Genomic DNA, 144,179 nt, shown 5'->3' with positions numbered 1-144,179 from the left:
ATTGATTAGTGACGATTTAATGAGAGTGTGGGCATTGATTAGTGATGGTTTAATGAGGCACTGGGCATTGATTAGTGATGGTTTAAGGAGACACTGGGCATTGATCAGTGATGTTTTATTGAGAGAGTGGGCATTGATTAGTCAATGGTTTAATGAGACACTGGGCACTGATCAGTGATGGTTCAATGAGACACTTGGAATTGATTAGTGATGGTATAATGAGACACTGGGCATTGAGTAGTGATGGTTCAATGAGAGAATAGGCATTTATTAGTGATGGTTTAATGAGAGAGAGGGCATTGATTAATGATGGTTTAATGAGACACTAGCCATTGATTAGTGATAGTTTAATGAGGGAGTGGGCATTGATTAGTGATGTTTGAATGAGAGAGTGGGCATTGTTGAGTGATGGTTTAATGAGTCACTGGGAACTGATTAGTGATGGTTCAATGAGACACTTGGATTTGATGAGTGATGGTTTAATGAATCCCCGGCGCTTTGATTAGAGATGGTTTAATGAGTCACTGGGCATGGATTATTGATGGTTTAATGAGACACTGGACATTGATTAGTGAAGCTTTAAGGAAACACTGGGCATTGATTAGTGACGGTTTAATGAGAGTGTGGGCATTGATTAATGATGGTTTAATGAGACACTGGGAATTGATTAGCGATGGTTTAAGGAGACACTGGGCATTGATCAGTGATGTTTTATTGAGAGAGTGGGCATTGATTAGTCAATGGTTTAATGAGACACTGGGCACTGATTAGTGATGGTTCAATGAGACACTTGGAATTGATTAGTGATGGTATAATGAGACACTGGGCATTGAGTAGTGATGGTTCAATGAGAGAATAGGCATTTATTAGTGATGGTTTAATGAGAGAGAGGGCATTGATTTGTGATGGTTTAATGAGTCACTGGGCATGGATTATTGATGGTTTAATGAGACACTGGACATTGATTAGTGAAGCTTTAAGGAAACACTGGGCATTGATTAGTGACGGTTTAATGAGACACTAGCCATTGATTAGTGATAGTTTAATGAGACACTGGGCATTGATTAGTGATGGTTTAATGAGACTGGGTATTGATTCGTGATGGTTCAATGAGAGAGTGGGGATTGATTGCTGATGGTTTAATGAGCCACTGGGCATTGAGTAGTGATGGTTTAATGAGAGTGTGGACATTGATTAGTGATGGTTTCATGAGTCACTGGGCATTGATTGGTGATTGTTTAATGAGACACTGCGCATTGATTAGTGATGGTTTGATGAGAGAGTGGGCATTGATTTGTGATGGTTTAATGAGACACTGGGCATTGATTAGTGATCGTTTAAAGAGACACTGGGCATTGAGTAGTGATGGTTTAATGAGAGAGTGGGCATTGATTCGTGATGGTTTAATGAGTCACTGGTCATAGATTAGTGATGGTTTAATGAGACACTGGGCATTGATTAGTGATGGTATAATGAGTAATTGGGCATTGATTCGTAATGTTTTAATGAGAAACTGGGCATTGATTAGTGATGGTTTAATGAGAAACTGGGCATTGATTGGTGATGGTTTAATGAGACACTGGGCATTGATCAGTGATGTTTTATTGAGAGAGTGGGCATTGATTAGTCAATGGTTTAATGAGACACTGGGCACTGATTAGTGATGGTTCAATGCGACACTTGGAATTGATTAGTGATGGTATAATGAGACACTGGGCATTGAGTAGTGATGGTTCAATGAGAGAATAGGCATTGATTAGTGATGGTTTAATGAGAGAGAGGGCATTGATTAATGATGGTTTAACGAGACACTAGCCATTGATTAGTGATAGTTTAATGAGACACTGGGCATTGATTAGTGATGGTTTAATGAGACTGGGCATTGATTCGTGATGGTTCAATGAGAGAGTGGGGATTGATTACTGATGGTTTAATGAGACACTGCGCATTGATTAGTGATGGTTTAATGAGAGAGTGGGCATTGATTAGTGATGGTTTAATGAGTCACTGGGCATTGATTGGTGATGGTTTAATGAGACACTGGGCATTGATTAGCGATGGTTTAAGGAGACACTGGGCATTGATTACTGATGGTTTAATGAGCGAGTGGGCATTGATTCATGATGGTTTAATGAGACACTTGATTGATTAGTGATAGTTTAATGAGGGAGTGGGCATTGATTAGTGATGGTTGAATGAGAGAGTGGGCATTGTTGAGTGATGGTTTAATGAGTCACTGGGAACTGATTAGTGATGGTTCAATGAGACACTTGGATTTGATGAGTGATGGTTTAATGAATCCCCGGCGCTTTGATTAGAGATGGTTTAATGAGTCACTGGGCATGGATTATTGATGGTTTAATGAGACACTGGACATTGATTAATGAAGCTTTAAGGAGACACTGGGCATTGATTAGTGATGGTTTAATGAGAGAGGGGCATTGATTTGTGATGGCTTAATGAGTCACTGAGCATTGATTAGTGATGGTTTAATGAGAAACTGGGGAATGATTAGTGATGCTGTAATGAGAGAGTGGGCATTGATTAATGATGGTTTAATGAGACACTGGGAATTGATTAGCGATGGTAAAGCAGACACTGGGCATTGATCAGTGATGTTTTATTGAGAGAGTGGGCATTGATTAGTCAATGGTTTAATGAGACACTGGGCACTGATTAGTGATGGTTCAATGAGACACTTGGAATTGATTAGTGATGGTTTAATGAGACACTGGGCATTGAGTAGTGATGGTTCAATGAGAGAATAGGCATTGATTAGTGATGGTTTAATCAGAGAGAGGGCATTGATTAATGATAGTTTAATGAGACACTAGCCATTGATTAGTGATAGTTTAATGAGACACTGGGCATTGATTAGTGATGGTTTAATGAGACTGGGCATTGATTCGTGATTGTTCAATGAGAGAGTGGGGATTGATTACTGATGGTTTAATGAGACACTGGGCATTGAGTAGTGATGGTTTAATGAGAGAGTAGGCATTGATTAGTGATGGTTTAATGAGAGAGTGGGCATTGATTAGTGATGGTTCAATGAGACACTGGGCATTGATTAGTGATGGTTTAATGAGAGAGCAGGTATTGATTAGTGATGGTTGAATGAGAGGCTGGGCATTGATTAGTGATGGTTTAATGAGAGAGTGGGCATTGAATAGTGATGGATGAATGAGAGAGTGGGCATTGATTAGTGATGGTTCAATGAATCACAAGGAATTGATTAGAGATGGTTTAATGAATCACTGGGCATTGATTAGTGATGGTGTAATGAGTCACTGGGCATTGATTAGTGATGGTTTAATGAGAGAATGGGCGTTGATATGTGATGGTTTAATGAGACACTGGGCATGGATTATTGATGGTTTAATGAGACACTGGGCATTGATTAGTGATGGTTTAATGAGACACTGGGCATTGATTAGTGATGGTTTAATGAGACTGGGCATTGATTCGTGATGGTTCAATGAGAGAGTGGGGATTGATTACTGATGGTTGAATGAGACACTGGGCATTGAGTAGTGATGGTTCAATGAGAGAATAGGCATTGATTAGTGATGGTTTAATGAGAGAGAGGGCATTGATTAATGATGGTTTAATGAGACACTAGCCATTGATTAGTGATAGTTTAATGAGACACTGGGCATTGATTAGTGATGGTTTAATGAGACTGGGCATTGATTCGTGATGGTTCAATGAGAGTGTGGACATTGATTAGTGATGGTTTAATGCGTCACTGGGCATTGATTGGTGATTGTTTAATGAGACACTGCGCATTGATTAGTGATGGTTTGATGAGAGAGTGGGCATTGATTCGTGATGGTTTAATGAGACACTGGGCATTGAGTAGTGATGGTTTAATGAGAGAGTGGGCATTGATTAGGGATGGTTGAATGAGAGCGTGGGCATTGATTAGTGATGGTGTAATGAGACACTGGGCATTGATTAGTGATGATTTAATGAGAGAATGGGCATTGATTAGTTATGGTTTGATGAGTCACTGGGCATTGAATGGTGATGGTTTAATGAGACACTGGGCATTGATTAGTGATGGTTTAATGAGAGAATGGGCATTGATTAGTGATATTTTAATGAGAGAGTGGGCATTGATTAGTGATGGTTAAATGAGAGAGTGGGCATTGATTAGTGATGGTTGAATGAGAGCGTGGGCATTGATTAGTGATGGTTTAATGAGACACTGGGCATTGAATGGTGATGGTTTAATGAGACACTGGGCATTGATTAGTGATGGTTTAATGAGACACTGCGCATTGATTAGTGATGGTTTGATGAGAGAGTGGGCATTGATTCGTGATGGTTTAATGAGACACTGGGCATTGATTAGTGATGGTTTAATGAGACACTGGGCATTGAGTAGTGATGGTTTAATGAGAGAGTGGGCATTGATTAGTGATGGTTGAATGAGAGCGTGGGCATTGATTAGTGATGGTGTAATGAGACACTGGGCATTGATTAGTGATGATTTAATGAGAGAATGGGCATTGATTAGTGATAGTTTAATGAGAGAGTGGGCATTGATTAGTGATGGTTAAATGAGAGAGTGGGCATTGATTAGTGATGGTTGAATGAGAGCGTGGGCATTGATTAGTGATGGTATAATGAGTCATTGGGCATTGATTCGTAATGTTTTAATGACAAACTGGGCATTGATTCGTGATGGTTTAATGAGAAACTGCGCATTGATTAGTGATGGTTTGATGAGAGAGTGGGCATTGATTCCTGATGGTTTAATGAGACACTGGGCATTGATTAGTGATGGTTTAAAGAGACACTGGGCATTGAGTAGTGATGGTTTAATGAGAGAGTGGGCATTGATTAGTGATGGTTGAATGAGAGCGTGGGCATTGATTAGTGATGGTTTAATGAGACACTGGGCATTGATTAGTGATGGTTTAATGAGAGAATGGGCATTGATTAGTTATGGTTTAATGAGTCACTGGGCATTGAATGGTGATGGTTTAATGAGACACTGGTCATTGATTAGGGATGGTTTAATGAGAGAATGGGCATTGATTAGTGATGGTTTAATGAGAGAGCAGGTATTGATTAGTGATGGTTGAATGAGAGGGTGGGCATTGATTAGTGATGGTTTAATGAGAGAGTGGGCATTGTATAGTGATGGATGAATGAGAGAGTGGGCATTGATTAGTGATGGTTCAATGAATCACAAGGAATTGATTAGAGATGGTTTAATGAATCACTGGGCATTGATTAGTGATGGTGTAATGAGTCACTGGGCATTGATTAGTGATGGTTTAATGAGAGAATGGGCGTTGATATGTGATGGTTTAATGAGACACTGGGCATGGATTATTGATGGTTTAATGAGACACTGGGCATTGATTAGTGATGGTTTAATGAGTGAGTGGGTATTCATTAGTGATGGTTGAATGAGACACTGGGCATTGAGTAGTGATGGTTCAATGAGAGAATAGGCATTGATTAGTGATGGTTTAATGAGAGAGAGGGCATTGATTAATGATGGTTTAATGAGACACTAGCCATTGATTAGTGATAGTTTAATGAGACACTGGGCATTGATTAGTGATGGTTTAATGAGACTGGGCATTGATTCGTGATGGTTCAATGAGAGAGTGGGGATTGATTACTGATGGTTTAATGAGACACTGGGCATTGAGTAGTGATGGTTTAATGAGAGTGTGGACATTGATTAGTGATGGTTTAATGCGTCACTGGGCATTGATTGGTGATTGTTTAATGAGACACTGCGCATTGATTAGTGATGGTTTGATGAGAGAGTGGGCATTGATTCGTGATGGTTTAATGAGACACTGGGCATTGAGTAGTGATGGTTTAATGAGAGAGTGGGCATTGATTAGTGATGGTTGAATGAGAGCGTGGGCATTGATTAGTGATGGTGTAATGAGACACTGGGCATTGATTAGTGATGATTTAATGAGAGAATGGGCATTGATTAGTTATGGTTTGATGAGTCACTGGGCATTGAATGGTGATGGTTTAATGAGACACTGGGCATTGATTAGTGATGGTTGAATGAGAGCGTGGGCATTGATTAGTGATGGTTTAATGAGACACTGGGCATTGAATGGTGATGGTTTAATGAGACACTGGGCATTGATTAGTGATGGTTTAATGAGACACTGCGCATTGATTAGTGATGGTTTGATGAGAGAGTGGGCATTGATTCGTGATGGTTTAATGAGACACTGGGCATTGATTAGTGATGGTTTAATGAGACACTGGGCATTGAGTAGTGATGGTTTAATGAGAGAGTGGGCATTGATTAGTGATGGTTGAATGAGAGCGTGGGCATTGATTAGTGATGGTTTAATGAGACACTGGGCATTGATTAGTGATGGTTTAATGAGAGAATGGGCATTGATTAGTTATGGTTTAATGAGTCACTGGGCATTGAATGGTGATGGTTTAATGAGACACTGGTCATTGATTAGGGATGGTTTAATGAGAGAATGGGCATTGATTAGTGATGGTTTAATGAGAGAGCAGGTATTGATTAGTGATGGTTGAATGAGAGGGTGGGCATTGATTAGTGATGGTTTAATGAGAGAGTGGGCATTGTATAGTGATGGATGAATGAGAGAGTGGGCATTGATTAGTGATGGTTCAATGAATCACAAGGAATTGATTAGAGATGGTTTAATGAATCACTGGGCATTGATTAGTGATGGTGTAATGAGTCACTGGGCATTGATTAGTGATGGTTTAATGAGAGAATGGGCGTTGATATGTGATGGTTTAATGAGACACTGGGCATGGATTATTGATGGTTTAATGAGACACTGGGCATTGATTAGTGATGGTTTAATGAGTGAGTGGGTATTCATTAGTGATGGTTGAATGAGACACTGGGCATTGAGTAGTGATGGTTCAATGAGAGAATAGGCATTGATTAGTGATGGTTTAATGAGAGAGAGGGCATTGATTAATGATGGTTTAATGAGACACTAGCCATTGATTAGTGATAGTTTAATGAGACACTGGGCATTGATTAGTGATGGTTTAATGAGACTGGGCATTGATTCGTGATGGTTCAATGAGAGAGTGGGGATTGATTACTGATGGTTTAATGAGACACTGGGCATTGAGTAGTGATGGTTTAATGAGAGTGTGGACATTGATTAGTGATGGTTTAATGCGTCACTGGGCATTGATTGGTGATTGTTTAATGAGACACTGCGCATTGATTAGTGATGGTTTGATGAGAGAGTGGGCATTGATTCGTGATGGTTTAATGAGACACTGGGCATTGAGTAGTGATGGTTTAATGAGAGAGTGGGCATTGATTAGTGATGGTTGAATGAGAGCGTGGGCATTGATTAGTGATGGTGTAATGAGACACTGGGCATTGATTAGTGATGATTTAATGAGAGAATGGGCATTGATTAGTTATGGTTTGATGAGTCACTGGGCATTGAATGGTGATGGTTTAATGAGACACTGGGCATTGATTAGTGATGGTTGAATGAGAGCGTGGGCATTGATTAGTGATGGTTTAATGAGACACTGGGCATTGAATGGTGATGGTTTAATGAGACACTGGGCATTGATTAGTGATGGTTTAATGAGACACTGCGCATTGATTAGTGATGGTTTGATGAGAGAGTGGGCATTGATTCGTGATGGTTTAATGAGACACTGGGCATTGATTAGTGATGGTTTAATGAGACACTGGGCATTGAGTAGTGATGGTTTAATGAGAGAGTGGGCATTGATTAGTGATGGTTGAATGAGAGCGTGGGCATTGATTCGTGATGGTGTAATGAGACACTGGGCACTGATTAGTGATGATTTAATGAGAGAATGGGCATTGATTAGTGATAGTTTAATGAGAGAGTGGGCATTGATTAGTGATGGTTAAATGAGAGAGTGGGCATTGATTAGTGATGGTTGAATGAGAGCGTGGGCATTGATTAGTGATGGTATAATGAGTCATTGGGCATTGATTCGTAATGTTTTAATGACAAACTGGGCATTGATTCCTGATGGTTTAATGAGACACTGGGCATTGATTAGTGATGGTTTAAAGAGACACTGGGCATTGAGTAGTCATGCTTTAATGAGAGAGTGGGCATTGATTAGTGATTGTTGAATGAGAGCGTGGGCATTGATTAGTGATGGTTTAATGAGACACTGGGCATTGATTAGTGATGGTTTAATGAGAGAATGGGCATTGATTAGTTATGGTTTAATGAGTCACTGGGCATTGAATGGTGATGGTTTAATGAGACACTGGTCATTGATTAGGGATGGTTTAATGAGAGAATGGGCATTGATTAGTGATAGTTTAATGAGAGAGAGGGCATTGATTAATGATGGTTTAATGAGACACTAGCCATTGATTAGTGATAGTTTAATGAGACACTGGGCATTGATTAGTGATGGTTTAATGAGACTGGACATTGATTCGTGATGGTTCAATGAGAGAGTGGGGATTGATTACTGATGGTTTAATGAGACACTGGGCATTGAGTAGTGATGGTTTAATGAGAGAGTAGGCATTGATTAGTGATGGTTTAATGAGAGAGTGGGCATTGATTAGTGATGGTTCAATGAGACACTGGGCATTGATTAGTGATGGTTTAATGAGAGAGCAGGTATTGATTAGTGATGGTTTAATGAGAGGGTGGGCATTGATTAGTGATGGTTTAATGAGAGAGTGGGCATTGATTTGTGATGGATGAATGAGAGAGTGGGCATTGATTAGTGATGGTTTAATGATACACTGGATATTGATTAATGATGGTTTAAGGAGACACTGGGCATTGATTAGTGATAGTTTTCATGAGACTTTGGTCATTGATTAATGAAGGTTTAATGAGACACTGGGCATTGATTAGTGATGGTTTAATGAGACACTGGGCATTGATTAGCGATGGTTTAAGGAGACACTGGGCATTGATTACTGATGGTTTGATGAGCGAGTGGGCATTGATTCATGATGGTTTAATGAGACACTGGATTGATTAGTGATGGTTTAATGAGTCACTGGGCATTGATTGGTGATGGATTAATGAGACACTGGCATTGACTAGTGATGGTTTAATGAGAGAGTGGGCATTGATTCGTGATCGTTTAATGAGTCACTGGGCATTGACTAGTGATGGTTTAATGAGACACTGGGCATTGATTAGTGATAGTTTAATGAGGGAGTGGGCATTGATTAGTGATGGTTGAATGAGAGTGTGGGCATTGTTGAGTGATGGTTTAATGAGTCACTGGGAACTGATTAGTGATGGTTCAATGAGACACTTGGATTTGATGAGTGATGGTTTAATGAATCCCCGGCGCTTTGATTAGAGATGGTTTAATGAGTCACTGGGCATGGATTATTGATGGTTTAATGAGACACTGGACATTGATTAATGAAGCTTTAAGGAGACACTGGGCATTGATTAGTGATGGTTTAATGAGAGAGTGGGCATTGATTAGTGATGGTTTAATGAGTCACTGGGCATTGATTAGTGATGGTTTAATGAGAAACTGGGCAATGATTAGTGATGCTGTAATGAGAGAGTGGGCATATGATTAATGATGGTTTAATGAGACACTGGGAATTGATTAGCGATGGTTGAAGGAGACACTGGGCATTGATCAGTGATGTTTTATTGAGAGAATGGCCATTGAATAGTCAATGGTTTAATGAGACACTGGGCATTGATTAGTGATGGTTTAATGAGAGTGTGGGCATTGATTCGTGATGGTTTAATGAGACACTGGGCATTGATTAGTGATGGTTTAAAGAGACACTGGGCATTGAGTAGTGATGGTTGAATGAGAGAGTGGGCATTGATTAGTGATGATTTAATGAGACACTGGGCATTGATTAGTGATGGTTTAATGAGAGAATGGGCATTGATTAGTTATGGTTTAATGAGTCACTGGGCATTGAATGGTGCTGGTTTAATGAGACACTGCGCATTGATTAGTGATGGTTTGATGAGAGAGTGGGCATTGATTCGTGATGGTTGAATGAGACACTGGGCATTGATTAGTGATGGTTTAAAGAGACACTGGGCATTGAGTAGTGATGGTTTAATGAGAGAGTGGGCATTGATTAGTGATGGTTGAATGAGAGCGTGGGCATTGATTAGTGATGGTTTAATGAGACACTGGGCATTGATTAGTGATGGTTTAATGAGAGAATGGGCATTGATTAGTTATGGTTTAATGAGTCACTGGGCATTGAATGGTGCTGGTTTAATGAGACACTGGGCATTGATTAGTGATGGTTTAATGAGAGCGTGGGTATTGATTAGTGATGGTTGAATGAGAGACTGGGCATTGTTTAGTGATGGTTTAATGAGGCGCTGGGCATTGATTGGTGATGTTTTAATGAGACACTGGGCATTGATTAGTGATGGTTTAATGAGAGAGTGGGCATTGAATGGTGATAGTTTAATGAGAGAGTGGGCATTGATTAGTGATGGTTAATGATTCACTGGTCATAGATTATTGATGGTTTAATGAGAGATTGGGCATTGATTAGTGATGGTTTAATGAGTGACTGGGCACTGATTAGTGATGTTTCAATGAGACACTTGGATTTGATGAGTAATTGTTTAATGAATCCCCGGCGCTTTGATTAGAGATGGTTTAATGAGTCACAGGGCATGGATTATTGATGGTTTAATGAGACACTGGGCATTGATTAGTGATGGTTTAATGAGAGAATGGGCATTGATTAGTTATGGTTTAATGAGTCACTGGGCATTGAATGGTGCTGGTTTAATGAGACATTGGGCATTGATTAGTGATGGTTTAATGAGAGAATGTGCATTGATTAGTGATAGTTTAATGAGAGAGTGGGCATTGATCAGTGATGGTTTCGCGAGTCACTGGTCATAGATTAGTGATGGTTTAAGAGACACTGGGCATTGATTAGTGATGGTTTAAGGAGTCACTGGGCACTGATTAGTGATGGTTCAATGAGACACTTGGAATTGATTAGTGATGGTTTAATAAGTCACTGGGCACTGATTAGTGACGGTTTAATGAATCACTGGGAATTGATTAGTAATGGATGAATGAGACACTGGGCATTGATTAGTGATGGTGTAATGAGTCACTGGGCATTGATTAGTGATGGTTTAATGAGAGAATGGGCATTGATATGTGATGGTTTAATGAGACACTGGGCATGGATTATTGACGGTTTAATGAGACACTGGGCATTGATTCGTGATGATTTAATGAGAGAGAGGGCATTGATTAATGATGGTTTAATGAGACACTAGCTATTGATTAGTGATAGTTTAATGAGACACTGGGCATTGATTAGTGATGGTTTAATGAGACTGGGCATTGATTCGTGATGGTTCAATGAGAGAGTGGGGATTGATTACTGATGGTTTAATGAGACACTGGGCATTGAGTAGTGATGGTTTAATGAGAGAGTAGGCATTGATTAGTGATGGTTTAATGAGAGAGTGGGCATTGATTAGTGATGGTTCAATGAGACACTGGGCATTGATTAGTGATGGTTTAATGAGAGAGCAGGTATTGATTAGTGATGGTTTAATGAGAGGGTGGGCATTGATTAGTGATGGTTTAATGAGAGAGTGGGCATTGATTAGTGATGGATGAATGAGAGAGTGGGCATTGATTAGTGATGGTTTAATGATACACTGGATATTGATTAGCGATGGTTTAAGGAGACACTGGGCATTGATTAGTGATAGTTTTAATGAGTCACTGGGCATTGATTGGTGATGGTTTAATGAGACACTGGGCATTGATTACTGATGGTTTAATGAGAGAATGGGCATTGATTCATGATGGTTTAATAAGACACTAGATTGATTCATGATGGTTTAATGAGTCACTGGGCATTGATTGGTGATGGTTAAATGAGACACTGGGCATTGACTAGTGATGGTTTAATGAGAGAGTGGGTATTGATTCGTGATGGTTTAATGAGACACTGGACATTGACTAGTGATGGTTTAATGAGACACTGGGCATTGATTAGTGATGGTTTAATGAGAGCGTGGGTATTGATTAGTGATGGTTGAATGAGAGACTGGGCATTGTTTAGTGATGGTTTAATGAGGCGCTGGGCATTGATTGGTGATGTTTTAATGAGACACTGGGCATTGATTAGTGATGGTTTAATGAGAGAGTGGGCATTGAATGGTGATAGTTTAATGAGAGAGTGGGCATTGATTAGTGATGGTTAATGATTCACTGGTCATAGATTATTGATGGTTTAATGAGAGATTGGGCATTGATTAGTGATGGTTTAATGAGTCACTGGGCACTGATTAGTGATGTTTCAATGAGACACTTGGATTTGATGAGTGATTGTTTAATGAATCCCCGGCGCTTTGATTAGAGATGGTTTAATGAGTCACAGGGCATGGATTATTGATGGTTTAATGAGACCCTGGAAATTGATTAGTGAAGCTTTATGGAGACACTGGGCATTGATTCGTGATGGTTTAATGAGAGAGTGGGCATTGATTAGTGATGGTTTAATGAGTCACTGGGCATTGATTCGTGATGGTTTAATGATCAACTGGGCAATGATTAGTGATGCTGTAATGAGAGAGTGGGCATTGATTAATGATGGTTTCATGAGACACTGGGAATTGATTAGCGATGGTTTAAGGAGACACTGGGCATTGATCAGTGATGTTTTAATGAGAGTGTGGACATTGATTAGTGATGGTTTAATGAGTCACTGGGCATTGATTGGTGATTGTTTAATGAGACACTGCGCATTGATTAGTGATGGTTTGATGAGAGAGTGGGCATTGATTCGTGATGGTTTAATGAGACACTGGGCATTGATTAGTGATGGTTTAATGAGACACTGGGCATTGAGAAGTGACGGTTTAATGAGAGAGTGGGCATTGATTAGTGATGGTTGAATGAGAGAGTGGGAATTGATTAGTGATGGTTTAATGAGACACTGGGCATTGATTAGTGATGGTTTAATGAGAGAATGGGCATTGATTAGTTATGGTTTAATGAGTCACTGGGCATTGAATGGTGATGGTTTAATGAGACACTGGGCATTGATTAGTGATGGTTTAATGAGAGAATGGGCATTGCTTAGTGATAGTTTAATGAGAGAGTGGGCATTGATTAGTGATGGTTTAATGAGTCACTGGTCATAGAATAGTGATGGTTTAATGAGACACTGGGCATTGATTAGTGATGGTTTAATGAGACACTGGGTATTGATTAGCGATGGTTTAAGGAGACACTGGGCATTGAGTAGTGATGGTTTAATGAGCGAGTGGGCATTGATTCATGATGGTTTAATAAGACACTGGATTTATTAGTGATGGTTTAATGAGTCACTGGGCATTGATTAGTGATGGTTTAATGAGAGAGTGGGCATTGATTAGCGATGGTTTAATGTGTCAGTGGGCATTGATTAATGATGGTTAACTGAGAGAGTGAGCATTGATTAGTGATGTTTTAATGAGACACTGGGCATTGATTAGTGATGGTTCAATGAGACGCTTGGTATTGATTCGTGATGGTTTAATGAGACACTGGGCATTGATTAGTGATGGTTTAATGAGAGAATGGGCACTGATTAGTGATGGTTTAATGAGACACTGGGCATTGATTAGTGATGGTTTAATGAGAGAGTGGGCATTGATTAGCGATGGTTTAATGTGTCAGTGGGCATTGATTCATGATGGTTTAATAAGACACTGGATTTATTAGTGATGGTTTAATGAGTCACTGGGCATTGATTGGTGATGGATTAATGAGACACTGGGCATTGACTAGTGATGGTTCAATGAGAGAGTGGGCATTGATTCGTGATGGTTTAATGAGACACTGGGCATTGACTCGTGATGGTTTAATGAGACACTGGGCATTGATTAGTGATAGTTTAATGAGGGAGTGGGCATTGATTAGTGATGGTTGAATGAGAGAGTGGGCATTGTTGAGTGATGGTTTAATGAGTCACTGGGAACTGATTAGTGATGGTTCAATGAGACACTTGGATTTGATGAGTGATGGTTTAATGAATCCCCGGCGCTTTGATTAGAGATGGTTTAATGAGTCACTGGGCATGGATTATTGATGGTTTAATGAGACACTGGACATTGATTAGTGAAGCTTTAAGGAGACACTGGGCATTGATTAGTGACGGTTTAATGAGAGAGTGGGCATTGATTAGTGATGGTTGAATGAGAGAGTGGACATTCATTCGTGATGGTTGAATGAGAGAGTGGGGATTGATGAGGGATGGTTTAATGTGAAACTGCACATTATTAGTGATGGTTTAATGAGAGAATGGGCATTGATTAGTTATGGTTTAATGAGTCACTGGGCATTGAATGGTGATGGTTTAATGAGACACTGGGCATTGATTCGTGATGGTTTAATGAGAGAATGGGCATTGCTTAGTGATAGTTTAATGAGAGAGTGTGCATTGATTAGTGATGGTTTGATGAGTCACTGGTCATAGATTAGTGATGGTTTAATGAGACACTGGGCATTGATATGTGATGGTTTAAGGAATCACTGGGCACTGATTAGTGATGGTTCAATGAGACACTTGGAATTGATTAGTGATGGTTTAATGAGACACTGGGCATTGATTACTGATGGTTTAATGAGAGAGCGGGCATTGATTCATGATGTTTTAATGAGACACTGGATTGATTAGTGATGCTTTAATGAGTCACTGGCCATTGATTGGTGATGGTTTAATGAGACACTGGGCATTGATTAGTGATGGTTTAATGAGAGAATGGGCATTGATTAGTGATTGTTAATGATTCAATGGTCATAGATTAGTGATGGTTTAATGAGACACTGGGCATTGATTCGTGATGGTTTAATGAGTCACTGGGCACTGATTAGTGATGGTTCAATGAGACACTGGGAATTGATTACTGATGGTTTAATGAATCCCCGGCGCTTTGATTATAGATGCTTTAATGAGTCACTAGGCATGGATTATTGATGGTTTAATGACCCACTGGACATTGATTAGTGATGGTTTACTGAGAGAATGGGCATTGATGAGTGATAGTTTAATGAGAGAGTGGGCATTGTTTAGTGATAGTTTAATGAGTCACTGGGCAGTGATTAATGATGGTTTAATGAGAAACTGAGCAATGATTAGTGATGCTGTAATGAGAGAGTGGGCATTGATTAATGTATGGTTTAATGAGACACTGGGCATTGATTAACGATGGTATAATGAGACACTGGGCATTGATTAGTGATGTTTTAATGAGAGAGTGGGCATTGATTAGTCAATGGTTTAATGAGACACTGGGCATTGATTAGTGATGGTTTAATGAGACACTGCACATTGATTAGTGATGGTTTGATGAGAGAGTGGCCATTGATTCGTGATGGATTAAGGAGACACTGGGCATTGATAAGTGATAGTTTAATGAGACACTGGGCATTGAGTAGTGATTGTTTAATGAGAGAGTGGGCATTGATTAGTGATGATTGAATGAGAGAGTGGGCATTGATTAGTGATGGTTCAATGAGAGACTTGGAATTGATTAGTAATGGTTTAATGAGACACTGGGCATTGATTAGTGATGGTTTAATGAGTCACTGGGCATTGATTAGTGATGGTTTAATGAGACACTGGGCATGGATTATTGATGGTTTAATGAGACACTGGGCATTGATTAGTGATGGTTTAATGAGAGAGTGGGCATTAATTCGTGATGGTTGAATGAGAGAGTGGGCATTGATGAGGGATGGTTTAATGTGAAACTGCGCATTGATTAGTGATGGTTTAATGAGAGAGAGGTCATTGATTAATGATGGTTTAATGAGACACTGGCCATTGATTAGTGATAGTTTAATGAGACACTGGGCATTGATTAGTGATGGTTTATTGAGACTGGTCATTGATTAGTGATGGTTTAATGAGTCAATGGGCATTGATTAGTGATGGTTTAATGAGAGAGTAGGCATTGATTAGTGATGGTTTAATGAGAGAGTGGGCATTGATTAGTGATGTTTCAATGAGACACTGGGCATTGATTAGTGATGGTTTAATGAGAGGATGGGCATTGATTAGTGATGTTTAAATGAGAGAGTGGGCATTGATTAGTGATGGATGAATGAGAGAGTGGGCATTGATTTGTGATGGTTTAATGAGACACTGGGCATTGACTAGTGATGGTTTAATGAGACACTGGGCATTGATTAGTGATAGTTTAATGAGGGAGTGGGCATTGATTAGTGATGGTTGAATGAGAGAGTGGGCATTGTTGAGTGATGGTTTAATGAGTCACTGGGAACTGATTAGTGATGGTTCAATGAGACACTTGGATTTGATGAGTGATGGTTTAATGAATCCCCGGCGCTTTGATTAGAGATGGTTTAATGAGTCACTGGGCATGGATTATTGATGGTTTAATGAGACACTGGACATTGATTAGTGAAGCTTTAAGGAGACACTGGGCATTGATTAGTGACGGTTTAATGAGAGAGTGGGCATTGATTAGTGATGGTTGAATGAGAGAGTGGACATTCATTCGTGATGGTTGAATGAGAGAGTGGGGATTGATGAGGGATGGTTTAATGTGAAACTGCACATTATTAGTGATGGTTTAATGAGAGAATGGGCATTGATTAGTTATGGTTTAATGAGTCACTGGGCATTGAATGGTGATGGTTTAATGAGACACTGGGCATTGATTCGTGATGGTTTAATGAGAGAATGGGCATTGCTTAGTGATAGTTTAATGAGAGAGTGTGCATTGATTAGTGATGGTTTGATGAGTCACTGGTCATAGATTAGTGATGGTTTAATGAGACACTGGGCATTGATATGTGATGGTTTAAGGAATCACTGGGCACTGATTAGTGATGGTTCAATGAGACACTTGGAATTGATTAGTGATGGTTTAATGAGACACTGGGCATTGATTATTGATGGTTTAATGAGAGAGTGGGCATTGATTCATGATGGTTTAATGAGACACTGGATTGATTAGTGATGCTTTAATGAGTCACTGGCCATTGATTGGTGATGGTTTAATGAGACACTGGGCATTGATTAGTGATGGTTTAATGAGAGAATGGGCATTGATTAGTGATTGTTAATGATTCAATGGTCATAGATTAGTGATGGTTTAATGAGACACTGGGCATTGATTCGTGATGGTTTAATGAGTCACTGGGCACTGATTAGTGATGGTTCAATGAGACACTGGGAATTGATTACTGATGGTTTAATGAATCCCCGGCGCTTTGATTATAGATGCTTTAATGAGTCACTAGGCATGGATTATTGATGGTTTAATGACCCACTGGACATTGATTAGTGATGGTTTACTGAGAGAATGGGCATTGATGAGTGATAGTTTAATGAGAGAGTGGGCATTGTTTAGTGATAGTTTAATGAGTCACTGGGCAGTGATTAATGATGGTTTAATGAGAAACTGAGCAATGATTAGTGATGCTGTAATGAGAGAGTGGGCATTGATTAATGTATGGTTTAATGAGACACTGGGCATTGATTAACGATGGTATAATGAGACACTGGGCATTGATTAGTGATGTTTTAATGAGAGAGTGGGCATTGATTAGTCAATGGTTTAATGAGACACTGGGCATTGATTAGTGATGGTTTAATGAGACACTGCACATTGATTAGTGATGGTTTGATGAGAGAGTGGGCATTGATTCGTGATGGATTAAGGAGACACTGGGCATTGATAAGTGATAGTTTAATGAGACACTGGGCATTGAGTAGTGATTGTTTAATGAGAGAGTGGGCATTGATTAGTGATGATTGAATGAGAGAGTGGGCATTGATTAGTGATGGTTCAATGAGAGACTTGGAATTGATTAGTGATGGTTCAATGAGTCACTGGGCATTGATTAGTGATGGTTTAATGAGACACTGGGCATGGATTATTGATGGTTTAATGAGACACTGGGCATTGATTAGTGATGGTTTAATGAGAGAGTGGGCATTAATTCGTGATGGTTGAATGAGAGAGTGGGCATTGATGAGGGATGGTTTAATGTGAAACTGCGCATTGATTAGTGATGGTTTAATGAGAGAGAGGTCATTGATTAATGATGGTTTAATGAGACACTGGCCATTGATTAGTGATAGTTTAATGAGACACTGGGCATTGATTAGTGATGGTTTATTGAGAAACTGGTCATTGATTAGTGATGGTTTAATGAGTCAATGGGCATTGATTAGTGATGGTTTAATGAGAGAGTAGGCATTGATTAGTGATGGTTTAATGAGAGAGTGGGCATTGATTAGTGATGTTTCAATGAGACACTGGGCATTGATTAGTGATGGTTTATTGAGACTGGTCATTGATTAGTGATGGTTTAATGAGTCAATGGGCATTGATTAGTGATGGTTTAATGAGAGGGTGGGCATTGATTAGTGATGTTTAAATGAGAGAGTGGGCATTGATTAGTGATGGATGAATGAGAGAGTGGGCATTGATTAGTGATGGTTTAATGATAAACTGGATATTGATTAGCGATGGTTTAATGAGACTCTGGGCATTGATTAATGATGGTTTAATGAGACACTGGGCATTGATCAGTGATGTTTTAATGAGAGAGTGGGCATTGATTAGTCAATGGTTTAATGAGACACTGGGCATTGATTCGTGATGGTTTAATGAGAGAGTGGACATTGATTAGTGATGGTTTAATGAGTCACTGGTCATTGATTGGTGATGGTTTAATGAGACACTGCACATTGATTAGTGATGGTTTGATGAGGGAGTGGACATTGATTCGTGATGGTTTAATGAGACACTTGGCATTGATTAGTGATGGTTTAATGAGACACTCGGCATTGAGTAGTGATGGTTTAATGAGTCAATGTTCATAGATTAGTGATGGTTTAATGAGACACAGGGCATTGATTCGTGATGGTTTAAGGAGTCACTGGGCACTGATGAGTGATGGTTCAATTAGACACTTGGAATTGTTTAGTGATGGTTTAATAAGTCACTGGGCTTTGATTAGTGATTGTTTAATGAATCACTGGGAATTGATTAGTAATGGTTTAATGAGACACTGGGCATTGATTAGTGATGGTTTAATGAGTCACTGGCATTGATTAGTGATGGTTTAATGAGACACTGGGCATGGATTATTGACGGTTTAATGAGACACTGGGCACTGATTAGTGATGGTTTAATGAGAGAGTGGACATTGATTAGTGATGGTTTAATGAGTCACTGGACATTGATTGGTGATGGTTTAATGAGACACTGCACATTGATTAGTGATGGTTTGATGAGAGAGTGGGCATTGATTCATGATGGATTAATGAGACACTGGGCTTTGATTAGTGATGGTTTAATGAGTCAATGCTCATAGATTAGTGATGGTTTAATGAGAGACAGGGCATTGATTAGTGATGTTTAAGGAATCACTGGGCACTGATTAGTGATGGTTCAATGAGACACTTGGAATTGATTAGTGATGGTTTAATAAGTCACTGGGCTTTGATTAGTGATGGTTTAATGAATCACTGGGAATTGATTAGTAATGGTTTAATGAGACACTGGGCATTGATTAGTGATGGTTTAATGAGAGAGTGGGCATTGATTGGTGATGGTATAATGAGAGAATAGGCATTGATTAGTGATAGTTTAATGAGAGATTGGGCATTGATTAGTGAATGTTAATGATTCAATGGTCATAGATTAGTGATCGTTTAATGAGACACTGGGCATTGATTCGTGATGGTTTAATGAGTCACTGGGCACTGATTAGTGATGGTTCAATGAGACACTGGGAATTGATTAGTGATGGTTTAATGAATCCCCGGTGCTTTGATTAGAGATGCTTTAATGAGTCACTAGGCATGAATTATCGATGGTTTAATAACCTACTGGACATTGATTAGTGATAGTTTACTGAGAGAGTGGGCATTGATTGGTGATAGTTTAATGAGAGAGTGGGCATTGTTTAGTGATGCTTTAATGAGTCACTGGGCGGTGATTAGTGATGGTTTAATGAGAAACTGGGCAATGATTCGTGATGCTGTAATGAGAGAGTGGGCATTGATTAATGTATGGTTTAATGAGACACTGGGCATTGATTAGTGATGGTTTAATGAGACACTGGGCATTGAGTAGTGATGGTTTAATGAGAGAGTGGGCATTGATTTGTGATGGTTGAATGAGAGAGTTGGCATTGATTAGTGATGGTTTAATGAGACACTGGGCATTGATTAGTGATGGTTTAATGAGAGAATGGGCATTGATTAGTTATGGTTTAATGAGAGAATGGGCATTGCTTAGTGATAGTTTAATGAGAGAGTGGGCATTGATTCATGATGGTTTAATGAGTCACTGCACATTGATTAGTGATGGTTTGATGAGGGAGTGGGCATTGATTCGTGATGGTTTAATGAGAGAATGGGCACTGATTAGTGATGGTTTAATGACACACTGGGCATTGATTAGTGATGGTTTAATGAGAGAGTGGGCATTGATTAGTGATGGTTTAATGTGTCACTGGGCATTGATTAATGATGGTTAACTGAGAGAGTGTGCATTGATTAGTGATGGTTTAATGAGACACTGGGCATTGATAAGTGATGGTATAATGAGTCATTGGGCATTGATTAGTGATGTTTTAATGAGAAACTGGGCATTGATTAGTGATGGTTTAATGAGAAGGTGGGCATTGATTAGTGATGGTTTGATGAGACACTGGGCATTGATTAGTGATGGTTTAAGGAGACACTGGGCATTGATTACTGATGGTTTAATGAGAGAGTGGGCATTGATTCATGATGGTTTAATGAGACACTGGATTGATTAGTGATGCTTTAATGAGTCACTGGGCATTGATTCGTGATGGTTTAATGAGAGAATGGGCATTGATTAGTAATGGTTCAATGAGTCACTGGCCATTGATTGGTGATGGTTTAATGAGACACTGGGCATTGATTAGTGATGGTTTAATGAGAGAATGGGCATTGATTAGTGATTGTTAATGATTCAATGGTCATAGATTAGTGATGGTTTAATGAGACACTGGGCATTGATTCGTGATGGTTTAATGAGTCACTGGGCACTGATTAGTGATGGTTCAATGAGACACTGGGAATTGATTACTGATGGTTTAATGAATCCCTGGCGCTTTGATTATAGATGCTTTAATGAGTCACGAGGCTTGCATTATGGATGGTTTAATGACACACTGGACATTGATTAGTGATGGTTTACTGAGAGAATGGACATTGATGAGTGATAGTTTAATGAGAGAGTGGGCATTGTTTAGTGATGGTTTAATGAGTCACTGGGCAGTGATAAATGATGGTTTAATGAGAAACTGAGCAATGATTAGTGATGCTGTAATGAGAGAGTGGGCATTGATTAATGTATGGTTTAATGAGACACTGGGCATTGATTAACGATGGTATAATGAGACACTGGGCATTGATTAGTGATGTTTTAATGAGAGAGTGGGCATTGATTAGTCAATGGTTTAATGAGACACTGGGCATTGATTAGTGATGGTTTAATGAGACACTGCACATTGATTAGTGATGGTTTGATGAGAGAGTGGGCATTGATTCGTGATGGATTAAGGAGATACTGGGCATTGATAAGTGATAGTTTAATGAGACACTGGGCATTGTGTAGTGATTGTTTAATGAGAGAGTGGGCATTGATTAGTGATGATTGAATGAGAGAGTGGGCATTGATTAGTGATGGTTCAATGAGAGACTTGGAATTGATTAGTAATGGTTTAATGAGACACTGGGCATTGATTAGTGATGGTTTAATGAGTCACTGGGCATTGATTAGTGATGGTTTAATGAGACACTGGGCATGGATTATTGATGGTTTAATGAGACACTGGGCATTGATTAGTGATTGTTTAATGAGAGAGTGGGCATTGATTAGTGATGATTGAATGAGAGAGTGGGCATTGATGAGGGATGGTTTAATGTGAAACTGCGCATTGATTAGTGATGGTTTAATGAGAGAGAGGTCATTGATTAATGATGGTTTAATGAGACACTGGCCATTGATTAGTGATAGTTTAATGAGACACTGGGCATTGATTAGTGATGGTTTATTGAGACTGGGCATTGATTAGTGATGGTTTAATGAGTCAATGGACATTGATTAGTGATGGTTTAATGAGAGAGTAGGCATTGATTAGTGATGGTTTAATGAGAGAGTGGGCATTGATTAGTGATGTTTCAATGAGACACTGGGCATTGATTAGTGATGGTTTAATGAGAGGGTGGGCATTGCTTAGTGATGGTTAAATGAGAGAGTGGGCATTGATTAGTGATGGATGAATGAGAGAGTGGGCATTGATTAGTGATGGTTTAATGATACACTGGATATTGATTAGCGATGGTTTAAGGAGACACTGGGCATTGATGAGAGATAGTTTTAATGAGACTCTGGGCATTGATTAGTGATGGTTTAATGAGTCACTGGGAACTGATTAGTGATGGTTCAATGAGACACTTGGATTTGATGAGTGATGGTTTAATGAATCCCCGGCGCTTTGATTAGAGATGGTTTAATGAGTCACTGGGCATGGATTATTGATGGTTTAATGAGACACTGGACATTGATTAATGAAGCTTTAAGGAGACACTGGGCATTGATTAGTGATGGTTTAATGAGAGAGGGGCATTGATTATTGATGGTTTAATGAGTCACTGGGCATTGATTAGTGATGGTTTAATGAGAAACTGGGCAATGATTAGTGATTCTGTAATGAGAGAGTGGGCATTGATTAATGATGGTTTAATGAGACACTGGGAATTGATTAGCGATGGTTGAAGGAGACACTGGGCATTGATCAGTGATGTTTTATTGAGAGAGTGGGCATTGATTAGTCAATGGTTTAATGAGACACTGGGCACTGATTAGTGATGGTTCAATGAGACACTTGGAATTGATTAGTGATGGTTTAATGAGACACTGGGCATTGAGTAGTGATGGTTCAATGAGAGAATAGGCATTGATTAGTGATGGTTTAATGAGACAGGGGGCATTGATTAATGATGGTTTAATGAGACACTAGCCATTGATTAGTGATAGTTTAATGAGATACTGGGCATTGATTAGTGATGGTTTAATGAGACTGGGCATTGATTAGTGATGGTTTAATGAGGCACTGGGCATTGATTAGTGATAGTTTAATGAGAAACTGGGCAATGATTAGTGATGCTGTAATGAGAGAGTGGGCATTGATTAGTGATGATTTAATGAGAGAGTGGGCATTGATTAGTGATGGTTCAATGAGACACTGGGCATTGATTAGTGATGGTTTAATGAATCACTGGGCATTGATTAGTGATGGTGAAAAGAGTCACTGGGCATTGATTAGTGATGGTTTAATGACAGAATGGGCATTGATATGTGATGGTTTAATGAGACACTGGGCATGGATTATTGACGGTTTAATGAGACACTGGGCATTGATTAGTGATGGTTTAATGAGTGAGTGGGCATTCATTAGTGATGGTTGAATGAGACACTGGGCATTGAGTAGTGATGGTTCAATGAGAGAATAGGCATTGATTAGTGATGGTTTAATGAGAGAGAGGGCATTGATTAATGATGGTTTAATGAGACACCAGACATTGATTAGTGATAGTTTAATGAGACACTGGGCATTGATTAGTGATGGTTTAATGAGACTGGGCATTTATTCGTGATGGTTCAATGAGAGAGTGGGGATTGATTACTGATGGTTTAATGAGACACTGGGCATTGAGTAGTGATGGTTTAATGAGAGAGTGGGCATTGATTAGTGATGGTTGAATGAGAGAATGGGCATTGATTCGTGATGGTTTAATGAGACACTGGGCATTGATTAGTGATGGTTTAAAGAGACACTGGGCATTGAATAGTGATGGTTTAATGAGAGAGTGGGCATTGATTAGTGATGGTTGAATGAGAGAATGGGCATTGATTAGTTATGGTTTAATGAGTCACTGGGCATTGAATGGTGATGGTTTAATGAGACACTGGGCATTGATTAGTGATGGTTTAATGAGAGAATGGGCATTGATTAGTGATAGTTTAACGAGAGAGTGGGCATTGATTAGTGATGGTTTAATGAGAGAGTGGGCATTGATTAGTGATGGTTGAATGAGAGAATGGGCATTGATTAGTGATAGTTTAATGAGAGAGTGAGCATTGATTAGTGATGGTTTAATGAGTCACTGGTCATAGATTAGTGATGGTTTAATGAGACACTGGGCATTGATTAGTGATGGTATAATGAGTCATTGGGCATTGATTCGTTATGTTTTAATGAGAAACTGGGCATTGATTCGTGATGGTTTAATGAGAAACTGCGCATTGATTAGTGATGGTTTGATGAGAGAGTGGGCATTGATTCGTGATGGTTTAATGAGACACTGGGCATTGATTAGTGATGGTTTAAAGAGACACTGGGCATTGAGTAGTGATGGTTTAATGAGAGAGTGGGCATTGATAAGTGATGGTTGAATGAGAGCGTGGGCATTGATTGGTGATGGTTTAATGAGAGAATGGGCATTGATTAGTGATGGTTTAATGAGAGAATGGGCATTGATTAGTTATGGTTTAATGAGTCACTGGGCATTGAATGGTGATGGTTTAATGAGACACTGGGCATTGATTAGTGATGGTTTAATGAGTCACTGGTCATAGATTAGTGATGGTTTAATGAGACACTAGGCATTGATTAGTGATGGTATAATGAGTCATTGGGCATTGATTCGTAATGTTTTAATGAGAAACTGGGCATTGATTCGTGATGGTTTAATGAGAAACTGGGCATTGATTGGTGATGGTTTAATGAGACACTGGGCATTGATGACTGATGGTTTGATGAGCGAGTGGGCATTGATTCGTGATGGTTTAATGAGACACTGGGCATTGATTAGTGATGGTTTAAAGAGACACTGGGCATTGAGTAGTGATGGTTTAATGAGAGAGTGGGCATTGATAAGTGATGGTTGAATGAGAGCGTGGGCATTGATTGGTGATGGTTTAATGAGAGAATGGGCATTGATTAGTGATGGTTTAATGAGAGAATGGGCATTGATTAGTTATGGTTTAATGAGTCACTGGGCATTGAATGGTGATGGTTTAATGAGACACTGGATTGATTAGTGATGGTTTAATGAGTCACTGGGCATTGATTGGTGATGGATTAATGAGAGAGTGGGCATTGATTCATGATCGTTTAATGAGACACTGGGCATTGATTCGTGATCGTTTAATGAGTCACTGGGCATTGACTAGTGATGGTTTAATGAGACACTGGGCATTGATTAGTGATAGTTTAATGAGGGAGTGGGCATTGATTAGTGATGGTTGAATGAGAGTGTGGGCATTGTTGAGTGATGGTTTAATGAATCCCCGGCGCTTTGATTAGAGATGGTTTAATGAGTCACTGGGCATGGATTATTGATGGTTTAATGAGACACTGGACATTGATTAATGAAGCTTTAAGGAGACACTGGGCATTGATTAGTGATGGTTTAATGAGAGAGTGGGCATTGATTAGTGATGGTTTAATGAATCACTGGGCATTGATTAGTGATGGTTTAATGAGAAACTGGGCAATGATTAGTGATGCTGTAATGAGAGAGTGGGCATATGATTAATGATGGTTTAATGAGACACTGGGAATTGATTAGCGATGGTTTAAGGAGACACTGGGCATTGATCAGTGATGTTTTATTGAGAGAATGGGCATTGATTAGTCAATGGTTTAATGAGACACTGGGCATTGATTAGTGATGGCTTAATGAGAGTGTGGACATTGATTAGTGATGGTTTAAGGAGACACTGGGCATTGATTGGTGATTGTTTAATGAGACACTGCACATTGATTAGTGATGGTTTGATGAGAGAGTGGGCATTGATTCGTGATGGTTTAATGAGACACTGGGCATTGATTAGTGATGGTTTAAAGAGACACTGGGCATTGAGTAGTGATGGTTTAATGAGAGAGTGGGCATTGATTAGTGATGGTTGAATGAGAGCGTGGGCATTGATTAGTGATGGTTTAATGAGACACTGGGCATTGATTAGTGATAGTTTAATGAGGGAGTGGGCATTGATTAGTGATGGTTGAATGAATCCCCGGCGCTTTGATTAGAGATGGTTTAATGAGTCACTGGGCATGGATTATTGATGGTTTAATGAGACACTGGACATTGATTAATGAAGCTTTAAGGAGACACTGGGCATTGATTAGTGATGGTTTAATGAGAGAGTGGGCATTGATTAGTGATGGTTTAATGAATCACTGGGCATTGATTAGTGATGGTTTAATGAGAAACTGGGCAATGATTAGTGATGCTGTAATGAGAGAGTGGGCATATGATTAATGATGGTTTAATGAGACACTGGGAATTGATTAGCGATGGTTTAAGGAGACACTGGGCATTGATCAGTGATGTTTTATTGAGAGAATGGGCATTGATTATTCAATGGTTTAATGAGACACTGGGCATTGATTAGTGATGGCTTAATGAGAGTGTGGACATTGATTAGTGATGGTTTAATAAGTCACTGGGCATTGATTGGTGATTGTTTAATGAGACACTGCGCATTGATTAGTGATGGTTTGATGAGAGAGTGGGCATTGATTCGTGATGGTTTAATGAGACACTGGGCATTGATTAGTGATAGTTTAATGAGAGAGTGGGCATTGATTAGTGATGGTTTAACGAGTCACTGGTCATAGATTAGTGATGGTTTAATGAGACACTGGGCATTGATTAGTGATGGTTTAAGGAGTCACTGGGCACTGATTAGTGATGGTTCAATGAGACACTTGGAATTGATTAGTGATGGTTTAATAAGTCACTGGGCACTGATTAGTGACGGTTTAATGAATCACTGGGAATTGATTAGTAATGGATGAATGAGACACTGGGCATTGATTAGTGATGGTGTAATGAGTCACTGGGCATTGATTAGTGATGGTTTAATGAGAGAATGGGCATTGATATGTGATGGTTTAATGAGACACTGGGCATGGATTATTGACGGTTTAATGAGACACTGGGCATTGATTAGTGATAGTTTAATGAGTGAGTGGGCATTCATTAGTGATGGTTGAATGAGACACTGGGCATTGAGTAGTGATGGTTCAATGAGAGAATAGGCATTGATTAGTGATGGTTTAATGAGAGAGAGGGCATTGATTAATGATGGTTTAATGAGACACTACCCATTGATTAGTGATAGTTTAATGAGACACTGGGCATTGATTAGTGATGGTTTAATGAGACTGGGCATTGATTCGTGATGGTTCAATGAGAGAGTGGGGATTGATTACTGATGGTTTAATGAGACACTGGGCATTGAGTAGTGATGGTTTAATGAGAGAGTAGGCATTGATTAGTGATGGTTTAATGAGAGAGTGGGCATTGATTAGTGATGGTTCAATGAGACACTGGGCATTGATTAGTGATGGTTTAATGAGAGAGCAGGTATTGATGAGTGATGGTTTAATGAGAGGGTGGGCATTGATTAGTGATGGTTTAATGAGAGAGTGGGCATTGATTAGTGATGGATGAATGAGAGAGTGGGCATTGATTAGTGATGGTTTAATGATACACTGGATATTGATTAGCGATGGTTTAAGGAGACACTGGGCATTGATTAGTGATAGCTTTAATGAGACTCTGGGCATTGATTAATGAAGGTTTAATGAGACACTGGGCATTGATTGGTGATGGTTTAATGAGACACTGGGCATTGATTACTGATGGTTTAATGAGAGAGTGGGCATTGATTCATGATGGTTTAATAAGACACTAGTTTGATTAGTGATGGTTTAATGAGTCACTGGGCATTGATTGGTGATGGTTTAATGAGACACTGGGCATTGACTAGTGATGGTTTAATGAGAGAGTGGGCATTCATTCGTGATCGTTTAATGAGACACTGGGCATTGACTAGTGATGGTTTAATGAGACACTGGGCATTGATTCGTGATAGTTTAATGAGGGAGTGGGCATTGATTAGTGATGGTTGAATGAGTGAGTGGGCATTGTTTAGTGATGGTTGAATGAGAGAGTGGGCATTGTTGAGTGATGGTTTAATGAGTCACTGGGAACTGATTAGTGATGGTTCAATGAGACACTTGGATTTGATGAGTGATGGTTTAATGAATCCCCGGCGCTTTGATTAGAGATGGTTTAATGAGTCACTGGGCATGGATTATTGATGGTTTAATGAGACACTGGACATTGATTAATGAAGCTTTAAGGAGACACTGGGCATTGATTAGTGATGGTTTAATGAGAGAGTGGGCACTGATTAGTGATGGTTTAATGAATCACTGGGCATTGATTAGTGATGGTTTAATGAGAAACTGGGCAATGATTAGTGATGCTGTAATGAGAGAGTGGGCATATGATTAATGATGGTTTAATGAGACACTGGGAATTGATCAGTGATGTTTTATTGAGAGAATGGGCATTGATTAGTGATAGTTTAATGAGAGAGTGGGCATTGATTAGTGATGGTTTAACGAGTCACTGGTGATAGATTAGTGATGGTTTAATGAGACACTGGGCATTGATTAGTGATGGTTTAAGGAGTCACTGGGCACTGATTAGTGATGGTTCAATGAGACACTTGGAATTGATTAGTGATGGTTTAACGAGTCACTGGCCATTGATTAGTGATGGTTTAATGAGACACTGGGCATGGATTATTGATGGTTTAATGAGACACTGGGCATTGATTAGTGATGGTTTAATGAGAGAGTGGGCATTAATTCGCGATGGTTGAATGAGAGAGTGGGCATTGATGAGGGATGGTTTCATGTGAAACTGCGCATTGATTAGTGATGGTTTAATGAGAGAGAGGTCATTGATTAATGATGGTTTAATGAGACACTGGCCATTGATTAGTGATAGTTTAATGAGACACTGGGCATTGATTAGTGATGGTTTATTGAGACTGGGCATTGATTAGTGATGGTTTAATGAGTCAATGGACATTGATTAGTGATGGTTTAATGAGAGAGTAGGCATTGATTAGTGATGGTTTAATGAGAGAGTGGGCATTGATTAGTGATGTTTCAATGAGACACTGGGCATTGATTAGTGATGGTTTAATGAGAGGGTGGGCATTGATTAGTGATGGTTAAATGAGAGAGTGGGCATTGATTAGTGATGGATGAATGAGAGAGTGGGCATTGATTAGTGATGGTTTAATGATACACTGGATATTGATTAGCGATGGTTTAAGGAGACACTGGGCATTGATGAGAGATAGTTTTAATGAGACTCTGGGCATTGATTAGTGATGGTTTAATGAGTCACTGGGAACTGATTAGTGATGGTTCAATGAGACACTTGGATTTGATAAGTGATGGTTTAATGAATCCCCGGCGCTTTGATTAGAGATGGTTTAATGAGTCACTGGGCATGGATTATTGATGGTTTAATGAGACACTGGACATTGATTAATGAAGCGTTAAGGAGACACTGGGCATTGATTAGTGATGGTTTAATGAGAGAGGGGCATTGATTAGTGATGGTTTAATGAGTCACTGGGCATTGATTAGTGATGGTTTAATGAGAAACTGGGCAATGATTAGTGATTCTGTAATGAGAGAGTGGGCATTGATTAATGATGGTTTAATGAGACACTGGGAATTGATTAGCGATGGTTGAAGGAGACACTGGGCATTGATCAGTGATGTTTTATTGAGAGAGTGGGCATTGATTAGTCAATGGTTTAATGAGACACTGGGCACTGATTAGTGATGGTTCAATGAGACACTTGGAATTGATTAGTGATGGTTTAATGAGACACTGGGCATTCAGTAGTGATAGTTCAATGAGAGAATAGGCATTGATTAGTGATGGTTTAATGAGACAGAGGGCATTGATTAATGATGGTTTAATGAGACACTAGCCATTGATTAGTGATAGTTTAATGAGACACTGGGCATTGATTAGTGATGGTTTAATGAGACTGGGCATTGATTCGTGATGGTTCAATGAGTGAGTGGGGATTGATTACTGATGGTTTAATGAGACACTGGGCATTGAGTAGTGATGGTTTAATGAGAGAGTAGGCATTGATTAGTGATGATTTAATGAGAGAGTGGGCATTGATTAGTGATGGTTCAATGAGACACTGGGCATTGATTTGTGATGGTTTAATGAGAGAGCAGGTATTGATTAGTGATGGTTTAATGAGAGGGTGGGCATTGATTAGTGATGGTTTAATGAGAGAGTGGGCATTGATCAGTGATAGATGAATGAGAGAGTGGGCATTGATTAGTGATGGTTCAATGAATCACTGGGAATTGATGAGTGATGGTTTAATGAATCACTGAGCATTGATTAGTGATGGTGAAAAGAGTCACTGGGCATTGATATGTGATGGTTTAATGAGACACTGGGCATGGATTATTGACGGTTTAATGAGACACTGGGCATTGATTAGTGATGGTTTAATGAGTGAGTGGGCATTCATTAGTGATGGTTGAATGAGACACTGGGCATTGAGTAGTGATGGTTCAATGAGAGAATAGGCATTGATTAGTGATGGTTTAATGAGAGAGAGGGCATTGATTAATGATGGTTTAATGAGACACCAGACATTGATTAGTGATAGTTTAATGAGACACTGGGCATTGATTAGTGATGGTTTAATGAGACTGGGCATTTATTCGTGATGGTTCAATGAGAGAGTGGGGATTGATTACTGATGGTTTAATGAGACACTGGGCATTGAGTAGTGATGGTTTAATGAGAGTGTGGACATTGATTAGTGATGGTTTAATGAGTCACTGGGCATTGATTGGTGATTGTTTAATGAGACACTGCGCATTGATTAGTGATGGTTTGATGAGAGAGTGGGCATTGATTCGTGATGGTTTGATGAGACACTGGGCATTGATTAGTGATGGTTTAAAGAGACACTGGGCATTGAATAGTGGTTTAATGAGAGAGTGGGCATTGATTAGTGATGGTTGAATGAGAGAATGGGCATTGATTAGTTATGGTTTAATGAGTCACTGGGCATTGAATGGTGATGGTTTAATGAGACACTGGGCATTGATTAGTGATGGTTTAAAGAGACACTGGGCATTGAGTAGTGATGGTTTAATGAGAGAGTGGGCATTGATAAGTGATGGTTGAATGAGAGCGTGGGCATTGATTAGTGATGGTTTAATGAGAGAATGGGCATTGATTAGTGATGGTTTAATGAGAGAATGGGCATTGATTAGTTATGGTTTAATGAGTCACTGGGCATTGAATGGTGATGGTTTAATGAGACACTGGGCATTGATTAGTGATGGTTTAATGAGAGAATGGGCATTGATTAGTGATAGTTTAATGAGAGAGTGGGCATTGATTAGTGATGTTTTAATGAGAGAGTGGGCATTGATTAGTGATGGTTGAATGAGAGCGTGGGCATTGATTAGTGATGGTTTAATGAGACACTGGGCATTGATTAGTGATGGTTTAATGAGAGAATGGGCATTGATTAGTTATGGTTTAATGAGAGAATGGGCATTGATTAGTGATAGTTTAATGAGAGAGTAAGCATTGATTAGTGATGGTTTAATGAGTCACTGGGCATGGATTATTGATGGTTTAATGAGACACTGGACATTGATTAATGAAGCTTTAAGGAGACACTGGGCATTGATTAGTGATGGTTTAATGAGAGAGTGGGCATTGATTAGTGATGGTTTAATGAATCACTGGGCATTGATTAGTGATGGTTTAATGAGAAACTGGGCAATGATTAGTGATGCTGTAATGAGAGAGTGGGCATATGATTAATGATGGTTTAATGAGACACTGGGAATTGATTGGCGATGGTTTAAGGAGACACTGGGCATTGATCAGTGATGTTTTATTGAGAGAATGGGCATTGATTAGTCAATGGTTTAATGAGACACTGGGCATTGATTAGTGATGGCTTAATGAGAGTGTGGACATTGATTAGTGATGGTTTAATGAGTCACTGGGCATTGATTGGTGATTGTTTAATGAGACACTGCGCATTGATTAGTGATGGTTTGATGAGAGAGTGGGCATTGATTCGTGATGGTTTAATGAGACACTGGGCATTGATTAGTGATAGTTTAATGAGAGAGTGGGCATTGATTAGTGATGGTTTAACGAGTCACTGGTCATAGATTAGTGATGGTTTAATGAGACACTGGGCATTGATTAGTGATGGTTTAAGGAGTCACTGGGCACTGATTAGTGATGGTTCAATGAGACACTTGGAATTGATTAGTGATGGTTTAATAAGTCACTGGGCACTGATTAGTGACGGTTTAATGAATCACTTGGAATTGATTAGTAATGGATGAATGAGACACTGGGCATTGATTAGTGATGGTGTAATGAGTCACTGGGCATTGATTAGTGATGGTTTAATGAGAGAATGGGCATTGATATGTGATGGTTTAATGAGACACTGGGCATGGATTATTGACGGTTTAATGAGACACTGGGCATTGATTAGTGATGGTTTAATGAGTGAGTGGGCATTCATTAGTGATGGTTTAATGAGAGAGAGGGCATTGATTAATGATGGTTTAATGAGACACTTGGAATTGATTAGTGATGGTTTAATGAGACACTGGGCATTGATTAGTGATGGTTTAATGAGACACTGGGCATTGACTAGTGATGGTTTAATGAGAGAGTGGGCATTGATTTGTGATGGTTTAATGAGACACTGGGCATTGACTAGTGATGGTTTAATGAGAGAGTAGGCATTGATTAGTGATGGTTTAATGAGAGAGTGGGCATTGATTAGTGATGGTTCAATGAGACACTGGGCATTGATTAGTGATGGTTTAATGAGAGAGCAGGTATTGATTAGTGATGGTTTAATGAGAGGGTGGGCATTGATTAGTGATGGTTTAATGAGAGAGTGGGCATTGATTAGTGATGGATGAATGAGAGAGTGGGCATTGATTAGTGATGGTTTAATGATACACTGGATATTGATTAGCGATGGTTTAAGGAGACACTGGGCATTGATTAGTGATAGCTTTAATGAGACTCTGGGCATTGATTAATGAAGGTTTAATGAGACACTGGGCATTGATTGGTGATGGTTTAATGAGACACTGGGCATTGATTACTGATGGTTTAATGAGAGAGTGGGCATTGATTCATGATGGTTTAATAAGACACTAGTTTGATTAGTGATGGTTTAATGAGTCACTGGGCATTGATTGGTGATGGTTTAATGAGACACTGGGCATTGACTAGTGATGGTTTAATGAGAGAGTGGGCATTCATTCGTGATAGTTTAATGAGGGAGTGGGCATTGATTAGTGATGGTTGAATGAGAGAGTGGGCATTGTTTAGTGATGGTTGAATGAGAGAGTGGGCATTGTTGAGTGATGGTTTAATGAGTCACTGGGAACTGATTAGTGATGGTTCAATGAGACACTTGGATTTGATGAGTGATGGTTTAATGAATTCCCGGCGCTTTGATTAGAGATGGTTTAATGAGTCACTGGGCATGGATTATTGATGGTTTAATGAGACACTGGACATTGATTAATGAAGCTTTAAGGAGACACTGGGCATTGATTAGTGATGGTTTAATGAGAGAGTGGGCACTGATTAGTGATGGTTTAATGAATCACTGGGCATTGATTAGTGATGGTTTAATGAGAAACTGGGCAATGATTAGTGATGCTGTAATGAGAGAGTGGGCATATGATTAATGATGGTTTAATGAGACACTGGGAATTGATTAGCGATGGTTTAAGGAGACACTGGACATTGATCAGTGATGTTTTATTGAGAGAATGGGCATTGATTAGTCAATGGTTTAATGAGACACTGGGCATTGATTAGTGATGGCTTAATGAGAGTGTGGACATTGATTAGTGATGGTTTAATGAGTCACTGGGCATTGATTGGTGATTGTTTAATGAGACACTGCGCATTGATTAGTGATGGTTTGATGAGAGAGTGGGCATTGATTCGTGATGGTTTAATGAGACACTGGGCATTGATTAGTGATAGTTTAATGAGAGAGTGGGCATTGATTAGTGATGGTTTAACGAGTCACTGGTCATAGATTAGTGATGGTTTAATGAGACACTGGGCATTGATTAGTGATGGTTTAAGGAGTCACTGGGCACTGATTAGTGATGGTTCAATGAGACACTTGGAATTGATTAGTGATGGTTTAATAAGTCACTGGGCACTGATTAGTGACGGTTTAATGAATCACTGGGAATTGATTAGTAATGGATGAATGAGACACTGGGCATTGATTAGTGATGGTGTAATGAGTCACTGGGCATTGATTAGTGATGGTTTAATGAGAGAATGGGCATTGATATGTGATGGTTTAATGAGACACTGGGCATTGATTAGTGATGGTTTAATGAGTGAGTGGGCATTCATTAGTGATGGTTTAATGAGAGAGAGGGCATTGATTAATGATGGTTTAATGAGACACTTGGAATTGATTAGTGATGGTTTAATGAGACACTGGGCATTGATTAGTGATGGTTTAATGAGACTGGGCATTGATTCGTGATGGTTCAATGAGAGAGTGGGGATTGATTACTGATGGTTTAATGAGACACTGGGCATTGAGTAGTGATGGTTTAATGAGAGAGTAGGCATTGATTAGTGATGGTTTAATGAGAGAGTGGGCATTGATTAGTGATGGTTCAATGAGACACTGGGCATTGATTAGTGATGGTTTAATGAGAGAGCAGGTATTGATTAGTGATGGTTTAATGAGAGGGTGGGCATTGATTAGTGATGGTTTAATGAGAGAGTGGGCATTGATTAGTGATGGATGAATGAGAGAGTGGGCATTGATTAGTGATGGTTTAATGATACACTGGATATTGATTAGCGATGGTTTAAGGAGACACTGGGCATTGATTAGTGATAGCTTTAATGAGACTCTGGGCATTGATTAATGAAGGTTTAATGAGACACTGGGCATTGATTGGTGATGGTTTAATGAGACACTGGGCATTGATTACTGATGGTTTAATGAGAGAGTGGGCATTGATTCATGATGGTTTAATAAGACACTAGTTTGATTAGTGATGGTTTAATGAGTCACTGGGCATTGATTGGTGATGGTTTAATGAGACACTGGGCATTGACTAGTGATGGTTTAATGAGAGAGTGGGCATTCATTCGTGATAGTTTAATGAGGGAGTGGGCATTGATTAGTGATGGTTGAATGAGAGAGTGGGCATTGTTTAGTGATGGTTGAATGAGAGAGTGGGCATTGTTGAGTGATGGTTTAATGAGTCACTGGGAACTGATTAGTGATGGTTCAATGAGACACTTGGATTTGACGAGTGATGGTTTAATGAATCCCCGGCGCTTTAATTAGAGATGGTTTAATGAGTCACTGGGCATGGATTATTGATGGTTTAATGAGACACTGGACATTGATTAATGAAGCTTTAAGGAGACACTGGGCATTGATTAGTGATGGTTTAATGAGAGAGTGGGCACTGATTAGTGATGGTTTAATGAATCACTGGGCATTGATTAGTGATGGTTTAATGAGAAACTGGGCAATGATTAGTGATGCTGTAATGAGAGAGTGGGCATATGATTAATGATGGTTTAATGAGACACTGGGAATTGATTAGCGATGGTTTAAGGAGACACTGGACATTGATCAGTGATGTTTTATTGAGAGAATGGGCATTGATTAGTCAATGGTTTAATGAGACACTGGGCATTGATTAGTGATGGCTTAATGAGAGTGTGGACATTGATTAGTGATGGTTTAATGAGTCACTGGGCATTGATTGGTGATTGTTTAATGAGACACTGCGCATTGATTAGTGATGGTTTGATGAGAGAGTGGGCATTGATTCGTGATGGTTTAATGAGACACTGGGCATTGATTAGTGATAGTTTAATGAGAGAGTGGGCATTGATTAGTGATGGTTTAACGAGTCACTGGTCATAGATTAGTGATGGTTTAATGAGACACTGGGCATTGATTAGTGATGGTTTAAGGTGTCACTGGGCACTGATTAGTGATGGTTCAATGAGACACTTGGAATTGATTAGTGATGGTTTAATAAGTCACTGGGCACTGATTAGTGACGGTTTAATGAATCACTGGGAATTGATTAGTAATGGATGAATGAGACACTGGGCATTGATTAGTGATGGTGTAATGAGTCACTGGGCATTGATTAGTGATGGTTTAATGAGAGAATGGGCATTGATATGTGATGGTTTAATGAGACACTGGGCATGGATTATTGACGGTTTAATGAGACACTGGGCATTGATTAGTGATGGTTTAATGAGTGAGTGGGCATTCATTAGTGATGGTTTAATGAGAGAGAGGGCATTGATTAATGATGGTTTAATGAGACACTTGGAATTGATTAGTGATGGTTTAATGGGACACTGGGCATTGATTAGTGATGGTTTAATGAGACTGGGCATTGATTCGTGATGGTTCAATGAGAGAGTGGGGATTGATTACTGATGGTTTAATGAGACACTGGGCATTGAGTAGTGATGGTTTAATGAGAGAGTAGGCATTGATTAGTGATGGTTTAATGAGAGAGTGGGCATTGATTAGTGATGGTTCAATGAGACACTGGGCATTGATTAGTGATGGTTTAATGAGAGAGCAGGTATTGATTAGTGATGGTTTAATGAGAGGGTGGGCATTGATTAGTGATGGTTTAATGAGAGAGTGGGCATTGATTAGTGATGGATGAATGAGAGAGTGGGCATTGATTAGTGATGGTTTAATGATACACTGGATATTGATTAGCGATGGTTTAAGGAGACACTGGGCATTGATTAGTGATAGCTTTAATGAGACTCTGGGCATTGATTAATGAAGGTTTAATGAGACACTGGGCATTGATTGGTGATGGTTTAATGAGACACTGGGCATTGATTACTGATGGTTTAATGAGAGAGTGGGCATTGATTCATGATGGTTTAATAAGACACTAGTTTGATTAGTGATGGTTTAATGAGTCACTGGGCATTGATTGGTGATGGTTTAATGAGACACTGGGCATTGACTAGTGATGGTTTAATGAGAGAGTGGGCATTCATTCGTGATAGTTTAATGAGGGAGTGGGCATTGATTAGTGATGGTTGAATGAGAGAGTGGGCATTGTTTAGTGATGGTTGAATGAGAGAGTGGGCATTGTTGAGTGATGGTTTAATGAGTCACTGGGAACTGATTAGTGATGGTTCAATGAGACACTTGGATTTGATGAGTGATGGTTTAATGAATCCCCGGCGCTTTGATTAGAGATGGTTTAATGAGTCACTGGGCATGGATTATTGATGGTTTAATGAGACACTGGACATTGATTAATGAAGCTTTAAGGAGACACTGGGCATTGATTAGTGATGGTTTAATGAGAGAGTGGGCACTGATTAGTGATGGTTTAATGAATCACTGGGCATTGATTAGTGATGGTTTAATGAGAAACTGGGCAATGATTAGTGATGCTGTAATGAGAGAGTGGGCATATGATTAATGATGGTTTAATGAGACACTGGGAATTGATTAGCGATGGTTTAAGGAGACACTGGACATTGATCAGTGATGTTTTATTGAGAGAATGGGCATTGATTAGTCAATGGTTTAATGAGACACTGGGCATTGATTAGTGATGGCTTAATGAGAGTGTGGACATTGATTAGTGATGGTTTAATGAGTCACTGGGCATTGATTGGTGATTGTTTAATGAGACACTGGGCATTGATCAGTGATGTTTTATTGAGAGAGTGGGCATTGATTAGTCAATGGTTTAATGAGACACTGGGCACTGATTAGTGATGGTTCAATGAGACACTTGGAATTGATTAGTGATGGTTTAATGAGACACTGGGCATTCAGTAGTGATAGTTCAATGAGAGAATAGGCATTGATTAGTGATGGTTTAATGAGACAGAGGGCATTGATTAATGATGGTTTAATGAGACACTAGCCATTGATTAGTGATAGTTTAATGAGACACTGGGCATTGATTAGTGATGGTTTAATGAGACTGGGCATTGATTCGTGATGGTTCAATGAGTGAGTGGGGATTGATTACTGATGGTTTAATGAGACACTGGGCATTGAGTAGTGATGGTTTAATGAGAGAGTAGGCATTGATTAGTGATGATTTAATGAGAGAGTGGGCATTGATTAGTGATGGTTCAATGAGACACTGGGCATTGATTTGTGATGGTTTAATGAGAGAGCAGGTATTGATTAGTGATGGTTTAATGAGAGGGTGGGCATTGATTAGTGATGGTTTAATGAGAGAGTGGGCATTGATCAGTGATAGATGAATGAGAGAGTGGGCATTGATTAGTGATGGTTCAATGAATCACTGGGAATTGATGAGTGATGGTTTAATGAATCACTGGGCATTGATTAGTGATGGTGAAAAGAGTCACTGGGCATTGATATGTGATGGTTTCATGAGACACTGGGCATGGATTATTGACGGTTTAATGAGACACTGGGCATTGATTAGTGATGGTTTAATGAGTGAGTGGGCATTCATTAGTGATGGTTGAATGAGACACTGGGCATTGAGTAGTGATGGTTCAATGAGAGAATAGGCATTGATTAGTGATGGTTTAATGAGAGAGAGGGCATTGATTAATGATGGTTTAATGAGACACCAGACATTGATTAGTGATAGTTTAATGAGACACTGGGCATTGATTAGTGATGGTTTAATGAGACTGGGCATTTATTCGTGATGGTTCAATGAGAGAGTGGGGATTGATTACTGATGGTTTAATGAGACACTGGGCATTGAGTAGTGATGGTTTAATGAGAGTGTGGACATTGATTAGTGATGGTTTAATGAGTCACTGGGCATTGATTGGTGATTGTTTAATGAGACACTGCGCATTGATTAGTGATGGTTTGATGAGAGAGTGGGCATTGATTCGTGATGGTTTGATGAGACACTGGGCATTGATTAGTGATGGTTTAAAGAGACACTGGGCATTGAATAGTGGTTTAATGAGAGAGTGGGCATTGATTAGTGATGGTTGAATGAGAGAATGGGCATTGATTAGTTATGGTTTAATGAGTCACTGGGCATTGAATGGTGATGGTTTAATGAGACACTGGGCATTGATTAGTGATGGTTTAAAGAGACACTGGGCATTGAGTAGTGATGGTTTAATGAGAGAGTGGGCATTGATAAGTGATGGTTTAATGAGAGAATGGGCATTGATTAGTGATGGTTTAATGAGAGAATGGGCATTGATTAGTTATGGTTTACTGAGTCACTGGGCATTGAATGGTGATGGTTTAATGAGGCACTGGGCATTGATTAGTGATGGTTTAATGAGAGAATGGGCATTGATTAGTGATAGTTTAATGAGAGAGTGGGCATTGATTAGTGATGTTTTAATGAGAGAGTGGGCATTGATTAGTGATGGATGAATGAGAGCGTGGGCATTGATTAGTGATGGTTTAATGAGACACTGGGCATTGATTAGTGATGGTTTAATGAGAGAATGGGCATTGATTAGTTATGGTTTAATGAGAGAATGGGCATTGATTAGTGATAGTTTAATGAGAGAGTAAGCATTGATTAGTGATGGTTTAATGAGTCACTGGGCATGGATTATTGATGGTTTAATGAGACACTGGACATTGATTAATGAAGCTTTAAGGAGACACTGGGCATTGATTAGTGATGGTTTAATGAGAGAGTGGGCATTGATTAGTGATGGTTTAATGAATCACTGGGCATTGATTAGTGATGGTTTAATGAGAAACTGGGCAATGATTAGTGATGCTGTAATGAGAGAGTGGGCATATGATTAATGATGGTTTAATGAGACACTGGGAATTGATTGGCGATGGTTTAAGGAGACACTGGGCATTGATCAGTGATGTTTTATTGAGAGAATGGGCATTGATTAGTCAATGGTTTAATGAGACACTGGGCATTGATTAGTGATGGCTTAATGAGAGTGTGGACATTGATTAGTGATGGTTTAATGAGTCACTGGGCATTGATTGGTGATTGTTTAATGAGACACTGCGCATTGATTAGTGATGGTTTGATGAGAGAGTGGGCATTGATTCGTGATGGTTTAATGAGACACTGGGCATTGATTAGTGATAGTTTAATGAGAGAGTGGGCATTGATTAGTGATGGTTTAACGAGTCACTGGTCATAGATTAGTGATGGTTTAATGAGACACTGGGCATTGATTAGTGATGGTTTAAGGAGTCACTGGGCACTGATTAGTGATGGTTCAATGAGACACTTGGAATTGATTAGTGATGGTTTAATAAGTCACTGGGCACTGATTAGTGACGGTTTAATGAATCACTGGGAATTGATTAGTAATGGATGAATGAGACACTGGGCATTGATTAGTGATGGTGTAATGAGTCACTGGGCATTGATTAGTGATGGTTTAATGAGAGAATGGGCATTGATATGTGATGGTTTAATGAGACACTGGGCATGGATTATTGACGGTTTAATGAGACACTGGGCATTGATTAGTGATGGTTTAATGAGTGAGTGGGCATTCATTAGTGATGGTTTAATGAGAGAGAGGGCATTGATTAATGATGGTTTAATGAGACACTTGGAATTGATTAGTGATGGTTTAATGAGACACTGGGCATTGATTAGTGATGGTTTAATGAGACACTGGGCATTGACTAGTGATGGTTTAATGAGAGAGTGGGCATTGATTTGTGATGGTTTAATGAGACACTGGGCATTGACTAGTGATGGTTTAATGAGAGAGTAGGCATTGATTAGTGATGGTTTAATGAGAGAGTGGGCATTGATTAGTGATGGTTCAATGAGACACTGGGCATTGATTAGTGATGGTTTAATGAGAGAGCAGGTATTGATTAGTGATGGTTTAATGAGAGGGTGGGCATTGATTAGTGATGGTTTAATGAGAGAGTGGGCATTGATTAGTGATGGATGAATGAGAGAGTGGGCATTGATTAGTGATGGTTTAATGATACACTGGATATTGATTAGCGATGGTTTAAGGAGACACTGGGCATTGATTAGTGATAGCTTTAATGAGACTCTGGGCATTGATTAATGAAGGTTTAATGAGACACTGGGCATTGATTGGTGATGGTTTAATGAGACACTGGGCATTGATTACTGATGGTTTAATGAGAGAGTGGGCATTGATTCATGATGGTTTAATAAGACACTAGTTTGATTAGTGATGGTTTAATGAGTCACTGGGCATTGATTGGTGATGGTTTAATGAGACACTGGGCATTGACTAGTGATGGTTTAATGAGAGAGTGGGCATTCATTCGTGATAGTTTAATGAGGGAGTGGGCATTGATTAGTGATGGTTGAATGAGAGAGTGGGCATTGTTTAGTGATGGTTGAATGAGAGAGTGGGCATTGTTGAGTGATGGTTTAATGAGTCACTGGGAACTGATTAGTGATGGTTCAATGAGACACTTGGATTTGATGAGTGATGGTTTAATGAATTCCCGGCGCTTTGATTAGAGATGGTTTAATGAGTCACTGGGCATGGATTATTGATGGTTTAATGAGACACTGGACATTGATTAATGAAGCTTTAAGGAGACACTGGGCATTGATTAGTGATGGTTTAATGAGAGAGTGGGCACTGATTAGTGATGGTTTAATGAATCACTGGGCATTGATTAGTGATGGTTTAATGAGAAACTGGGCAATGATTAGTGATGCTGTAATGAGAGAGTGGGCATATGATTAATGATGGTTTAATGAGACACTGGGAATTGATTAGCGATGGTTTAAGGAGACACTGGACATTGATCAGTGATGTTTTATTGAGAGAATGGGCATTGATTAGTCAATGGTTTAATGAGACACTGGGCATTGATTAGTGATGGCTTAATGAGAGTGTGGACATTGATTAGTGATGGTTTAATGAGTCACTGGGCATTGATTGGTGATTGTTTAATGAGACACTGCGCATTGATTAGTGATGGTTTGATGAGAGAGTGGGCATTGATTCGTGATGGTTTAATGAGACACTGGGCATTGATTAGTGATAGTTTAATGAGAGAGTGGGCATTGATTAGTGATGGTTTAACGAGTCACTGGTCATAGATTAGTGATGGTTTAATGAGACACTGGGCATTGATTAGTGATGGTTTAAGGAGTCACTGGGCACTGATTAGTGATGGTTCAATGAGACACTTGGAATTGATTAGTGATGGTTTAATAAGTCACTGGGCACTGATTAGTGACGGTTTAATGAATCACTGGGAATTGATTAGTAATGGATGAATGAGACACTGGGCATTGATTAGTGATGGTGTAATGAGTCACTGGGCATTGATTAGTGATGGTTTAATGAGAGAATGGGCATTGATATGTGATGGTTTAATGAGACACTGGGCATGGATTATTGACGGTTTAATGAGACACTGGGCATTGATTAGTGATGGTTTAATGAGTGAGTGGGCATTCATTAGTGATGGTTTAATGAGAGAGAGGGCATTGATTAATGATGGTTTAATGAGACACTTGGAATTGATTAGTGATGGTTTAATGAGACACTGGGCATTGATTAGTGATGGTTTAATGAGACTGGGCATTGATTCGTGATGGTTCAATGAGAGAGTGGGGATTGATTACTGATGGTTTAATGAGACACTGGGCATTGAGTAGTGATGGTTTAATGAGAGAGTAGGCATTGATTAGTGATGGTTTAATGAGAGAGTGGGCATTGATTAGTGATGGTTCAATGAGACACTGGGCATTGATTAGTGATGGTTTAATGAGAGAGCAGGTATTGATTAGTGATGGTTTAATGAGAGGGTGGGCATTGATTAGTGATGGTTTAATGAGAGAGTGGGCATTGATTAGTGATGGATGAATGAGAGAGTGGGCATTGATTAGTGATGGTTTAATGATACACTGGATATTGATTAGCGATGGTTTAAGGAGACACTGGGCATTGATTAGTGATAGCTTTAATGAGACTCTGGGCATTGATTAATGAAGGTTTAATGAGACACTGGGCATTGATTGGTGATGGTTTAATGAGACACTGGGCATTGATTACTGATGGTTTAATGAGAGATTGGGCATTGATTCATGATGGTTTAATAAGACACTAGTTTGATTAGTGATGGTTTAATGAGTCACTGGGCATTGATTGGTGATGGTTTAATGAGACACTGGGCATTGACTAGTGATGGTTTAATGAGAGAGTGGGCATTCATTCGTGATAGTTTAATGAGGGAGTGGGCATTGATTAGTGATGGTTGAATGAGAGAGTGGGCATTGTTTAGTGATGGTTGAATGAGAGAGTGGGCATTGTTGAGTGATGGTTTAATGAGTCACTGGGAACTGATTAGTGATGGTTCAATGAGACACTTGGATTTGACGAGTGATGGTTTAATGAATCCCCGGTGCTTTAATTAGAGATGGTTTAATGAGTCACTGGGCATGGATTATTGATGGTTTAATGAGACACTGGACATTGATTAATGAAGCTTTAAGGAGACACTGGGCATTGATTAGTGATGGTTTAATGAGAGAGTGGGCACTGATTAGTGATGGTTTAATGAATCACTGGGCATTGATTAGTGATGGTTTAATGAGAAACTGGGCAATGATTAGTGATGCTGTAATGAGAGAGTGGGCATATGATTAATGATGGTTTAATGAGACACTGGGAATTGATTAGCGATGGTTTAAGGAGACACTGGACATTGATCAGTGATGTTTTATTGAGAGAATGGGCATTGATTAGTCAATGGTTTAATGAGACACTGGGCATTGATTAGTGATGGCTTAATGAGAGTGTGGACATTGATTAGTGATGGTTTAATGAGTCACTGGGCATTGATTGGTGATTGTTTAATGAGACACTGCGCATTGATTAGTGATGGTTTGATGAGAGAGTGGGCATTGATTCGTGATGGTTTAATGAGACACTGGGCATTGATTAGTGATAGTTTAATGAGAGAGTGGGCATTGATTAGTGATGGTTTAACGAGTCACTGGTCATAGATTAGTGATGGTTTAATGAGACACTGGGCATTGATTAGTGATGGTTTAAGGAGTCACTGGGCACTGATTAGTGATGGTTCAATGAGACACTTGGAATTGATTAGTGATGGTTTAATAAGTCACTGGGCACTGATTAGTGACGGTTTAATGAATCACTGGGAATTGATTAGTAATGGATGAATGAGACACTGGGCATTGATTAGTGATGGTGTAATGAGTCACTGGGCATTGATTAGTGATGGTTTAATGAGAGAATGGGCATTGATATGTGATGGTTTAATGAGACACTGGGCATGGATTATTGACAGTTTAATGAGACACTGGGCATTGATTAGTGATGGTTTAATGAGTGAGTGGGCATTCATTAGTGATGGTTTAATGAGAGAGAGGGCATTGATTAATGATGGTTTAATGAGACACTTGGAATTGATTAGTGATGGTTTAATGAGACACTGGGCATTGATTAGTGATGGTTTAATGAGACTGGGCATTGATTCGTGATGGTTCAATGAGAGAGTGGGGATTGATTACTGATGGTTTAATGAGACACTGGGCATTGAGTAGTGATGGTTTAATGAGAGAGTAGGCATTGATTAGTGATGGTTTAATGAGAGAGTGGGCATTGATTAGTGATGGTTCAATGAGACACTGGGCATTGATTAGTGATGGTTTAATGAGAGAGCAGGTATTGATTAGTGATGGTTTAATGAGAGGGTGGGCATTGATTAGTGATGGTTTAATGAGAGAGTGGGCATTGATTAGTGATGGATGAATGAGAGAGTGGGCATTGATTAGTGATGGTTTAATGATACACTGGATATTGATTAGCGATGGTTTAAGGAGACACTGGGCATTGATTAGTGATAGCTTTAATGAGACTCTGGGCATTGATTAATGAAGGTTTAATGAGACACTGGGCATTGATTGGTGATGGTTTAATGAGACACTGGGCATTGATTACTGATGGTTTAATGAGAGAGTGGGCATTGATTCATGATGGTTTAATAAGACACTAGTTTGATTAGTGATGGTTTAATGAGTCACTGGGCATTGATTGGTGATGGTTTAATGAGACACTGGGCATTGACTAGTGATGGTTTAATGAGAGAGTGGGCATTCATTCGTGATAGTTTAATGAGGGAGTGGGCATTGATTAGTGATGGTTGAATGAGAGAGTGGGCATTGTTTAGTGATGGTTGAATGAGAGAGTGGGCATTGTTGAGTGATGGTTTAATGAGTCACTGGGAACTGATTAGTGATGGTTCAATGAGACACTTGGATTTGATGAGTGATGGTTTAATGAATCCCCGGCGCTTTGATTAGAGATGGTTTAATGAGTCACTGGGCATGGATTATTGATGGTTTAATGAGACACTGGACATTGATTAATGAAGCTTTAAGGAGACACTGGGCATTGATTAGTGATGGTTTAATGAGAGAGTAGGCACTGATTAGTGATGGTTTAATGAATCACTGGGCATTGATTAGTGATGGTTTAATGAGAAACTGGGCAATGATTAGTGATGCTGTAATGAGAGAGTGGGCATATGATTAATGATGGTTTAATGAGACACTGGGAATTGATTAGCGATGGTTTAAGGAGACACTGGACATTGATCAGTGATGTTTTATTGAGAGAATGGGCATTGATTAGTCAATGGTTTAATGAGACACTGGGCATTGATTAGTGATGGCTTAATGAGAGTGTGGACATTGATTAGTGATGGTTTAATGAGTCACTGGGCATTGATTGGTGATTGTTTAATGAGACACTGCGCATTGATTAGTGATGGTTTGATGAGAGAGTGGGCATTGATTCGTGATGGTTTAATGAGACACTGGGCATTGATTAGTGATGGTTTGAAGAGACACTGGGCATTGAGTAGTGATGGTTTACTGAGAGAGTGGGCATTGATTAGTGATGGTTGAATGAGAGCGTGGGCATTGATTAGTGATGGTTTAATGAGAGAGTGGGCATTGATTAGTGATGGATGAATGAGAGAGTGGGCATTGATTAGTGATGGTTTAATGATACTCTGGATATTGATTAGCGATGGTTTAAGGAGACACTGGGCATTGATTAGTGATAGCTTTAATGAGACTCTGGGCATTGATTAATGAAGGTTTAATGAGACACTGGGCATTGATTGGTGATGGTTTAATGAGACACTGGGCATTGATTACTGATGGTTTAATGAGAGAGTGGGCATTGATTCATGATGGTTTAATAAGACACTAGTTTGATTAGTGATGGTTTAATGAGTCACTGGGCATTGATTGGTGATGGTTTAATGAGACACTGGGCATTGACTAGTGATGGTTTAATGAGAGAGTGGGCATTCATTTGTGATCGTTTAATGAGACACTGGGCATTTACTAGTGATGGTTTAATGAGACACTGGGCATTGATTCGTGATAGTTTAATGAGGGAGTGGGCATTGATTAGTGATGGTTGAATGAGAGAGTGGGCATTGTTTAGTGATGGTTGAATGAGAGAGTGGGCATTGTTGAGTGATGGTTTAATGAGTCACTGGGAACTGATTAGTGATGGTTCAATGAGACACTTGGATTTGATGAGTGATGGTTTAATGAATCACCGGCGCTTTGATTAGAGATGGTTTAATGAGTCACTGGGCATGGATTATTGATGGTTTAATGAGACACTGGACATTGATTAATGAAGCTTTAAGGAGACACTGGGCATTGATTAGTGATGGTTTAATGAGAGAGTGGGCATTGATTAGTGATGGTTTAATGAATCACTGGGCATTGATTAGTGATGGTTTAATGAGAAACTGGGCAATGATTAGTGATGTTGTAATGAGAGAGTGGGCATATGATTAATGATGGTTTAATGAGACACTGGGAATTGATTAGCGATGGTTTAAGGAGACACTGGGCATTGATCAGTGATGTTTTATTGAGAGAATGGGCATTGATTAGTCAATGGTTTAATGAGAGTGTGGACATTGATTAGTGATGGTTTAATGAGAGAGTGGGCATTGATTAGTGATGGTTTAATGAGTCACTGGCCATAGAATAGTGATGGTTTAATGAGACACTGGGCATTGATTAGTGATGGTTTAAGGAGTCACTGGGCACTGATTAGTGATGGTTCAATGAGACACTTGGAATTGATTAGTGATGGTTTAATGAGAGAATGGGCACTGATTAGTGATGGTTTAATGAGACACTGGGCATTGATTAATGATGGTTAACTGAGAGAGTGAGCATTGATTAGTGATGGTTTAATGAGACACTGGGCATTGATTCGTGATGTTTTAATAGAAACTGGGCATTGATTAGTGATGGTTTAATGAGAAACTGGGCATTGATTCGTGATGGTTTAATGAGACACTGGGTATTGATTAGCGATGGTTTAAGGAGACACTGGGCATTTATTACTGATGGTTTAATGAGTGAGTGGGCATTGATTCATGATGGTTTAATGAGACACTGGATTTATTCGTGATGGTTTAATGAGTCACTGGGCATTGATTGGTGATGGATTAATGAGACACTGGGCATTGACTAGTGATGGTTTAATGAGAGAGTGGGCATTGATTCGTGATGGTTTAATGAGACACTGGGCATTGATTAGTGATGGTTTAATGAGACACTGGGCATTGATTAGTGATAGTTTAATGAGGGAGTGGGCATTGATTAGTGATGGTTGAATGAGAGAGTGGGCATTGTTGAGTGATGGTTTAATGAGTCACTGGGAACTGATTAGTGATGGTTCAATGAGACACTTGGATTTGATGAGTAATGGTTTAATGAATCCCCGGCGCTTTGATTAGAGATGGTTTCATGAGTCACTGGGCATTGATTATTGATGGTTTAATGAGACACTGGACATTGATTAGTGAAGCTTTAAGGAGACACTGGGCATTTATTAGTGACGGTTTAATGAGAGAGTGGGCATTGATAAGTGATGGTTTAATGAGGCACTGGGCATTGATTAGTGATAGTTTAATGAGAAACTGGGCAATGATTAGTGATGCTGTAATGAGAGAGTGGGCATTGATTAATGATGGTTTAATGAGACACTGGAAATTGATTAGCGATGGTTTAAGGAGACACTGGGCATTGCTCAGTGATGTTTTATTGAGAGAGTGGGCATTGATTAGTCAATGGTTTAATGAGACACTGGGCACTGATTAGTGATGGTTCAATGAGACACTTGGAATTGATTAGTGATGGTTTAATGAGACACTGGGCATTGATTAGTGATGGTTTAATGAGAGAATGGGCACTGATTAGTGATGGTTTAATAAGACACTGGGCATTGATTAGTAATGGTTTAATGAGACATTGGGCATTGATTAGTGATTGTTTAATGAGTCACTGGGCATTGATTAGTGATGATTCAATGAGACACTGGGCATTGATTAGTGATGGTTGAATGAGAGAGTGGACATTCATTCGTGATGGTTGAATGAGAGAGTGGGGATTGATGAGGGATGGTTTAATGTGAAACTGCGCATTATTAGTGATGGTTTAATGAGAGAATGGGCATTGATTAATTATGGTTTAATGAGTCACTGGGCATTGAATGGTGATGGTTTAAGGAGACACTGGGCATTGATTAGTGATGGTTTAATGAGAGAATGGGCATTGCTTAGTGATAGTTTAATGAGAGAGTGTGCATTGATTAGTGATGGTTTAATGAGTCACTGGTCATAGATTAGTGATGGTTTAATGAGACACTGGGCATTGATTAGTGATGGTTTAAGGAGTCACTGGGCACTGATTAGTGATGGTTCAATGAGACACTTGGAATTGATTAGTGATGGTTTAATGAGACACTGGGCATTGATTAGTGATGGTTTAATGAGAGAATGGGCACTGATTAGTGATGGTTCAATGAGACACATGGGCATTGATTAGTGATGGTATAATGAGTCATTGGGCATTGATTCGTGATGTTTTAATGAGAAACTGGACATTGATTAGTGATGGTTTAATGAGAAACTGGGCATTGATTAGTGATGGTTTAATGAGAAACTGGGCATTGATTAGCGATGGTTTAAGGAGACACTGGGCATTTATTACTGATGGTTTAATGAGCGATTGGGCATTGATTCATGATGGTTTAATGAGACACTGGATTGATTAGTGATAGTTTAATGAGTCACTGGGCATTGATTGGTGATGGATTAATGAGACACTGGGCATTGACTAGTGATGGTTTAATGAGAGAGTGGTCATTGATTCGTGATGGTTTAATGAGAGAGTGGGGATTGATTACTGATGGTTTAATGAGACACTGGGCATTGATTATTGATGGTTTAATGAGAGAGTGGGCATTGATTCATGATGGTTTAATAAGACACGAGATTGATTAGTGATGGTTTAATGAGTCACTGGGCATTGATTGGTGATGGTTTAATGAGAAACTGGGCATTGACTAGTGATGGTTTAATGAGAGAGTGGGTATTGATTCGTTATGGTTTAATGAGACACTGGGCATTGACTAGTGATGGTTTAATGAGACACTGGGCATTGATTAGTGATGTTTTAATGAGACACTGGGCATTAATTAGTGATGGTTTAATGAGAGAGTGGGCATTGAATGGTGATAGTTTAATGAGACAGTGGGCATTGATTAGTGATGGTTAATGATTCACTGGTCATAGATTAGTGATGGTTTAATGAGAGACTGGGCATTGATTAGTGATGGTTTAATGAGTCACTGGGCACTGATTAGTGATGGTTCAATGAGACACTTGGATTTGATGAGTGATGGTTTAATGAATCCCCGGCGCTTTGATTAGAGATGGTTTAATGAGTCACTGGGCACTGATTAGTGATGGTTTAATGAGACCTTGGACATTGATTAGTGAAGCTTTATGGAGACACTGGGCATTGATTCGTGATGGTTTAATGAGAGAGTGGGCATTGATTAGTGATGGTTTAATGAGTCACTGGGCATTGATTCGTGATGGTTTAATAATAAACTGGGCAATGATTAGTGATGCTGTAATGAGAGAGTGGGCATTGATTAATGATGGTTTAATGAGACACTGGGAATTGATTAGCGATGGTTTAAGGAGACACTGGGCATTGATCAGTGATGTTTTATTGAGAGAGTGGGCATTGATTAGTCAATGGTTTAATGAGACACTGGGCATTGATTAGTGATGGTTTAATGAGAGTGTGGACATTGATTAGTGATGGTTTAATTTGTCACTGTCATTGATTGGTGATTGTTTAATGAGACACTGCGCATTGATTAGTGATGGTTTGATGAGAGAGTGGGCATTGATTCGTGATGGTTTAATGAGACACTGGGCATTGATTAGTGATGGTTGAATGAGAGAGTGGGAATTGATTAGTGATGATTTAATGAGACACAGGGCATTGTTTAGTTATGGTTTAATGAGAGAATGGGCATTGCTTAGTGATAGTTTAATGAGAGAGTGGGCATTGATTAGTGATGGTTTAATGAGTCACTGGCCATAGAATAGTGATGGTTTAATGAGACACTGGGCATTGATTAGTGATGGTTTAAGGAGTCACTGGGCACTGATTAGTGATGGTTCAATGAGACACTTGGAATTGATTAGTGATGGTTTAATGAGACACTGGGCATTGATTAGTGATGGTTTAATGAGAGAATGGGCACTGATTAGTGATGGTTTAATGAGACACTGGGCATTGATTAATGATGGTTAACTGAGAGAGTGAGCATTGATTAGTGATGGTTTAATGAGACACTGGGCATTGATTCGTGATGTTTTAATAGAAACTGGGCATTGATTAGTGATGGTTTAATGAGAAACTGGGCATTGATTAGTGATGGTTTAATGAGACACTGGGTATTGATTAGCGATGGTTTAAGGAGACACTGGGCATTTATTACTGATGGTTTAATGAGCGAGTGGGCATTGATTCATGATGGTTTAATGAGACACTGGATTTATTCGTGATGGTTTAATGAGTCACTGGGCATTGATTGGTGATGGATTAATGAGACACTGGGCATTGACTAGTGATGGTTTAATGAGAGAGTGGGCATTGATTCGTGATGGTTTAATGAGACACTGGGCATTGACTAGTGATGGTTTAATGAGACACTGGGCATTGATTAGTGATAGTTTAATGAGGGAGTGGGCATTGATTAGTGATGGTTGAATGAGAGAGTGGGCATTGTTGAGTGATGGTTTAATGAGTCACTGGGAACTGATTAGTGATGGTTCAATGAGACACTTGGATTTGATGAGTGATGGTTTAATGAATCCCCGGCGCTTTGATTAGAGATGGTTTCATGAGTCACTGGGCATGGATTATTGATGGTTTAATGAGACACTGGACATTGATTAGTGAAGCTTTAAGGAGACACTGGGCATTTATTAGTGACGGTTTAATGAGAGAGTGGGCATTGATAAGTGATGGTTTAATGAGGCACTGGGCATTGATTAGTGATAGTTTAATGAGAAACTGGGCAATGATTAGTGATGCTGTAATGAGAGAGTGGGCATTGATTAATGATGGTTTAATGAGACACTGGGAATTGATTAGCGATGGTTTAAGGAGACACTGGGCATTGATCAGTGATGTTTTATTGAGAGAGTGGGCATTGATTAGTCAATGGTTTAATGAGACACTGGGCACTGATTAGTGATGGTTCAATGAGACACTTGGAATTGATTAGTGATGGTTTAATGAGACACTGGGCATTGATTAGTGATGGTTTAATGAGAGAATGGGCACTGATTAGTGATGGTTTAATAAGACACTGGGCATTGATTAGTAATGGTTTAATGAGACATTGGGCATTGATTAGTGATTGTTTAATGAGTCACTGGGCATTGATTAGTGATGGTTTAATGAGACACTGGGCATTGATTAGTGATGGTTGAATGAGAGAGTGGACATTCATTCGTGATGGTTGAATGAGAGAGTGGGGATTGATGAGGGATGGTTTAATGTGAAACTGCGCATTATTAGTGATGGTTTAATGAGAGAATGGGCATTGATTAGTTATCGTTTAATGAGTCACTGGGCATTGAATGGTGATGGTTTAAGGAGACACTGGGCATTGATTAGTGATGGTTTAATGAGAGAATGGGCATTGATTAGTTATGGTTTAATGAGTCACTGGGCATTGAATGGTGATGGTTTAATGAGACACTGGGCATTGATTAGTGATGGTTTAATGAGAGAATGGGCATTGCTTAGTGATAGTTTAATGAGAGAGTGTGCATTGATTAGTGATGGTTTAATGAGTCACTGGTCATAGATTAGTGATGGTTTAATGAGACACTGGGCATTGATTAGTGATGGTTTAAGGAGTCACTGGGCACTGATTAGTGATGGTTCAATGAGACACTTGGAATTGATTAGTGATGGTTTAATGAGACACTGGGCATTGATTAGTGATGGTTTAATGAGAGAATGGGCACTGATTAGTGATGGTTCAATGAGACACTGGGCATTGATTAGTGATGGTATAATGAGTCATTGGGCATTGATTCGTGATGTTTTAATGAGAAACTGGGCATTGATTAGTGATGGTTTAATGAGAAACTGGGCATTGATTAGTGATGGTTTAATGAGAAACTGGGCATTGATTAGCGATGGTTTAAGGAGACACTGGGCATTTATTACTGATGGTTTAATGAGCGATTGGGCATTGATTCATGATGGTTTAATGAGACACTGGATTGATTAGTGATAGTTTAATGAGTCATTGGGCATTGATTGGTGATGGATTAATGAGACACTGGGCATTGACTAGTGATGGTTTAATGAGAGAGTGGTCATTGATTCGTGATGGTTTAATGAGACACTGGGCATTGACTAGTGATGGTTTAATGAGACACTGGGCATTGATTAGTGATGGTTCAATGAGACACTTGGAATTGATTAGTGATGGTTTAATGAGACACTGGGCATTGATTAGTGATGGTTTAATGAGAGAATGGGCACTGATTAGTGATGGTTCAATGAGACACTGGGCATTGATTAGTGATGGTATAATGAGTCATTGGGCATTGATTCGTGATGTTTTAATGAGAAACTGGGCATTGATTAGTGATGGTTTAATGAGAAACTGGGCATTGATTAGTGATGGTTTAATGAGAAACTGGGCATTGATTAGCGATGGTTTAAGGAGACACTGGGCATTTATTACTGATGGTTTAATGAGCGATTGGGCATTGATTCATGATGGTTTAATGAGACACTGGATTGATTAGTGATAGTTTAATGAGTCACTGGGCATTGATTGGTGATGGATTAATGAGACACTGGGCATTGACTAGTGATGGTTTAATGAGAGAGTGGTCATTGATTCGTGATGGTTTAATGAGACACTGGGCATTGACTAGTGATGGTTTAATGAGACACTGGGCATTGATTAGTGATAGTTTAATGAGGGAGTGGGCATTGAGTAGTGATGATTGAATGAGAGAGTGGGCATTGTTGAGTGATGGTTTAATGAGTCACTGGGAACTGATTAGTGATGGTTCAATGAGACACTTGGATTTGATGAGTGATAGTTTAATGTATCCCCGGCGCTTTGATTAGAGATGGTTTAATGAGTCACTGGGCATTGATTAGTGATGGTTTAATGAAAAACTGGGCAATGATTAGTGATGCTGTAATGAGAGAGTGGGCATTGATTAATGATGGTTTAATGAGACACTGGGAATTGATTAGCGATGGTTTAAGGAGACACTGGGCATTGATCAGTGATGTTTTATTGAGAGAATGGGCATTGATTAGTCAATGGTTTAATGAGACACTGGGCATTGATTAGTGATGGTTTAATGAGAGTGTGGACATTGATTAGTGATGGTTTAATGAGACACTGGGCATTGATTAGTGATGGTTTAATGAGAGAATGGGCATTGATTAGTTATGGTTTAATTAGTCACTGGGCATTGAATGGTGATGGTTTAATGAGACACTGGGCATTGATTAGTGATGGTTTAATGAGAGAATGGGCATTGATTAGTGATAGTTTAATGAGAGAGTGGGCATGGATTAGTGATGGTTTAATGAGTCACTGGTCATAGATTAGTGATGGTTTAATGAGAGAGTGAGCATTGATTAGTGATGGTTTAATGAGTCACTGGTCATAGATTAGTGATGGTTCAATGAGACACTTGGAATTGATTCGTGATGGTTTAATAAGTCACTGGGCTTTGATTAGTGATGGTTTAAAGAATCACTGGGAATTGATTAGTAATGGTTTAATGAGACACTGGGCATTGATTAGTGATGGTTTAATGAGAGAATGGGCATTGATATGTGATGATTTAATGAGACACTGGGCATGGATTATTGATGGTTTAATGAGACACTGGGCATTGATTAGTGATGGTTTAATAAGTGAGTGGGCCTTCATTAGTGATGGTTGAATGAGACACTGGGCATTGAGTAGTGATGGTTCAATGAGAGAGTAGCCATTGATTAGTGATGGTTTAATGAGAGAGAGGGCATTGATTAATGATGGTTTAATGAGACACTAGTCATTGATTAGTGATAGTTTAATGAGAGACTGGGCATTGATTAGTGATGGTTTAATGAGACTGGGCATTGATTAGTGATGGTTCAATGAGAGAGTGGGGATTGATTACTGATGGTTTAATGAGACACTGGGCATTGAGTAGTGATGGTTTAATGAGAGAGTAGGCATTGATTAGTGATGGTTTAATGAGAGAGTGGGCATTGATTACTGATGATTTAATGAGACGCTGGGCATTGATTAGTGATGGTTTAATGAGAGAGCAGGTATTGATTAGTGATGGTTTAATGAGAGGGTGGGCATTGATTAGTGATGGTTTAATGAGAGAGTGGGCATTGATTAGTGATGGATGAATGAGAGAGTGGGCATTGATTAGTGATGGTTTAATGATACACTGGATATTGATTAGCGATAGTTTAAGGAGACACTGGGCATTGATGAATGATAGTTTTAATGAGATTCTGGGCATTGATTAATGAAGGTTTAATGAGACACTGGGCATTGATTAGTGATGGTTTAATGAGTCACTGGGCATTGATTGGTGATGGCTTAATGAGACACTGGGCATTGATTACTGATGGTTTAATGAGAGAGTGGGCATTGATTCATGATGGTTTAATAAGACACTAGATTGATTAGTGATGGTTTAATGAGTCACTGGGCATTGATTGGTGATGGTTTAATGAGACACTGGACATTCATTGGTGATGGTTTAATGAGACACTGGGCATTGATTAGTGATGGTTTAATGAGAGAGTGGGCATTGAATGGTGATAGTTTAATGAGAGAGTGGGCATTGATTAGTGATGGTTAATGATTCACTGGTCATAGATTAGTGATGATTTAATGAGACACTGGGCATTGATTAGTGATGGTTTAATGAGTCACTGGGCACTGATTAGTGATGGTTCAATGAGACACTTGGATTTGATGAGTGATGGTTTAATGAATCCCCGGCGCTTAGATTCGAGATGGTTTAATGAGTCACTGGGCATGGATTGTTGATGGTTTAATGAGACACTGGACATTGATTAGTGAAGCTTTATGGAGACACTGGGCATTGATTTGTAATGGTTTAATGAGAGAGTGGGCATTGATTAGTGATGGTTTAATGAGTCACTGGGCATTGATTAGTGATGGTTTAATGAGAAACTGGGCAATGATTAGTGATGCTGTAATGAGAGAGTGGGCATTGATTAATGATGGTTTAATGAGACACTGGGAATTGATTAGCGATGGTTTAATGAGTCACTGGGCATTGATTAGTGATGGTTTAATGAGAAACTGGGCAATGATTAGTGATGCTGTAATGAGAGAGTGGGCATTGTTTAATGATGGTTTAATGAGACACAGGGAATTGATTAGCGATGGTTTAAGGAGACACTGGGCATTGATCAGTGATGTTTTATTGAGAGAGTGGGCATTGTTTAGTCAATGGTTTAATGAGACAGTGGGCATTGATTAGTGATGGTTTAATGAGAGTGTGGACATTGATTAGTGATGGGTTAATGAGTCACTGGGCATTGATTGGTGATTGTTTAATGAGACACTGCGCATTGATTAGTGATGGTTTGATGAGAGAGTGGGCATTGATTAGTAATGGTTTAATGAGTCACTGGGCATTGATTAGTGATGGTTTAATGAGAAACTGGGCAATGATTAGTGATGCTGTAATGAGAGAGTGGGCATTGATTAATGATGTTTTAATGAGACACTGGGAATTGATTAGTGATGTTTTAATGAGACACTGGGCATTAATTAGTGATGGTTTAATGAGAAAGTGGGCATTGAATGGTGATAGTTTAATGAGACAGTGGGCATTGAGTAGTGATGGTTAATGATTCACTGGTCATAGATTAGTGATGGTTTAATGAGAGACTGGGCATTGATTAGTGATGGTTTAATGAGTCACTGGGCACTGATTAGTGATGGTTCAATGAGACACTTGGATTTGATGAGTGATGGTTTAATGAATCCCCGGCGCTTTGATTAGAGATGGTTTAATGAGTCACTGGGCATGGATTATTGATGGTTTAATGAGACCTTGGACATTGATTAGTGAAGCTTTATGGAGACACTGGGCATTGATTCGTGATGGTTTAATGAGAGAGTGGGCATTGATTAGTGATGGTTTAATGAGTCACTGGGCATTGATTCGTGATGGTTTAATGATAAACTGGGCAATGATTAGTGATGCTGTAATGAGAGAGTGGGCATTGATTAATGATGGTTTAATGAGACACTGGGAATTGATTAGCGATGGTTTAATGAACACTGGGCATTGATCAGTGATGTTTTATTGAGAGAGTGGGCATTGATTAGTCAATGGTTTAATGAGACACTGGGCATTGATTAGTGATGGTTTAATGAGAGTGTGGACATTGATTAGTGATGGTTTAATTTGTCACTGTCATTGATTGGTGATTGTTTAATGAGACACTGCGCATTGATTAGTGATGGTTTGATGAGAGAGTGGGCATTGATTCGTGATGGTTTAATGAGACACTGGGCATTGATTAGTGATGGTTGAATGAGAGAATGGGAATTGATTAGTGATGGTTTAATGAGACACTGGTCATTGTTTAGTTATGGTTTAATGAGTCACTGGGCATTGAATGGTGATGGTTTAATGAGACACTGGGCATTGATTAGTGATGGTTTAATGAGAGAATGGGCATTGCTTAGTGATAGTTTAATGAGAGAGTGGGCATTGATTAGTGATGGTTTAATGAGTCACTGGCCATAGAATAGTGATGGTTTAATGAGACACTGGGCATTGATTAGTGATGGTTTAAGGAGTCACTGGGCACTGATTAGTGATGGTTCAATGAGACACTTGGAATTGATTAGTGATGGTTTAATGAGACACTGGGCATTGATTAGTGATGGTTTAATGAGAGAATGGGCATGATTAGTGATGGTTTAATGAGACACTGGGCATTGATTAGTGATGGTTTAATGAGAGAGTGGGCATTGATTAGTGATGGTTTAATGTGTCACTGGGCATTGATTAATGATGGTTAACTGAGAGAGTGAGCATTGATTAGTGATGGTTCAATGAGACACTGGGCATTGATTCGTGATGTTTTAATAGAAACTGTGCATTGATTAGTGATGGTTTAATGAGAAACTGGGCATTGATTAGTGATGGTTTCATGAGACACTGGGTATTGATTAGCGATGGTTTAAGGAGACACTGGGCATTTATTACTGATGGTTTAATGAGCGAGTGGGCATTGATTCATGATGGTTTAATGAGACACTGGATTTATTCGTGATGGTTTAATGAGTCACTGGGCATTGATTGGTGATGGATTAATGAGACACTGGGCATTGACTATTGATGGTTTAATGAGAGAGTGGGCATTGCTTCGTGATGGTTTAATGAGACACTGGGCATTGACTAGTGATGGTTTAATGAGACACTGGGCATTGATTAGTGATAGTTTAATGAGGGAGTGGGCATTGATTAGTGATGGTTGAATGAGAGAGTGGGCATTGTTGAGTGATGGTTTAATGAGTCACTGGGAACTGATTAGTGATGGTTCAATGAGACACTTGGATTTGATGAGTGATGGTTTAATGAATCCCCGGCGCTTTGATCAGAGATGGTTTCATGAGTCACTGGGCATGGATTATTGATGGTTTAATGAGACACTGGACATTGATTAGTGAAGCTTTAAGGAGACACTGGGCATTTATTAGTGACGGTTTAATGAGAGAGTGGGCATTGATAAGTGATGGTTTAATGAGGCACTGGGCATTGATTAGTGATAGTTTAATGAGAAACTGGGCAATGATTAGTGATGCTGTAATGAGAGAGTGGGCATTGATTAATGATGGTTTAATGAGACACTGGGAATTGATTAGCGATGGTTTAAGGAGACACTGGGCATTGATCAGTGATGTTTTATTGAGAGAGTGGGCATTGATTAGTCAATGGTTTAATGAGACACTGGGCACTGATTAGTGATGGTTCAATGAGACACTTGGAATTGATTAGTGATGGTTTAATGAGACACTGGGCATTGATTAGTGATGGTTTAATGAGAGAATGGGCACTGATTAGTGATGGTTTAATAAGACACTGGGCATTGATTAGTAATGGTTTAATGAGACATTGGGCATTGATTAGTGATGGTTTAATGAGTCACTGGGCATTGAATAGTGATGGTTTAATGAGACTCTGGGCATTGATTCGTGATGGTTGAATGAGAGAGTGGACATTCATTCGTGATGGTTGAATGAGAGAGTGGGGATTGATGAGGGATGGTTTAATGTGAAACTGCGCATTATTAGTGATGGTTTAATGAGAGAATGGGCATTGATTAGTTATGGTTTAATGAGTCACTGGGCATTGAATGGTGATGGTTTAATGAGACACTGGGCATTGATTAGTGATGGTTTAATGAGAGAATGGGCATTGCTTAGTGATAGTTTAATGAGAGAGTGTGCATTGATTAGTGATGGTTTAATGAGTCACTGGTCATAGATTAGTGATGGTTTAATGAGACACTGGGCATTGATTAGTGATGGTTTAAGGAGTCACTGGGCACTGATTAGTGATGGTTCAATGAGACACTTGGAATTGATTAGTGATGGTTTAATGAGACACTGGGCATTGATTAGTGATGGTTTAATGAGAGAATGGGCACTGATTAGTGATGGTTCAATGAGACACTGGGCATTGATTAGTGATGGTATAATGAGTCATTGGGCATTGATTCGTGATGTTTTAATGAGAAACTGGGCATTGATTAGTGATGGTTTAATGAGAAACTGGGCATTGATTAGTGATGGTTTAATGAGAAACTGGGCATTGATTAGCGATGGTTTAAGGAGACACTGGGCATTTATTACTGATGGTTTAATGAGCGATTGGGCATTGATTCATGATGGTTTAATGAGACACTGGATTGATTAGTGATAGTTTAATGAGTCACTGGGCATTGATTGGTGATGGATTAATGAGACACTGGGCATTGACTAGTGATGGTTTAATGAGAGAGTGGTCATTGATTAGTGATAGTTTAATGAGGGAGTGGGCATTGATTAGTGATGGTTGAATGAGAGAGTGGGCATTGTTGAGTGATGGTTTAATGAGTCACTGGGAACTGATTAGTGATGGTTCAATGAGACACTTGGATTTGATGAGTGATAGTTTAATGTATCCCCGGCGCTTTGATTAGAGATGGTTTAATGAGTCACTGGGCATTGATTAGTGATGGTTTAATGAAAAACTGGGCAATGATTAGTGATGCTGTAATGAGAGAGTGGGCATTGATTAATGATGGTTTAATGAGACACTGGGAATTGATTAGCGATGGTTTAAGGAGACACTGGGCATTGATCAGTGATGTTTTGTTGAGAGAATGGGCATTGATTAGTCAATGGTTTAATGAGACACTGGGCATTGATTAATGATGGTTTAATTAGTCACTGGGCATTGAATGGTGATGGTTTAATGAGACACTGGGCATTGATTAGTGATGGTTTAATGAGAGAATGGGCATTGATTAGTGATAGTTTAATGAGAGAGTGGGCATGGATTAGTGATGGTTTAATGAGTCACTGGTCATAGATTAGTGATGGTTTAATGAGAGAGTGAGCATTGATTAGTGATGGTTTAATGAGTCACTGGTCATAGATTAGTGATGGTTCAATGAGACACTTGGAATTGATTCGTGATGGTTTAATAAGTCACTGGGCTTTGATTAGTGATGGTTTAAAGAATCACTGTGAATTGATTAGTAATGGTTTAATGAGACACTGGGCATTGATTAGTGATGGTTTAATGAGAGAATGGGCATTGATATGTGATGATTTAATGAGACACTGGGCATGGATTATTGATGGTTTAATGAGACACTGGGCATTGATTAGTGATGGTTTAATAAGTGAGTGGGCCTTCATTAGTGATGGTTGAATGAGACACTGGGCATTGAGTAGTGATGGTTCAATGAGAGAGTAGCCATTGATTAGTGATGGTTTAATGAGAGAGAGGGCATTGATTAATGATGGTTTAATGAGACACTAGTCATTGATTAGTGATAGTTTAATGAGAGACTGGGCATTGATTAGTGATGGTTTAATGAGACTGGGCATTGATTAGTGATGGTTCAATGAGAGAGTGGGGATTGATTACTGATGGTTTAATGAGACACTGGGCATTGAGTAGTGATGGTTTAATGAGAGAGTAGGCATTGATTAGTGATGGTTTAATGAGAGAGTGGGCATTGATTACTGATGATTTAATGAGACGCTGGGCATTGATTAGTGATGGTTTAATGAGAGAGCAGGTATTGATTAGTGATGGTTTAATGAGAGGGTGGGCATTGATTAGTGATGGTTTAATGAGAGAGTGGGCATTGATTAGTGATGGATGAATGAGAGAGTGGGCATTGATTAGTGATGGTTTAATGATACACTGGATATTGATTAGCGATAGTTTAAGGAGACACTGGGCATTGATGAATGATAGTTTTAATGAGATTCTGGGCATTGATTAATGAAGGTTTAATGAGACACTGGGCATTGATTAGTGATGGTTTAATGAGTCACTGGGCATTGATTGGTGATGGCTTAATGAGACACTGGGCATTGATTACTGATGGTTTAATGAGAGAGTGGGCATTGATTCATGATGGTTTAATAAGACACTAGATTAATTAGTGATGGTTTAATGAGTCACTGGGCATTGATTGGTGATGGTTTAATGAGACACTGGACATTGATTGGTGATGGTTTAATGAGACACTGGGCATTGATTAGTGATGGTTTAATGAGAGAGTGGGCATTGAATGGTGATAGTTTAATGAGAGAGTGGGCATTGATTAGTGATGGTTAATGATTCACTGGTCATAGATTAGTGATGATTTAATGAGACACTGGGCATTGATTAGTGATGGTTTAATGAGTCACTGGGCACTGATTAGTGATGGTTCAATGAGACACTTGGATTTGATGAGTGATGGTTTAATGAATCCCCGGCGCTTAGATTCGAGATGGTTTAATGAGTCACTGGGCATGGATTGTTGATGGTTTAATGAGACACTGGACATTGATTAGTGAAGCTTTATGGAGACACTGGGCATTGATTTGTGATGGTTTAATGAGAGAGTGGGCATTGATTAGTGATGGTTTAATGAGTCACTGGGCATTGATTAGTGATGGTTTAATGAGAAACTGGGCAATGATTAGTGATGCTGTAATGAGAGAGTGGGCATTGATTAATGATGGTTTAATGAGACACTGGGAATTGATTAGCGATGGTTTAATGAGTCACTGGGCATTGATTAGTGATGGTTTAATGAGAAACTGGGCAATGATTAGTGATGCTGTAATGAGAGAGTGGGCATTGATTAATGATGGTTTAATGAGACACTGGGAATTGATTAGCGATGGTTTAATGAGTCACTGGGCATTGATTAGTGATGGTTTAATGAGAAACTGGGCAATGATTAGTGATGCTGTAATGAGAGAGTGGGCATTGTTTAATGATGGTTTAATGAGACACAGGGAATTGATTAGCGATGGTTTAAGGAGACACTGGGCATTGATCAGTGATGTTTTATTGAGAGAGTGGGCATTGTTTAGTCAATGGTTTAATGAGACAGTGGGCATTGATTAGTGATGGTTTAATGAGAGTGTGGACATTGATTAGTGATGGGTTAATGAGTCACTGGGCATTGATTGGTGATTGTTTAATGAGACACTGCGCATTGATTAGTGATGGTTTGGTGAGAGAGTGGGCATTGATTAGTAATGGTTTAATGAGTCACTGGGCATTGATTAGTGATGGTTTAATGAGAAACTGGGCAATGATTAGTGATGCTGTGATGAGAGAGTGGGCATTGATTAATGATGTTTTAATGAGACACTGGGAATTGATTAGCGATGGTTTAAGGAGACACTGGGCATTGATCAGTGATGTTTTATTGAGAGAATGGGCATTGATTAGTCAATGGTTTAATGAGACACTGGGCATTGATTCGTGATGGTTTAATGAGAGTGTGGACATTGATTAGTGATAGTTTAATGAGGGAGTGGGCATGGATTAGTGATGGTTTAATGAGTCACTGGTCATAGATTAGTGATGGTTTAATGAGAGAGTGGGCATTGATTAGTGATGGTTTAATGAGTCACTTGGCATTGATTAGTGATGGTTTAAAAAACACTGGGCATTGATTAGTGATTGTTTAATGAGAGAGTGGACATTGATTAGTGATGGTTTAATGAGAGATTAAGCATTGATTAGTGATGGTTTAATGAGTCACTGGGGATTGATTAGTGATGATTTAATGAGAGTATGTGCATTGATTATTGATGGTTTAATGCGACACTGGGCATTGATGAGTGATAATTTACTGAGAGAATGGGCATTGATTAGTGATGGTTTAATGAGAGAATGGGCATTGATTAGTGATGGTTTCATGAGACACTGGGCATTGATTAGTGATGGTTAATGAGTCACTTGGCATTGATTAGTGATTATTAATGATTGAGTAGGCATTGATTAGTAATGGTTTAATGAGTCACTGGGCATTGATTAGTGATGGTTTAATGAGTCACTTGGCATTGATTAGTGATGTTTTCATGAGAGAGTGGGCATTGATTAGTGATGGTTTACTCAGAGAATGGGCATTGATTGGTGATGGTTTAATGAGACACTGGGCATTGATTAGTGATGGTTTACTGAGAGAATGGGCATCGATTAGTGATGATTTAATGAGACACTAGGCATTGATTAGTGATGGTTAAATGAGAGAGTGGTCATTGAATAATGATGTTTCAATGAGTCACTTGGCATTGATTAGTGATGGTTTAATGAGACTCTGGGCATTGATTAGTGATGGTTTAAAGGGACTCTGGGCATTGATTAGTAATGTTTTAATGAGAGAGTGGGCATTGATTAGTAATGGTTTAATGAGACACGGGGCATTGATTAGTGATGGTTTAATGAGGCACTGGGCATTGATTAGTGATGGTTTAATGAGGGAGTGGTCGTTGATTAGTGATGGTTTCATGTGTCACTGGGCATTGATTACTGATGGTTTAATGATACACAGGGCATTGATTAGTGATAGTTTAATGAGAGAGTGGGCATTGATTACTGATGGTTTAATGAGTCACTGAGCATTGATTAGTGATGGTTTAATGAGACACTGGGCATTGATTAGTGATGGTTTAATGAGTCACTGGGCATTGATTAGTGATGGTTTAAAGAGACACTGGGCATTGATTAGTGATTGTTTAATGAGAGAGTGGACATTGATTAGTGATGGTTTAATGAGAGATTGAGCATTGATTAGTGAAGGTTTAATGAGTCACTGGGCATTGATTAGTGATGATTTAATGAGAGTATGGGCATTGATTAATGATGGTTTAATGAGACACTGGGCATTGATGAGTGATCATTTACTGAGAGAATGGGCATTTATTAGTGATGGTTTAATGAGAGAATGGGCATTGATTAGTGATGGTTTAATAATAGAGTGGGCATTGATTAGTGATGGTTTACTGAGAGAATGGGCATTAATTAGCAATGGTTTAATGAGACACTGGGCATTGATGAGTGATGGTTTAATGAGTTACTTGGCATTGATTAGTGATGATTTAATGAGAGTGTGTGCATTGATTAATGATGGTTTAATGAAACACTGGGCATTGATTTGTGATAATTTACTGAGAGAATGGGCATTGATTAGTGATCGTTTAATGAGAGAATGGGCATTGATTAGTGATGGTTTAAAGAGACACTGGGCATTGATTAGTGATTGTTTAATGAGAGAGTGGACATTGATTAGTGATAGTTTAATGAAACACTGGGCATTGATTAGTGATGGTTTAATGAATCACTGGGCATTGATTAGTGATGGTTTAATGAGTCACTGGGCATTGATTAGTGATGGTTTAATGAGTCACTGGGCATTGATTAGTGATGGTTTAATGAGAGCATGTGCTTTGATTAGTGATGGTTTAATGAGACAGTGGGCATTGATTAGTGATAGTTTAATGAGACACTGGGCATTGATTAGTGATGGTTTAATAATAGAGTGGGCATTGATTAGTGATGGTTTAATGAGACTCTGGGCATTGATTAGTGATGGTTTAATGGGACTCTGGGCATTGATTAGTAATGTTTTAATGAGAGAGTGGGCATTGATTAGTAATGGTTTAATGAGACACGGGGCATTGATTAGTGATGGTTTAATGAGGCACTGGGCATTGATTAGTGATGGTTTAATGAGGGAGTGGTCATTGATTAGTGATGGTTTCATGAGTCACTGGGCATTGATTACTGATGGTTTAATGATACACAGGGCATTGATTAGTGATAGTTTAATGAGAGAGTGGGCATTGATTACTGATGGTTTAATGAGTCACTGAGCATTGATTAGTGATGGTTTAATGAGACACTGGGCATTGATTAGTGATGGTTTAATGAGTCACTGGGCATTGATTAGTGATGGTTTAAAGAGACACTGGGCATTGATTAGTGATTGGTTAATGAGAGAGTGGACATTGATTAGTGATGGTTTAATGAGAGATTGAGCATTGATTTATGAAGGTTTAATGAGTCACTGGGCATTGATTAGTGATGATTTAATGAGAGTATGGGCATTGATTAATGATGGTTTAATGAGACACTGGGCATTGATGAGTGATCATTTACTGAGAGAATGGGCATTTATTAGTGATGGTTTAATGAGAGAATGGGCATTGATTAGTGATGGTTTAATAATAGAGTGGGCATTGATTAGTGATGGTTTACTGAGAGAATGGGCATTAATTAGTAATGGTTTTATGAGACACTGGGCATTGATTAGTGATGGTTTAATGAGTCACTTGGCATTGATTAGTGATGATTTAATGAGAGTGTGTGCATTGATTAATGATGGTTTAATGAAACACTGGGCATTGATTTGTGATAATTTACTGAGAGAATGGGCATTGATTAGTGATGGTTTAATGAGAGAATGGGCATTGATTAGTGATGGTTTACTGAGAGAATGGGCATTGATTAGTAATGGTTTAATTAGACACTGGGCATTGATTAGTGATAGTTTAATGAGAGAGTGGGCATTGATTACTGATGGTTTAATGAGTCACTGAGCATTGATTAGTGATGGTTTAATGAGACACTGGGCATTGATTAGTGATGGTTTAATGAGTCACTGGGCATTGATTAGTGATGGTTTAAAGAGACACTGGGCATTGATTAGTGATTGTTTAATGAGAGAGTGGACATTGATTAGTGATGGTTTAATGAGAGATTGAGCATTGATTAGTGAAGGTTTAATGAGTCACTGGGCATTGATTAGTGATGATTTAATGAGAGTATGGGCATTGATTAATGATGGTTTAATGAGACACTGGGCATTGATGAGTGATCATTTACTGAGAGAATGGGCATTTATTAGTGATGGTTTAATGAGAGAATGGGCATTGATTAGTGATGGTTTAATAATAGAGTGGGCATTGATTAGTGATGGTTTACTGAGAGAATGGGCATTAATTAGCAATGGTTTAATGAGACACTGGGCATTGATTAGTGATGGTTTAATGAGTTACTTGGCATTGATTAGTGATGATTTAATGAGAGTGTGTGCATTGATTAATGATGGTTTAATGAAACACTGGGCATTGATTTGTGATAATTTACTGAGAGAATGGGCATTGATTAGTGATGGTTTAATGAGAGAATGGGCATTGATTAGTGATGGTTTAAAGAGACACTGGGCATTGATTAGTGATGGTTTAATGAGTCACTGGGCATTGATTAGTGATGGTTTAATGAGAGCATGTGCTTTGATTAGTGATTGTTTAATGAGAGAGTGGACATTGATTAGTGATAGTTTAATGAAACACTGGGCATTGATTAGTGATGGTTTAATGAGTCACTGGGCATTGATTAGTGATGGTTTAATGAGTCACTGGGCATTGATTAGTGATGGTTTAATGAGAGCATGTGCTTTGATTAGTGATGGTTTAATGAGACAGTGGGCATTGATTAGTGATAGTTTAATGAGACACTGGGCATTGATTAGTGATGGTTTAATAATAGAGTGGGCATTGATTAGTGATGGTTTAATGAGACTCTGGGCATTGATTAGTGATGGTTTAATGGGACTCTGGGCATTGATTAGTAATGTTTTAATGAGAGAGTGGGCATTGATTAGTAATGGTTTAATGAGACACGGGGCATTGATTAGTGATGGTTTAATGAGGCACTGGGCATTGATTAGTGATGGTTTAATGAGGGAGTGGTCATTGATTAGTGATGGTTTCATGAGTCACTGGGCATTGATTACTGATGGTTTAATGATACACAGGGCATTGATTAGTGATAGTTTAATGAGAGAGTGGGCATTGATTACTGATGGTTTAATGAGTCACTGAGCATTGATTAGTGATGGTTTAATGAGACACTGGGCATTGATTAGTGATGGTTTAATGAGTCACTGGGCATTGATTAGTGATGGTTTAAAGAGACACTGGGCATTGATTAGTGATTGGTTAATGAGAGAATGGACATTGATTAGTGATGGTTTAATGAGAGATTGAGCATTGATTTATGAAGGTTTAATGAGTCACTGGGCATTGATTAGTGATGATTTAATGAGAGTATGGGCATTGATTAATGATGGTTTAATGAGACACTGGGCATTGATGAGTGATCATTTACTGAGAGAATGGGCATTTATTAGTGATGGTTTAATGAGAGAATGGGCATTGATTAGTGATGGTTTAATAATAGAGTGGGCATTGATTAGTGATGGTTTACTGAGAGATGGGCATTAATTAGTAATGGTTTAATGAGACACTGGGCATTGATTAGTGATGGTTTAATGAGTCACTGGGCATTGATTAGTGATGATTTAATGACAGTGTGTGCATTGATTAATGATGGTTTAATGAAACACTGGGCATTGATTTGTGATAATTTACTGAGAGAATGGGCATTGATTAGTGATGGTTTAATGAGAGAATGGGCATTGATTAGTGATGGTTTACTGAGAGAATGGGCATTGATTAGTAATGGTTTAATTAGACACTGGGCATTGATTAGTGATGGTTTAATGAGTCACTTGGCATTGATTAGTGATGTTTTAATGAGAGAGTGGGCATTGATTAGTGATGATTTACTCAGAGAATGGACATTGATTGGTGATGGTTTAATGAGACACTGGGCATTGATTAGCGATGGTTTACTGAGGGAGTGGGCATTGATTAGTGATAGTTTAATGAAACACTGGGCATTGAATAGTGATGGTTTAATGAGACTCTGGGCATTGATTAGTGATGGTTTAATGTGACACTGGGCATTGACTAGTGATGGTTTAATGAGACTCTGGGCATTGATTAGTGATGGTTTAATGAGAGAATGGGCATTGATTAATAATGGTTTCATGAGAAAATGGACATTGATTAGTGATGTTTTAATGAGACACTGGGCATTGATTAGTAATGTTTTAAATGGGCAGGTGGGCATTGATTAGTGATGGTTTAATGAATCACTGGGCATTGATTAGTGATGGTTTAATGAGTCACTGGGCATTGATTAGTGATGGTTTAATGAGTCACTGGGCATTGATTAGTGATGGTTTAATGAGTCACTGGGCATTGATTAGTGATGTTTTAATGAATCACTGGGCATTGATTAGTCATGGTTTAATGAGACACTGGGGAGTGATTAGTGATGGTTTAATGAGAGATTTAGCATTGATTAGTGATGGTTTAATGAGTCACTGGGCATTGATTAGTGATGGTTTAATGAGTCACTGGGCATTGATTAGTGATGGTTTAATGAGACAATGGGCATTGATTAGTGATGGTTTAATGAGTCACTGGGCATTGATTAGTGATGGTTTAATGAGACACTGGGCATTGATTAGTGATGGTTTAATGAGTCACTGGGCATTGATTAGTGATGGTTTAATGAGACACTGGGCATTGATTCGTAATGGTTTAATGAGTCACTTGGCATTGATTAGTGATGTTTTAATGAGAGTGTGCATTGATTAGTGATGGTTTACTCAGAGAATGGGCATTGATTGGTGATGGTTTAATGAGACACTGGGCATTGATTAGTGATGGTTTAATGAGAGAGTGGGCATTGAATGGTGATGGTTTAATGAGAGAGTGGGCATTGATTAGTGATAGTTTAATGAAACACTGGGCATTGATTAGTGATGGTTTATTGAGAGAATGGGCATTGATTAATAATGGTTTCATGAGAGAATGGGCATTGATTAGTGATGTTTTAATGAGACACTGGGCATTGATTAGTAATGTTTTAAATGGGCAGGTGGGCATTGATTAGTGATGGTTTAATGAATCACTGGGCATTGATTAGTGATGGTTTCATGAGTCACTGGGCATTGATTAGTGATGGTTTAATGAGTCACTGGGCATTGATTAGTGATGGTTTAATGAGACACTGGGGATTGATTAGTGATGGTTTAATGAGAGATTTAGCATTGATTAGTGATGGTTTAATGAGTCACTGGGCATTGATTAGTGATGGTTTAATGAGACACTGGGCATTGATTAGTGATGTTTTAATAATAGAGTGGGCATTGATTAGTGATGGTTTACTGAGAGAATGGGCATTAATTAGTAATGGTTTAATGAGACACTGGGCATTGATTAGTGATGTTTTAATGAGTCACTTGGCATTGATTAGTGATGATTTAATGAGAGTGTGTGCATTGATTAATGATGGTTTAATGAAACACTGGGCATTGATTTGTGATAATTTACTGAGAGAATGGGCATTGATTAGTGATGGTTTAATGAGAGAATGGGCATTGATTAGTGATGGTTTACTGAGAGAATGGGCATTGATTAGTAATGGTTTAATGAGACACTGGGCATTTATTAGTGATGGTTTAATGAGTCACTTGGCATTGATTAGTGATGGTTTAATGTGACACTGGGCATTGATTAGTGATGGTTTAATGAGACTCTGGGCATTGATTAGTGATGGTTTAATGAGAGAATGGGCATTGATTAATAATGGTTTCATGAGAGAATGGACATTGATTAGTGATGTTTTAATGAGACACTGGGCATTGATTAGTAATGTTTTAAATGGGCAGGTGGGCATTGATTAGTGATGGTTTAATGAATCACTGGGCATTGATTAGTGATAGTTTAATGAGTCACTGGGCATTGATTAGTGATGGTTTAATGAGTCACTGGGCATTGATTAGTGATGGTTTAATGAGTCACTGGGCATTGATTAGTGATGGTTTAATCAGACACTGGGGAGTGATTAGTCATGGTTTAATGAGAGATTTAGCATTGATTAGTGATGGTTTAATGAGTCACTGGGCATTGATTAGTGATGGTTTAATGAGTCACTGGGCATTGATTAGTGATGGTTTAATGAGACACTTGGCATTGATTCGTAATGGTTTAATGAGTCACTTGGCATTGATTAGTGATGTTTTAATGAGAGTGTGCATTGATTAGTGATGGTTTACTCAGAGAATGGGCATTGATTGGTGATGGTTTAATGAGACACTGGGCATTGATTAGTGATGGTTTACTGAGGGAGTGGGCATTGATTAGTGATAGTTTAATGAAACACTGGGCATTGATTAGTGATGGTTTAATGAGACTCTGAGCATTGATTAGTGATGGTTTAATGTGACACTGGGCATTGATTTGTGATGTTTTAATGAGAGAGTGGGCATTGATGAGTGATGGTTTAATGAATCACTGGGCATTGATTAGTGATGGTTTAATGAGAGAATGGGCATTGATTAATAATGGTTTCATGAGAGAATGGACATTGATTAGTGATGTTTTAATGAGACACTGGGCATTGATTAGTAATGTTTTAAATGGGCAGGTGGGCATTGATTAGTGATGGTTTAATGAATCACTGGGCATTGATTAGTGATGGTTTAATGAGTCACTGGGCATTGATTAGTGATGGTTTAATGAGTCACTGGGCATTGATTAGTGATGGTTTAATGAATCACTGGGCATTGATTAGTGATGGTTTAATGAGACACTGGGGATTGATTAGTGATGGTTTAATGAGAGATTTAGCATTGATTAGTGATGGTTTAATGAGTCACTGGGCATTGATTAGTGATGGTTTAATGAGACACTGGGCATTGATTAGCGATGGTTCAATGAGAGAGTGGGCATTGATTAGTGATGGTTTAATTCATCACTGGGCATTGAATAGTGATAGTTTGATGAGAGAATGGGCATTGATTAGTGATGGTTTAAGGAGACACTGATCATTGATTAGTGAAATCTTCATGAGACACTGGGCATTGTTTCATGATAATTTTAATGAGACTCTGGTCATTGATTAATGATAGCTTCATGAGACACTTGGCATTGTTTTGTGATACTTTTAATGAGACTCTGGGCACTGATTAGTGATGGTTTAATGAGACACTGGGCATTGATTAGTGATGGTTTAATGAGGGAGTGGTCATTGATTAGTGATGGTTTCATGAGTCACTGGGCATTGATTACTGATGGTTTAATGAGTCACTGGGCATTGATTAGTGATGGTTTAATGAGAGAATGGGCATTGATTAGTGATGGTTTAATGTGTACGAGGCATTGATTAGTCGTGGTTTTATGAGAGAGTGGGAATTGATTAGTGATGGTTTAATGAGACACTGGGCATTGATTAGTGATGGTTTAATGAGAGAGTGGGCATTGATTAGTGATAGTTTAATGAGACACTGGGCATTGAATCGTGATGGCTTAATGAGAGAGTGGGCATTGATTAGTGATGGTTTAATGAGAGAATTTCACATTGATTAATGATGGTTTAATGAGTCACTGATCATTGATTAGTGATGGTTTAATGAGACACTGGGCATTGATTAGTGATTGTTTAATTAGAGAGTGGGCATTGATTAGTGATGGTTTAATGAGAGAGTGGGCTTTGATTAGTGATGGTTTAATGAGAGAGTGGGCTTTGATTAGTGATGGTTTAATGAGAGAATTTCACATTGGTTAATGATAGTTTAATGAGTCACTGATCATTGATTAGTGATGGTTTAATGAGACACTGGGCATTGATTAGTGATGGTTTAATTAGAGAGTGTGCATTGATTAGTGATGGTTTAATGAGAGAGTGGGCTTTGATTAGTGATGGTTTAATGAGTCATTGGGCATTGATTAGTGATGGTTTGATGAGCTAGTGGGCATTAATTAGTGATGGTTAATGAGTCACTGGGCATTGATTAGTGATGGTTTAATGAGAGAGTGGGCATTGATTAGTGATGGTTTAATGCGTCACTGGGCATTGATTAGTGATGCTTTAATGAGAGTGTGGGCAATGATTAGTGATGGTTTAACGAGACACTGGACATTGATTAGTCATAATTTACTGAGAGAATGGGCATTGATTCGTGATGGTTTCATGAGACACTGGGCATTAATTAGTGATGGTTTAATGAGAGAGTGGGCATTAATTAGTGATGGTTTAATGAGAGAGTGGGCATTAATTAGTGATGGTTTAATGATAGAATGTTGCATTGATTACATAGAAACATAGAAACATAGAAAATAGGTGCAGGTGTAGGCCATTCGTCCCTTCTAGCCTGCACACCCATTCAATGAGTTCATGCCTGAACATGCAACTTCAGTACCCCATTCCTGCTTTCTCACCATACCCCTTGATCCCCCTAGTAGTAAGGACTTCATCTAACTCCTTTTTGAATATATTTAGTGAATTGGCCTCAACAACTTTCTGTGGTAGAAAATTCCACAGGTTCACCACTCTCTGGGTGAAGAAATTCCTCCTCATCTCGGTCCTAAATGGCTTCCCCCTTATCCTTAGACTGTGTCCCCTGGTTCTGGACTTCCCCAACATTGGGAACATTCTTCCTGCATCTAACCTGTCTAACCCCGTCAGAATTTTAAACGTTTCTATGAAGTCCCCTCTCATTCTTCTGAACTCCAGTGAATACAAGCCCAGTTGATCCAGGCTTTCTTGATAGGTCACTCCCACCATCCCGGGAATCAGTCTGGTGAATCTTCGCTGCACTCCCTCAATAGCAAGAATGTCCTTCCTCAGGTTAGGAGACCAAAACTGTACACAATACTCCAGGTGTGGCCTCACCAAGGCCCTGTACAACTGTAGCAACACCTCCCTGCCCCTGTACTCAAATCCCCTCGCTATGAAGGCCAACATGCCATTTGCTTTCTTAACCGCGTGTTGTACCTGCATGCCAACCTTCAATGACTGATGTACCATGACACCCAGGTCTCTTTGCAACTCCCCTTTTCCTAATCTGTCACCATTCAGATAATAGCCTGTCTCTCTGTTTTTACCACCAAAGTGGATAACCTCACATTTATCCACATTATACTTCATCTGCCATGCATTTGCCCACTCACCTAACCTATCCAAGTCGCTCTGCAGCCTCATAGCATCCTCCTCGCAGCTCACACTGCCACCCAACTTAGTGTCATCCGCAAATTTGGAGATACTACATTTAATCCCCTCATCTAAATCATTAATGTACAGTGTAAATAGCTGGGGCCCCAGCACAGAACCTTGCGGTACCCCACTAGTCACTGCCTGCCATTCTGAAAAGTCCCCATTTACTCCTACTCTTTGCTTCCTGTCTGACAACGATTTCTCAATCCATGTCAGCACACTACCCCCAATCCCATGTGCTTTAACTTTGCACATTAATCTCTTGTGTGGGACCTTGTCGAAAGCCTTCTGAAAGTCCAAATATACCACATCAACTGGTTCTCCCTTGTCCAATCTACTGGAAATATCCTCAAAAAATTCCAGAATATTTGTCAAGCATGATTTCCCTTTCACAAATCCATGCTGACTTGGACCTATCATGTCACCTCTTTCCAAATGCACTGCTATGACATACTTAATAATTGATTCCATCATTTTACCCACTACTGAGGTCAGGCTGACCGGTCTATAATTCCCTGTTATCTCTCTCCCTCCTTTTTTAAAAAGTGGGGTTACATTGGCTACCCTCCACGCCATAGGAACTGATCCAGAGTCAATGGAATGTTGGAAAATGACTGTCAATGCATCCACTATTTCCAAGGCCACCTCCTTAAGTACTCTGGGATGCAGTCCATCAGGCCCTGGGGATTTATCAGCCTTCAATCCCATCAATTTCCCCAACACAATTTCCCGACTAATAAGGATTTCCCTCAGTTCCTCCTCCTTACTAGACCCTCCGACCCCTTTTATATCCGGAAGGTTGTTTGTGTCCTCCTTAGTGAATACCGAACCAAAGTACTTTTCAATTGGTCCGCCATTTCTTTGTTCCCCGTTATGACTTCCCCTGATTCTGACTGCAGGGGACCTACGTTTGTCTTTATTAACCTTTTTCTCTTTACATATCTATAGAAACTTTTGCAATCCGTCTTAATGTTCCCCGCAAGCTTCTTCTCATACTCCATTTTCCCTGCCCTAATCAAACCCTTTGTCCTCCTCTGCTGAGTTCTAAATATCTCCCAGACCCCGGGTTCGCTGCTATTTCTGGCCAATTTGTATGCCACTTCCTTGGCTTTAATACTATCCCTGATTTCCCTTGATAGCCACGGTTGAGCCACCTTCCCTTTTTTATTTTTACGCCAGACAGGAATGTACAATTGTTGTAGTTCATCCATGCGGTCTCTAAATGTCTGCCATTGCCCATCCACAGTTAACCCCTCAAGTATCATTCGCCAATCAATCCTAGCCAATTCATGCCTCATACCTTCAAAGTTACCCTTCTTTAAGTTCTGGACATGGTCTCTGAATTAACTGTTTCATTCTCCATCCTAATACAGAATTCCACCATATTATGGTCACTCTTCTCCAAGGGGCCTCGCACAACGAGATTGCTAATTAATCCTCTCTCATTACACAACACCCAGTCTAAGATGGCCTCCCCCCTAGTTGGTTCCTCGACATATTGGTCTAGAAAACCATCCCTTATGCACTCCAGGAAATCCTCCTCCACCGTATTGCTTCCAGTTTGGTTAACCCAATTTATGTGCATATTAAAGTCACCCATTATAACTGCTGCACCTTTATTGCACGCACCCCTAATTTCATGTTTGATGCCCTCCCCAACATCACTGCTACTGTTTGGAGGTCTGTACACAACTCCCACTAACGTTTTTTGCCCTTTGGTGTTCTGCAGCTCTACCCATATAGATTCCACATCATCCAAACTAATGTCCTTCTGAACTATTGCCTTAATTTCCTCCTTAACCAGCAATGCTACCCCACCTCCTTTTCCTTTTATTCTATCTTTCCTGAATGTTGAATACCCCTGGATGTTGAGTTCCCAGCCCTGATCATCCTGGAGCCACGTCTCTGTAATTCCAATCACATCATACTTGTTAACATCTATTTGCACAGTTAATTCATCCACCTTATTGCGGATACTCCTTGCATTAAGACACAAAGCCTTCAGACTTGTTTTTTTTAACACCCTTTGTCCTTTTAGTGATGGTTTAATGAGAGATTGGGCATTGATTAGTGATGGTTTAATGAGTCACTGGGCATTGATTAGTGATGATTTAATGAGACACTGGGCATTGATGAGTGATAATTTACTGAGAGAATGGGCATTGATTAGTGATGGTTTAATGAGAGAATGGGCATTGATTAGTGATGATTTCACGAGACACTGGGCATTGATTAGTGATGGTTTAATGAGTCACTTGGCATTGATTAGTGATGTTTTAATGAGAGAGTGGGCATTGATTAGTGATGGTTTACTGAGAGAATGGGCATTGATTAGTGATGGTTTAGTGAGAAACTGGGCATTGATTAGTGATGGTTTAATGAGTCACTTGGCATTGATTAGTGATGGTTTAATAAAACTCTGGGCGTTGATTAGTGATGGTTTAATGAGACACTGGGCATTGATTCGTTATGCTTTAATGGGCAGGTGGGCATTGATTAGTGATGGTTTAATGAGACACTGGGCATTGATTAGTGATGGTTTAATGAGTCACTGGGCATTGATTAGTGATGGTTTAATGAATCACTGGGCATTGATTAGTGATGGTTTAATGAGTCACTGGCATTGATTAGTAATGGTTTAATGAGTCACTGGACATTGATTAGTGATGGTTTAATTTGTCCATTGATTAGTGATGGTTTAATGAGAGAGTTTGCATTGATTAGTGATGGTTTAATGAGATACTGGGCATTGATTCGTGATGATTTAATGGGCAGGTGGGCATTGCTTAGTGATGGTTTAATGAGACACTGGCCATTGATCAGTAATGGTTTGATGTGAGCGTGGGCATTGATCGATAATAGAAACTGAGTTGATTTTAGGGGTGACTTTAATTTTCCTATTGATTGGGAAGGGCAGAGTAGCTCAAGTCAGAAACATTGTGAATTTCTTGAGCACATTCAAGACAATTTTCTGTAGCAATATGTTCTCGCACCAACAAGAGGGCAGGCCATACTGGGTTTATTAATGAGCAATGAACAAGATGTAGTTAGTCATCTATTAATAAGAAAACATTTATCTAACAGTGATCAAAATATGATCAAATTCAATATTAGGTTTGCAAAGGGGAAACTTAACACAGTCTGTATGATTCTTGATTTTGGTAAGGCTAACTTTAACAGGATGAGACAGATTGACGACAGCAAATTGGTTAAAACGGTTATTGGGTAAAACTACAGATGGGCAGTGGGAGGTGTTCAAAAAATAATTAAGCTTCATACAGTATATACCTTCAAAGGGCAAGAGCTCTACTTACCAAATAAAACACCCATGGTTAACAAAAGAGGTGAGAGATAACATAACATTAAATGAAAGAGCATACAAAAGTGCGAAGAATAGTGTAATTCCAGGGGGCTGAGAGAGATATAAAGAACAGCAGAGGAAGACAAAAAAGATAGTAAGACCTGGAAAAAGAGTATATGAAAAGAAACTTGTGAGGGATATCAAGATTAACATAAAAAGCTTTTACAATTATATTAGAAGAAAAAGGATAGTCAAGGGTAATGTGAGCCCTTTATAAACAGATGTGGTTGATATTGCAAATTAAAATAATAAAATGGCAGACTCGTTGAATAGTTACTTTGGATCAATCTTCACAGAAGAGAAAAAGGATAATATACCTGACATTCCAGGGAAACTAATAATGAGACAATGACTAAAGTTACCAATAGAAAAACAACTGTATAAGAAAAAAGAGTGGCATGAAAGACTGAAATCCCCAGGACCTGATGGTTTCCACCCCAGGGGTTTCAAGGAAGCAGGTGAGGAAATTGCAGATGCTTTAGTCATTATCTTCCAAATCTCTCTCAATTCAGGAATTGTTCCTTTAGATTGGAAAATTGCAAAAATAATTCCATTGTTTAAGAAAGGTGAGAGAAAGAAACCAGGAAATTATAGATTTGTTAGCCTGACATCTGTGTGGGGAATTTATTGGAATCTGTAATTAAGGATAAAGTGACTGAGCACTTGGAGAAATTTGAGCTGATTAGACACAGCCAACTTGGATTTGTAATAAAAACAGAAAATATTGGAAATATACAGCAGGTCACGCAGTCTCCGCAGAGAAAGAAACAGAGTTAACGTTTCAGGTTGATGATCTTTCATCAGAACTAGAAAAAGTTAGAGATGTAACAGGGTTTATGCAAATGGATTTGTAAATGGTAAGTCACGTTTAAAAAAACCTAAATAATTTTTTTTAAGGGGAATGTCAATGGATGTAGTTCATATGGAATTCCAGAAGGCATTGGATAAGGTTCCACATAAGAGACTATTAGCTAAAATTAAAACTCAAGGAATTGAAGGCAAATTATTGACCTGGTTAGGAAATTGGTTAGGCGATAGAAGACAGAGAGGAGGAAAAATGTACTCGAATTGAAAGGAAGAGAGGAGCGATATCCTACAAGGACCTGTGCTGGGGCCTCAACTATTCACCATATTTATTAGTGATTTAGATAACGCAATAGAGTGCCATATATCCAAGTTTGTAGATGACACACAGATTGGTGGTATTGTAAGTAGTGTAGACGGGTGCATAAAATTACAAAGAGACATTGATACATTAAGTAAGCCGGCAAAATTGTGACAGATGGATTTTAACACAGGTAAGTGTGAGGTCATTCATTATGGAGCAATAAAGGATAGATCTGACTATTATTTACATGGTGAAAAGCTAGGAACAGTGGAGGTCCAATATGTACATAGATCACTGAAATGTAGTAATCGGGTATGAAAAATAATGGAAAAGGCTAATGGAATTTTAGCCTTGAAAACTCGAGGTCTAGAATATAAAGGGGCAGGAATTTTGCTACAACTATACAAAGCCCTACTTAGACCACATTTGGAGTACTGTGTACAGTTCTGGGTCAGGCATCTTAGAAAGGAAGGTGTGCAGCGCAGATTCACCAGAATGTTACCAGGGCTCCGAGGGTTAGATTAAGAGGAGAGATTAGAAAGACTAGGCGCACATTCCCTGGAATATAGAGGGCGACAAGAGGTGAGTTGATTGAGATTTTTAGGATTTTGAAAGGAATTGATAAGGTAGATCGAGAGAAACTTTTTCCACTGGTGGGGGAGTATAGGACCAGGGGACATAACCTTAAAATAAGAGCCAGTCCATTCAGGAGAGAAGTTAGCAAACACTTCATGCAAAGGGTGGTAGAAGTGTGGGACTCTCTCCCATTAAAAGCAGTAGATGTGAGCTCAATTCATAATTTTATGTCTCAGGGACAGACTGTCTCCTGATACTGTGAGGGACAGACTGTCTCCAGGATACTGTGAGGGACAGACTGTCTCCTGATACTGTGAGGGACAGACTGTCTCCGGGATACTGTGAGGGACAGACTGTCTCCTGATACTGTGAGGGAGAGACTGTCTCTGGGATACTGTGAGGGACAGACTGTCTCCGGGATACTGTGAGGGACAGACTGTCTCCGGGATACTGTGAGGGACAGACTGTCTCCGGGATACTGTGAGGGACAGACTGACTCCTGATACTGTGAGGGACAGACTGTCTCCTGATACTGTGAGGGACAGACTGTCTCCAGGATACTATGAGGGTCAGACTGTCTCAGGGATGTGAGGGACAGACTGTCTCCAGGATACTGTGAGGGACAGACTGTCTCCTGATACTATGAGAGACAGACTGTCTCCGGGATACTGTGAGGGACAGACTGTCTCCTGATACTGTGAGGGACAGACTGTCTCCTGATACTGTGAAGGACAGACTGTCTCCGGGATACTGTGAGAGACAGATTGTCTCCTGATACTGTGAGAGACAGACTGTCTCCGGGATACTGTGAGGGACAGACTGTCTCCTGATAATGTGAGGGACAGATTGTCTCCTGATACTGTGAGGGACAGACTATCTCCGGGATACTGTGAGGGACAGACTGTCTCCGGGATACTGTGAGGGTCAGACTGTCTCCGGGATACTGTGAGGGACAGACTGTCTCCTGATACTGTGATGGACAGACTGTCTCCTGATACTGTGAGGGACAGACTGTCTCCGGGATACTGTGAAGGACAGACTGTCTCCGGGATACTGTGAGGGACAGACTGTCTCCTGATACTGTGAGGGACAGACTGTCTCCTGATACTGTGAGGGACAGACTGTCTCCGGGATACTGTGAGGGACAGACTGTCTCCGGGATACTGTGAGGGTCAGACTGTCTCAGGGATACTGTGAGGGACAGACTGTCTCCAGGATACTGTGAGGGACGGAGTGTCTCCGGGATACTGTGAGGGACAGACTGTCTCCGGGATACTGTGAGGGACAAACTGTCTCCGGGATACTGTGAGGGACAGACTGTCTCCGGGATACTGTGAGGGACAGACTGTCTCTGGGATACTGTGAGGGACAGACTGTCTCCGGGATACTGTGAGGGACAGACTGTCTCCGGGATACTGTGAGGGACAGACTTTCTCCGGGATACTGTGAGGGACAGACTGTCTCAGGGATACTGTGAGGGACAGACTGTCTCCGGGATACTGTGAGGGACAGACTGTCTCCGGGATACTGTGAGGGACAGACTGTCTCCGGGATACTGTGAGGGACAGACTGTCTCCGGGATACTGTGAGGGACAGACTGTCTCCTGATACTGTGAGAGACAGACTGTCTCTGGGACACTGTGAGGGACAGACTGTCTCTGGGACAGACTGTCTCCGGGATACTGTGAGGGACAGACTGTCTCCGGGATACTGTAATGGACAGACTGTCTCCTGATACTGTGAGGGACAGACTGTCTCCGGGATACTGTGAGGGACAAACTGTCTCCTGATACAATGAGGCACAGACTGTCTCTGGGACACTGTGAGGGACAGACTGTCTCCGGGACAGACTGTCTCCGGGATACTGTGAGGGACAGACTGTCTCCGGGATACTGTCATGGACAGACTGTCTCCTGATACTGTGAGGGACAGACTGTCTCCGGGATACTGTGAGGGACAGACTGTCTCCTGAAACTGTGAGGGACAGACTGTCTCCGGGATACTGTGAGGGACAGACTGTCTCCTGATACTGTGAGAGACAGACTGTCTCCGGGATACTGTGAGGGACAGACTATCTCCTGATACTATGAGGGACAGACTGTCTCCTGATACTGTGAGGGACAGACTGTCTCCGGTATACTGTGAGGGACAGACTGTCTCCGGGATACTGTGAGGGACAGACTGTCTCCTGATACTGTGAGAGACAGACTGTCTCCGGGATACTGTGAGGGACAGACTGTCTCCTGATACTGTGAGGGACAGACTGTCATTGAAGGTTAGCATGCAGGTACAGCAGGCGGTTAAGAAAGCAAATGGCATGTTGGCCTTCATAGCGAGGGGATTTGAATACAGGGGCAGGGAGGTGTTGCTACAGTTGTACAGGGCCTTGGTGAGGCCACACCTGGAGTATTGTGTACAGTTTTGGTCTCCTAACTTGAGGAAGGACATTCTTGCTATTGAGGGAGTGCAGCGAAGGTTCACCAGACTGATTCCCGGGATGGCGGGACTGACCTATCAAGAAAGATTGGATCAACTGGGCTTGTATTCACTGGAGTTCAGAAGAATGAGAGGGGACCTCATAGAAACGTTTAAAATTCTGACGGGTTTAGACAGGTTAGATGCAGAAAGAATGTTCTCAATGTTGGGGAAGTCCAGAACCAGGGGTCACAGTCTGAGAATAAGGGGTAAGCCATTTAGGACCGAGATGAGGAGAAACTTCTTCACCCAGAGAGTGGTGAACCTGTGGAATTCTCTACCACAGAAAGTAGTTGAGGCCAATTCACTAAATATATTCAAAAGGGAGTTAGATGAAGTCCTTACTACTCGGGGGATCAAGGGTTATGGCGAGAAAGCAGGAAGGGGGTACTGAAGTTTCATGTTCAGCCATGAACTCATTGAATGGCGGTGCAGGCTAGAAGGGCTGAATGGCCTGCTCCTGCACCTATTTTCTATGTTTCTATGTTTCTATGTCTCCGGGATACTGTGAGGGACAGACTGTCTCCGGGATACTGTGAGGGACATGTAAGGCGTTTTCACAGGGTTGTTGTGCCTTGGGTGTCTCTCTCTGGGCTTCTGTCCTCACAGCCTATGCCTGGCCTGTGAGGTACCCTGAGTGCTGCAGGAACACCCCTGGAGAGACTGTGTCCACAGGTTATGAAGGGGGTTTTGAGACTCGTGCGTCCCCACAGCTTATGCCTAGCCTGTGAGTCACCTGTGAGTGTTAAACACTCCTAACCCCTTCTTCCCTAGCCTGTGACACACAGTTGAGCGTTTTCGAGGCGCTCCTAGCTTCCCTTTTACACGGTTCTGACATAAGACTCACGATCAGGAGATGTAATACAATAGAACTGAGACAAGGTGATTCCAAGAGGAACTTTCAATTTATTTGACAAGGTGTAACTCAACAAAACAGCAATACACCAACAAAACAATCCCCCTAAATCCCACTAAAACGGACCCAACGAAAGTCTTTACACAAGTATAGCAGTACAATGCCCAACTTCCCACCTTTCCTGGCCTAACCGATTTGGGAGTTCTGGGGACCAGAGGTTATACTCACTACTGTGCCTTCCGCAGTCCGGCGGTTTGTTTTTTCTATCTTCGGTGTCTTCGGACACTGGTTTTCCTTCAGTGTCGAGAGGCTTGCTGGTTGTGGTTGTTGGATGACGAGGGCAGGGAAAATAATCACTTCTTTTTCACTACGTCAGAAACCCCTTTTTTATAGCCAGATTATCCAGTCCGCCTCTCCTGCTGAAGTCGATTCTTCTCATTGGTGGACTTTTTGATTTTGAAAAATGCAGCAGTTTTAGTTTGGGTTTTTTTTTCCCACTAATGTTAACCTACTCAAGGTTTGAGTGGGTGTTGATTGCATTGGCCTCCTGTAGCCATTGTGCTAGTCTGGCCTGAGCCAGATATTTCTATGCCTGATGAAAAAGGTGTTGGAATATGTATGTGGCATTGTTTAAATGCTAATGTTTTCAAGGGGCAAGTTTCGAGGGTATACAGTTCCAATACAATTTCATTAGTTCCAATGTCCAAACTGGCCCTTTTGATATTGACTCCACCCCTTTTCTTGCAGACCCAACATACACCTTTTAAAAATCTCAAATTCGATTAAAGTTCGTAGTTTCTTCCATGTGCACTTTAGGATTTCAAACTTTCTGGTAGATAGTTCCAAATTAAATTCCCTTTCCTATGAGTCCAAACACTGGGGAGGGTCTCCATGAATCCTTTTATCCCCTGCAGGCCTCGTCTGCCCTTTTAAAATTCATTTGTGTCCCAAAGTTTTCCTTCCATCGGTTTCAATTCATAGCCCAGACTGATCCCACCGCCCTTTTCCTTCTGGGTAAAATGAGGGGGTTTTCGTCCTCCCCTACATAATCCCCCATCTGACACAGTCAGACACCACTCGAGTGTGTCAAAGTTCAGGGTGGTGAGAAAACTCTAGGTCTCCCAAATTGCCCAACTTTCCCCAGTTTAACTCTAAACTGATCCCGTCGATATATATCATAATTCCGTTTAACGCGGTACTAAACACAGAAATCAAACAGGTTACAATACATGACAGCAACATACATATATGTACTTAAGGTTACAGCAGTAATTGTACATTGAGTCTCATTTCAGTCTCAACCGTAAAACAAAGAAACCTGCCCTGCAAACTCCCCAGGAGCTAAGTATGAAAACGCAGTCATCCCTGGAAATAACAAAACTGCCTAAGTGTCGCGGTCAAGCTTTGTTTGCACACCTTATGTGTTTAGCAATGGCTCTCCTGTCTATGTAGTAGCCTGAGGAACTGCGTTCTTTTTCTTTTTCTCCTGAGCTTATAGCTTGTAACTAGCAGATAAGCTACAATCAGAAGTTGGCCGATTCCTAAGGCATGCGATCCCACCCGGATCCATGCAGGTATGTCTGCCTGTATTCCCAAATCCCACCATGCTGGGGGTTTAATCTGGGCAATCTCCCCTGCTAGAATTTCAGTGTTCTGCTCCATGGTGTAAAAATGTTTTTGAGACAAATCCACTGCCTGGAGGAGGGCTGTAAGTTTCTCAGGTAGTGGGGCAATGGGATAGCCAAACTGGGCGACATATTGTTGTAGATGGCTGAGGTTGTTTTGTACTGTGAGGTGAATCGTGGAAGGTTCAGGGATGGGTGTGATTCTGGTGTGTGCCACTTGAACCTCTGCCCTGGGTTTAAAGCAAAAGCTGCTGTACAGTATTGGACACCACCTTCCCGGTCCGTGTTCATACCGTTGGGCACTTGTGGTGACACAATATGTCCCACCGCCTACATATGCTACCTGTGGAGGCATGTGGTTAGGGGGCCATTACCTCCATTGTGCAATTGATAGGCTCTGCCCCAGCAGTGCTGAACCCGCCTTGCAAAAGCATTCAAGTGCTGGGGGCACAGGATTACCTGTGCTCCCCTGCTCCGACAACCCGAGAGGTCTGTACCTGTCACAGTGTGCTCCCACATTGTGACATAAGGTGGGACCTCTTGGAATGGAACATGCATCCCTCCACGAATGACTCCCACATTCTCCACTCGGTACAGGGGTGCTGGTCGTGGGGACGCCCCCATCACGGGCATCCTGACCACCACACCCATGATGGTATGATTTGACTTTCCACAGTCCACCGGTACTGGGTAGGCTTCCGACGCTACACGAAGTTGGCAAGGACTCAAAACATTATCATAAGGGTGCAGTGCTGCTAAGTGCTGGTTGCTGATCCAGGAGGGGACCTGTTCCTGTCTCAGATCCTCGAGGTTACTCTGTCCCTCTCCCAGCAACCAGGCCCCATAGAGCACGCACACCTCATTTTGGGCGGCTTGATCGGAGGCGTTTCTATCCTCCCGAATCAAGGCGTTTACAGCCCTGGCCTGTGCCTCCAATTGAGAGATAATCTCCTTTAAGTGAACTGTCATTGCCACCTCTTCGTGGAGCGCGGATCCCACTACGGTATTCTCGTCCCCCAGGACTTTGCGCAGCTGATTCTTTAACCCATTTATCTGAAGGGCCAGCTGCATGTTATCCAAACTGTTTATGGCGGACGTCCCGGTGTTAAACCCCGTAAGAATGTCATTTAAAGTGCCACGCTTCTGCCTGCCCGGTTCGGCCCTATCCCACTGTTTATACAAGTCTGTCACTTTGACATCCCCGAAGTCCAGTTCATAGAACTTCCGGAACATCTCCCACAGCAGAGCCTGGTTTAACAGCTCGGTTTCCCGGGGACACCACGTAGGTAGGCGGACTTCTGTCAGATTTAGCACCACTGATGCCACTGCGTAGTGTAGCCCCTGATAAAATAGTTTCTCGGTAGGGACCAACACTAAACCATTCCCCGGTCCCCTGGCTGTTGTCGGGCACCCGTGTGGGACGGTGGGCTTGGCCGTGGGTGGGGGTTTTCTTTCCCGAACTACAAGTTCGGTGGCATTTACTGGTACCCGGGGATTGGGGGTCACACACGCCTCCCCGCTGCGATCCCATACCACCCATCCCCGACATCCTGCCACCACCTATAAAAAGCAATGGAGACCCCCTCTGAACAACACGCGAGTGGATCCCCACATACATAAATAAATTCCTTGGTCGTACGCCCACCATTTCTCCCAGCACACCGTTACCCCGCCAGATGACCCAATGACGGTTCAGTAGGTATCATTATCCAGACGCTCCCAGTCCGAGTGTCGGTCTCACATGTCCCTCTTGAGCTTTCTGAGCCACCACCACCATCCCAGAGGTATGTCCCCTTGGCAAGTTAGGCATACCTTCCTGCCTTCTGTCACTCTCACTCTGGAAGTGGCCACAGTGATCTCTGGGCAGGGGATGGAGGCCTCTCCATAGGTAAAGTCCTTATGGTTGGAGTACTTGGTGGAGTTCGATCCCAACCACCCAGGCCATTTCCCCTCGTGGGAGTAGGTGACCCGGCCATCCGCCGCCGGAGTCCCTTCTCCTGTGGTCACTGTCGGCGCTCTGCCCCCGGAGCATCCGAAAACCAGGGAGTCCTCGGTGTCCCCTCGGTGCCCGGTGCAGATCCTTAGCGATACCAGCATCACTAACGTCCAGTAGGGAGGTGTTGACATCTGAAAGGCAAGAAGAACATGGCCTTGCCTTGAGAGACCTCTACAGGCTCGGCCCACTTAACATGTTCCAAACACAAAAATGCTGTACCCAACCGTCACTGCCTTACCTAAACACATATACTCACAACACAAAGTAACAAAACAGGAAGGGAAAATATATACACCGCCACCCGTCCCCAGGTGGCCAGGCTATATCCTGTCACTGTACAGGGGTCGTCGACCACTCAGCTGACCGTACCCTGGGGACCAGGATGCCCTCCGCTGAGGGGCTCGTATGGTCCCCCTTAATGAGTCTTGTGCTCCCCTCCAAGGCCCTCCCGAGCCCCGGATAATTGGTGGGAGACCCTTGCTAGCGCAACAGAGCACCCTCCCTGTTGTCTTTCGCCTTATCGGTCTGGGGAGGGAGGCTAAGTAAACAGGGGACCACGGCGCCCTGGGCTGTGGCACTCTGTTACTCCTCCTTACTGTCAGTGCAGAGTCCCACGTTATGGACTGCAATGCCATCTCCTCCACCTCTTGGGCTAGCCCCAGCTGATCCACCATGGGAGGTTCAGCTTCCCCTTGAACCTTGCTAATGGTAGAGCCTTTCTCCCTACTTCTGTTAGTGGGCTGGGAACCTCTACCCAGTGGTGGGATAGCCTTACAGGAGCAGTGAACCAGCCCAGGCTGTAGAGCTTCGGGGCCCGCTGCCTCCTCCGGAGCCTCCAAATCCACCAGGGCCTGTCCTTCCCCCAGTGCCTGATTCCCTTCCCTTGCTCGTCCCCTCTGTTTTTTACCTCTTTTGGGGTCAAACAATTTACACTGATTAATGTGATACCACTTCACCCGGCAAGGCAGTCGAACCGCATAGACCATAGGGCGAGCCTTGTCGACTATGCTGTATGGTCCCATATATAATGCTTCAAAAACCCCGACCCGAGCATAGTTCCTCACCATGACCTGGTCCCCTATCTCCCATTCGTGGTGTTTGCTGGGTTCTAGCAGGAATCGGTTACTCTGATGCTGTCTGCCCATGTTACGAGCAGCCTGCCAGTGAATCTGTTTGAGGTGTTCAAACAGGTTCCTGACAAACTGGTCCCGGTTCACCTCTCGGAGCTGCCCTTCGGTGAGAACCGGCGCCAACACATGCACTGGGGTACTCATGATCCGGCCCATCGTATGCTCATGGGGTGAGTACCCTGTGCTCTTTGACTGACTGGCCCGGATTCCCATGAGGACCAACGGTAAGACCTCCACCCACTTGTTCGGTGAGTCTCCCGTCTCCTTGCGCAGCCTTTCCTTTAGGGTCCGGTTCAGGCGTTCTACGGGGCCTGAGGACTGAGGGTTGTAGGCGACATGCCATTTGGCTCTTATCCCCAGCACCTTTAGGGTGGTCTGCATCACCTGGCCGGTGAAGTGGCTTCTCCGGTCGGCCTCCACGATTTGAGGTAGACCCCACCGAGAGAACACCTCCCTCACCAGGATTTTTGCAGTCCGCACCGCGGTAGCTGTTCGGCAAGGGAAGGCTTCCACCCACTTGGAAAACACATCCACCAGGACGAGGCAGTATTTATAACCTCCCTGGGCGGCTGGTAGGGGTCCGATGTAGTTGATCTGGATCGACTGCCATGGTCCCTCTACCCGCCTGACGTGTCCCATAGATGCCTTCCTTTTCTGAGGGTCTGGGTTGTTTGCAGCGCAAACCAGACAGCCCGCACAGAAGTTGCAGACGTCTTCCCGGAGGTCTGGCCACCACCCTGCCTTTTCTACCCGTTGCCAGGTAGATTCTGGCCCAGGGTGTCCCGCACCTGGACCCTCATGGGCCAGCTGAAGGAATTCCCTCCAGTGTTGTGGCGGCACTACCCATTTGTCCCCTTTAAACAACATGCCTTCCCGCACAGCAATATCTACAGCACTGTATGGGCTCTCCGCCTTTTCCTCCCTTTTGATAGCAGCCAAGGCAGCCTTCAGGACCGGATCCTGCATCTGGACTACTTTAAGGTCCGGGGCCGCAGCCGCCCCTACGCTCCCTTTTGTCCCTTGCTTGCTTCTTGCTGCTGCTATCCTGCCTGCCTCATATGGGTCCCATGGGCGACCTGTGCGAGCACCTTCCCTTGCCAGCAGGTCTGCCTGCTGGTTACCTTCCCCCCGTGGCTCAGTTTTGGAGTGGGCCTTTACCTTATGGATATATACATCCCCGGTTTCTCCCACTGCAGCCACGATCTTTTCTAGCAGGGATTTGGTCACAAGGGGCTTCCCATCCGCAGAGGTATACCCCCGGCGTGACCAAATCGCCAGATACTCTGTACACGAATTGCAAGTGAACATGCTGTCCGAGCAAATCGTGTATGGGGTAGGGAATTCCTCGGGGTGTGTGACCACATACATCACCGCCGAGAGTTCCGCCTGCTGGGCGCTCAGGGTGCATGGGAGTTTAAGAGCCAAGGCAATTCCTGCCTTGGGATCCCAAACTCCGCAGCCCATGAGTCTTGTACCCGCGGACACTGAACTGGAGCCATCAACGTAGATCTCGCGGCCTGTGAGGTGTATCCCTGCCCGAAATCCAAAGTTAATGTCCCGTACTCCCTCCACAGAGCATCGATGCGGCTGCCCTGGATAGATTAAATTTGCTGCGAGCCTGGGCTCGCAGAGGCCCTTGACCTTTAAAGTCATTTGGGAGAGGAGGAGGGTCCAGCGAGTGATTCTAGCACTGCTCACTGTCCCGTCCTTAATCCTCCCATCCAACAGCATCTGCGTCGGGGTATGATGGGTGAGGAGTGTAATGGGGGATATTCCGGTAAAGATCTGAGCTCTCTTTACTGCCCAGTGGGTGGCAAGCAAGTGCCTCTCACAATTGGAGTATCCCTTTTCTACCTCCGTGAGGACCCTGGAGGAGTGCACCACTGGTCTCAGCTGACCGTTTCGCCCCTGGAGCAACACTGCACTTAAGCTGTCACCACTGGCCGCCACCTCCAGGAAGAATTCCTCCCCCCCCATCAATTGCCCCTAGGGCTGGTGCTACCTGCAGGTCTCTCTTAAGATGGACAAATGCTGCCTCACAGCCCTCATCTCATTCCCACGCGACCCCCTGATGTAGGAGTCTGAGCAGAGGGGCGGCAGTGGCTGCATAGTCCTCGATGAAATCCCTACAGTCGCTGGTGATTCCCAGGAAAGACCTTACCCCCGACACATCCCTAGGGACAGGGAGTTCCTGCACTGCCTTTCTTCTAGCCTCATCAATGGCCCTTTCTCCTGCCCTTATCGACAGGCCCAGGAATTTTATCTCTCCTAGACCTATCTGGGCTTTCTTGGGGTTAACTTTAAAACCCCCTTCCTTCAGTAAGACCAGCAGTTCGGCCAGCAGTAGACCGTGTTCCTCACTGCTGTCTGTGAACAACAACAGGTTGTCCACATACTGGACTAGCTGGTGTGGCTGGCTGAAGCCTTTTAAGCAGTTCGCCACGCATTGGTGAAAGATGCTGGGACTATTATGAAAGCCCTGTGGGAGGCAGCTCCATGTATACTGCTGTTCCCGGAAGGTGAAGGCAAACTTGTACTGGTCTTCCCTCTGTACAGGGATAGACCAGAACCCGTTGGATATGTCCAACACTGTGAACGTGGTTGCGGATGCAGGGATTTCCCCTATCAGATCCGCGACCGCCGCTACTGTGGGGGCACAAGCTGGGATGTTTTTATTGAGCACCCTATAATCCACCGTAGCCCTCCAAGAATTATCCGGTTTCCGAACCGGCCAAAGCGGGGAGTTGACATGGGTGGCTATGGGTCTCAAAGCACCCTGCTCGACAAGCGAGCTTAAAGCTGTCTCCAAGTCTGCTTCTGCCTCTCGGGGAAAGCCATACTGCTTTTGCGGGCGGGACATGGGATCCTCATCTATTCTAACCTCCACTCCTGTGACTCTCCCACAGTCGTGTTTATGGGTGGCTAATGCTGCAAGATTTGCTTGCACATAGGCCCGGTACTCGGCCGGGGTGTTACCGACCAGAACCTCCAGGTCGTAACCCCCTTTTGGCTTCATTGTACACAGAGTCCCTTTTCCCTGTTTCTTATCAATAACCATGACTTCGCCCTGTGCTCCCGTGCCCACTCTGCCCCATAGACAGTGATTCCTCAAGTCTACTAGGATCTGGCGAGCGATGATAAAATCAGCCCCCAAAATCCCTTTTCCCACCTGCTCCCAGGTCATCAGGACGCACTTCCATTGTGTTTGGAGTGCTCCCAAACGAACTGCGAGTGGGACTGAGAAAAACCCAGCCTTCTCATTACCTGTGAACCCAACTAGTTTATACGGCACCCCGTTTGATAGAGGTGAAGTTGCGGGGTCCTCCGAATAGACTATCGTGCTGGAAGCACCAGTGTCCAAAAGGTAGGTACCCAATACACCCTCAACCTCCATCTTGACCCAGGGTCATCCCCAGGGGTCGTATTCTAGTGGGCACAGGTATACAGGCTGGGTCTGGGCTAGTCACGGCCTCTGTACTGGCAGGGTTGCTGGTGCTTCCCTGCCTGTTGCCATGGCTACCTTCCCAGTTCCCTCCAGTGCTGTCCTCACTGCAGCTACGATCTCGTCAAGGGATGGTGAGGATCTCGCTCCACTTCCCCCACTCTGGGCGGCTCCTAAAGGACTTCTCCCCCCATATCTCTTTACTGGGCTCCTGCAATCCCTTTTAAAATGCCCAGCCTTCCCGCACCCGTAGCACACTCCCTCCTTATCAGACGAGCGGCCACCCTCCTGGTGCCATTCCCTTTTGGGAATCGGGTTGGGTTTTACTTCATTTAACCGACCTTTGGAGGTTTTCTCCTCCTCCCCTCCTCCATTCCGTTGGACCAGTGCCAGTTGCCTGACCACTGCTTCCTCGGTGAGGTTGGGGTCCCTGGAATCGAACCACAGTTCTGCCCTGGCCTTGAGCCGGGGCAAGCAGTTTGCCACCAGCATCCTCAGCCAGCGGCCAGTCTGTACCGCGGAAAGATTCGCCTGGTCGAGTAGCTCCCCACAGGCTGCGTGGTATACCACCCACAGCCTGTCCGCAAACGCCTGCGGGGTTTCCCCTGCGAGCTGCCTTGTCCTTTCGACCCGATCGAAAGAACTGCCGTCATCAAAGCCCATAGCCTCAAGGACGGCCCTCTGGACCTCAGTAAATGTACGCTGTCCCCTCCGGCATTCTGCCGGTAGGGCCTGGTACAATTTGCTGTCCAGAGAGAAGAGCAGCAGCTTGGCTGTCTCTTCCTCGTCGCACCCATTAATTTCCCCTGCCTGCATCACCTCCATGAAGTGGATAGACGGGTCCCCGCTGCGAGTGAGTTTGGCCAAATGGGCCACCATGGCCCTGAGTGATTGAACTCCATGGGGAATAATAAAGTCGCTCTCCAGCACTCCCCGACCTTGGTCACCTCCCTGTGGAGGACCGTACTTGCGCTGCCTGACCGGGCACATCCGCCCTGGTTCAGGATCTTTCTGCGCTGGTCACTCTACCTCCGGCTGTCCCACCATACCCGGTGCAGCAAACAGTGCCTGGTTGCCTGATCCAGTCCTTAACTGACCCTCGGCTGGAGCCTCACATCCCTGCTGCCAAACGGGACACATTGGTCCTGCCCCCAGCCCTGGGTATGCTACTACCTGCGTGCCCCGCCCCTCCTGGTACCCCACCGGACAAACCACCGGTGCCTCAGGAGGTGGTCAGGCGCCTCTTGCCTTTGGATTCTCCTCTACCCCCCAATACTCTCCTTTGTCCACTGTGGACCCTCCAAGTCCTATCAGGGCGACCATCCCCTTTGCTTGGGATGGAGCGTGGGTGAGAGTTTTAATCCTCTCCTGGCAGGGACCGTGATCTGCAAACTCACTGCTACTGGCCAATTTATAGGCTGCCTGTACGTCTTTTAATTTATTCTCCAGTTCCCAAATTTTCTGGGTGTACCGAGAGTTCTGTTCCCGGAGGGACCCCTCACTACCCTTGGCCTCAGTGACCTGACACTGAAGATAGTCCCGGCTATTTCGGAAGGTCTCCTCCAGCTGCCGGTTTCTTTGCTGATTCCCAGCTAATTCGGCCAGCAGGTTATCCCCAACCACAGTCCGGATAGCAGAGAACTCCTCTGATTTCTGAAGACTCTGTTCCAAGTCCTTCACCCTCTGGTCGAGCTTTCGGACTTGGCGGGTGAAGCAGATAAGCCAGATGGCCTTTTCCACCTTGTGGTTGTGGTCCTTCCCTGCTGTCCACTGAGCAGCAGCATCCACTGGGCGCTCTGCCCGAGTGAGGGCTTGCACCTAAGGTTTGGTGAGGTTCACCTTGCCAAAAATGTATGACGAAATTCTCTCCTCCATTTTAGTTTCCTCTCTTATCACCTCATCTGTTATATTAACATCTCCTGTTTGCTTATGTCCCTTCCTGGTCGCCATGTTCTGTAAGGGGTTTTCTCAGGGTTGTTGTGCCTTGGGTGTCTCTCTCTGGGCTTCTGCCCTCACAGCCTAAGCCTGGCCTGTGAGGTACCCCGAGTGCTGCAAGAGCACCCCTGGAGAGACTGTGTCCACAGCTTATGAAGGGGGTTTTGAGACTCGTGCGTCCCCACAGCTTATGCCTAGCCTGTGAGGCACCTGTGAGTGTCAAACACTCCTAACCCCTTCTTCCCTAGCCTGTGACACACAGTTGAGCATTTTCGAGGCGCTCCTAGCTTCCCTTACACTGTTCTGACATAAGACTCACGATCAGGAGATGTAATACAATGGAACTGAGACAAGGTGATTCCAAGAGGAACTTTAGGCTTCCAATTTATTTGACAAGGTGTAACTCAACAAAACAGCAATACACCAACAAAACAATCCCCCTAAATCCCACTAAAACGGACCCAACGAAAATCTTTACACAAGTTTAGCAGTACAATGCCCAACCTCCCACCTTTCTGGCCTAACTGAGTTGGGAGTTCTGGGGACCAGAGGTTATACTCACTACTGTGCCTTCCACAGTCTGGTGGTTTGTTTCTTCTATCTTCGGTGTCTTCGGAAACTGGTTTTCCTTCAGTGTCGAGAGGCTTGTGGTTGTGGTTGTTGAATCACGAGGGCAGGGAAAATCATCACTTCTTTTCTTCACTACGTCAGAAACCCCTTTTTTTATAGCTAGATTATCCAGTCCGCCTCTCCTGCTGAAGTCGATACTTCTCATTGGTGGACTTTTTGATTTTGAAAAATGCAGCAGTTTTAGGTTTTAAGGTTTTTTTTTCCACTGATGTTAACCTACTCAAAGTTTGAGTGGGTGTTGATTGCATTGGCCTCCTGCAGCCATTGTGCTAGTCTGGCCTGAGCCAGATATTTCTATGCCTGATGAAAAAGGTGTTGGAATATGTATGTGGCATTGTTTAAATGCTAATGTTTTCAAGGGGCAATTTTCGAGGGTATACAGTTCCCAGACAATTTGATTAGTTCCAATGTCCAAACTGGCCCTTTTGATATTGACTCCACCCCTTTTCTTGCAGACCCAACATACATCTTTCCCAAATTCGATTAAAGTTCGTAGTTTCTTCCATGTGCACTTTAGGATTTCAAACTTTCTGGTAGATAGTTCCAAATTAAATTCCCTTTCCTATGAGTCCAAACAGTGGGGGGTGGGGGTCTCCATGAATGCACCCCCTTTTATCCCCTGCAGGCCTTGTCTGCCCTTTTAAAATTAATTTGTGTCCCAAAGTTTTCCATCCATCGGTTTCAATTCACAGCCCAGACTGATCCCACAGCCCTTTTCCTTCTGGGTAAAATGAGGGGGTTTTCGTCCTGCCCTACATAACCCCCTTTTGGCTTCATTGTACACAGAGTCCCTTTTCCCTGTTTCTTATCAATAACCATGACTTCTCCCTCTGCTCCCGTGCCCACTCTGCCCCATAGACAGTGATTCCTCAAGTCTACTAGGATCTGGCGAGCGATGATAAAATCTGCCCCCAAAATCCCTTTTCCCACCTGCTCCCAGTTCATCAGGACGCACTTCCATTGTGTTTGGAGTGCTCCTAAACGAACTGCGAGTGGGACTGAGAAAAACCCAGCCTTCTCATTACCTGTGAACCCAACTAGTTGATACGGTACGCCGTTTGATAGAGGTGAAGTTGCGGGGTCCTCCGAATAGACTATCGTGCTGGAAGCACCAGTGTCCAAAAGGTAGGTACCCAATACACCCTCAACCTCCATCTTGACCCAGGGTCGTCCCCAGGTTTCGTATTCTAGTGGGCACAGGTATACAGGCTGGGTCTGGGCTAGTCACGGCCTCTGTACTGGCAGGGTTGCTGGTGCTTCCCTGCCTGTTGCCGTGGCTACCTTCCCAGTCCCCTCCAGCGCTGTCCTCACTGCAGCTACTATCTCGTCAAGGGATGGTGAGGAGCTCGCTCCACTTCCCCCACTCTGGGCGGATCCTAAAGGACCTCTCCCCCCATATCTCTTTACTGGGCTCCTGCAATCCCTTTTAAAATGCCCAGCCTTCCCGCACCCGTAGCACACTCCCTCCTTATCAGACGAGCGGCCACCCTCCTGGTGCCATTCCCTTTTGGGAATCGGGTTGGGTTTTACTTCATTTACCCGACCTTTGGAGGTTTTCTCCTCCTCCCCTCCTCCATTCCGTTGGACCAGTGCCAGTTGCCTGACCACTGCTTCCTCGGTGAGGTTGGGGACCCGGGAATCGAACCACAGTTCTGCCCTGACCTTGAGCCAGGGCAAGCAGTTTGCCACCAGCATCCTCAGCCAGCGGCCAGTCTGTACCGCGGAAAGATTCGCCCGGTCGAGGAGCTCCCCACAGGCTGCGTGGTATACCACCCACAGCCTGTCCGCAAACGCCTGCGGGGTTTCCCCTGCGAGCTGCCTTGTCCTTTCGACCCGATCGAAAGAACTGCCGTCATCGAAGCCCATAGCCTCAAGGACAGCCCTCTGGACCTCAGTAAATGTACGCTGTCCCCTCCGGCATTCTGCCGGTAGGGCCTGGTACAATTTGCTGTCCAGAGAGAAGAGCAGTAGCTTGGCTGTCTCTTCCTCGTCACACCCATTAATTTCCCCTGCCTGCATCACCTCCATGAAGTGGAGAGACGGGTCCCCGCTGCGAGTGAGTTTGGCCAAATGGGCCACCATGGCCCTGAGTGATTGAACTCCATGGGGAATAATAAAGTCGCTCTCCAGCGCTCCCCGACCTTGGCCACCTCCCTGTGGAGGACCGTACTTGCGCTGCCTGACCGGGCACATCTGCCCTGGTTCAGGATCTTTCTGCGCTGGTCACTCTACCTCCGGCTGTCCCACCATACCCGGTGCAGCAGACAGTGCCTGGTCGCCTGATCCAGCCCTTAATTGACCCTCGGCTGGAGCCTCACATCTCTGCTGCCAAACGGGACACATTGGTCCTGCCCCCAGCCCTGGGTATGCTACTACCTGTGTGCCCCGCCCCTCCTGGTACCCCACCGGACAAACCACCGGTGCCTCAGGAAGTGGTCGGGCGTCTCTTGCCTTTGGATTCTCCTCTACCCCACAATACTCTCCTTTGTCCCCTGTGGACCCTCCAAGTCCTATCAGGGCGACCATCCCCTTTGCCTGGGATGGAGCGTGGGTGAGAGTTTTAATCCTCTCCTGGCAGGGACCGTGATCTGCAAACTCACTGCTACTGGCCACTTTATAGGCTACCTGTACTTCTTTTAATTTATTCTCCAGTTCCCAAATTTTCTGGGTGTACCGAGAGTTCTGTTCCCGGAAGGATCCCTCACTACCCTTGGCCTCAGTGACCTGACACTGAAGATAGTCCCGGCTATTTCGGAAGGTCTCATCCAACTGCCGGTTCCTTTGCTGCTCCCCAGCTAATTCGGCCAGCAGGTTGTTCCCAACCACAGTCCGGATAGCAGAGAGCTCCTCTGATTTCTGAGGATTCTGTTCCAAGTCCTTCACCCGCTGGTCGAGCTTTCAGACATGGCGGGTGAAGCAGATAAGCCAGATGGCCTTTTCCACCTTGTGGTTGTGGTCCTTCCCTGCTGTCCACTGAGCAGCAGCATCCACTGGGCGCTCTGCCCGAGTGAGGGCTTGCACCCAAGGTTTGGTGAGGTTCACCTTGCCAAAAATGTGTGAGGAAATTTTTTCCTCCATTTTAGTTTCCTCTCTTATCACCTCATCTGTTATATTAACATCTCCTGTTTGCTTATGTCCCTTCGTGGTCGCCATGTTCTGTAAGGGGTTTTCACAGGGTTGTTGTGCCTTGGGTGTCTCTCTCTGGGCTTCTGCCCTCACAGCTTATGCCTGGCCAGTGAGGTACCCTGAGTGCTGCAAGAGCACCCCTGGAGAGACTGTGTCCACAGCTTATGAAGGGGGTTTTGAGACTCGTGCGTCCCCACAGCTTATGCCTAGCCTGTGAGGCACCTGTGAGTGTCAAACACTCCTAACCCCTTCTTCCCTCGCCTGTGACACACAGTTGAGCATTTTCGAGGTGCTCCTAGCTTCCCTTATACGGGACTCACGATCAGGAGATGTAATACAATAGAACTGAGACAAGGTGATTCCAAGAGGAACTTTAGGCTTCCAATTTATTTGACAAGGTGTAACTCAACAAAACAGCAATACACCTACAAAAAAATCCCCCTAAATCCCGCTAAAACGGACCCAACGAAAATCTTTACACCAGTTTAGCAGTACAATGCCCAACCTTCCACCTTTCCTGGCCTAACTGAGTTGGGAGTTCTGGGGACCAGAGGTTATACTCACTACTGTGCCTTCCACAGTCTGGTGGTTTGTTTCTTCTATCTTCGGTGTCTTCGGACACTGGCTTTCCTTCAGTGTCGAGAGGCTTGTGGTTGTGGTTGTTGAATCACGAGGCCAGGGAAAATCATCACTTCTTTTCTTCACTACGTCAGAAACCCCTTTTTTTATAGCCAGATTATCCAGTCCGCCTCTCCTGATGAAGTCGATTCTTCTCATTGGGAGCCTTTTTGATTTTGAAAAATGCAGCAGTTTTAGGTTTTTAGGGTTTTTTTTCCACTGATGTTAACCTACTCAAGGTTTGAGTGGGTGTTGATTGCATTGGCCTCCTGTAGCCATTGTGCTAGTCTGGACTGAGCCAGATATTTCTATGCCTGATGAAAAAGGTGTTGGAATATGTATGTGGCATTGTTTAAATGCTAATGTTTTCAAGGGGCAGGTTTCGAGGGCATACAGTTCCCAGACAATTTGATTAGTTCCAATGTCCAAACTGGCCCTTTTGATATTGACTCAATCCCTTTTCTTGCAGACCTAACATGCATCTTTTAAAAAATCCCAAATTCGATTAAAGTTTGTAGTTTCTTCCATGTGCACTTTAGGATTTCAAGCTTTCTGGTAGACAGTTCCAAATTAAATTCCCTTTCCTATGAGTCCAAACAGTGGGGGGGGGGGGTCTCCATGAATGCACCCCCTTTTATCCCCTGCAGTCCTTGTCTGCTCTTTTAAAATTCATTTGTGTCCCAAAGTTTTCCTTCCATCGGTTTCAATTCACAGCCCAGACAGATCCCACAGCCCTTTTCCTTCTGGGTAAAATGAGGGGGTTTTCATCCTGCCCTACATAACCCCCTTTTGGCTTCATTGTACACAGAGTCCCTTTTCCCTGTTTCTTATCAATAACCATGACTTCTCCCTCTGCTCCCGTGCCCACTCTGCCCCATAGACAGTGATTCCTCAAGTCTACTAGGATCTGGCGAGCGATGATAAAATCAGCCCCCAAAATCCCTTTTCCCACCTGCTCCCAGTTCATCAGGATGCACTTCCATTGTGTTTGGAGTGCTCCTAAACGAACTGCGAGTGGGACTGAGAAAAACCCAGCCTTCTCATTACCTGTGAACCCAACTAGTTGATACGGCACCCCGTTTGATAGAGGCGAAGTTGCGGGGTCCTCCGAATAGACTATCGTGCTGGAAGCACCAGTGTCCAAAAGGTAGGTACCCAATACACCCTCAACCTCCATCTTGACCCAGGGTCATCCCCAGGGGTCGTATTCTAGTGGGCACAGGTATACAGGCTGGGTCTGGGCTAGTCACGGCCTCTGTACTGGCAGGGTTGCTGGTGCTTCCCTGCCTGTTGCCATGGCTACCTTCCCAGGTCCCTCCAGTGCTGTCCTCACTGCAGCTACGATCTCGTCAAGGGATGGTGAGGAGCTCGCTCCACTTCCCCCACTCTGGGCAGCTCCTAAAGGACTTCTCCCCCCATATCTCTTTACTGGGCTCCTGCAATCCCTTTTAAAATGCCCAGCCTTCCCGCACCCGTAGCACACTCCCTCCTTATCAGACGAGCGGCCACCCTCCTGGTGCCATTCCCTTTTGGGAATCGGGTTGGGTTTTACTTCATTTACCCGACCTTTGGAGGTTTTCTCCTCCTCCCCTCCTCCAATCCGTTGGACCAGTGCCAGTTGCCTGACCACTGCTTCCTCGGTGAGGTTGGGGTCCCGGGAATCGAACCACAGTTCTGCCCTGGCCTTGAGCCGGGGCAAGCAGTTTGCCACCAGCATCCTCAGCCAGCGGCCAGTCTGTACCGCGGAAAGATTCGCCCGGTCGAGGAGCTCCCCACAGGCTGCGTGGTATACCACGCACAGCCTGTCCGCAAACGCCTGCGGGGTTTCCCCTGCGAGCTGCCTTGGCCTTTCGACCCGATCGAAAGAACTGCCGTCATCAAAGCCCATAGTCTCAAGGACGGCCCTCTGGACCTCAGTAAATGTACGCTGTCCCCTCCGGCATTCTGCCGGTAGGGCATGGTACAATTTGCTGTCCAGAGAGAAGAGCAGCAGCTTGGCTGTCTCTTCCTCGTCACACCCATTAATTTCCCCTGCCTGCATCACCTCCATGAAGTGGAGAGACGGGTCCCCGCTGCGAGTGAGTTTGGCCAAATGGGCCACCATGGCCCTGAGTGATTGAACTCTATGGGGAATAATAAAGTCGCTCTCCAGCGCTCCCCGACCTTGGCCACCTCCCTGTGGAGGACCGTACTCGCGCTGCCTGACCGGGCACATCCGCCCTGGTTCAGGATCTTTCTGCGCTGGTCCCTCTACCTCCGGCTGTCCCACCATACCCGGTGCAGCAGACAGTGCCTGGTCGCCTGATCCAGCCCTTAACTGACCCTCGGCTGGAGCCTCACATCCCTGCTGCCAAACGGGACACATTGGTCCTGCCCCCAGCCCTGGGTATGCTACTACCTGCGTGCCCCGCTCCTCCTGGTACCCCACCGGACAAACCACCGGTGCCTCAGGAGGTGGTCGGGCGCCTCTTGCCTTTGGATTCTCTACCCCGCAATTCTCCTTTGTCCCCTGTGGACCCTCCAAGCCCTATCAGGGCGACCATCCCCTTTGCTTGGGATGGAGCGTGGGTGAGAGTTTTAATCCTCTTCTGGCAGGGACCGTGATCTGCAAACTCACTGCTACTGGCCACTTTATAGGCTGCCTGTACGTCTTTTAATTTATTCTCCAGTTCCCAAATTTTCTGGGTGTACAGAGAGTTCTGTTCCCGGAGGGACCCCTCACTACCCTTGGCCTCAGTGACCTGACACTGAAGATAGTCCCGGCTATTTCGGAAGGTCTCCTCCAGCTGCCGGTTCCTTTGCTGCTCCCCAGCTAATTCGGCCAGCAGGTTGTCCTCAACCGCAGCCCGGATAGCAGAGAGCTCCCCTGATTTCTGAAGACTCTGTTCCAAGTCCTTCACCCGCTGGTTGAGCTTTCGGACTTGGCGGGTGAAGCAGATAAGCCAGATGGCCTTTTCCACCTTGTGGTTGTGGTCCTTCCCTGCTGTCCACTGAGCAGCAGCATCCACTGGGCGCTCTGCCCGAGTGAGGGCGAGTACCCAAGGTTTGGTGAGGTTCACCTTGCCAAAAATGTGTGAGGAAATTCTCTCCTAAATTTTAGTTTCCTCTCTTATCACCTCATCTGTTATATTAACATCTCCTGTTTGCTTATGTCCCTTCTTTCGCCATGTTCTGTAAGGGGTTTTCTCAGGGTTGTTGTGCCTTAGGTGTCTCTCTCTGGGCTTCTGCCCTCACAGCCTACGCCTGGCCTGTGAGGTATCCTGAGTGCTGCAAGTGCACCCCTGGAGAGACTGTGTCCACAGCTTATGAAGGGGGTTTTGAGACTCGTGCGTCCCCACAGCTTATGCCTAGCCTGTGAGGCACCTGTGAGTGTCAAACACTCCTAACCCCTTCTTCCCTAGCCTGTGACACACAGTTGAGCGTTTTCGAGGCGCTCCTAGCTTCCCTTACACTGTTCTGACATAAGACTCACGATCAGGAGATGTAATACAATAGAACTGAGACAAGGTGATTCCAAGAGGAACTTTAGGCTTCCAATTTATTTGACAAGGTGTAACTCAACAAAACAGCAATACACCAACAAAACAATCCCCCTAAATCCCACTAAAACGGACCCAACGAAAATCTTTACACAAGTTTAGCAGTACAATGCCCAACCTCCCACCTTTCATGGCCTAACTGAGTTGGGAGTTCTGGGGACCAGAGGTTATACTCACTACTGTGCCTTCCACAGTCTGGTGGTTTGTTTCTTCTATCTTCGGTGTCTTCAGAAACTGGTTTTCCTTCAGTGTCGAGAGGTTTGCTGGTTGTGGTTGTTGAATCACGAGGGCAGGGAAAATCATCACTTCTTTTTCACTACGTCAGAAACCCCTTTTTTTATAGCCAGATTATCCAGTCCGTATCTCCTGCTGAAGTCGATTCTTCTCATTGGTGGACTTGTTGATTTTGAAAAATGCAGCAGTTTTAAATTGGTTTTTTTTCCCCACTGATGTTAACCTACTCAAGGTTTGAGTGGGTGTTGATTGCTTTGGCCTCCTGCAGCCATTGTGCTAGTTTGCCTGAGCCAGATATTTCTATGCCAGATGAAAAAGGTGTTGGAATATGTATGTGGCACTGTTTAAATGCTAATGTTTTCAAGGGGCAAGTTTCGAGGGTATACAGTTCCCAGACAATTTGATTAGTTCCAATGTCCAAACTGGCCCTTTGGATATTGACCCTACCCCTTTTCTTGCAGAACCAACATACACATTTTAAAAATTCCAAAATCGATTAAAGTTCGGAGTTTCTTCCATGTGCATTTTAGGATTTCAAACTTTCTGGTAGATAGGTCCAAATTAAATTCCCTTTCCTATGAGGCCAAACACTGCGGGAGGGGGTGGGGGGTGTCTCCATGAATGCACCACCTTTTATTCCCTGCAGGCCTCGTCTGCCCTTTTAAAATTCATTTGTGTCCCAAAGTTTTACTTCCATCGGTTTCAATTTACAGCCCAGACTGATCCCACAGCCCTTTTCCTTCTGGGTAAAATGAGGGGGTTTTCGTCCTCCCCTACAGACAGACTGTCTCCTGATACTCTGACGGACAGACTGTCACCGGGATACTGTGAGGGACAGTGTGTCTCCGGAATACTGTGAGGGACAGACTGTCTCCGGGACACTGTGAGTGACAGACTGTCTCCGGAATACTGTGAGGGACAGACTGCCTCCTGATACTGTGAGGGACAGACTGTCTCCGTAATACTGTGAGGGACAGACTGTCTCCGGGATAATGTGAGGGACAGACTGTCTCCGTAATACTGTGAGGGACAGACTGTCTCCTGATACTGTGAGGGACAGTCTGCCTCCGGGATACTGTGAGGGACAGTCTGTCTTCTGGATACTGTGAGGGACAGACCGTCGCCTGATACTGTGAGGGACAGACTGTCTCCTGATACTGTGAGGGACAGACTGTATCCGGGATACTGTGTGGGACAGACTGTCTCTTATACTGTGAGGGACAGACTGTCTCCGGGATACTGTGAGGGACAGACTGTCTCCTGATACTGTGAGGGACAGACCGTCTCCAGATACTGTGAGGGACAGACTATCTCCTGATACTGTGAGGGACAGACTGTATCCGGGATACTGTGTGGGACAGACTGTCTCTTATACTGTGAAGGACAGACTGTCTCCGGGATATTGTGAGGGACAGATTGTCTCCTGATACTGTGAGTGACTGACTGTCTCGGCCATACTGTGAGGGACAGACTGTCTCCTGAAACTGTGAGGAACAGACTGTCTCCGGGATAATGTGAGGGACAGACTGTCTCCGGGATACAGTGAGGGACAGACTGTCTCCTGATACTGTGAGGGACAGACTATCTCCTGATACTGTGAGAGACAGACTGCCTCCGGGATACTGTGAGGGACAGACTGTCTCCGGGTTACTGTGAGGGACAGACTGTCTCCGGGATACTGTGAGGGACAGACTGTCTCCTGATACTGTGAGGGACAGACTATCTCCTGATACTGTGAGAGACAGACTGCCTCCGGGATACTGTGAGGGACAGACTGTCTCCGGGTTACTGTGAGGGACAGATTGTCACCGGGATACTGTGAGGGACAGACTGTCTCCTGATACTGTGAGCGACAGACTGCCTCCTGATACTGTGAGGGACAGACTGTCTCCGTAATACTGTGAGGGACAGACTGTCTCCGGGATAATGTGAGGGACAGACTGTCTCCGTAATACTGTGAGGGACAGACTGTCTCCTGATACTGTGAGGGACAGTCTGCCTCCGGGATACTGTGAGGGACAGTCTGTCTTCTGGATACTGTGAGGGACAGACCGTCTCCTGATACTGTGAGGGACAGACTGTCTCCTGATACTGTGAGGGACAGACTGTATCCGGGATACTGTGTGGGACAGACTGTCTCTTATACTGTGAGGGACAGACTGTCTCCGGGATACTGTGAGGGACAGACTGTCTCCTGATACTGTGAGGGACAGACCGTCTCCTGATACTGTGAGGGACAGACTATCTCCTGATACCGTGAGGGACAGACTGTATCCGGGATACTGTGTGGGACAGACTGTCTCTTATACTGTGAAGGACAGACTGTCTCCGGGATATTGTGAGGGACAGACTGTCTCCTGATACTGTGAGTGACTGACTGTCTCGGCCATACTGTGAGGGACAGACTGTCTCCTGAAACTGTGAGGAACAGACTGTCTCCGGGATAATGTGAGGGACAGACTGTCTCCGGGATACAGTGAGGGACAGTCTGTCTCCTGATACTGTGAGGGACAGACTATCTCCTGATACTGTGAGAGACAGACTGCCTCCGGGATACTGCGAGGGACAGACTGTCTCCGGGTTACTGTGAGGGACAGACTGTCTCCGGGATACTGTGAGGGACAGACTGTCTCCTGATACTGTGAGGGACAGACTATCTCCTGATACTGTGAGAGACAGACTGCCTCCGGGATACTGTGAGGGACAGACTGTCTCCGGGTTACTGTGAGGGACAGATTGTCACCGGGATACTGTGAGGGACAGACTGTCTCCTGATACTGTGAGCGACAGACTGTCTCCTGATACTGTGAGGGACAGACTGTCTCCTGATACTTGAGGGACAGACTGTCTCCTGATACTGTGAGGGACAAACTGTCTCCGCGATACTGTGAGGGACAGACTGTCTTCTGATACTGTGAGGGACAGACTGTCTCCTGATACTGTGAGGGACACTGTCTCCTGATACTGTGAGGGACAGACTATTTCCGGGATACTGTGAGGGACAGGCTGTCTTCTGATACTGTGAGGGACAGACTGTCTCCGGGATACTGTGAGGAACAGACTGGCTCCAGAATACTGTGAGGGACAAACTGTCTCCGGGATACTGTGAGGGACAGACTGTCTCCTGATACTGTGAGAGACAGACTGTCTCGGGAATACTGTGAGCGACAAACTGTCTCCGGGATACTGTGAGGGACAGACTCTCTCCGGGATACTGTGAGGGACAAACTGTCTCCGGGATACTGTGAGGGACAGACTGTCTGCTGATACTGTGAGGGACAGACTGTCTCGGGGATACTGTGAGGGACAGACTGTCGCCGGGATACTGTGAGAGACAGACTGTCTCCTGATACTGTGAGGGACAGACTGTCTCCGGAATACTGTGAGCGACAAACTGTCTCCGGGATACTGTGAGGGACAGACTCTCTACGGGATACTGTGAGGGACAAACTGTATCCGTGATACTGTGAGTGACAGACTGTCCGCTGATACTGTGAGGGACAGACTGTCTCGGGGATACTGTGAGGGACAGACTGTCTCCGGGATAATTTGAGGGACAGACTGTCTCCTGAAACTGTGAAGGACAGACTGTCTCCGGGATACTGTGAGGGACAGACTGGCTCCTGTTACTGTGAGGGTCAGATTGTCTCCGGGATAATGTGAGGGACAAACTGTATCCGTGATACTGTGAGTGACAGACTGTCTGCTGATACTGTGAGGGACAGACTGTCTCCGGGATACTGTGAGGGACAGACTGTCTTCTGATACTGTGTGGGACAGACTGTCTCCGGGATACTGTGAGGGACAGACTGTCTCCGGGATACTGTGAGGGACAGACTGTCTCCTGATACTGTGAGGGAGAGAATGTCTCCTGATACTGTGAGGAACAGACTGTCTCCTGGATACTGTGAGGGACAGACTTTCTCCGGGATACCGTGAGGGACAGACTGTCTCCGGGATAATGTGAGGGACAGACTGTCTCCGGGATACTGTGAGGGACAGACTGACTCCGGGATATTTTGTGGGACAGATTATCTACGGGACACTGTGAGGGACTGACTGTCTCCGGGATACTGTGAGGGACAGACTGTCTCCGGAATACTGTGAGGGTCTGACTGTCTCCGGGATAATGTGAGGGACAGACTGTCTCCTGATACTGTGAGGGACAGACTATCTCCGGGATACTGTGAGGGAGAGACTGTCTCCTGATACTGTGAGGAACAGACTGTCTCTGGGATAATGTGGGGGACAGACTGTCTCCGGGATACTGTGAGGGACAGAGTGTCTCCGGGATACTGTGAGGGACAGACTGTCTCCTGATGCTGTGAGGGACAGACTGTCTCCTGATATTGTGAGGGACAGACTGTCTCCAGGATACTTTGAGAGACAGACTATCTCCGGGATACTATGAGGGACAGACTGTCTTCTGATACTGTGAGGGACAGACTGTCTCCAGGATACTGTGAGGGACAGACTGTCTCCGGATACTGTGAGGGACAGACCATTTCCGGGATACTGATAGGGACAGACTGTCTCCTGAAACTGTGAGGAACAGACTGTCTCGTGATACTGTGAGGGACAGACTGTCTCCTGATACTGTGAGGGACAGACCGTCTCCGGGATACTGATAGGGACTGACTGTCTCCGGGATACTGTGAGGGACAGACTGACTCCAGGATAATTTGCGGGACAGATTATCTACGGGACACTGTGAGGGACTGACTGTCTCCGGGATACTGTGAGGGACAGACTGTCTCCGGAATACTGTGAGGGTCTGACTGTCTCCGGGATAATGTGAGGGACAGACTGTCTCCTGATACTGTGAGGGACAGACTATCTCCGGGATACTGTGAGGGAGAGACTGTCTCTTGTACTGTGAGGGACAGACTGTCTCCGGGATACTGTGAGGGACAGACTGTCTCCTGATACTGTGAAGGACAGACTGTCTCCGGGATATTGTGAGGGACAGACTGTCTCCTGATACTGTGAGGGACAGACTATCTCCGGGATACTGTGAGGGAGAGACTGTCTCCTGATACTGTGAGGGACAGACTGTCTCTGGGATAATGTGGGGGACAGACTGTCTCCGGGATACTTTGAGGGACAGAGTGTCTCCGGGATACTGTGAGGGACAGACTGTCTCCTGATGCTGTGAGGGACAGACTGTCTCCTGATATTGTGAGGGACAGACTGTCTCCAGGATACTTTGAGAGACAGACTATCTCCGGGATACTATGAGGGACAGACTGTCTTCTGATACTGTGAGGGACAGACTGTCTACTGACATTGTGAGGGACAGACTGTATACTGATACTGTGATGGACAGACTGTCTCCGGGATACTGATCGGGACAGACTGTCTCCTGATACTGTGAGCGACTAACTGTCTCTTGATACAGTGAGGGACAGACTGTCTCCGGGTTACTGTGAAGTACAGACTGTCTCCTGATACTGAGAGGGACAGACTGTCTCCTGATCTTATGAGGGACACTGTCTCCTGATACTGTGAGGGACAGACTGTCTCCGGAATAATGTGAGGGACAGACTGCCTCCTGATACTGTGCGGGACAGACTGCCTCCGGGATACTGTGAGGGACAGACTGTCTCCGGGATACTGTGAGGGACAGACTGTCTCCTGATACTGTGAGGGACAGACTGTCTCCGGGATACTGTGAGGGACATACTGCCTCTTGATACTGTGAGGGACAGACTGTCTCCTGATACTGTGAGGGACAGACTGTCTCCTGATACTGTGAGGGACAAACTGTCTCCGGGATACTGTGAGGGACAGACTGTCTCCTGATACTGTGAGGGACAGACTGTCTCCGGGATACTGTGAGGGACAAATTGTCTCCAGGATACTGTGAGGAACAGACGCTCTCCGGGATACTGTAAGGGACAAACTCTCTCCGGGATACTGTGAGGGACAGACTGTCTGCTGATACTGTGAGGGACAGACTGTCTCCGGGATACTGTGAGCAACAAACTGTCTCCGGGATACTGTGAGGGACAGACTGTCTCCGGGATACTGTGAGGGACAAACTGTATCCGGGATACTGTGAGGGACAGACTGTCTGCTGATACTGTGAGGGACAGACTGTCTTGGGGATACTGTGAGGGACAGACTGTCTCCGGGATACTGTGAGGGACAGACTGTCTTCTGATACTGTGAGGGATAGACTGTCTCCGGGATACTGTGAGGGACAGACTGGCTCCTGATACTGTGAGGGACAGATTGTCTCCGGGATACTGTGAGGGACAGACTGTCTCATGGATACTGTGAGGGACAGACTGTCTCCGGGATAATGTGAGGGACAGACTTTCTCCGGGATACCGTGAGGGACAGACTGTCTCCGGGATAATGTGAGGGACAGACTGTCTCCGGGATACTGTGAGGGACAGACTGACTCCGGGATAATTTGTGGGACAGATTATCTACGGGACACTGTGAGGGACTGACTGTCTCCGGGATACTGTGAGGGACAGACTGTCTCCGGAATACTGTGAGGGTCTGACTGTCTCCGGGATAATCTGAGGGACAGACTGTCTCCTGATACTGTGAGGGACAGACTATCTCCGGGATACTGTGAGGGAGAGACTGTCTCCTGATACTGTGAGGGACAGACTGTCTCTGGGATAATGTGGGGGACAGACTGTCTCCGGATACTGTGAGGGACAGACCATCTCCGGGATACTGATAGGGACAGACTGTCTCCTGAAACTGTGAGGAACAGACTGTCTCGTGATACTGTGAGGGACAGACTGTCTCCTGATACTGTGAGGGACAGACCGTCTCTGGGATACTGATAGGGACTGACTGTCTACTGACATTGTGAGGGACAGACTGTATACTGATACTGTGATGGACAGACTGTCTCCGGGATACTGATCGGGACAGACTGTCTCCTGATACTGTGAGCGACTGACTGTCTCTTGATACAGTGAGGGACAGACTGTCTCCGGGATACTGTGAAGTACAGACTGTCTCCTGATACTGAGAGGGACAGACTGTCTCCTGATCTTATGAGGGACACTGTCTCCTGATACTGTTAGGGACAGACTGTCTCCGGAATAATGTGAGGGACAGACTGCCTCCTGATACTGTGCGGGACAGACTGCCTCCGGGATACTGTGAGGGACAGACTGTCTACGGGATACTGTGAGGGACGGACTGTCTCCTGATACTGTGAGGGACAGACTGTCTCCGGGATACTGTGAGGGACATACTGCCTCTTGATACTGTGAGGGACAGACTGTCTCCTGATACTGTGAGGGACAGACTGTCTCCTGATACTGTGAGGGACAAACTGTCTCCGGGATACTGTGAGGGACAGACTGTCTCCTGATACTGTGAGGGACAGACTGTCTCCGGGATACTGTGAGGGAAATACTGCCTCTTGATACTGTGAGGGACAGACTGTCTCCTGATACTGTGAGGGACAGACTGTCTCCTGATACTGTGAGGGACAAACTGTCTCCGGGATACTGTGAGGGACAGACTGTCTCCTGATACTGTGTGGGACAGACTGTCTCCGGGATACTGTGAGGGACAAATTGTCTCCAGGATACTGTGAGGAACAGACGCTCTCCGGGATACTGTAAGGGACAAACTCTCTCCGGGATACTGTGAGGGACAAACTGTCTGCTGATACTGTGAGGGACAGACTGTCTCCGGGATACTGTGAGCAACAAACTGTCTCCGGGATACTGTGAGGGACAGACTCTCTCCAGGATACTGTGAGGGACAAACTGTATCCGGGATACTGTGAGGGACAGACTGTCTGCTGATACTGTGAGGGACAGACTGTCTTGGGGATACTGTGAGGGACAGACTGTCTCCGGGATACTGTGAGGGACAGACTGTCTCCTGATACTGTGAGGGACAGACTGTCTCCGGGATACTGTGAGGGACAGACTGTCTCCGGGATACTGTGAGGGACAGACTGTCTCCTGATACTGTGAGGGACAGACTGTCTCCGGGATACTGTGAGGGACATACTGCCTCTTGATACTGTGAGGGACAGACTGTCTCCTGATACTGTGAGGGACAGACTGTCTCCTGATACTGTGAGGGACAAACTGTCTCCGGGATACTGTGAGGGACAGACTGTCTCCTGATACTGTGAGGGACAGACTGTCTCCGGGATACTGTGAGGGACAAATTGTCTCCAGGATACTGTGAGGAACAGACGCTCTCCGGGATACTGTAAGGGACAAACTCTCTCCGGGATACTGTGAGGGACAGACTGTCTGCTGATACTGTGAGGGACAGACTGTCTCCGGGATACTGTGAGCAACAAACTGTCTCCGGGATACTGTGAGGGACAGACTGTCTCCGGGATACTGTGAGGGACAAACTGTATCCGGGATACTGTGAGGGACAGACTGTCTGCTGATACTGTGAGGGACAGACTGTCTTGGGGATACTGTGAGGGACAGACTGTCTCCGGGATACTGTGAGGGACAGACTGTCTTCTGATACTGTGAGGGATAGACTGTATCCGGGATACTGTGAGGGACAGACTGGCTCCTGATACTGTGAGGGACAGATTGTCTCCGGGATACTGTGAGGGACAGACTGTCTCATGGATACTGTGAGGGACCGACTGTCGCCGGGCTACTGTGAGGTACAGACTGTCGCTGATACTGTGAGGGACAGACTGTCTCCGGGATAATGTGAGGGACAGACTTTCTCCGGGATACCGTGAGGGACAGACTGTCTCCGGGATAATGTGAGGGACAGACTGTCTCCGGGATACTGTGAGGGACAGACTGACTCCGGGATAATTTGTGGGACAGATTATCTACGGGACACTGTGAGGGACTGACTGTCTCCGGGATACTGTGAGGGACAGACTGTCTCCGGAATACTGTGAGGGTCTGACTGTCTCCGGGATAATCTGAGGGACAGACTGTCTCCTGATACTGTGAGGGACAGACTATCTCCGGGATACTGTGAGGGAGAGACTGTCTCCTGATACTGTGAGGGACAGACTGTCTCTGGGATAATGTGGGGGACAGACTGTCTCCGGATACTGTGAGGGACAGACCATCTCCGGGATACTGATAGGGACAGACTGTCTCCTGAAACTGTGAGGAACAGACTGTCTCGTGATACTGTGAGGGACAGACTGTCTCCTGATACTGATAGGGACTGACTGTCTACTGACATTGTGAGGGACAGACTGTATACTGATACTGTGATGGACAGACTGTCTCCGGGATACTGATCGGGACAGACTGTCTCCTGATACTGTGAGCGACTGACTGTCTCTTGATACAGTGAGGGACAGACTGTCTCCGGGATACTGTGAAGTACAGACTGTCTCCTGATACTGAGAGGGACAGACTGTCTCCTGATCTTATGAGGGACACTGTCTCCTGATACTGTGAGGGACAGACTGTCTCCGGAATAATGTGAGGGACAGACTGCCTCCTGATACTGTGCGGGACAGACTGCCTCCGGGATACTGTGAGGGACAGACTGTCTACGGGATACTGTGAGGGACAGACTGTCTCCTGATACTGTGAGGGACAGACTGTCTCCGGGATACTGTGAGGGACATACTGCCTCTTGATACTGTGAGGGACAGACTGTCTCCTGATACTCTGAGGGACAGACTGTCTCCTGATACTGTGAGGGACAAACTGTCTCCGGGATACTGTGAGGGACAGACTGTCTCCTGATACTGTGAGGGACAGACTGTCTCCGGGATACTGTGAGGGACAAATTGTCTCCAGGATACTGTGAGGAACAGACGCTCTCCGGGATACTGTAAGGGACAAACTCTCTCCGGGATACTGTGAGGGACAGACTGTCTGCTGATACTGTGAGGGACAGACTGTCTCCGGGATACTGTGAGCAACAAACTGTCTCCGGGATACTGTGAGGGACAGACTGTCTCCGGGATACTGTGAGGGACAAACTGTATCCGGGATACTGTGAGGGACAGACTGTCTGCTGATACTGTGAGGGACAGACTGTCTTGGGGATACTGTGAGGGACAGACTGTCTCCGGGATACTGTGAGGGACAGACTGTCTTCTGATACTGTGAGGGATAGACTGTATCCGGGATACTGTGAGGGACAGACTGGCTCCTGATACTGTGAGGGACAGATTGTCTCCGGGATACTGTGAGGGACAGACTGTCTCATGGATACTGTGAGGGACCGACTGTCGCCGGGCTACTGTGAGGTACAGACTGTCGCTGATACTGTGAGGGACAGACTGTCTCCGGGATAATGTGAGGGACAGACTTTCTCCGGGATACCGTGAGGGACAGACTGTCTCCGGGATAATGTGAGGGACAGACTGTCTCCGGGATACTGTGAGGGACAGACTGACTCCGGGATAATTTGTGGGACAGATTATCTACGGGACACTGTGAGGGACTGACTGTCTCCGGGATACTGTGAGGGACAGACTGTCTCCGGAATACTGTGAGGGTCTGACTGTCTCCGGGATAATCTGAGGGACAGACTGTCTCCTGATACTGTGAGGGACAGACTATCTCCGGGATACTGTGAGGGAGAGACTGTCTCCTGATACTGTGAGGGACAGACTGTCTCTGGGATAATGTGGGGGACAGACTGTCTCCGGATACTGTGAGGGACAGACCATCTCCGGGATACTGATAGGGACAGACTGTCTCCTGAAACTGTGAGGAACAGACTGTCTCGTGATACTGTGAGGGACAGACTGTCTCCTGATACTGATAGGGACTGACTGTCTACTGACATTGTGAGGGACAGACTGTATACTGATACTGTGATGGACAGACTGTCTCCGGGATACTGATCGGGACAGACTGTCTCCTGATACTGTGAGCGACTGACTGTCTCTTGATACAGTGAGGGACAGACTGTCTCCGGGATACTGTGAAGTACAGACTGTCTCCTGATACTGAGAGGGACAGACTGTCTCCTGATCTTATGAGGGACACTGTCTCCTGATACTGTGAGGGACAGACTGTCTCCGGAATAATGTGAGGGACAGACTGCCTCCTGATACTGTGCGGGACAGACTGCCTCCGGGATACTGTGAGGGACAGACTGTCTACGGGATACTGTGAGGGACAGACTGTCTCCTGATACTGTGAGGGACAGACTGTCTCCGGGATACTGTGAGGGACATACTGCCTCTTGATACTGTGAGGGACAGACTGTCTCCTGATACTGTGAGGGACAGACTGTCTCCTGATACTGTGAGGGACAAACTGTCTCCGGGATACTGTGAGGGACAGACTGTCTCCTGATACTGTGAGGGACAGACTGTCTCCGGGATACTGTGAGGGAAATACTGCCTCTTGATACTGTGAGGGACAGACTGTCTCCTGATACTGTGAGGGACAGACTGTCTCCTGATACTGTGAGGGACAAACTGTCTCCGGGATACTGTGAGGGACAGACTGTCTCCTGATACTGTGAGGGACAGACTGTCTCCGGGATACTGTGAGGGACAAATTGTCTCCAGGATACTGTGAGGAACAGACGCTCTCCGGGATACTGTAAGGGACAAACTCTCTCCGGGATACTGTGAGGGACAGACTGTCTGCTGATACTGTGAGGGACAGACTGTCTCCGGGATACTGTGAGCAACAAACTGTCTCCGGGATACTGTGAGGGACAGACTCTCTCCGGGATACTGTGAGGGACAAACTGTATCCGGGATACTGTGAGGGACAGACTGTCTGCTGATACTGTGAGGGACAGACTGTCTTGGGGATACTGTGAGGGACAGACTGTCTCCGGGATACTGTGAGGGACAGACTGTCTCCTGATACTGTGAGGGACAGACTGTCTCCGGGATACTGCGAGGGACAGACTGGCTCCTGATACTGTGAGGGACAGATTGTCTCTGGGATACTGTGAGGGACAGACTGTCTCATGGATACTGTGAGGGACCGACTGTCGCCGGGCTACTGTGAGGTACAGACTGTCGCTGATACTGTGAGGGACAGACTGTCTCCGGGATAATGTGAGGGACAGACTTTCTCCGGGATACCGTGAGGGACAGACTGTCTCCGGGATAATGTGAGGGACAGACTGTCTCCGGGATACTGTGAGGGACAGACTGACTCCGGGATAATTTGTGGGACAGATTATCTACGGGACACTGTGAGGGACTGACTGTCTCCGGGATACTGTGAGGGACAGACTGTCTCCGGAATACTGTGAGGGTCTGACTGTCTCCGGGATAATGTGAGGGACAGACTGTCTCCTGATACTGTGAGGGACAGACTATCTCCGGGATACTGTGAGGGAGAGACTGTCTCCTGATACTGTGAAGGACAGACTGTCTCTGGGATAATGTGGGGGACAGACTGTCTCCGGATACTGTGAGGGACAGACCATCTCCGGGATATTGATAGGGACAGACTGTCTCCTGAAACTGTCAGGAACAGACTGTCTCGTGATACTGTGAGGGACTGACTGTCTCCTGATACTGTGAGGGACAGACCGCCTCTGGGATACTGATAGGGACTGACTGTCTACTGACATTGTGAGGGACAGACTGTATACTGATACTGTGATGGACAGACTGTCTCCGGGATACTGATCGGGACAGACTGTCTCCTGATACTGTGAGCGACTGACTGTCTCTTGATACAGTGAGGGACAGACTGTCTCCGGGATACTGTGAAGTACAGACTGTCTCCTGATACTGAGCGGGACAGACTGTCTCCTGATCTTATGGGGGACACTGTCTCCTGATACTGTGAGGGACAGACTGTCTCCGGAATAATGTGAGGGACAGACTGCCTCCTGATACTGTACGGGACAGACTGCCTCCGGGATACTGTGAGGGACAGACTGTCTACGGGATACTGTGAGGGACAGACTGTCTCCTGATACTGTGAGGGACAGACTGTCTCCGGGATACTGTGAGGGACATACTGCCTCTTGATACTGTGAGGGACAGACTGTCTCCTGATACTCTGAGGGACAGACTGTCTCCTGATACTGTGAGGGACAAACTGTCTCCGGGATACTGTGAGGGACAGACTGTCTCCTGATACTGTGAGGGACAGACTGTCTCCGGGATACTGTGAGGGACAAATTGTCTCCAGGATACTGTGAGGAACAGACGCTCTCCGGGATACTGTAAGGGACAAACTCTCTCCGGGATACTGTGAGGGACAGACTGTCTGCTGATACTGTGAGGGACAGACGCTCTCCGGGATACTGTAAGGGACAAACTCTCTCCGGGATACTGTGAGGGACAGACTGTCTGCTGATACTGTGAGGGACAGACTGTCTTGGGGATACTGTGAGGGACAGACTGTCTCCGGGATACTGTGAGGGACAGACTGTCTCCTGATACTGTGAGGGACAGACTGTCTCCGGGATACTGTGAGGGACAGACTGGCTGCTGATACTGTGAGGGACAGATTGTCTCCGGGATACTGTGAGGGACAGACTGTCTCATGGATTCTGTGAGGGACCGACTGTCTCCGGGCTACTGTGAGGTACAGACTGTCGCTGATACTGTGAGGGACAGACTGTCTCCGGGATAATGTGAGGGACAGACTTTCTCCGGGATACCGTGAGGGACAGACTGTCTCCGGGATAATGTGAGGGACAGACTGTCTCCGGGATACTGTGAGGGACAGACTGACTCCGGGAGAATTTGTGGGACAGATTATCGACGGGATTCTGTGAGGGACAGACTGTCTCCGGGATACTCTGAGGGACAGACTGTCTTCGGAATACTGTGAGGGTCTGACTGTCTCCGGGATAATGTGAGGGACAGACTGTCTCCTGATACTGTGAGGGACAGACTATCTCCGGGATACTGTGAGGGAGAGACTGTCTCCTGATACTGTGAGGGACAGATTGTCTCCTGAAACTGTGAGGGACAGACTGTCTCCGGGATACTGTGAGGGAAAGACTATCTCCGGGATACTGTGAGGGACAGACTGTCTCCTGATACTGTGAGGGACAGGCTGTCTCCTGATACTGTGAGGGACAAACTGTCTCCGGGATACTGTGAGGGACAGACTGTCTCCTGATACTGTGAGGGACAGACTGTCTCCGGGATACTGTGAGGGAAATACTGCCTCTTGATACTGTGAGGGACAGACTGTCTCTTGATACTGTGAGGGACAGACTGTCTCCTGATACTGTGAGGGACAAACTGTCTCCGGGATACTGTGAGGGACAGACTGTTTCCTGATACTGTGAGGGACAGACTGTCTCCGGGATACTGTGAGGGACAAATTGTCTCCAGGATACTGTGAGGAACAGACGCTCTCCGGGATACTGTAAGGGACAAACTCTCTCCGGGATACTGTGAGGGACAGACTGTCTGCTGATACTGTGAGGGACAGACTGTCTCCGGGATACTGTGAGCAACAAACTGTCTCCGGGATACTGTGAGGGACAGACTCTCTCCGGGATACTGTGAGGGACAAACTGTATCCGGGATACTGTGAGGGACAGACTGTCTGCTGATACTGTGAGGGACAGACTGTCTTGGGGATACTGTGAGGGACAGACTGTCTCCGGGATACTGTGAGGGACAGACTGTCTCCTGATACTGTGAGGGACAGACTGTCTCCGGGATACTGTGAGGGACAGACTGGCTCCTGATACTGTGAGGGACAGATTGTCTCTGGGATACTGTGAGGGACAGACTGTCTCATGGATACTGTGAGGGACCGACTGTCGCCGGGCTACTGTGAGGTACAGACTGTCGCTGATACTGTGAGGGACAGACTGTCTCCGGGATAATGTGAGGGACAGACTTTCTCCGGGATACCGTGAGGGACAGACTGTCTCCGGGATAATGTGAGGGACAGACTGTCTCCGGGATACTGTGAGGGACAGACTGACTCCGGGATAATTTGTGGGACAGATTATCTACGGGACACTGTGAGGGACTGACTGTCTCCGGGATACTGTGAGGGACAGACTGTCTCCGGAATACTGTGAGGGTCTGACTGTCTCCGGGATAATGTGAGGGACAGACTGTCTCCTGATACTGTGAGGGACAGACTATCTCCGGGATACTGTGAGGGAGAGACTGTCTCCTGATACTGTGAGGGACAGACTGTCTCTGGGATAATGTGGGGGACAGACTGTCTCCGGATACTGTGAGGGACAGACCATCTCCGGGATATTGATAGGGACAGACTGTCTCCTGAAACTGTGAGGAACAGACTGTCTCGTGATACTGTGAGGGACAGACTGTCTCCTGATACTGTGAGGGACAGACCGCCTCTGGGATACTGATAGGGACTGACTGTCTACTGACATTGTGAGGGACAGACTGTATACTGATACTGTGATGGACAGACTGTCTCCAGGATACTGATCGGGACAGACTGTCTCCTGATACTGTGAGCGACTGACTGTCTCTTGATACTGTGAAGTACAGACTGTCTCCTGATACTGAGAGGGACAGACTGTCTCCTGATCTTATGAGGGACACTGTCTCCTGATACTGTGAGGGACAGACTGTCTCCGGAATAATGTGAGGGACAGACTGCCTCCTGATACTGTGCGGGACAGACTGCCTCCGGGATACTGTGAGGGACAGACTGTCTACGGGATACTGTGAGGGACAGACTGTCTCCTGATACTGTGAGGGACAGACTGTCTCCGGGATACTGTGAGGGACATACTGCCTCTTGATACTGTGAGGGACAGACTGTCTCCTGATACTCTGAGGGACAGACTGTCTCCTGATACTGTGAGGGACAAACTGTCTCCGGGATACTGTGAGGGACAGACTGTCTCCTGATACTGTGAGGGACAGACTGTCTCCTGATACTGTGAGGGACAGACTGTCTCCGGGATACTGTGAGGGACATACTGCCTCTTGATACTGTGAGGGACAGACTGTCTCCTGATACTCTGAGGGACAGACTGTCTGCTGATACTGTGAGGGACAAACTGTCTCCGGGATACTGTGAGGGACAGACTGTCTCCTGATACTGTGAGGGACAGACTGTCTCCGGGATACTGTGAGGGACAAATTGTCTCCAGGATACTGTGAGGAACAGACGCTCTCCGGGATACTGTAAGGGACAAACTCTCTCCGGGATACTGTGAGGGACAGACTGTCTGCTGATACTGTGAGGGACAGACTGTCTTGGGGATACTGTGAGGGACAGACTGTCTCCGGGATACTGTGAGGGACAGACTGTCTCCTGATACTGTGAGGGACAGACTGTCTCCGGGATACTGTGAGGGACAGACTGGCTGCTGATACTGTGAGGGACAGATTGTCTCCGGGATACTGTGAGGGACAGACTGTCTCATGGATACTGTGAGGGACCGACTGTCTCCGGGCTACTGTGAGGTACAGACTGTCGCTGATACTGTGAGGGACAGACTGTCTCCGGGATAATGTGAGGGACAGACTTTCTCCGGGATACCGTGAGGGACAGACTGTCTCCGGGATAATGTGCGGGACAGACTGTCTCCGGGATACTGTGAGGGACAGACTGACTCCGGGAGAATTTGTGGGACAGATTATCGACGGGATTCTGTGAGGGACAGACTGTCTCCGGGATACTCTGAGGGACAGACTGTCTTCGGAATACTGTGAGGGTCTGACTGTCTCCGGGATAATGTGAGGGACAGACTGTCTCCTGATACTGTGAGGGACAGACTATCTCCGGGATACTGTGAGGGAGAGACTGTCTCCTGATACTGTGAGGGACAGATTGTCTCCTGAAACTGTGAGGGACAGACTGTCTCCGGGATACTGTGAGGGAAAGACTATCTCCGGGATACTGTGAGGGACAGACTGTCTCCGGGATACTGTGAGGGACAGAGTGTCTCCGGGACACTGTGAGGGACAGACTGTCTCCTGATGCTGAGAGGGACAGACGGTCTCATGATACTGTGAGGGACAGACTGTCTCCGGGATATTTTGAGAGACAGACTGTCTCCGGGATACTGTGAGGGACAGACTGTCTTCTGATACTGTGAGGGACAGACTGTCTCCAGGATACTGTGAGGGACAGACTGTCTCCTGATACTGTGAGGGACAGACTGTCTCCTGATACTGTGAGGGACAAACTGTCTCCGGGATACTGTGAGGGACAGACTGTCTCCTGATACTGTGAGGGACAGACTGTCTCCGGGATACTGTGAGGGACAAATTGTCTCCAGGATACTGTGAGGAACAGACGCTCTCCGGGATACTGTAAGGGACAAACTCTCTCCGGGATACTGTGAGGGACAGACTGTCTGCTGATACTGTGAGGGACAGACTGTCTCCGGGATACTGTGAGCAACAAACTGTCTCCGGGATACTGTGAGGGACAGACTCTCTCCGGGATACTGTGAGGGACAAACTGTATCCGGGATACTGTGAGGGACAGACTGTCTGCTGATACTGTGAGGGACAGACTGTCTTGGGGATACTGTGAGGGACAGACTGTCTCCGGGATACTGTGAGGGACAGACTGTCTCCTGATACTGTGAGGGACAGACTGTCTCCGGGATACTGCGAGGGACAGACTGGCTCCTGATACTGTGAGGGACAGATTGTCTCTGGGATACTGTGAGGGACAGACTGTCTCATGGATACTGTGAGGGACCGACTGTCGCCGGGCTACTGTGAGGTACAGACTGTCGCTGATACTGTGAGGGACAGACTGTCTCCGGGATAATGTGAGGGACAGACTTTCTCCGGGATACCGTGAGGGACAGACTGTCTCCGGGATAATGTGAGGGACAGACTGTCTCCGGGATACTGTGAGGGACAGACTGACTCCGGGATAATTTGTGGGACAGATTATCTACGGGACACTGTGAGGGACTGACTGTCTCCGGGATACTGTGAGGGACAGACTGTCTCCGGAATACTGTGAGGGTCTGACTGTCTCCGGGATAATGTGAGGGACAGACTGTCTCCTGATACTGTGAGGGACAGACTATCTCCGGGATACTGTGAGGGAGAGACTGTCTCCTGATACTGTGAAGGACAGACTGTCTCTGGGATAATGTGGGGGACAGACTGTCTCCGGATACTGTGAGGGACAGACCGTCTCCGGGATATTGATAGGGACAGACTGTCTCCTGAAACTGTGAGGAACAGACTGTCTCGTGATACTGTGAGGGACTGACTGTCTCCTGATACTGTGAGGGACAGACCGCCTCTGGGATACTGATAGGGACTGACTGTCTACTGACATTGTGAGGGACAGACTGTATACTGATACTGTGATGGACAGACTGTCTCCGGGATACTGATCGGGACAGACTGTCTCCTGATACTGTGAGCGACTGACTGTCTCTTGATACAGTGAGGGACAGACTGTCTCCGGGATACTGTGAAGTACAGACTGTCTCCTGATACTGAGCGGGACAGACTGTCTCCTGATCTTATGAGGGACACTGTCTCCTGATACTGTGAGGGACAGAATGTCTCCGGAATAATGTGAGGGACAGACTGCCTCCTGATACTGTACGGGACAGACTGCCTCCGGGATACTGTGAGGGACAGACTGTCTACGGGATACTGTGAGGGACAGACTGTCTCCTGATACTGTGAGGGACAGACTGTCTCCGGGATACTGTGAGGGACATACTGCCTCTTGATACTGTGAGGGACAGACTGTCTCCTGATACTCTGAGGGACAGACTGTCTCCTGATACTGTGAGGGACAAACTGTCTCCGGGATACTGTGAGGGACAGACTGTCTCCTGATACTGTGAGGGACAGACTGTCTCCGGGATACTGTGAGGGACAAATTGTCTCCAGGATACTGTGAGGAACAGAGGCTCTCCGGGATACTGTAAGGGACAAACTCTCTCCGGGATACTGTGAGGGACAGACTGTCTGCTGATACTGTGAGGGACAGACTGTCTTGGGGATACTGTGAGGGACAGACTGTCTCCGGGATACTGTGAGGGACAGACTGTCTCCTGATACTGTGAGGGACAGACTGTCTCCGGGATACTGTGAGGGACAGACTGGCTGCTGATACTGTGAGGGACAGATTGTCTCCGGGATACTGTGAGGGACAGACTGTCTCATGGATTCTGTGAGGGACCGACTGTCTCCGGGCTACTATGAGGTACAGACTGTCGCTGATACTGTGAGGGACAGACTGTCTCCGGGATAATGTGAGGGACAGACTTTCTCCGGGATACCGTGAGGGACAGACTGTCTCCGGGATAATGTGAGGGACAGACTGTCTCCGGGATACTGTGAGGGACAGACTGACTCCGGGAGAATTTGTGGGACAGATTATCGACGGGATTCTGTGAGGGACAGACTGTCTCCGGGATACTCTGAGGGACAGACTGTCTTCGGAATACTGTGAGGGTCTGACTGTCTCTGGGATAATGTGAGGGACAGACTGTCTCCTGATACTGTGAGGGACAGACTATCTCCGGGATACTGTGAGGGAGAGACTGTCTCCTGATACTGTGAGGGACAGATTGTCTCCTGAAACTGTGAGGGACAGACTGTCTCCGGGATACTGTGAGGGAAAGACTATCTCCGGGATACTGTGAGGGACAGACTGTCTCCTGATACTGTGAGGGACAGATTGTCTCCTGAAACTGTGAGGGACAGACTGTCTCCGGGATACTGTGAGGGACAAACTGTCTCCGGGATACTGTGAGGGACAGACTGTCTCCTGATACTGTGAGGGACAGACTGTCTCCGGGATACTGTGAGGGACAAATTGTCTCCAGGATACTGTGAGGAACAGACGCTCTCCGGGATACTGTAAGGGACAAACTCTCTCCGGGATACTGTGAGGGACAGACTGTCTGCTGATACTGTGAGGGACAGACTGTCTCCGGGATACTGTGAGCAACAAACTGTCTCCGGGATACTGTGAGGGACAGACTCTCTCCGGGATACTGTGAGGGACAAACTGTATCCGGGATACTGTGAGGGACAGACTGTCTGCTGATACTGTGAGGGACAGACTGTCTTGGGGATACTGTGAGGGACAGACTGTCTCCGGGATACTGTGAGGGACAGACTGTCTCCTGATACTGTGAGGGACAGACTGTCTCCGGGATACTGTGAGGGACAGACTGGCTCCTGATACTGTGAGGGACAGATTGTCTCTGGGATACTGTGAGGGACAGACTGTCTCATGGATACTGTGAGGGACCGACTGTCTCCGGGATACTGTGAGGGACAGAGTGTCTCCGGGACACTGTGAGGGACAGACTGTCTCCTGATGCTGAGAGGGACAGACGGTCTCCTGATACTGTGAGGGACAGACTGTCTCCGGGATATTATGAGAGACAGACTGTCTCCGGGATACTGTGAGGGACAGACTGTCTTCTGATACTGTGAGGGACAGACTGTCTCCAGGATACTGTGAGGGACAGACTGTCTCCTGATACTGTGAGGGACAGACTGTCTCCTGATACTGTGAGGGACAAACTGTCTCCGGGATACTGTGAGGGACAGACTGTCTCCTGATACTGTGAGGGACAGACTGTCTCCGGGATACTGTGAGGGACAAATTGTCTCCAGGATACTGTGAGGAACAGACGCTCTCCGGGATACTGTAAGGGACAAACTCTCTCCGGGATACTGTGAGGGACAGACTGTCTGCTGATACTGTGAGGGACAGACTGTCTCCGGGATACTGTGAGCAACAAACTGTCTCCGGGATACTGTGAGGGACAGACTCTCTCCGGGATACTGTGAGGGACAAACTGTATCCGGGATACTGTGAGGGACAGACTGTCTGCTGATACTGTGAGGGACAGACTGTCTTGGGGATACTGTGAGGGACAGACTGTCTCCGGGATACTGTGAGGGACAGACTGTCTCCTGATACTGTGAGGGACAGACTGTCTCCGGGATACTGCGAGGGACAGACTGGCTCCTGATACTGTGAGGGACAGATTGTCTCTGGGATACTGTGAGGGACAGACTGTCTCATGGATACTGTGAGGGACCGACTGTCGCCGGGCTACTGTGAGGTACAGACTGTCGCTGATACTGTGAGGGACAGACTGTCTCCGGGATAATGTGAGGGACAGACTTTCTCCGGGATACCGTGAGGGACAGACTGTCTCCGGGATAATGTGAGGGACAGACTGTCTCCGGGATACTGTGAGGGACAGACTGACTCCGGGATAATTTGTGGGACAGATTATCTACGGGACACTGTGAGGGACTGACTGTCTCCGGGATACTGTGAGGGACAGACTGTCTCCGGAATACTGTGAGGGTCTGACTGTCTCCGGGATAATGTGAGGGACAGACTGTCTCCTGATACTGTGAGGGACAGACTATCTCCGGGATACTGTGAGGGAGAGACTGTCTCCTGATACTGTGAAGGACAGACTGTCTCTGGGATAATGTGGGGGACAGACTGTCTCCGGATACTGTGAGGGACAGACCGTTTCCGGGATATTGATAGGGACAGACTGTCTCCTGAAACTGAGGAACAGACTGTCTCGTGATACTGTGAGGGACTGACTGTCTCCTGATACTGTGAGGGACAGACCGCCTCTGGGATACTGATAGGGACTGACTGTCTACTGACATTGTGAGGGACAGACTGTATACTGATACTGTGATGGACAGACTGTCTCCGGGATACTGATCGGGACAGACTGTCTCCTGATACTGTGAGCGACTGACTGTCTCTTGATACAGTGAGGGACAGACTGTCTCCGGGATACTGTGAAGTACAGACTGTCTCCTGATACTGAGCGGGACAGACTGTCTCCTGATCTTATGAGGGACACTGTCTCCTGATACTGTGAGGGACAGAATGTCTCCGGAATAATGTGAGGGACAGACTGCCTCCTGATACTGTACGGGACAGACTGCCTCCGGGATACTGTGAGGGACAGACTGTCTACGGGATACTGTGAGGGACAGACTGTCTCCTGATACTGTGAGGGACAGACTGTCTCCGGGATACTGTGAGGGACATACTGCCTCTTGATACTGTGAGGGACAGACTGTCTCCTGATACTCTGAGGGACAGACTGTCTCCTGATACTGTGAGGGACAAACTGTCTCCGGGATACTGTGAGGGACAGACTGTCTCCTGATACTGTGAGGGACAGACTGTCTCCGGGATACTGTGAGGGACAAATTGTCTCCAGGATACTGTGAGGAACAGAGGCTCTCCGGGATACTGTAAGGGACAAACTCTCTCCGGGATACTGTGAGGGACAGACTGTCTGCTGATACTGTGAGGGACAGACTGTCTTGGGGATACTGTGAGGGACAGACTGTCTCCGGGATACTGTGAGGGACAGACTGTCTCCTGATACTGTGAGGGACAGACTGTCTCCGGGATACTGTGAGGGACAGACTGGCTGCTGATACTGTGAGGGACAGATTGTCTCCGGGATACTGTGAGGGACAGACTGTCTCATGGATTCTGTGAGGGACCGACTGTCTCCGGGCTACTATGAGGTACAGACTGTCGCTGATACTGTGAGGGACAGACTGTCTCCGGGATAATGTGAGGGACAGACTTTCTCCGGGATACCGTGAGGGACAGACTGTCTCCGGGATAATGTGAGGGACAGACTGTCTCCGGGATACTGTGAGGGACAGACTGACTCCGGGAGAATTTGTGGGACAGATTATCGACGGGATTCTGTGAGGGACAGACTGTCTCCGGGATACTCTGAGGGACAGACTGTCTTCGGAATACTGTGAGGGTCTGACTGTCTCCGGGATAATGTGAGGGACAGACTGTCTCCTGATACTGTGAGGGACAGACTATCTCCGGGATACTGTGAGGGAGAGACTGTCTCCTGATACTGTGAGGGACAGATTGTCTCCTGAAACTGTGAGGGACAGACTGTCTCCGGGATACTGTGAGGGAAAGACTATCTCCGGGATACTGTGAGGGACAGACTGTCTCCTGATACTGTGAGGGACAGATTGTCTCCTGAAACTGTGAGGGACAGACTGTCTCCGGGATACTGTGAGGGACAAACTGTCTCCGGGATACTGTGAGGGACAGACTGTCTCCTGATACTGTGAGGGACAGACTGTCTCCGGGATACTGTGAGGGACAAATTGTCTCCAGGATACTGTGAGGAACAGACGCTCTCCGGGATACTGTAAGGGACAGACTCTCTCCGGGATACTGTGAGGGACAGACTGTCTGCTGATACTGTGAGGGACAGACTGTCTCCGGGATACTGTGAGCAACAAACTGTCTCCGGGATACTGTGAGGGACAGACTCTCTCCGGGATACTGTGAGGGACAAACTGTATCCGGGATACTGTGAGGGACAGACTGTCTGCTGATACTGTGAGGGACAGACTGTCTTGGGGATACTGTGAGGGACAGACTGTCTCCGGGATACTGTGAGGGACAGACTGTCTCCTGATACTGTGAGGGACAGACTGTCTCCGGGATACTGTGAGGGACAGACTGGCTCCTGATACTGTGAGGGACAGATTGTCTCTGGGATACTGTGAGGGACAGACTGTCTCATGGATACTGTGAGGGACCGACTGTCTCCGGGATACTGTGAGGGACAGAGTGTCTCCGGGACACTGTGAGGGACAGACTGTCTCCTGATGCTGAGAGGGACAGACGGTCTCCTGATACTGTGAGGGACAGACTGTCTCCGGGATATTATGAGAGACAGACTGTCTCCGGGATACTGTGAGGGACAGACTGTCTTCTGATACTGTGAGGGACAGACTGTCTCCAGGATACTGTGAGGGACAGACTGTCTCCTGATACTGTGAGGGACAGACTGTCTCCTGATACTGTGAGGGACAAACTGTCTCCGGGATACTGTGAGGGACAGACTGTCTCCTGATACTGTGAGGGACAGACTGTCTCCGGGATACTGTGAGGGACAAATTGTCTCCAGGATACTGTGAGGAACAGACGCTCTCCGGGATACTGTAAGGGACAAACTCTCTCCGGGATACTGTGAGGGACAGACTGTCTGCTGATACTGTGAGGGACAGACTGTCTCCGGGATACTGTGAGCAACAAACTGTCTCCGGGATACTGTGAGGGACAGACTCTCTCCGGGATACTGTGAGGGACAAACTGTATCCGGGATACTGTGAGGGACAGACTGTCTGCTGATACTGTGAGGGACAGACTGTCTTGGGGATACTGTGAGGGACAGACTGTCTCCGGGATACTGTGAGGGACAGACTGTCTCCTGATACTGTGAGGGACAGACTGTCTCCGGGATACTGCGAGGGACAGACTGGCTCCTGATACTGTGAGGGACAGATTGTCTCTGGGATACTGTGAGGGACAGACTGTCTCATGGATACTGTGAGGGACCGACTGTCGCCGGGCTACTGTGAGGTACAGACTGTCGCTGATACTGTGAGGGACAGACTGTCTCCGGGATAATGTGAGGGACAAACTCTCTCCGGGATACTGTGAGGGACAGACTGTCTGCTGATACTGTGAGGGACAGACTGTCTCCGGGATACTGTGAGCAACAAACTGTCTCCGGGATACTGTGAGGGACAGACTCTCTCCGGGATACTGTGAGGGACAAACTGTATCCGGGATACTGTGAGGGACAGACTGTCTGCTGATACTGTGAGGGACAGACTGTCTTGGGGATACTGTGAGGGACAGACTGTCTCCGGGATACTGTGAGGGACAGACTGTCTCCTGATACTGTGAGGGACAGACTGTCTCCGGGATACTGTGAGGGACAAATTGTCTCCAGGATACTGTGAGGAACAGACGCTCTCCGGGATACTGTAAGGGACAAACTCTCTCCGGGATACTGTGAGGGACAGACTGTCTGCTGATACTGTGAGGGACAGACTGTCTCCGGGATACTGTGAGCAACAAACTGTCTCCGGGATACTGTGAGGGACAGACTCTCTCCGGGATACTGTGAGGGACAAACTGTATCCGGGATACTGTGAGGGACAGACTGTCTGCTGATACTGTGAGGGACAGACTGTCTTGGGGATACTGTGAGGGACAGACTGTCTCCGGGATACTGTGAGGGACAGACTGTCTCCTGATACTGTGAGGGACAGACTGTCTCCGGGATACTGCGAGGGACAGACTGGCTCCTGATACTGTGAGGGACAGATTGTCTCTGGGATACTGTGAGGGACAGACTGTCTCATGGATACTGTGAGGGACCGACTGTCGCCGGGCTACTGTGAGGTACAGACTGTCGCTGATACTGTGAGGGACAGACTGTCTCCGGGATAATGTGAGGGACAGACTTTCTCCGGGATACCGTGAGGGACAGACTGTCTCCGGGATAATGTGAGGGACAGACTGTCTCCGGGATACTGTGAGGGACAGACTGACTCCGGGATAATTTGTGGGACAGATTATCTACGGGACACTGTGAGGGACTGACTGTCTCCGGGATACTGTGAGGGACAGACTGTCTCCGGAATACTGTGAGGGTCTGACTGTCTCCGGGATAATGTGAGGGACAGACTGTCTCCTGATACTGTGAGGGACAGACTATCTCCGGGATACTGTGAGGGAGAGACTGTCTCCTGATACTGTGAAGGACAGACTGTCTCTGGGATAATGTGGGGGACAGACTGTCTCCGGATACTGTGAGGGACAGACCGTCTCCGGGATATTGATAGGGACAGACTGTCTCCTGAAACTGTGAGGAACAGACTGTCTCGTGATACTGTGAGGGACTGACTGTCTCCTGATACTGTGAGGGACAGACCGCCTCTGGGATACTGATAGGGACTGACTGTCTACTGACATTGTGAGGGACAGACTGTATACTGATACTGTGATGGACAGACTGTCTCCGGGATACTGATCGGGACAGACTGTCTCCTGATACTGTGAGCGACTGACTGTCTCTTGATACAGTAAGGGACAGACTGTCTCCGGGATACTGTGAAGTACAGACTGTCTCCTGATACTGAGCGGGACAGACTGTCTCCTGATCTTATGAGGGACACTGTCTCCTGATACTGTGAGGGACAGAATGTCTCCGGAATAATGTGAGGGACAGACTGCCTCCTGATACTGTACGGGACAGACTGCCTCCGGGATACTGTGAGGGACAGACTGTCTACGGGATACTGTGAGGGACAGACTGTCTCCTGATACTGTGAGGGACAGACTGTCTCCGGGATACTGTGAGGGACATACTGCCTCTTGATACTGTGAGGGACAGACTGTCTCCTGATACTCTGAGGGACAGACTGTCTCCTGATACTGTGAGGGACAAACTGTCTCCGGGATACTGTGAGGGACAGACTGTCTCCTGATACTGTGAGGGACAGACTGTCTCCGGGATACTGTGAGGGACAAATTGTCTCCAGGATACTGTGAGGAACAGAGGCTCTCCGGGATACTGTAAGGGACAAACTCTCTCCGGGATACTGTGAGGGACAGACTGTCTGCTGATACTGTGAGGGACAGACTGTCTTGGGGATACTGTGAGGGACAGACTGTCTCCGGGATACTGTGAGGGACAGACTGTCTCCTGATACTGTGAGGGACAGACTGTCTCCGGGATACTGTGAGGGACAGACTGGCTGCTGATACTGTGAGGGACAGATTGTCTCCGGGATACTGTGAGGGACAGACTGTCTCATGGATTCTGTGAGGGACCGACTGTCTCCGGGCTACTATGAGGTACAGACTGTCGCTGATACTGTGAGGGACAGACTGTCTCCGGGATAATGTGAGGGACAGACTTTCTCCGGGATACCGTGAGGGACAGACTGTCTCCGGGATAATGTGAGGGACAGACTGTCTCCGGGATACTGTGAGGGACAGACTGACTCCGGGAGAATTTGTGGGACAGATTATCGACGGGATTCTGTGAGGGACAGACTGTCTCCGGGATACTCTGAGGGACAGACTGTCTTCGGAATACTGTGAGGGTCTGACTGTCTCCGGGATAATGTGAGGGACAGACTGTCTCCTGATACTGTGAGGGACAGACTATCTCCGGGATACTGTGAGGGAGAGACTGTCTCCTGATACTGTGAGGGACAGATTGTCTCCTGAAACTGTGAGGGACAGACTGTCTCCGGGATACTGTGAGGGAAAGACTATCTCCGGGATACTGTGAGGGACAGACTGTCTCCTGATACTGTGAGGGACAGATTGTCTCCTGAAACTGTGAGGGACAGACTGTCTCCGGGATACTGTGAGGGACAAACTGTCTCCGGGATACTGTGAGGGACAGACTGTCTCCTGATACTGTGAGGGACAGACTGTCTCCGGGATACTGTGAGGGACAAATTGTCTCCAGGATACTGTGAGGAACAGACGCTCTCCGGGATACTGTAAGGGACAAACTCTCTCCGGGATACTGTGAGGGACAGACTGTCTGCTGATACTGTGAGGGACAGACTGTCTCCGGGATACTGTGAGCAACAAACTGTCTCCGGGATACTGTGAGGGACAGACTCTCTCCGGGATACTGTGAGGGACAAACTGTATCCGGGATACTGTGAGGGACAGACTGTCTGCTGATACTGTGAGGGACAGACTGTCTTGGGGATACTGTGAGGGACAGACTGTCTCCGGGATACTGTGAGGGACAGACTGTCTCCTGATACTGTGAGGGACAGACTGTCTCCGGGATACTGTGAGGGACAGACTGGCTCCTGATACTGTGAGGGACAGATTGTCTCTGGGATACTGTGAGGGACAGACTGTCTCATGGATACTGTGAGGGACCGACTGTCTCCGGGATACTGTGAGGGACAGAGTGTCTCCGGGACACTGTGAGGGACAGACTGTCTCCTGATGCTGAGAGGGACAGACGGTCTCCTGATACTGTGAGGGACAGACTGTCTCCGGGATATTATGAGAGACAGACTGTCTCCGGGATACTGTGAGGGACAGACTGTCTTCTGATACTGTGAGGGACAGACTGTCTCCAGGATACTGTGAGGGACAGACTGTCTCCTGATACTGTGAGGGACAGACTGTCTCCTGATACTGTGAGGGACAAACTGTCTCCGGGATACTGTGAGGGACAGACTGTCTCCTGATACTGTGAGGGACAGACTGTCTCCGGGATACTGTGAGGGACAAATTGTCTCCAGGATACTGTGAGGAACAGACGCTCTCCGGGATACTGTAAGGGACAAACTCTCTCCGGGATACTGTGAGGGACAGACTGTCTGCTGATACTGTGAGGGACAGACTGTCTCCGGGATACTGTGAGCAACAAACTGTCTCCGGGATACTGTGAGGGACAGACTCTCTCCGGGATACTGTGAGGGACAAACTGTATCCGGGATACTGTGAGGGACAGACTGTCTGCTGATACTGTGAGGGACAGACTGTCTTGGGGATACTGTGAGGGACAGACTGTCTCCGGGATACTGTGAGGGACAGACTGTCTCCTGATACTGTGAGGGACAGACTGTCTCCGGGATACTGCGAGGGACAGACTGGCTCCTGATACTGTGAGGGACAGATTGTCTCTGGGATACTGTGAGGGACAGACTGTCTCATGGATACTGTGAGGGACCGACTGTCGCCGGGCTACTGTGAGGTACAGACTGTCGCTGATACTGTGAGGGACAGACTGTCTCCGGGATAATGTGAGGGACAGACTTTCTCCGGGATACCGTGAGGGACAGACTGTCTCCGGGATAATGTGAGGGACAGACTGTCTCCGGGATACTGTGAGGGACAGACTGACTCCGGGATAATTTGTGGGACAGATTATCTACGGGACACTGTGAGGGACTGACTGTCTCCGGGATACTGTGAGGGACAGACTGTCTCCTGATACTGTGAGGGACAGACTATCTCCGGGATACTGTGAGGGAGAGACTGTCTCCTGATACTGTGAAGGACAGACTGTCTCTGGGATAATGTGGGGGACAGACTGTCTCCGGATACTGTGAGGGACAGACCGTCTCCGGGATATTGATAGGGACAGACTTTCTCCTGAAACTGTGAGGAACAGACTGTCTCGTGATACTGTGAGGGACTGACTGTCTCCTGATACTGTGAGGGACAGACCGCCTCTGGGATACTGATAGGGACTGACTGTCTACTGACATTGTGAGGGACAGACTGTATACTGATACTGTGATGGACAGACTGTCTCCGGGATACTGATCGGGACAGACTGTCTCCTGATACTGTGAGCGAAGGACTGTCTCTTGATACAGTGAGGGACAGACTGTCTCCGGGATACTGTGAAGTACAGACTGTCTCCTGATACTGAGCGGGACAGACTGTCTCCTGATCTTATGAGGGACACTGTCTCCTGATACTGTGAGGGACAGACTGTCTCCAGAATAATGTGAGGGACAGACTGCCTCCTGATACTGTACGGGACAGACTGCCTCCGGGATACTGTGAGGGACAGACTGTCTACGGGATACTGTGAGGGACAGACTGTCTCCGGGATACTGTGAGGGACATACTGCCTCTTGATACTGTGAGGGACAGACTGTCTCCTGATACTCTGAGGGACAGACTGTCTCCTGATACTGTGAGGGACAAACTGTCTCCGGGATACTGTGAGGGACAGACTGTCTCCTGATACTGTGAGGGACAGACTGTCTCCGGGATACTGTGAGGGACAAATTGTCTCCAGGATACTGTGAGGAACAGACGCTCTCCGGGATACTGTAAGGGACAAACTCTCTCCGGGATACTGTGAGGGACAGACTGTCTGCTGATACTGTGAGGGACAGACTGTCTTGGGGATACTGTGAGGGACAGACTGTCTCCGGGATACTGTGAGGGACAGACTGTCTCCTGATACTGTGAGGGACAGACTGTCTCCGGGATACTGTGAGGGACAGACTGGCTGCTGATACTGTGAGGGACAGATTGTCTCCGGGATACTGTGAGGGACAGACTGTCTCATGGATTCTGTGAGGGACCGACTGTCTCCGGGCTACTGTGAGGTACAGACTGTCGCTGATACTGTGAGGGACAGACTGTCTCCGGGATAATGTGAGGGACAGACTTTCTCCGGGATACCGTGAGGGACAGACTGTCTCCGGGATAATGTGAGGGACAGACTGTCTCCGGGATACTGTGAGGGACAGACTGACTCCGGGAGAATTTGTGGGACAGATTATCGACGGGATTCTGTGAGGGACAGACTGTCTCCGGGATACTCTGAGGGACAGACTGTCTTCGGAATACTGTGAGGGTCTGACTGTCTCCGGGATAATGTGAGGGACAGACTGTCTCCTGATACTGTGAGGGACAGACTATCTCCGGGATACTGTGAGGGAGAGACTGTCTCCTGATACTGTGAGGGACAGATTGTCTCCTGAAACTGTGAGGGACAGACTGTCTCCGGGATACTGTGAGGGAAAGACTATCTCCGGGATACTGTGAGGGACAGACTGTCTCCTGATACTGTGAGGGACAGGCTCTCTCCTGATACTGTGAGGGACAAACTGTCTCCGGGATACTGTGAGGGACAGACTGTCTCCTGATACTGTGAGGGACAGACTGTCTCCGGGATACTGTGAGGGAAATACTGCCTCTTGATACTGTGAGGGACAGACTGTCTCCTGATACTGTGAGGGACAGACTGTCTCCTGATACTGTGAGGGACAAACTGTCTCCGGGATACTGTGAGGGACAGACTGTCTCCTGATACTGTGAGGGACAGACTGTCTCCGGGATACTGTGAGGGACAAATTGTCTCCAGGATACTGTGAGGAACAGACGCTCTCCGGGATACTGTAAGGGACAAACTCTCTCCGGGATACTGTGAGGGACAGACTGTCTGCTGATACTGTGAGGGACAGACTGTCTCAGGGATACTGTGAGCAACAAACTGTCTCCAGGATACTGTGAGGGACAGACTCTCTCCGGGATACTGTGAGGGACAAACTGTATCCGGGATACTGTGAGGGACAGACTGTCTGCTGATACTGTGAGGGACAGACTGTCTTGGGGATACTGTGAGGGACAGACTGTCTCCGGGATACTGTGAGGGACAGACTGTCTCCTGATACTGTGAGGGACAGACTGTCTCCGGGATACTGTGAGGGACAGACTGTCTCCTGATACTGTGAGGGACAGACTGTCTCCGGGATACTGTGAGGGACAGATTGGCTCCTGATACTGTGAGGGACAGATTGTCTCTGGGATACTGTGAGGGACAGACTGTCTCATGGATACTGTGAGGGACCGACTGTCGCCGGGCTACTGTGAGGTACAGACTGTCGCTGATACTGTGAGGGACAGACTGTCTCCGGGATAATGTGAGGGACAGACTTTCTCCGGGATACCGTGAGGGACAGACTGTCTCCGGGATAATGTGAGGGACAGACTGTCTCCGGGATACTGTGAGGGACAGACTGACTCCGGGAGAATTTGTGGGACAGATTATCGACGGGATTCTGTGAGGGACAGACTGTCTCCGGGATACTCTGATGGACAGACTGTCTTCGGAATACTGTGAGGGTCTGACTGTCTCCGGGATAATGTGAGGGACAGACTGTCTCCTGATACTGTGAGGGACAGACTATCTCCGGGATACTGTGAGGGAGAGACTGTCTCCTGATACTGTGAGGGACAGATTGTCTCCTGAAACTGTGAGGGACAGACTGTCTCCGGGATACTGTGAGGGAAAGACTATCTCCGGGATACTGTGAGGGACAGACTGTCTCCTGATACTGTGAGGGACAGGCTCTCTCCTGATACTGTGAGGGACAAACTGTCTCCGGGATACTGTGAGGGACAGACTGTCTCCTGATACTGTGAGGGACAGACTGTCTCCGGGATACTGTGAGGGAAATACTGCCTCTTGATACTGTGAGGGACAGACTGTCTCCTGATACTGTGAGGGACAGACTGTCTCCTGATACTGTGAGGGACAAACTGTCTCCGGGATACTGTGAGGGACAGACTGTCTCCTGATACTGTGAGGGACAGACTGTCTCCGGGATACTGTGAGGGACAAATTGTCTCCAGGATACTGTGAGGAACAGACGCTCTCCGGGATACTGTAAGGGACAAACTCTCTCCGGGATACTGTGAGGGACAGACTGTCTGCTGATACTGTGAGGGACAGACTGTCTCAGGGATACTGTGAGCAACAAACTGTCTCCGGGATACTGTGAGGGACAGACTCTCTCCGGGATACTGTGAGGGACAAACTGTATCCGGGATACTGTGAGGGACAGACTGTCTGCTGATACTGTGAGGGACAGACTGTCTTGGGGATACTGTGAGGGACAGACTGTCTCCGGGATACTGTGAGGGACAGACTGTCTCCTGATACTGTGAGGGACAGACTGTCTCCGGGATACTGTGAGGGACAGACTGTCTCCTGATACTGTGAGGGACAGACTGTCTCCGGGATACTGTGAGGGACAGACTGGCTCCTGATACTGTGAGGGACAGATTGTCTCTGGGATACTGTGAGGGACAGACTGTCTCATGGATACTGTGAGGGACCGACTGTCGCCGGGCTACTGTGAGGTACAGACTGTCGCTGATACTGTGAGGGACAGACTGTCTCCGGGATAATGTGAGGGACAGACTTTCTCCGGGATACCGTGAGGGACAGACTGTCTCCGGGATAATGTGAGGGACAGACTGTCTCCGGGATACTGTGAGGGACAGACTGACTCCGGGATAATTTGTGGGACAGATTATCTACGGGACACTGTGAGGGACTGACTGTCTCCGGGATACTGTGAGGGACAGACTGTCTCCGGAATACTGTGAGGGTCTGACTGTCTCCGGGATAATGTGAGGGACAGACTGTCTCCTGATACTGTGAGGGACAGACTATCTCCGGGATACTGTGAGGGAGAGACTGTCTCCTGATACTGTGAGGGACAGACTGTCTCTGGGATAATGTGGGGGACAGACTGTCTCCGGATAGTGTGAGGGACAGACCATCTCCGGGATATTGATAGGGACAGACTGTCTCCTGAAACTGTGAGGAACAGACTGTCTCGTGATACTGTGAGGGACAGACTGTCTCCTGATACTGTGAGGGACAGACCGCCTCTGGGATACTGATAGGGACTGACTGTCTACTGACATTGTGAGGGACAGACTGTATACTGATACTGTGATGGACAGACTGTCTCCAGGATACTGATCGGGACAGACTGTCTCCTGATACTGTGAGCGACTGACTGTCTCTTGATACTGTGAAGTACAGACTGTCTCCTGATACTGAGAGGGACAGACTGTCTCCTGATCTTATGAGGGACACTGTCTCCTGATACTGTGAGGGACAGACTGTCTCCGGAATAATGTGAGGGACAGACTGCCTCCTGATACTGTGCGGGACAGACTGCCTCCGGGATACTGTGAGGGACAGACTGTCTACGGGATACTGTGAGGGACAGACTGTCTCCTGATACTGTGAGGGACAGACTGTCTCCGGGATACTGTGAGGGACATACTGCCTCTTGATACTGTGAGGGACAGACTGTCTCCTGATACTCTGAGGGACAGACTGTCTCCTGATACTGTGAGGGACAAACTGTCTCCGGGATACTGTGAGGGACAGACTGTCTCCTGATACTGTGAGGGACAGACTGTCTCCTGATACTGTGAGGGACAGACTGTCTCCGGGATACTGTGAGGGACATACTGCCTCTTGATACTGTGAGGGACAGACTGTCTCCTGATACTCTGAGGGACAGACTGTCTCCTGATACTGTGAGGGACAAACTGTCTCCGGGATACTGTGAGGGACAGACTGTCTCCTGATACTGTGAGGGACAGACTGTCTCCGGGATACTGTGAGGGACAAATTGTCTCCAGGATACTGTGAGGAACAGACGCTCTCCGGGATACTGTAAGGGACAAACTCTCTCCGGGATACTGTGAGGGACAGACTGTCTGCTGATACTGTGAGGGACAGACTGTCTTGGGGATACTGTGAGGGACAGACTGTCTCCGGGATACTGTGAGGGACAGACTGTCTCCTGATACTGTGAGGGACAGACTGTCTCCGGGATACTGTGAGGGACAGACTGGCTGCTGATACTGTGAGGGACATATTGTCTCCGGGATACTGTGAGGGACAGACTGTCTCATGGATACTGTGAGGGACCGACTGTCTCCGGGCTACTGTGAGGTACAGACTGTCGCTGATACTGTGAGGGACAGACTGTCTCCGGGATAATGTGAGGGACAGACTTTTTCCGGGATACTGTGAGGGTCTGACTGTCTCCGGGATAATGTGAGGGACAGACTGTCTCCTGATACTGTGAGGGACAGACTATCTCCGGGATACTGTGAGGGAGAGACTGTCTCCTGATACTGTGAGGGACAGACTGACTCCGGGAGAATTTGTGGGACAGATTATCGACGGGATTCTGTGAGGGACAGACTGTCTCCGGGATACTCTGAGGGACAGACTGTCTTCGGAATACTGTGAGGGTCTGACTGTCTCCGGGATAATGTGAGGGACAGACTGTCTCCTGATACTGTGAGGGACAGACTATCTCCGGGATACTGTGAGGGAGAGACTGTCTCCTGATACTGTGAGGGACAGATTGTCTCCTGAAACTGTGAGGGACAGACTGTCTCCGGGATACTGTGAGGGAAAGACTATCTCCGGGATACTGTGAGGGACAGACTGTCTCCGGGATACTGTGAGGGACAGAGTGTCTCCGGGACACTGTGAGGGACAGACTGTCTCCTGATGCTGAGAGGGACAGACGGTCTCCTGATACTGTGAGGGACAGACTGTCTCCGGGATATTTTGAGAGACAGACTGTCTCCGGGATACTGTGAGGGACAGACTGTCTTCTGATACTGTGAGGGACAGACTGTCTCCAGGATACTGTGAGGGACAGAATGTCTCCGGATACTATGAGGGACAGACCATCTCCGGGATACTGATAGAGACAGACTGTCTACTGACATTGTGAGGGACAGACTGTATACTGATACTGTGATGGACAGACTGTCTCCGGGATACTGATCGGGACAGACTGTCTCCTGATACTGTGAGGGACTGACTGTCTCCTGATACAGTGAGGGACAGACTGCCTCCGGGATACTGTGAAGTACAGACTGTCTCCTGATACTGAGAGGGACAGACTGTCTCCTGATACTATGAGGGACACTGTCTCCTGATACTGTGAGGGACAGACTGTCTCCGGAATAATGTGAGGGACAGACTGTCTCCTGATACTGTGCGGGACAGACTGTCTCCGGGATACTGTGAGGGACAGACTGTCTCCGGGATACTGTGAGGGACAGACTGTCTCCTGATACTGTGAGGGACAGACTGTCTCCGGGATACTGTGAGGGACATAATGCCTCTTAATACTGTGAGGGACAGACTGTCTCCTGATACTGTGAGGGACAGACTGTCTCCGGGATACTGAGGGACAGACTGTCTCCTGATACTGTGAGGGACAAACTGTCTCCGGGATACTGTGAGGGACAGACTGTCTCCTGATACTTTGAGGGACAGACTGTCTCCGGGATACTGTGAGGGACAAACTGTCTCCAGGCTACTGTGAGGAACAGACGCTCTCTGGGATACTGTAAGGGACCAACTCTCTCCGGGATACTGTGAGGGACAGACTGTCTGCTGATACTGTGAGGGACAGACTGTCTCCGGGATACTGTGAGGGACAGACTGTCTCCTGATACTGTGAGGGACAGACTGTCTCCGGGATACTGTGAGGGACAGACTGGCTCCTGATACTGTGAGGGACAGATTGTCTCCGGGATAATGTGAGGGACCGACTGTCTCCGGGCTACTGTGAGGTACAGACTGTCACTGATACTGTGAGGGACAGTCTGTCTCCGGGATAATGTGAGGGACAGACTTTCTCCGGAATACTGTGAGGGTCAGACTATCTCTTGATACTGTGAGGGACAGACTGTCTCCGGGATACTGTGAGGGACAGACTGTCTTCTGATACTGTGCAGGACAGACTGTCTCCGGGATACTGTGAGGGACAGACTGTCTCCTGATACTGTGAGGGACAGACTGTCTCCACGATACTGTGAGGGACAGAGTGTCTCCGGGATACTGTGAGGGACAGACTGTCTCCTGATACTGTGAGGGACAGACTGCCTCCGGGATACTGTGAGGGACAGACTGTCTGCGGGATACTGTGAGGGACAGACTGTCTCCTGATACTGTGAGGGACAGACTGTCTCCGGGATACTGTGAGGGACAGACTGTCTCCTGATACTGTGAGGGACAAACTGTCTCTGGGATATTGTGAGGGACAGACTGTCTCCTGATACTGTGAGGGACAGACTGTCTCCTGATACAGTGAGGGACAGACTGTCTCCGGGATACTGTGAAGTACAGACTGTCTCCTGATACTGAGAGGGACAGACTGTCTCCTGATACTATGAGGGACACTGTCTCCTGATACTGTGAGGGACAGACTGTCTCCGGAATAATTTGAGGGACAGACTGTCTCCTGATACTGTGCAGGACAGACTGTCTCCGGGATACTGTGAGGGACAGACTGTCTCCGGGATACTGTGAGGGACAGACTGTCTCCTGATACTGTGAGGGACAGACTGTCTCCGGGATACTGTGAGGGACATAATGCCTCTTAATACTGTGAGGGACAGACTGTCTCCTGATACTGTGAGGGACAGACTGTCTCCGGGATACTGAGGGACAGACTGTCTCCTGATACTGTGAGGGACAAACTGTCTCCGGGCTACTGTGAGGTACAGACTGTCACTGATACTGTGAGTGACAGTCTGTCTCCGGGATAATGTGAGGGACAGACTTTCTCCGGAATACTGTGAGGGTCAGACTATCTCTTGATACTGTGAGGGACAGACTGTCTCCGGGATACTGTGAGGGACAGACTGTCTTCTGATACTGTGCAGGACAGACTGTCTCCGGGATACTGTGAGGGACAGACTGTCTCCTGATACTGTGAGGGACAGACTGTCTCCACGATACTGTGAGGGACAGAGTGTCTCCGGGATACTGTGAGGGACAGACTGTCTCCTGATACTGTGAGGGACAGACTGCCTCCGGGATACTGTGAGGGACAGACTGTCTGCGGGATACTGTGAGGGACAGACTATCTCCGGGATACTGTGAGGGAGAGACTGTCTCCTGATACTGTGAGGGACAGACTGTCTCCTGAAACTGTGACGGACAGACTGTCTCCGGAATACTGTGAGGGTACGACTATCTCCGGGATAGTGTGAGGGACAGACTGTCTCCGGGATACTGTGAGGGACAGAGTGTCTCCGGGATACTGTGAGGGACAGACTGTCTCCTGATTCTGTGAGGGACAGACTGTCTCCTGATACTGTGAGGGACAGACTGTCTCCACGATACTGTGAGGGACAGAGTGTCTCCGGGATACTGTGAGGGACAGACTGTTTCCTGATACTGTGAGGGACAGACTGCCTCCGGGATACTGTGAGGGACAGACTGTCTACGGGATACTGTGAGGGACAGACTGTCTCCTGATACTGTGAGGGATAGACTGTCTCCGGGATACTGTGAGGGACATACTGCCTCTTGATACTGTGAGGGCAAGACTGTCTCTTGATACTGTGAGGGACAGACTGTCTCCGGGATACTGTGAGGGACAGACTGTCTCCTGATACTGTGAGGGACAAACTGTCTCCGGCATACTGTGAGGGACAGACTGTCTCCTGATACTGTGAGGGACAGACTGTCTCCGGGATACTGTGAGGGACAAACTGTCTCCAGGATACTGTGACGAACAGACGCTCTCCGGGATACTGTAAGGGACAAACTCTATCCGGGATACTGTGAGGGACAGACTGTCTGCTGATACGGTGAGGGACAGACTGTCTCCGGGATACTGTGAGCGACAAACTGTCTCCGGGATACTGTGAGGGACAGACTCTCTCCGGGATACTGTGAGGGACAAACTGTATCCGGGATACTGTGAGGGACAGACTGTCTGCTGATACTGTGAGGGACAGACTGTCTTGGGGATACTGTGAGGGACAGACTGTCTCCGGGATACTGTGAGGGACAGACTGTCTCCTGATTCTGTGAGGGACAGACTGTCTCCGGGATACTGTGAGGGACAGACTGGCTCCTGATACTGTGAGGGACAGAGTGTCTCCGGGATACTGTGAGGGACAGACTGTCACCTGATACTGTGAGGGACAGACTGCCTCCGGGATACTGTGAGGGACAGACTGTCTACGGGATACTGTGAGGGACAGACTGTCTCCTGATACTGTGAGGGACAGACTGTCTCTGGGATACTGTAAGGGACATACTGCCTCTTGATACTGTGAGGGCAAGACTGTCTCTTGATACTGTGAGGGACAGACTGTCTCCGGGATACTGTGAGGGACAGACTGTCTCCTGATACTGTGAGGGACAAAATGTCTCCAGGATACTGTGAGGGACAGACTGTCTCCTGATACTGTGAGGGACAGACTGTCTCCGGGATACTGTAAGGGACAAACTGTCTCCAGGATACTGTGAGGAACAGACGCTCTCCGGGATACTGTAAGGGACAAACTCTCTCCGGGATACTGTGAGGGACAGACTCTCTCCGGGATACTGTGAGGGACAAACTGTATCCGGGATACTGTGAGGGACAGACTGTCTGCTGATACTGTGAGGGACAGACTGTCTTGGGGATACTGTGAGGGACAGACTGTGTCCGGGATACTGTGAGGGACAGACTGTCTGCTGATACTGTGAGGGACAGACTGTCTCCGGGATACTGTGAGGGACAGACTGGCTCCTGATACTGTGAGGGACAGATTGTCTCCGGGATACTGTGAGGGACAGACTGTCTCATGGATACTGTGAGGGACCGACTGTCTCCGGGCTACTGTGAGGTACAGACTGTCGCTGATACTGTGAGGGACAGACTGTCTCCGGGATAATGTGAGGGACAGACTTTCTCCGGGATACCGTGAGGGACAGACTGTCTCCGGCATAATGTGAGGGACAGACTGTCTCTGGGATACTGTGAAGGACAGACTGACTCCGGGAGAATTTGTGGGACAGATTATCGACGGGATTCTGTGAGGGACAGACTGTCTTCGGAATACTGTGAGGGTCTGACTGTCTCCGGGATAATGTGAGGGACAGACTGTCTCCTGATACTGTGAGGGACAGACTATCTCCGGGATACTGTGAGGGAGAGACTGTCTCCTGATACTGTGAGGGACAGACTGTCTCCTGAAACTGTGAGGGACAGACTGTCTCCGGGATACTGTGAGGGTAAGACTATCTCCGGGATAGTGTGAGGGACAGACTGTCTCCGGGATACTGTGAGGGACAGAGTGTCTCCGGGATACTGTGAGGGACAGACTGTCTCCTGATGCTGTGAGGGACAGACTGTCTCCTGATACTGTGAGGGACAGACTGTCTCCGGGATACTTTGAGAGACAGACTGTCTCCGGGATACTGTGAAGGGACAGACTGTCTTCTGATACTCTGAGGGACAGACTGTCTCCAGGATACTGTTAGGGACAGACTGTCTCCGGATACTATGAGGGACAGACCATCTCCGGGATACTGATAGAGACAGACTGTCTCCTGAAACTATGAGGGACAGACTGTATACTGATACTGTGATGGACAGACTGTCTCCGGGATACTGATCGGGACTGACTGTCTCCTGATACTGTGAGGGACTGACTGTCCCCTGATACTGAGAGGGACAGACTGTCTCCTGATACTATGAGGGACACTGTCTCCTGATACTGTGAGGGACAGACTGTCTCCGGGATACTGTGAGGGATAGACTGTCTTCTGATACTGTGCGGGACAGACTGTCTCCGGGATACTGTGAGGGACAGACTGTCTCCGCGATACTGTGAGGGACAGACTGTCTCCTGATATTGTGAGGGACAGACTGTCTCCTGATACGGTGAGGGACAGACTGTCTCCGGGATACTGTGAGGGACAGACTTTCTCCGGGATACCGTGAGGTACAGACTGTCTCCTGATACTGTGAGGGACAGACTGTCTCCGGGATACTGTGAGGGACAGACTGACTCCGGGATAATTTGTGGGACAGATTATCTACGGGATACTGTGAGGGACACACTGTCTCCGGGATACTGTGAGGGACAGACTGTCTCCGGAATACTGTGAGGGTCTGACTGTCTCCGAGATAATGTGAGGTACAGACTGTCTCCTGATAATGTGAGGGACAGACTATCTCCGGGATAATATGGGGGACAGACTGTCTCCGGGATACTGTGAGAGAAAGAATGTCTCCTGATACTGTGAGGGACAGACTGTCTCTGGGATAATGTGAGGGACAGACTGTCTCCGGGATACTGTGAGGCACAGACTGTCTCCTGATACTGTGAGGGACAGACTGTCTCCTGAAACTGTGAGGGACAGACTGTCTCCGGGATACTGTGAGAGACAGACTGTGTCCTGATACTGTGAGAGACAGACTGTCTCCGGGATACTGTGAGGGACAGACTGTCTCCGGGATACTGTGAGGGAAAGACTGTCTCCGGGATACTGTGAGGGACAGACTGTCTCCGGGATACTGTGAGGGACAGGCTGTCTCCGGGATACTGTGAGGGACAGACTGTCTCCTGATGCTGTGAGGGACAGACTGTCTCCTGATACTGTGAGGGACAGACTGTCTCCGGGATACTTTGAGAGACAGACTCTCTCCGGGATACTGTGAGGGACAGACTGTCTTCTGATACTGTGAGGGACAGACTGTCTCCAGGATACTGTGAGGGACAGACTGTCTCCGGATACTATGAGGGTTAGACCATCTCCGGGATACTGATATAGACAGACTGTCTCCTGAAACTGTGAGGAACAGACTGTCTCGTGATACTGTGAGGGACAGACTGTCTCCTGCTACTGTGATGGACAGACTGTCTCCGGGATACTGATCGGGACAGACTGTCTCCTGATAGTGTGAGGGACTGACTGTCTCCTGATACTGTGAGGGACAGACTGTCTCCGGGATAGTGTGAGGAACAGACTGTCTCCGGGATACTGTGAGGGACAGACTGTCTCCTGATACTGTGAGGGACAGACTGTCTCCGGGATACTGTGAGGGACAGACTGACTCCGGGATAATTTGTGGGACAGATTATCTACGGGATACTGTGAGGGACACACTGTCTCCGGGATACTGTGAGGGACAGACTGTCTCCGGAATACTGTGAGGGTCTGACTGTCTCCGAGATAATGTGAGGGACAGACTGTTTCCTGATACTGTGAGGGACAGACTATCTCCGGGATACTGTGAAGGAGAGAATGTCTCCTGATACTGTGAGGGACAGACTGTCTCTGGGATAATATGGGGGACAGACTGTCTCCGGGATACTGTGAGAGAAAGAATGTCTCCTGATACTGTGAGGGACAGACTGTCTCTGGGATACTGTGAGGCACAGACTGTCTCCTGATACTGTGAGGGACAGACTGTCTCCTGACACTGTGAGGGACAGACTGTCTCCGGGATACTGTGAGAGACAGACTGTGTCCTGATACTGTGAGAGACAGACTGTCTCCGGGATACTGTGAGGGACAGACTGTCTCCGGGATACTGTGAGGGAAAGACTGTTTCCGGGATACTGTGAGGGACAGACTGTCTCCGGGATACTTTGAGGGACAGAGTGTCTCCGGGATACTGTGAGGGACAGACTGTCTCCTGATGCTGTGAGGGACAGACTGTCTCCTGATACTGTGAGGGACAGACTGTCTCCGGGATACTTTGAGAGACAGACTCTCTCCGGGATACTGTGAGGGACAGACTGTCTTCTGATACTGTGAGGGACAGACTGTCTCCAGGATACTGTGAGGGACAGACTGTCTCCGGATACTATGAGGGACAGACTATCTCCGGGATACTGATAGAGACAGACTGTCTCCTGAAACTGTGAGGAACAGACTGTCTCGTGATACTGTGAGGGACAGACTGTCTCCTGATACTGTGATGGACAGACTGTCTCCGGGATACTGTGAGGGACAGACTGTCTCCTGATAGTGTGAGGGACTGACTGTCTCCTGATACTGTGAGGGACAGTCTGTCTCCGGGATACTGTGAAGTACAGACTGTCTCCTGATACTGAGAGGGACAGACCGTCTCCTGATACTATGAGGGACACTGTCTCCTGATACTGTGAGGGACAGACTGTCTCCGGAATAATGTGAGGGACAGACTGTCTCCTGAACTGTGCGGGACAGACTGTCTCCGGGATACTGTGAGGGACAGACTGTCTCCGGGATACTGTGAGGGACAGACTGTCTCCTGATATTGTGAGGGACAGACTGTCTCCGGGATACTGTGAGGGACAAACTGTCTCCGTAATACTGTGAGGGACAGACTGTCTCCTGATACTGTGAGGGACAGACTGTCTCCGGGATACTGTGAGGGACAAACTGTCTCCAGGATACTGTGAGGAACAGACGCTCTCCGGGATACTGTAAGGGACAAACTCTCTCCGGGATACTGTGAGGGACACACTGTCTGCTGATACTGTGAGGGACAGACTGTCTCCGGGATACTGTGAGCGACAAACTGTCTCCGGGATACTGTGAGGGACAGACTCTCTCCGGGATACTGTGATGGACAAACTGTATCCGGGATACTGTGAGGGACATACTGTCTGCTGATACTGTGAGGGACAGACTGTCTCGGGGACACTGTGAGGGACAGACTGTCTCCGGGATACTGTGAGGGACAGACTGTCTCCGGGATACTGTGAGGGACAGACTGGCTCCTGATACTGTGAGGGACAGATTGTCTCCGGGATAATGTGAGGGACAGACTGTCTACGGGATACTATTAGGGACAGACTGTCTCCGGGATAATGCGAGGGACAGACTGTCTCCGGGATACTGTGAGGGTCAGACTGTCTCCTGATACTGTGAGGGACAGACTGTCTCCTGATACTGTGAGGCACAGTCTGTCTCCGGGATAATGTGAGGGACAGACTGTCTCCTGATACTGTGACGGACAGACTGTCTCTTGGATACTGTGAGGGACCGACTGTCTCCGGGCTACTGTGAGGTACAGACTGTCACTGATACTGTGAGGGACAGTCTGTCTCCGGGATAATGTGAGGGACAGACTTTCTCCGGAATACTGTGAGGGTCAGACTACCTCCTGATACTGTGAGGGACAGACTGCCTCCGGTATACTGTGAGGGACAGACTGTCTTCTGATACTGTGCGGGACAGACTGTCTCCGGGATACTGTGAGGGACAGACTGTCTCCTGATACTGTGAGGGACAGACTGTCTCCACGATACTGTGAGGGACAGAGTGTCTCCGGGATACTGTGAGGGACAGACTGTCTCCTGATACTGTGAGGGACAGACTGCCTCCGGGATACTGTGAGGGACAGACTGTCTCCGGGATACTGTGAGGGACAGACTGTCTCCTGATACTGTGAGGGACAGACTGTCTCCGGGATACTGTGAGGGACAGACTGTCTCCTGATACTGTGAGGGACAAACTGTCTCCGGGATACTGTGAGGGACAGACTGTCTCCTGATACTGTGAGGGACACAGTGTCTCCGGGATACTCTGAGGGACAAACTGTCTCCAGGATACTGTGAGGAACAGACGCTCTCCGGGATACTGTAAGGGACAAACTCTCTCCGGGATACTGTGAGGGACAGACTGTCTCCTGATACTGTGAGGGACAAACTGTCTCCTGATACTGTGAGGGACAGACTGTCTCCTGATACTGTGAGGGACAGACTGTCTCCGGGATACTCTGAGGGACAAACTGTCTCCAGGATACTGTGAGGAACAGACGCTCTCTGGGATACTGTAAGGGACCAACTCTCACCGGGATACTGTGAGGGACAGACTGTCTGCTGATACTGTGAGGGACAGACTGTCTCCGGGATACTGTGAGAGACAGACTGTCTCCTGATACTGTGAGGGACAGACTGTCTCCGGGATACTGTGAGGGACAGACTGGCTCCTGATCATGTGAGGGACAGATTGTCTCCGGGATAATGTGAGGGACAGACTGTCTGCGGGATACTATGAGGGACAGACTGTCTCCGGGATAATGCGAGTGACAGACTGTCTCCGGGATACTGTGAGGGTCAGACTGTCTCCTGATACTGTGAGGGACAGAGTGTCTCCGGGATACTGTGAGGGACAGACTGTCTCCGGGATACTGTGAGGGACAGACTGTCTCCTGATACTGTGAGGGACAGACTGTCTCCACGATACTGTGAGGGACAGAGTGTCTCCGGGATACTGTGAGGGACAGACTGTCTCCTGATACTGTGAGGGACAGACTGCCTCCGGGATACTGTGAGGGACAGACTGTCTACGGGATACTGTGAGGGTCAGACTGTCTCCTGATACTGTGAGGGTTAGACTGTCTGCGGGATACTGTGAGGGACATACTGCCTCTTGATACTGTGAGGGCAAGACTGTCTCTTGATACTGTGAGGGACAGACTGTCTCCGGGATACTGTGAGGGACAAACTGTCTCCGGGATACTGTGAGGGACAGACTGTCTCCTGATGCAGTGAGGGACAGACTGTCTCCGGGATACTGTGAGGGACAAACTGTCTCCAGGATACTGTGACGAACAGACGCTCTCCGGGATACTGTAAGGGACAAACTCTATCCGGGATACTGTGAGGGACAGACTGTCTGCTGATACTGTGAGGAACAGACTGTCTCCGGGATACTGTGAGCGACAAACTGTCTCCGGGATACTGTGAGGGACAGACTCTCTCCGGGATACTGTGAGGGACAAACTGTATCCGGGATACTGTGAGGGACAGACTGTCTGCTGATACTGTGAGGGACAGACTGTCTTGGGGATACT

Source organism: Pristiophorus japonicus, chromosome 3 (genome assembly GCF_044704955.1).
Source record: "Pristiophorus japonicus isolate sPriJap1 chromosome 3, sPriJap1.hap1, whole genome shotgun sequence".
Classification (NCBI taxonomy): domain Eukaryota; kingdom Metazoa; phylum Chordata; class Chondrichthyes; family Pristiophoridae; genus Pristiophorus; species Pristiophorus japonicus.
Note: the sequence above shows the minus strand (reverse complement) of the source record.